Source organism: Eleutherodactylus coqui, chromosome 1, assembly GCF_035609145.1.
Source record: "Eleutherodactylus coqui strain aEleCoq1 chromosome 1, aEleCoq1.hap1, whole genome shotgun sequence".
Lineage (NCBI taxonomy): Eukaryota > Metazoa > Chordata > Amphibia > Anura > Eleutherodactylidae > Eleutherodactylus > Eleutherodactylus coqui.
The window spans coordinates 44,815,679-44,950,792 of NC_089837.1; the positions used below are offsets into that span (position 1 = coordinate 44,815,679).

Genomic DNA, 135,114 nt, shown 5'->3' on the forward strand with positions numbered 1-135,114 from the left:
GTTATTATTGTGCTGCTGGATCTGTCTGTTGCAAAAAGAGCTACTAGAAAAAAAATTGGGATAATATTTATGCAAAGTCATGTGATGCGCTTAACAGGTTTTCTTTGCAGGATGGCGCAGTGCAATCTGCACAGTGTGAATTGACATCTGAGGGCGCCCACCCACTGGCGATTTTTTTCCCTGCGAAATTCGCAGCATTTTTTTCTCTGCAGGGGTCTATGGGACTTGTAATGTTAAAATCGTGATCGCGCAAAATCGCAATTTACCGCGAAATCGCGATTTTGCGCGATCGCGATTTTAACATTACAAGTCCCATAGACCCCTGCAGAGAAAAAAATGCTGCGAATTTCGCAGGGAAAAAAATCGCCAGTGGGTGGGCGCCCTAAGAAAAGAGTATATGTGGGGAATAGCTCAAATGTGCCCCTAGGAGTTAGGTTAATGGACAAAATGAAATGTGTGATGATGTGAAAATTAAATGCAATTGTTGCCAAATCAAAGAGTGATTTAGCTAGCACAGTTTTGGGTGAAACTGGTGTCGTTGCTACTAGCAATCAAAGGTATAATGCATTAAACCGTGACAAATGTGGGGCACTGAGACTGTTAATTTTCCCTGCCTGGGTTGGGGTGCAGTAAATGCCAGTGGGAGTCAGATAATACAGTAAAAATTTCTTTGCAAGTACAGGGGGCACATAGGAAAACAGAGAAAAGTCATATGTCCCTCGGTTCTGTGGGGGTGTAGATCTACAGTAGGAAAGGAAAGAAGCCAGTTGTGTCAAGACTGATATAATAAGGCCGGGCTCACACGGGCGGATTCCAATTGCAGAATCAACAATTGGGGTCCGCGCGGCAGATGAACAGCAAAACGTGGGCATTGAAAAGCATGTAGCTTCGCTTTTTTGCTCACACTCAAGGATAGAATTGCATATTCCATGAGCAAAGGAAAATCGCAGCATTCTCTATTTTGCCACGGATCGTCTCCATTAAAGTCAATGGAGGATGTCCAACCCACAGCCCATACGCAATTAACATTGTGTATGGGCTGCAGGTACCCGCGTCATCGCCAAGCGACGGCACGGCCAATGCAATTTAAAAAACCAAACTGTACTGCACATGACCGACGGCGAGCCTCCGCGGTCATGCACACTACAGTAAATTCAGGTACACAGGGTCGCCGGCTGGGCTCACAGCCGGAATCTGCTGTGGGCCTCCCGCATGCGGCATCCGATCCGCTAGTGTGAGCCCGGCCTGATAGCTAGGCTTCAGGAGTAGCTAGCTATTATTAGGGCAAAGCTAGACCGAGAGTGTGAGGGTAGTTCCAGCCTAGCAAGAGAGTTAGAAAAACCGAGAGGGATAGATGAAGAAACTGCATCCAAGTTATGGGCTGACCAAGAAATGATGTGGCTGAAGACAAAGGTAAATAATGTTCAGGCATGGTTCAGGAAGAGGAGTGTGCCCACCTCAAATATAAATGAAGGGTCTAATTAGAAGATAATGGAAGCCGAAGGTAAAGTAACACAGTTTACTGGAGAAGTTCTCAGGCTCAATGCTCACGCAGAAGAAACCCTGAGTAGGGTGAAAAGATTTTCCCAGGGTCAAAGCAGGACAAAGGGCTTATAACAACGTATGATTTTACTTCCATCATTATAAAAAGTACAGAGCAGTTTCAAAAAAAGACAGGAAGCAGCATTTCTGCAACCAAAAAACAGTCAAATTCTGTACCATTGGTACTGTTTTTTTTGAATAGGGAATTTGCCACGGAAATTTCTGTTGTGGACATTCCGCAATGTGTAAACAAGCAGTTTGACGTATGCTGACATGCACAGTAGTAATAGTGTCCCCTATATCAGCCCCAGTAGTAATAGTGACCCCCACGGTGGCCTCAGTAGTAATAGTGTTCCCCATGGTGGCTTCCATAATAACAGTGGCCTCAGTAGTCATAATGACCCCCACGATAGCTCCACTGGTTATAGCGACCCCACAGTGGCCTCAGTAGTAATACTACTGGAGCTAATATAGGCGACACTATTATTAGCACTGTTGCGGGGCGGAAGTGTGTGCGCCTGGACATCTCCTTTCTTTTGCTCTCCTCCTGCAGAGCCAATGAGGAGAGGTCAGGGAAGGAGGATCACGGGGGCATACACTGCCGTCAGTGTGTGCATCCCGCAGCAGCACCACCGAGTCATTACCAGCCAGGGAGCTGCGGCACTCTGGCTGGTAATCACCTTCACTGGGACTAGACGTCCCAAAAGCAGGACCAAAGACTGCCTGCTTAGGAACCCTGGGAAAAGTGGGACACCGGTGCAGCATCCAAGGAGCAGGCCCTAGCCTAGGAGACAGCGGGGATGAGTAGTCGGCCTTGTCATGATGGCACTAATGCCTCCCACCTGGAGGGTAGCCAGAGACCCGTCCTACAGGGCCAGAGCCAGGCTATTAGAGTAGTGGTTAACCAGGAGTTCTGTTACCTTGGTTCTTCTTTTGGGTTTTCATGGGCAACGCCACCCTTCCTTCCCCTGTGCTGAAGCTGGATGATGAAATGATGGTCCACATACACAGAATATAGTTGAAAACTAAGCCGGAATGGTCGGCAATGTTGCTTTACTTGCAACACCAACACTAAACAGTTCAACAATACATAACCCAAAGCACAGCACGGGTGTAGCCAGAATTGGTAGCGAGACAGGGAGGCAGAACACAGGATGAATATCAGGCCCACAGTCCTAGTTATCTGTGCTGATCCGCTCCTGGAAAACAATATCCTTTTTTCCCCTCTGGACTCTCAACGAGTACTGTTATATTATGTCACCACCGCAAGTTAGTGTGGGTAACATATTACAGCAGTGTTGACATTTGTAAACACCCCCTGCTTCTGATTGGCTGTGGGCGCTGCTGTGCTATGTGACTATTACCTTTAAGTGGCGTGCGGCACTGCTGATGTGGGATCTCCGTCTGGCAGCCTGCCCTCGTTGCCTGCGACGTGAGATGATCGATGCCTGGCTCGCATCTGCAGACCTTCAGGCAGGAGATCCGGCAGTGTTCAGTTTTGCAAATTTTCAGTTTTCTGACCCCTTTCTATATTACCTCGCCATATTGGAGCCCATCGCAGTGCCCTGTCGCTGCCAGTAATACCGCCCGTCAAAAACAAAATAGTTTTTGCTAAGGATAAATTCCAGCAGCAACAGGGCAAAGGATCTACTAGCAGGAGAGAGATCAGAATCCTCAAGGTAGTATTGTCCCACCTCAAGGCCCTTATGATGTCTTATTGATGTATAGAGAGCAACTACATCAAGTGTTACCAGGAGCATAGATTCAGTTATTTAAAGATCATTAAGTTTTGTTAAGAAATGGCTGGTGTCTCTAATATATGATGCTGCATCAATGGCAAATTTCCCTAAGATCTTATAAAGAAAAATGGCAGCCCCCTTCCACTCCCCCCCCGAGATCAATTTAACCAAAATATCCTTTCCCATAATCCTTCAAGACAATATTGGTGAAAGGTGTGGTGTGTGTGTGTGTGTGTGTGTGTAGGGAGGGGTGGTAACACACCAACTACTCCCATATTTATGTGTGATGGCATCTTGTCCCAGGTCACTGGCCCGTGTGCACCTAGTCCAAGGCCTGGAATCTGCTCAGGTACTGCCAGCTGAGGACGGCCAACAGCACAGCGCATGGCAGATAAATGAGTGGAAATCTGTTGCGGAACACCAGGGGGCCGTTGGACAGACACATCTTCTGGATGGTGCAGACAATGCTCCGTGTGCGTCCAGGGGAGGGGTCCGACACAGGGATCTTCTGGTAGATCTGAGGGGAAAACAAATATAGAAGACTAAAGGGAAGTTTAAACTACATGGAAGCGGTTTCTTGTCTACCCTTGGGTTGACCACATAACACCTCGGGATCCGCTCCAGCCTTGCATTATAACCTGAGCATTACTTTGCACACATCTGTTGCACATTTACATTTATACAGGAGGCTTAAATATAATGGTTTTATTTAGTTTTCATTTGTTTAAATTCTTCAAGGCCAAAACCAGAGGATCCAGTACTAGAACCTACACTAACTGGTCACTATTAAGAGTCCCCCATCAAATAGCACGTTAGGTCGCCTTTGGCTTTTAGAACGGCAGCAATTTGTTGTGGCGTCCATCTGCAAGTATCAGAGGACCTAGGGTGCACCAGGAAAACATTTCCCCCACCATTACTCCACCTCCACAAGCCTGAGCTGTAGACACTAGACAGGAAGGGGTCATCGATTAATGCTGTTTGTGCCAAATTCTGACATCCCATCAGCTCGGTGCAACACAAATCTGGATTCTTCTGTGCCGGTGATGTTTTTCACTGCTCAGCAATACAAGTTTTGTACCGTTTTTCCCACTGGAGTCCTGTCTTTCTGTTTCTCTTAAATGGCAATGACCCCAGAACTAGTCATCTGCTGTTATATCTGTGCTAAGGAACACGTTAGTTGGAGCACCGGCATTGGAGTTAGCTGCGATTTACATACGGGGAAGCTTGAACCGTGAAAGGGCCAGGGGCTCTAATAAGGTGGACATTCACTGTAAAGCAGCAATGGACCATCAGGTCTTATATATTACTAGTACCTCAACCCGAATGGGTCATCAATTTAGGTTCTTTTTTTTTTTTGGCTAAGAAGCCAGTTAATTTTTAGGGGAAAATCAGTTCAACCTTGTTTAATATCAAAAGTAGAAAATAAATAGGAGCAATGTTAATTGTATCAGTTTGTCAATATATAAGTAGCTCTCCTCCATGTGGAAGAAAATTGTTTTCAGTACTGCCAACAGACAGCTGTCGGCATGCGGCCTTAGATCGGATTCTACCCAACCTATCTACTTCATCAGTCAATCCCGAGTTCACATTAGGAAATATGCTGCCAAAATCAAAGTCATTAGGTTCAGCTTTACGTGGCCGATAATTGGACAAACGTTCTAACAAACCTTCATGCCCAATCCATTACATCTGCCTCCGCTATCCTGTTGGGCTTTGGTTACCACCTGCCAGCCATTTGTAAGCAATCAGAAGACATAGCAGTCATGTGCCAGTCCCGTCTCCAAGCATTGGAGCTGTGGTACCAGGAAGGACAACACGTAACTGCTGCACCCTTTGTTGGCATTTGTGTGTGTGTGTATTATTTTAACACGTGTATATTTTTTTTTAACATCTGAACTGTGGTAGTCGGGATCAGGATAAGAAAGTTAATACAAGTAAGATGGTGGATGCCATAAAATGGAGGACGCAAGTATGCCTAATTAAGGACAATGGATTGAGACAGTTTATATTGAGAAAAGTTTACTGCGCTTACATGGGAAATGCAGTAAAAACTGACCAATCAGCATACATATAGATAAGAAAGAATGTTTAAAGGGGTTTTGTCATTTAAAAAAAAAAAATTATCTAAACTTACCTATTCCTTCCCTGTTTGTCTCCTTATCATATTTTCTCCTGGTTGAGCTTCTCCAGTGCCCCAAGTCAGCTCACTGCAGGCTGGGACCAGCTTGTTATGAGGGCTGCATATCTCAAATTCCTACCCGCTGCGTCAGTGAAGGTCACATCCCTGTGCTGTAGCTTCACTGCCTGGGAAGGAATTGTAATCTATTTCAGAGACAGTTCGCATGAGCAATCTCTGAAGAAAATAGGCAGAAGACTGCCAACCAAATGTACGTAACCTCACAGGAAGGAGAGGAGTCAGGTAGCTGGAGGCAAAGTGACTCCCTCTCCCTCCCTCCCTCCCCCCCCCCGGACTGCAGGAGACAGGAGAAGATAGGGGAGGTGAAGATCTGGTAAGTTGACTGTTGGGGGAGGAGTAGATAAGCATAGAATTTTTCTTTTTTAGTGACAGAACCCCTTTAATGTGCAAGTTGTATAAAAAGAATGTGCAAGCTCCCTGTGTTCAGGGCTCAGAATTTGAGAGACTACTCCCCTGAACCTAGTACAAATAAACTTTCTCTACTTCCTGAGAGAAACTGCTTTGGTTTCTTTGCATCCCACCACAGAATGACCCCCATTTTTCATTTTTTGCTTCCTTGGCACTAGTCTTTTTTTATTGCTAAGTTTATGTTCACATTGTGGATTTTGGGACAGAATGAGCACCTGAAACTGCTTGTAATACGGGTTCCATTCTACTGAAGTGCAGCCCGGAGGAGGAAGGGGGTGGGAGGAGCCTAGTTCTACACGGTTTTGGACGTTATGTAGCGTTAGGCTCCCACCCTCCGGTCTGCACACAAACTCTCCTGTCCTAAGACCGTTACCATCATCTGCCAGGACCAACTGCACAGTTGTTTGAGGCCTTATTTCCTGCAGGACAAATTTTTTTTCTTTTAAAAGGAATAATTTTGGGGTATATTTAAGGCATACGATTTTTTTTGTTTGATAAATGTATAAAAAAAGCAATTCCACCTTTCATAAAAAAAACCTCAGCATTTACTGTTAAAGTTAATAGGAGGGCATTACTATTATTCAGATCAAGACGTGTGGGGATGTATATTAATTACATGTTTATGGAACTTAAATTTAAAATGATTTTTTTTTAAAGTCGTACCAGAACACAATCAATTTCAACATTTTTTTTTAAAATACTCCACTACTTTAAAACCATACTGTAGTTTTAAACACTTCCCGCTGCAGCCCTTTACTGTTTTTTTTCTTGTCCTCCCCACTTCCTGCAGTGACACGGCTACATAAGAGCTATTTTTTTCAAGCCTGTATTTTTCAAAGTGCTACCATTTAATGTAACATAAAAAATATAAAAGCAAGGTGTAATGGGGGAAAAAAAAAAAAACAAGTTCACCATTTTGGAGGTGGGGGGGGTATTTTTACTGCACTTATGGTACAGTAAACATGACAGGTTACTTAATTTTGCGGGTCAGTATGATTACGGCAATATCAACTTGATAGGAAAAAAAACGCATGGTTTCCACCTGTGGCCGCAGCCATGAGGCCTAAAAAACATTAACTTACCTGTCCGGAGCCGCTGAAGGTCTTCTCTGTCCACGGCAGATGCACTCGGTGTACCGTGGACATGCACAGTCATTTTTTTTATTTACTCCCGCATTCCCGTAGATCCGCAGCACGTCCAGAGGGGCAGCTGCAGGATGTGCCACGGATCAGACACCTTCCATGACTTTGATGGAAGCAGTTCGTGCGGAAATCTCCAAAAAATGGAGCATGCTGTGATGCGCACACTGGGAAAAAATTACATCTGCATGCTTTAAATTGATGTGCTGACGCTAAGCCATCCCTATGGATGACTTGATTTGTGGATCTCCTACAAATCAAATCCGCCCGTGGACATTGGGCACAAATTCAAGTACCACACAAAATTGTTAATAAACAACATTTACTTAATGTCCACTCTATGTTGGCACAATATTTTACCCGCACATAACCCTCTGGCGTCATTTGACGACACAATGCTCATTCCCGCCCCCTTCATCAAACTCAGAAAGATGGCGCTGGCTCTTCATCTGAAAACACGTGATGTTGGACGTCCATGACGAAAGCAACTCACGCAGGACGGGATATAAAAAGACCATATTTGGACCACCCAATCCCATGCTTTGATTTCTAACCACGTATTGCTTCCTGCTGCCCAGAAAGGACGATTAACTCATCATGCTATATAAGATGCTATACGCCTACTAATAAACAGAGTCAGGAAGACTTTCTACACTGACAGTCTTGTCTCCTTGTGATCTCTTCCATTGTGCGCACAATCTCTGAACGTAAATCTGGAAGGGTGCAATCATTCCTATTGATTACGCCGTGGACCCCAAAATAAATCCATGTCATTGTATGGCAAAAATATTCAGCGAGGAGCAAAAATCTCTAATGGATAGTCTCCGCCAAGCATTAAAAGTGGAACCAGTCACCCAGCTGGACCCTTGTAGGCCAGCAAAAAGGGCCCATACTCAGGGTTACGCATCTGCCACATTTGAACTATCTAAAGCCAAGAGTTTTTGGAGGGGGAACTTTCGGAGTTAATAACCCTCTAATCGTTGATGACTATAAGAAATATTTTTCGAACCAGAACATTGAGTAATTGCGGCAAGCAGTTTGAAATACTATGGGAGATGGTGGACGACCAGCAACCACGTTCTGTTCAGGACTAAATGTTTGGGGATCTAAAGGTCATGTCGTAAAATAATTTTTCCCATGAATGAGACCCTAAAACACCTCGTGATAGACAAATGGGAAAACACTGAGAAAAGGCTGGCTATCTCCTGAGAATTTAAAGACAGGCTCCTGTTTGCACCAGAAGATACAAAACTCTGGGGTGAGGTGCCCAAAGTTGACACACAAGTGGCCAAAGTCATTATAAAGAGCTCCCTGCCATTTGAGGAGGCTTCCCAGCTGAAAGATCGCATGGCTAAGAGGGTAGATTTTCTCCTTAAGAAATCGTGGGAGTCTACATCTAGTCTGGTAGAGACGTACATAGCGGCCACCTCCGTTGCACGCTCCTATGTACCTGTGGCTTTTGCAACTAGAAACTCATCTAAAACAGAGAAACGCCAGGGAGGAAAACATCAAGTTTGGCATCTGCTCAAAAATCGGATTTCTGGCAGACGCCTCAGCAGAATCAGTGCACTTCTGATAAGTGCACTGGGAAACTCTGCAAGGCGGCTCTATGGCTTATGGCCTGGGCAGGAGACACTGTCTCCAGAAAGTATATTATGTTCCATCCCTTTCCAGGGGAAGTATCAGTTGGGGCCAGAGCTTGATAAAATCCTGGAAAAGCAGGGAATAAGAAGAAAGGGTTTCTAACCAATTTCCTTCCTAAAAAGAATCCTTTCTTTTGTAAGCAATAAAGTAAAGAACCAAAATTTTGTGGTAAATTAAATTATGAGGTGAGAAAATGGAAATTAATGGTAGAATAAATTCCTTTTCTTGAGGTCACCATGACAGCATACGTTGGAGGTTGTCCTCTGATGCCCTGGGGGCATAACCACAGTGACTAGTTTCCTAACCAGAAGGTGTGTTTTAATGTCTTCACACACCTTCAACAGAAAATAAAAATTTACATCCACACATTAACCTCATGTGACAAGAAATAAAAAATATACAGGCGGGATGGGGGGGGGGGGACATATGCTGTCATGATGACCTCAAGAAAGAAATTTATCCTACTGTTAATTCCCCATTTTCCCCTCGTCATCATGACAGCTTACGATTGAGGAAAGAAGGGCTTTAGGGAATGATTACAGCCTGTAACACCTTCCAACCAAAGGCCATATCTTGCCCAGACTCTAGGTCAAGTCTGTAAAGTTTTACAAGTGTGTGGCTTCTAGCCCATGGGGTGGCCCTGCAAATCTGATCAGTAAAGACGTGGGCTTTCTCAGCACAAGAACACGTTATGGCCTGATTGGAGTGGGCCTTCAGTCCTTCAGGAGGGGGGACGCCCTGGGATTTGTAAGCCTCTTGGATGGCTCACCTGACCCATTGAGCAATCGAGTCTTTAGAAGTGGTCTTTCTTTTGGCCGGCCCCTGAAATTGAACAAACAGTTTATCAGACTTTCTGAAAGATTTTGTGGCCTCTAAGTATGCTAGACATGAGGAGGGCTGTACTAAGTTATGGAACTTTCGTTCTCTCATTCCTATAAAAGGTCCGACAGGACATTTGGCTGGAAAAACAGATCCAACATAAAGGTGATCCTATCCGGGTGGACGATCCTATAGGGAGAGAGGGCCTGGGTCTCACCCACTTGTCTAGCTGATGTAATAGCCTCTAGAAGGGATACTTTATATGTAAGAATGGAAATGGGCAAGTCCACCTGGGGTTCAAATAGTGGATCACAGAATGCCTGGAGAACTATGGACAGATCCCAGGGAGGAGAGGTGTTCCTAACAAAGGGGTGAAGCCTACTTGCACCCCTAGGGAACCTTTGGACCTCCAGGTAACATAGGGGGCCCTGACATACAAGGTCCAGCCTTGATGGCAGGTGGACAGGATCTCCAACATAGAGGGATCTTAACAGAGGGAACCAAGGCCTCTTGGGCCAATAGGGAGCCACTAGTATTACTGAGGATTTTGACCTCGTATCTTCTTCAGCATGAACTGAATCAGGGGCAGGAGGGGAAAAGTGCAAGTTAGATCCCAGTCCCAAGTGTGCGAGAGGGCGTCCATACCCACTGCTTGATTTTCTGCACCCCAAGAAAAACAGAGCTGACACTTGGTGTTCCTCCTGGAAGTGAACAGATCTATCTGAGGGGCCCATTTTGTGGCGAGAAATCTGAACACCTTGGATGTAATTCCCATATTCTGGGATCCATTTCTTTCCTGCTGAAGAAATCTGCAGTCGTGTTCTTGCCTCCTCTTATATGAAAGAGAGACAGGGTTGCTTGTTCTGCCCATCGTAGAATCTTTCCCCTCAGCTGCTGGAGAAGAGGATTCCTGGTGGCACCCTGGTGGTGAATGAGAGATACTGCAGTCGAATTGTCTGAGAGGATCCCAACATGACTCCCAACTAAAACTGCGTGAAGGCTACGTAGGGACATCCAACCACATTCAATGCCTTGAAATTGGAGGTATCGCCTATCTCATGAGGGCCCCAGGCACCCGGTATGTGCCTCCCTGGGTAGTGTGCACCCCAGCCTGTAGCGCTGACATTGGTTGTCCCTACTCCTGCAGGGTCACGGTTCCATTCTGAGGCTCGAGAGAGGTTGTCAGCATACATCCACCACCAAAGGGAGTACTTGACCTTACGAGAAATGAGGATTCGCTCATTAAGCGAAGCCTGCAATCTGTTACAATTCCTGAAAATAAGAGCCTTCAACTCACGGCTATGGAACTGGGCCCAAGGAACAATATTGATGCAGGATATCATTAAGCCCAAAGATACGCATGGCTTCCCTGAAGGAAACTCCAGACTTCTTATATAAGGCCATGCATGCATCTAAAATATGCAGCCTCCTTGAAGGGGGTAGGGAAGAACATTGGAGATGGGAATCAAGGATGACTCCTAAAAGTTTTTTCCTAGGTTCAGGATTTAGGCTGCATTCCTGGAAATTAATGCTCCAACCCAGACCTTGCAGTAAGGAGAGCGATCTCTAACTGGGAGTTTAAAATTGCGGGGGAATCTGACACCAGCAAAAAGTCATCTAGGTAAGGGATAGCAATTATCCCTAGCCCACACGGTAGTCTCAATGACTACCTTGGAAAAAATTCATGGGGCAGAGGAAATCCCGAAGAGCAGACATATAAACTGAAAATGGCAAATCGAATCCTCCATCTTTAAAGCAAATCTAAAAAGCTTTTGGGAATTGGGAAGGATGGAAATGTGGTAATAGGAGTCTTTAAAGGTCAATAGTGACCATGACACTATCTAAACTAATCAGTGGGGTCGTGGATTTAAGTTTCCATTTTGAACTTCCTGTAAATAAAGTCGTTCATGTTTTTTTTAAGTTAATTAGAGTTCGATGCGAACCATCTGGCTTTTGAACAGAGTAAAACCCCTTTTGGTAGTCCTGCTTGGGGACAGGAATGATGGCTCCCAGCACTAACAAGTTCCTGACCCCCATAAGTAAGGCTTGTTGGAGGGAAGATCACTGTAGAGGAATTACCAGGAATCTCTCAGGGGGCCATAACCCAAACTCGATCCTATAACTCTCGCATATTAGGTGTAACACCCATTCATTAGTTGTAATGTCTCGCCACTTACTATGAAATGCGGCTAACCTCCCACCCACTTGCTGGGAGAACGCAGAATCGGGGTTAATTGATGGAACCTTATCCCTTCCACCTTTGGGATAGGACCATCTTCTGGTTTTCCCCTTTCCCACGTATCTGGAGGATAAGGTATGAGGTATAAATGGTCTTTTAGGGGTCTATCTACTGGTAACCCCTGAGTCTTGTCCGCTGCCTTCTCCAAGAGGTGATCCAAATCTGGCCCAAAGATATATGATGACGCCGAAAGGGCAAAGCACAGAGCTTATTCTTGGAGGCGACATCTCCTGACCAGGCCTTCACCTAGACAGCACTCCTGGTGGTATTAGACAGGGCTGCTGAGCAAGCCCCAAAGCGGACAGATTCCATTAATGCATCCTCAAAGAAACTGGTGGCCATCTGTAGTAAGGGGATGCAGTTAGCGACCACCTCTCTTGTGGCCCTCTGATCAACTAGTGTGGTTAGGTGATCGAGCCAAATAGACATAGACCGAGCCACGAAGGTCGCTGCAATATTTGATTTGATAGTAAGGGCTGATGCCGCCCATGCTTTGCGCATAACCACATCAACTTTACTGTCCATGAGGTGTCTCAGGTGGGACACAAAGGGTAAACCAGACTTCCTGGTAACCTTAGAAATGGCTGTGTCTGTTTTGGGAACCTCTTCAATGGTAGCCATGATCTCTTCGGGAGACAGAAGCCGCTCCTTGAAGTCCTTTGGTATTACTCGACTATGTTCCACATATTGCCATTCACTTAGGATTAGGTGCCTTAGTGTTGAATTTACCAGAAACACTGATCTGCGCATTAGACCAGCAAACATTTCGTCCTGCACGGACTGAGGTTGTTGCTCTTCTTCCTCAACCTGCATGGTTTTGCACACAGCTTTTAAAAGCTGATACACCTTGGCGGAGAAAGAAAAGTACTTCCTTTGTATATCTCTGTCCTGCAATGACATGGAATACTCTCATTAAGTGTTTGTGTGTGGTGCAAGTGCGTTTGGTCAGCCCACTGGACCACTCACTGTTTGGGATCTACCACTGGGATATCGTCCAGAGAGGAATCTGAAACTCCACAGAGTCCTTACTTGGTACCGGTAGCTAGCGTCACTGTAGGCTAGCAGCTGCTGAGCTTTAAATTTTCACAAACATTCCACTAGGCCACGCCCCCAAATGAGCTCATGGCATAGCTACGCCCCCTCACAGAGTGTCTGCCATCAGCCGCATTATACCGTAGCTCCAGCCACGAGAAATGATACGCCGAAGAAGACACTGGTGTTTGGTGGAGGGGGAGGTTCTTTTATGCTCTGCTGCTTCCTGTCCCCACAGGGCATCAGAGGCCAACCTCCATCGTATGCAGTCATAATGACAAGGGGAAAAAGAGATTGACTCACCTTGGCATTATGACCTCCTGGCAGAGATGGTCTGGCACGCCTCAATCCTCGTGGGCAATAGCAATCAACGAGATTCCAAAAAAGATCCATCCCTCCCAGCACACAGACATCCAAATATGTGGAGAGCACCAATGGGGATTCTGATAAGGTATCGGATAATAGACAGGAAAGTAAACAATGGTCAAACTATGAAAATACCCCAGCGCTCCAGGCGATAGATCAATCAAAATAATCACAGTGAAGTACTTACTTCACAGGGGTCTCACAGATGAGAACACTCCTATATATATGAAGATTCTCCACCCCCCTTAGGACCACAAATTTCCAAGATGGGAGTCCACGGGGAGTCCAGTAAGGTGCAGGTAAAAGTGAATACTAAATACTATTTATTGTATTACAGGACAGAAGAGAAAAAAAAAGCCCTATAGACAGCTCCGGTCCTAGGCCTATATAGCATAAACTATTTAGGGCAATGCGTTTAGGCTCCTAAAATTGGATTATATAAGAAACACCTAGAATAGAAGAATTGTCTCATCTTAACGGCCTGCGGCATCCCAGCGTTGTTTGATGACATAGTCAGCCCGTTGCGTGTCACATGACCCACAGCACCGTATGCGGAACGCAAAGGTTTGTTCCACAATGGTATATGATGACGTCATCACGTTGGTCTTGATGTTACTATTAGAATAAAGCTTTATCAGTATTACAGGTGAGGAAGAATACAAGTAATATCCATACATAAAGGGGCTGGTGCTAGCAATGAACCTAAAATAAAGTCATATAGCTGGTATAGTAATAAATACAGGGTGAGAGATCGTCATTTAAAAAAGGAATAAAATAGGATAGATGGGTATGAAAAGGGATACAAAGAAGGTTAGGGGAAAATCCAACACTTTAATAAAACTAAGATAATTGGATACAACATAAAATAACAAAAATAAATAACCATACAGGACCATTCCATAAGTGCCCAATTATAAAAACGTGAAAAAGCTACGAGGAAAGGATGACATTCTTCAGTTCAAGATGTTTGGAGTTATAATGGATGACAAAGTATATTCCAGGACTGGATATGGGGGTAAGAACTTCCCTCCGCTCCAACTCAACCCGTTTGTAGGAAGATTGGATCAAGCTTTCAGGATCTCTTTTCTCTCTGAACCCATTAATTAAAATTTTAGATCATTCCCTAAAGACTTGGGTAGACGAACAGTTTCTCCTGATTCTTTTAAATTGTCCAAAAGGCACATTTGTTTTCCATTTCTTTACGTGGCAACAACAAAAAAATAAATCAAGGTAGGTGGCTTGAAATGGGTTTTTGTGTAGATCACCCTCTCTGCCACATATATCTCTAAATAAAAAAAACATTATATATGTGGGGCTGATGGATCCTGTAGATTGAAGCCCCCCAAGTATTATAATTAAAGGGGTTGTCTCACGCCGAAACGGTTTTTTTTTTTATTCAATAGGCCCCCCGTTCGGCGCGAGACAAACCCAAGGGATGGGTTAAAAAAAAAAAAAAGTTTATTACTTACCCGAATCCCCGCGCTGCGGCGACTTCTTTCTTCCTTTACCAAGATGGCCGCCGGGATCTTTACCCACGATGCACCGCGGGTCTTCTCCCATGGTGCACCGTGGGCTCTGTGTGGTCCATTGCCGATTCCAGCCTCCTGATTGGCTGGAATCGGCACACGTGACGGGGCGGAGCTACGAGGACCAGCTCTCCGGCACGAGCGGCCCCATTCACCAGGGAGAAGACCGGACTGCGCAAGCGCGTCTAAAAACGCCAGAAGACAGCGAATTTAGACGGATCCATGGCGACGGGGACGCTAGCAACGGAGCAGGTAAGTGAATAACTTCTGTATGGCTCATATTTAATGCACGATGTACATTACAAAGTGCATTAATATGGCCATACAGAAGTGCTGAACCCCACTTGATTTCACGAGACAACCCCTTTAAGGTTACTAATAAATAACTCCACTTCCTCAAGTGTGCCTTCCCAAGTAAAAAGAATGTCCTCTATAAGGTTATAAAATTTGATATAGGGGTCCCGTATCTTCAAACACCTCCATAAAAAGGTTGGCATAACTGGGTGCAAGTTTGTTCCCCATAGCCGCCCCCCCCCCCTCGTCTGAATATACAATGGATTATTAAAGGGGAAATGGTTATTTTTCAGAATAAAGCTAACAGCCTCCAATATAAAAGCCCTCTGGTGTTCGGGCATCAATGGGTCCTGGTCCAGAAAATATTTAACAGCTTGTATCCCTTTATCATGTGGGATATTCGAATATAATGAACTTACATCAAGGCTAACCCAGAAATAGGATTTCTTCCAAGAAATATCCTGTAGTAGGATAATAGATAGTTGGTGTCCCTAAGGCCCCCTGTCCACGGGCGTAGCGGTATTCCGCAGCGGATCTCCGCCACAGGAGCCGCCGCCCAGGAGCCGGAAGACGGACCTCCGCTGTCAGCCTGACAAATAGGCTGACTGCGGAGAATCACAGTAATTAGCAGCATGCTGCGAATTGCGGCCCACAAGCGGAGAATTGCTATGAATTTCCGCTCGTGGACAGGGGAAGGGGGGGGACATGCTTTCCATAGCAATGCTCTGGAAAGCTTTCACTGCATTCCCCGCGGCCAGATTATCACCGCAAGGAGCGCAGTAAAAATATGCCCATGGAAAGGCAGCCTAGGGTAAGCAGGTAGGTACTTTATGAATCTTTGCAATTGTTTGCCGACATATTTCGGACAGATTACTCATTGTTATGGTTCTGTATAGGTGTAGGACCGGAGCTGTTTATATGGAGTTTTTTTCTATCCTGTAATACAATAAATAGTATTTAGTATCCACTTTTAACTGCACCTTATTGGACTCTCCATGGACTCCATCTTGGAAATCTGGGGTCTTAAAAGGGAGTTGAGAATCTTCGTGGATATAGGGGTGTTCTCATCTGGGACACCCCTGTGAAGTAAGTAATTCGCTGATTATTTTGATTGATCCTTCACATGGAGCGCTGGGGTATTTTCATGGTTTTATCATTGTTTACATTCCTTTCATAAGCAGGCGTACTAGCCAAGGGAACAGAAAGGCAAAAAGGCAAAACAGATAGATGGTCCTACCCTGAAGGAGACAAGGGTAAGAGCTCCCTGTTTACCCCCCAGACAGCCCGAATCCAGATAAATATGGAGAGCTGTCGGAGGTAGGTTCTCTCAGTTCTCAGGGACATGGAACCAGATAACTGGAAATCCCTACATTCTGCAGATAAGATCCCTGGGGCAAGATAGAGTTCTTGTCTCTTCCCCCTAAAAATCTTTTAGTTACGCCAAACTAGACTCCTCTTCTGCACGAAAGATTGCAGCAGGGGATTCAGGATTTAAAAGGTTATCCCTGTTCCTTTAGAGGAACAGTTTTTTTGGCAATTACTACTTTTGGTTACTAAGCCTAAGTGCTTGTTCTGAAACATAATTTAAAATCCCGTAATCAGTATATCTCTTAAAATGGAGACGATTAGGTCCACAATTTCCGTGATGAATCAGGGCAGTGTCACATGCACAACTGAGCTTAAAGATGCCTACTACCATATTCCCATCCACCCAACTCAGATTTGCAGTTAAAATTGATTAAAGAAATTGTCTACTCTCAGTTTCTCTGTCTGCCCTTTGGTATATCTTCTGCTCCTAGACCTTTTTTCCCAGGTAATGACTGAGTCAATTAGCTTTCTCAGGGGTATGGGAATTAACATGATTCTTATCTTGACAATCTCCTTAATGGTTTTGAACAGCTTGGACTCTATGGAGAGTTACCTGGGGCAGACACTTAAACTACTAATCAGAGTTGGGTTGGCTTATCAACTCTGAGAAATCCATCCTAAAACCAGAGACTCGAAAGATTTTTCTCAGTGTTCTCCTTGACTCCTCAAAAGGTTATTATTACTTTTTGCCTCAAAACAAAAAGGGAAGGTATAATCCTCTCGATTAGGAGATTTAAGAGTAGAGACTCGGGCTCTATAAGAGAAGGCATGAGGGTACTCGGTCAAATTACCGCCTGTCTGCAGATGGTTCCTTGGGTGCAATTCCACTCTAGGCCCCTCCAGCAGAAAACCTGTCAATACAGGATGGAAGGCAATCGTCGTTAGACAAAAAGTTAAAATTGGCCACACAATTGAAAAAAGTCCTAGAGTGGTGGCTGTCACCCCGTGACCTTAAAAGAGGGGTCCAATCCCCATTTTTTTTAGTAACCACAGATGCTATTCTGTCTGGCTGGGGGCACAGATCAGAAACTTCAGGGTTCCTGGTCTTCTCACATCTGCTCTCAATCCTCAAATGTTAGAGAACTTAGAGCAGTATGGGAAACATTGATGCAAATAGAGGGAAGTACATGGGAAACACAAAAAAAAAAATTATAGGAGCCCAATGCAATCTTCCTCAACTAGTTGTTCAATTTTCGCCTATTTGGGGATGGCCGATTCATAGAACAAGTGAAATCAAAGGTAAACAGCGCTCATTAGTTCCTTTGCTGTGAGAGACATTGAGCACCCAGGATTTATAACGCAGGACCAAAAACAGTCAAAGTTTTTAATTTAAAGTTTTATAAAGCTTGTGTCGTGATGTACGGATAAAATCTCCCAATTTCTGGCAAAAAGGTCAGCGGTTCTTCCATCATGACAATGCACCTCCCCACACAGGGCTGAGGGTTAGGCAATTTTTGATGAAAAGCAGATGACACCCTTGCCTCACCTCAATATTCATCTGATGTCGCTCAGTGTGACTTCTTTTTTAAAAAGAAAAGGAAAACATTTTGGTGATGTTGAAGATGTGGAAGAAAAAAAACAAAAATACACAAGTAATAAAAGACATCAATAACAAGTAAAAGAAAAAAAAATTATGCTTTGGAGTGTTGGAAAAAAAACGTTTGTACATTTTTGAAACTTCCGTCTCCTTCAAAAAAAGGCTGCATTTGAAGCAATACATCTGTCCAAATAAATTTTTAAAAATGACTTCTTTTTTTTCCCCCCAGATACCCCCTCATATGAATGTGGCCGTGCCTGGTACTGCAACTGTATTAGACAGAGTAGAAGTACCTGGCACAGCCACATCTGTATATGGGGCGCTGTGCCCAGATAAACAGTGAAGGAAACACAGTACTTGCTGGAGCTCCACAGCTGCTTCATTCAGCTGATTGATATCTGATTAGTGGAAATCAATGACCCATCTTTATTGTGAATGCCCCTTGTGTGTGGCTCCTCATACATGGTGAGGTAGAGAAGCCGAATACACACCACTTACCTCATTCACATACTGGTACATGATGGCTCTGACCGCCTGCATGTTGGTGGCATCCATCATTAGCGTCACCATCTGTCCTTTGCGGATCTTCACTGCCCTCTTAAATACCTGCGGATTGTTGTAGCAGGTGGCCAATGTGGCGAAATACATGAGCTGAAGGCACAAGGAGGCAACACCTAGCGTAAGGTCATTAGCAGAAGGGATAGCAGAGATAGGGAGGTAGACAGACATGAGGGTGGAGATATAGGGAGGTGCAGAACTGTGGAGAGCTTTATGGTTGACAGTGAGGAGTGTAAATACTATTATATAGTGTAGTGAGAGGCCCAGGGAGGAGACACCAACGCAATGAGCGGCCCCTGGGAGGAGACATCAGTGCTGCATTCAGGATAGATTGGAGAGGGAACTGTTTAGTAAGGAGTTACAGTAGTCAAGACGAGAATGGATCAGGGCTAGAGATGAGCGAGTATACTCGCTAAAGGCAGTTGCTCGAGCGAGTACCTGCCCGCTTGAGACTGAAGGTTTGGGTGCCGGCGCGGGGGAGCGATGAGTAGCGGCTGTCAGCAGGAGGGAGCGGGGGGGGAGAGAGGGAGAGAGAGATTTCCCCTCCGTTCCTCCCCGCTCTCCCCCGCAGCTCCCTGCCCGCCGCCAGCACCCGAACCTTCAGTCTCGAGCGGGCAGGTACTCGCTAAGGGCAATGCTCGCTCGAGCAATTGCCTTTAGCGAGTATACTCGCTCATCTCTAATCAGGGTCACAGTAAGCATTTTTGTTGCTTCTACAGTACAAAAAAAAATTAAAAATCTGTATAGGTTTTTTGAGTATAGGTGACACAAGTGCTTGACTTAAATCTTTCCTTCGCTCCCTTTATTCAAATATAACCCCAAGAGTGCAGGCTGGCTAAAAGTTATGGTAGCTAAACATGCAGAGATGGCGATAAAGATGAGTATCTGTTGAAAACACAAGTAGTTTAGTTTTTTTAAAAGGTTCACTTCCAGTACAGAAAGGACACGGTATTTGCATAAGTGGGCTACCCTATAGGGATGTGTAAAAAAATGCACAAATAATTGTAATAGCTGGCAAGTTTAAAAGAAGCAAGATAAAACTTGATGTTACAGTGACATCTAGTGGCCAGATTATATTACAGCACCTCTGGATTGTTTAATCCTGAACAATTTTCTGATTGGTGGTCTACAGGTTCCCTGGTCATAAAGGGGTGGAACTGGACTTTTGAGAACTCTCTAAGAAGACTATTGAAGCAGTAAGTTTTGGAGCAGCTCAGGGAGAGTGGGTGTGGGTCCCTCAAGCCTCTCCTGCTGTTAGGAGACAGTCACCTAACACAGTTAGGGCACAGTGTCTTATTTTTAGGGGGGGGGGGCCTTACTCACCTGGTCCGCGGCGTCCCGATGGTGTCCGGCGGCGGCGTGGCGTCCTCATCTCACAGCTGTCTTCTGCTGGTGACGGGCTTTGAATACCCTGCTTACAGCAAAGCGAGCGCTGTGATTGGTTTATCGAGCGCTGGCAGACAATCACAGCCGGCGCTCGATGAGCCAGTCACAGCCATTTAGTGATGTCATTCACTGAATGGCTGTAATTGGCTGCCAGCAGAAGACAGCACTGCTACTTTTTAGGATTAAACTTTCAATTAAATTAGTGAACCTCATCTGTGTTAACATGAAACTATATCTCTAAAAACAGAATTGTGGGTAATTAGCATTCAGATCAAAGGCCTGTCAACGTTGGTGGTAGCAGAGTGTATTGTGTTAGCATTGTAGAGCTCACGTAATAGTGCGCTAGAATTGCGAGGTGGAGGATTTCAGTTTTAGCTTCGCATGCGTGCAAAAGCCTGGGAAATCGGGTACAAATCAGCTGGTATTCTAATGAATTCAAGCTTGTAATCTCAACTAAATTGGGCTAGGCGGATTGCTGTAGAGCTCTGACAGAAGGTGATGGTCGCTTGTCTGGTTTACGTGCAGAGTCCCGGAAAAGTTGGATACCAGTCACTCCACAATCTAAGCCTTCCCCTCGCTATGTGAAAAATTGGTGGCAACAGGATAATGGTAACACGTTTGTGCGAGGATTAAGCAATTAAGCCTTGTATGAAAAGAAGCGAAGATTTGTGCCCTTCTTACGAGGTTTCACTCAGTGCTTTTTGCGTAAGAGACTTACGATATCTCCAGACAGTCCCCTTACCTTCCTTCTTGTTTTCGGTTCTATCTTTTATTTGCCAAAGCAGCTGTAGAGATGGCAGCTCGTTATAAGAAACAGTCCAAAGAGGCACCGATTGCCCAATGCTCAGCTTATCCAGTCGGTGGAGGATGATGATTCTCTACACCAGTTGTGCAAAACAGACTTTGATCGTGCAACTTGAGGAGAAGCTCCAAATACTGTGCAAAGACACAGCTAGAGGTGAATGGAAAGACGAAGGAACAGCTGATCCAGTTGTTGGTAGAGGATGATGCACTACACCAGTTGTGCAAATCAGACTTTGCACACCATTTGGAGCTCCACCTCAAGCTGCACGTGGAACGTCGTGCAGCACGTGAAGCCCAGGTTGAGGGAGAAGCCACAGAGCTTGAACGCCAGGCAGAGCGTGAGTACCAGCTGCAGATGGCAGAGCTCAAGGAGCAAATTTCAAGAGCATGGACACGCGAGTCCAGTGGCACTAGGAACGTGCAACCAGAACGAGAATATTTCCCTGTTCTAGAGGAAGACTGGAACCTGGACATTTTCCTGAGGGAGTTTGAAAGGGTCTGCCACCAGTACCAGCTGCCCACGAACAATTGGCCAGGTACTTGACCCCAGGGCTTACAGGCAAGGTCCTGGAGGTGCTTACAGAAGTGCCCCCGAGAACAGGATGGTGACTACAATGCCATCAAAGCAGCCCTGATCCAGAAGTGGACCAAGGACAACCCATCACAAAGCCTGCAAACCTGGGAGATATGATGCTAAAGGAGCAGTTCCTGGAGACTGGTACGGACAACATCCACCAGTGTGTTCTTGGCTACGTCGCCAACCAGAGACTGGACCTGCGGAAGTCTGGAACCAACTGGAGAGGGGTAAGCAGAACAGTGACTCTGAGAGACCCACACACCTAGTCCGTAGATTCCCAGGGGGGTTGGTGGTCTGTTCCCTCTCCCTCCTCCAGGCCTCCTAAGGAGACCCACATATGTTTTTCCTGCAACAAAGTGGGCCATGTCAGTGCCACTTGCCCTGACATGAAGACTGCCCCCTTCTCCAAGCCCCCTAAGCCTGCCAAAGGTGTTATCCTGGTGGGTGGGGGTGGTAGAAAGGACACTGGCAACCTGCAAGCCATTGCTGTGGGAAAGACTGAACTTAGATCTACATGATACTGGCCAACCGAACAATGGTTTTTAATCTTGAACTAAAACGGATCGTTGGGCAGAAAAGTAAACGATGTTGGCATTTACACGCAACGATTGTCGGTCAAAAGACATTGTTTGAATGAATTTTGAGCGATAATCGTTGCGTATAAATGGGGCTGCCTTCATCCAACCTGCTGTGCACTCGGGAGTGCTCCTAAAGCAGTGAGGGGCGCCTGAATTATTAAGGGAGGCCACATTATTAGACTAGTTATCAAGCAGGCTTGGATCTGTTCACCCTGCTAAAGGCATAAAGAGACTAACGAAACTATCCTTGTTAAACCATACACTGCCAAGTCATTATAGCTACTAGGTGCAGTAATAGAGGCTGATGCTTACTCACACCCTATTTGTGGTAGCATCAGATTCAATAACTCATTGTGAAATCATCCTGGGGACTGGTATTCTTTCAAATCAATTTGTTTCAAATCTATTTAGTATTAAACTAATACTCAAACTGTGTTCTTCCTGTCTTTATTATAATAATAATAATCTTTATTTGTATAGCGACAACATATTCCGCAGCGCTTACATAGACAGGGGGATACAGAAAGACAAAAAAAAATGCAGAAATTACAGAACCACGGTTACATAGTAATCAGTTGATGCAAACAGTAGGGGTGCGGGTCCTGCTCCAACGAGCTTACATACTACAAGTAATGGGGTGATACAGAAGGTAAAGGGGCTGGAGATGTGCACAATATGGCGAGGTGGAGAGTGAGCGATGCTATACACATAGACAATGGTCAGACATTTAGCCGTGTGACGGCAGAAACAGTATGACTGCAGGAGCGGTTTATGATGGCTAGTAGGGATTGCAGTCAGTAGGTCAGGGAGCATGTTATCAGGGGGAGTACAGAGGGGTTTGTTTAGGGTATGCGGTATGCCTCCCTGAAGAGGTGCGTTTTTAGAGCACGCCTGAGGTTCTGCGAGTTCTGGATTGCCCGGGTAGCCTTTGGTAGTGCGTTCCAGAGGACCGGTGCTGCTATGGAGAAGTCTTGGAGGCAAGAATGAGAAGTTCAAATTAAAGGGGCGCTCAGTCTGGTTTCGTTAGCAGAGCGGAGAGCCCGGGCTGGGTGATGGATTGAGATGAGGGAGGCAATATAGGGGGGCGCTGCGCTGTGAAGGGCTTTGTGGATGAAGGTAGCGAGTTTAAATTGGGGCAGAGGCGTCCGAGTAGCGGCTGGACAGGAAGATGAGCCTGGCTGCCACATTCAGGTAGATTGGAGAGGGTGGAAGCTGATCAGCAACGAGTTGTAATATTCGAGCCGAGAGTGGATGAGGGCAACAGTGAGCGTTTTTAGTGTGTCTACAGTGAGAAAGAGCGGATTCTTGCGATGTTCTTGAGGTGCAGCTGACATGTTCGGGCGAGAGATTGAATGTAGGAGTAGAATATGACCCCAAGGCAGCGGGCGTGTTGTCTAGGAGTTATGGTGGTGCCACACACTGAGATGGAGATGTCAGGATGAGGTCGGTTAGTGGAGGGTGGAAATACCAGTAAGTCAGTTTTATACAGATTTAGTTTTAGGTAGAGAGAGGACATGGTGTTAGAGACAGCGGACAGTCGGTGATGTTTTGGAGGAAAGGTGCAGAGATGTCACGGGAAGAGGTGTATAGCTGGGTGTCGTCAGCATAGAGGTGGTTCCTTTGCTGCATCCTAAGCCCTCACGGAATACCATGGTCACACCCCATTAGAGAGCTGACAGAAAAAAAAAATATATATATATATGTATATTTCACTGGTGTTTTGTACTACTGCAGGGCTGATGTCTCAGGAAGAGGCATATAATTGGGTATCACCAGTGTAGAGATGGTACTGAAAAACAAATCTGCCATGAGTGTGGTCTCCAAAGGAAATGTCAGACACACTTACCTCTGAGACCGCGAAGAAGTTAAATTCACTCTGGTTTCTCAGCTGGGACAGGTAGAGCAGGACATCAGGAATGTGCTGAAGCACATTAGTCACTAGTTCATTCAAGCACTGCACCGCCGGCACGATGTTCTCCGGCTTGGCCAAGTCCGACAGGTTTTCACTGTATTTGCTCCACACCTGATGGCGGCAGAATGAGTTCAATGTTGGGTTTACTGAGCAGTGATCACTAGAATCCCCCATAGAACTCATGGGACATCAGTCCATACTCACTTCTCTAGGCCAGAACTCTCGTCCTTCCAGCTGGTCCTCAAGGTAATCTCGGATGATGTTGGTTTTCTGCAGGAAGAGTCCTACTGAGTTTAACAGTCTTGTGTTGTCCTCGACAATGGGGACGTCATCCAGTTCTGTGGCAGAGAACAGCCGAGATAGGCCGATCGCTGCTAATACAGACACATAGTGACAGTACTGGAAAAAGACAGCAGGATATCAGTGTTAACCCCTTAATGACCAGGCCAAGATTTGGAAGTCTCACGTGTCAATTTTAGCTGGGAATGATTGAAAAAGGCTCCATTTCTAAGAGCCGAAATGCGTTGCATATCGGGACCTCACCAGGAGGCCTGTTTTTTATAGCTGCATACCTTTGTTAATAAATTTGGAGACTTCATCCATTGAAGAAAGTGTGGACTCCACACATCATCCTTTGATGATAGGCGATACTGGATTTCCAGAAGGGAATGTAGATTCAGCTTTGCTGTCTATTCTCCCCTTTTCTGAGTGACTAACCTCTGATCCCCTTGACTAACATAGTCTGAGCACACTGTAAGCTTTTTGGCTGATTTCTTTATGTGTTAATTTACCATAGAATACTTCCACAAAGGTTTTGCATATCCAAGTAATTCTGACATTGTTTTTCGCCAAAATGGAGAAAATGTTTTTTTTTTCAAAGTCATATTTATTTTCAACTCCAATATGTCAAATATGAGCAGACATAAGGTACACATTTTTGATTACATATAAACCACAAATTACCCCATTTTGAAAATTCCCCCCACTAGACCCCTTAATGAATTCATCTAGGGGTGTTTTGCCCATTTTCATCCAACAGTTTTTGAATGAATTTAAGAGAAGCAGAAGGGGAAAAAAATACAATTTTCATTGGACCCATATTTTCATTTTTCCAGCAGAACCGGACAGAGTTCACACAGAACACTGAAACAGGACAAGACACAGATCGCAGGTCATACAGCAAACTGACACAAAACTGACAGAATTTAAACGTACAAACGGACATGAACCAGCAAGACACAGATCACTCAGCAAAGCTTGCAACAGGACAGAACAGAGCACTGGACACAGCCAGCTGCAACATATAGAAACCCAGAAAGACTCCACCCAGAGCTCACATGTGCACAGATGAAACTCACAGCAAGTCTATGTGTCCTCATACCAGGGGGAATAGACAGTCAGCTACACAAGCTGACATAGGGAACCGTGTCAAGTTACACCAACTGACACACAGAACAGACAGTCAACCTTTGGAGTCTGCACCTGTAAAGGGGAAGGAAAAGGGGGCTGCATCTACTGCAGACTAGGACTACAGGTGTCCAAACAATCTTTAAGGAAGCAGAGAGACACAGACTTACTTGCAAACACAGATCAGAGTGGGAACAAGCTGAACATGACTGATAACCCTGGTGGCCCAGCCAGACTGACAACCCTGGGGGCCCAGCCAGACTGACCAGGAGCTGGGTTTGTATGTGAGCACAGATCCAGGAGATTGGCTAGCAGGAAGTACCACACCCAGCCAGCTCAATTAACCCTCAACCACCTGTAGCTGTGCTGCTAGGAGTACATAGTACAACAGATCCCAGCAGCACACGTAACACAGCCATCTACATTCATTCAGTCACCTCGGATGACTGGGGACTGCAAAGCCCCCTGGTAAGTGAGAGCCTGGAGCTGTGACACCCCTGGCCCCATGGCTTTATTCCATAGGGAGGCCATCAATTCATGGCTGTGTGGAATAAAGCCCAGCTAAGTGCATCAGCGATCACAAAGGGGTTGATAATCAAGTGTTAGTCAATTTGCCATTTACATTTGCTTAACCCCCATGGCGATCTGCCATTTTTTGGGGGAGGGGAAAGGGGTGGGCTCGCCCTTCCTGCCTTTCAAGATACACAGTTTATTTACTTTCTAGCGACGTAGCAGTATAAGGGCTTCTTTTTTGTGGAACAGCTTGTAGTTTTAATCGTGCCATTTAATGTACCAGATAATGTATTGGAAAACATTAAAACATTTGTGGCATGAAAGGTGTAAAAGAATTAGTAATTGTGATTTAGGTTTTGCTTTTACAGCATGTATGGTGCAGTAAAAAGGACAGGGTTTTCTGCAAATAGGATATGGTGCTAAAAATGTTATATATATTCTGACACCCATTTCAGCCCGTGGGGTTATGTGATGGTGAGCTGTAGTTTTTATTGGTACCATTTTTGAGTGCAAATGATTTTTTATCACTTTTTGCACTGATGGGGTGCTGAACACATTCACCATGCAGTCGGGATAAGGTCATTGAACAAGATGATAGCTATTGTGCTTTCTTTTGCTTTCCTTTTTCCTAGTACATATAAAAATAATTAGAGTTTAAGCTTTTAATATGCTGATTTATATCCAGTAGTAATGTGGAATTAACTTTTTGAAAAGCTCGATTTGGCATGTTCCCGGTATTTTTTAGCAAAATGTTTGGTTCAGTCCAAATTAAAACTTAACTAGAACGTCACCAATACCCCTTATAAGTGGTGTCTGAAAGCCATAACAGTTCTTCTGTTGAGAAGGAGGAGAACCAAAAACATGGTGGTATCCTTTATGCACCTAGGTAGTCGAGTGAGAATTCAGTGACTTTTTTTTTTTTTTAATCAAAAATCATTCCAGTTTCAGAGCATGAGAGTTCTGTAGAACCTGTTTGGGTAAGAATACAAGGAGAGAACAGAAAGGACACCATTGTAGGCATTTACTATAGGCTACCTGGACAAGCAGAAGATATTGATGAACTCTTTCTACATCAGATGGCCAAGCTCTCAAAAAAGCATAACATAGTAATTATGGGAGATTTTAACTATCCAGACATTTGTTGGGAATCTTTCAGGTAAAAGTAATGGATCCAACAAATTCTTATCCGCTCTTGCTGACAACTTTATCTTCCAAAAGGTACAAGAGAAAACAAGGGGATCTGCTGTCTTAGACCCAATTCTTACCAACAGGGAGGGAATTAGGATGGCTGGGACATTTTGAATAATAAAGGGAGGAAGACCTGAGAAGACTCCAATGGGAGGAAGAATCCAATGGCTGGATGTTCTTAAGGACAGAAATGTCTAAGAAGGTTGCGCAGTGACCAAGGCGCAAGGCAGACCACTGAGGAGATGGTTGGGTAGCTGTTAGGGTTGTCACGGTGGAACTACAAACTCCTCCCTGAGGGACGCGTGTGACCCTTAGCTAAGGCATTGACAGGCCTCTCCAGGCAACGCTAGGGTAGCGGTTACCTGAATAAATAGTATAGTGGACTTGAAGAATTCTGTCACGGGTGACGCCATCATTCTTTACTCTGTGGGATGTCCAACAGGAAATAAGAAAGTCCACACACATTTAACTTGATAAACTCAGTTGCTGAGAACGATCAACAACCGGAACTTTACTTGAAGATAGATAGCTTCATACAGGTTCAAAATGTTCTGTGGGAAATTTCACACACTGGAGCAGAAAAGACAAGGGCAGAGGTCAGGGAGGAAACACAGGATGACACCGGGCCTACAGTAGTGTTATCTGGAGGAGAACAAGAACACTCCACTGAACACTCACTTTTGGTAAGCTTCAAGACACTGCATGGCCAACTCACTCTCCTTCTCTTCTCCACACTCACTCTTTCCCTCCTTAGGGTAGGGGTCCACGGCATAGACTTCCAGGGTACCGCTTCTCTGCTTCCATTCTTAACCACATGAGGGTTAAAAGGTACCCCTATGTGGCTGGCACTCTCCCTGACCCTTTCAGACTGGTGAAGCAGAACAGAAGACCACATTTTCACCTTGCAAACACATTAATCATGCTCATGTGACATCACAGATTGTTACATTTTCTAGACATTCAAAGACATTAACCTCTTAGGCCTCATGTCCACTGGGTAAATGGAATTGCGGATTCCGCAGCGGATTTTGCCTATAGGGAATCATTGGCCATCCGCGGGTCCATTAAATAGATTTTTGCACCCACGGATGGCATTTTAAAAGAATTGCGTTTTTCACGCGCGGGAGAAAAAACACGGCATGCTCCATTTTGCCGCGGATTCCGTGCGGATCGGCCACATTGCTATCACAAGGATAGCAATGTGTGCGGATATCTGCAGGCAAAAAAAAATACCATTTAAAGCAAATCCGCGCGGAATCTGCGGCAGATTCTGCGTGGATTGTATTTTTCTAGTGGACATGAGGCCTAAAGACATGACATTTACAGCAGTTATTGACAATTATGGAGGGGCCAGATATATGTACTTCGGGCCACAACCATTAACAATCCCTAAAAAGAAGGCAGAATGGGAAGCATTTAAAGAGACCAGGATGGATGAACACAAATACATGCTAGAAAGGAAGAAAAATAATTTTTAAAGTTCTATCAAATGGAAAGAGGGGGGCATATCTAAAAAATATAATGCAGGCTGCAGAAACTGTAGGGAAAGTGTCAGAAAAGCTGAGGCTAATAAAGAATTGAGGCTTAAGAGAGGTCAAAATTCAATGGATTTTTTTTTGGGGGGGGGGGATTTTAGAAGCAAAAGGAAGGTCAAAGATACTATAGGATGGTGAATTTGTTAAAAATGATGTTGAGAAGGAAGAACCTTTAAATTCCTATTTTGTATCTGTTTTCTCAACTGATCTTCCCTGCGCTATTGAAGGCATAAAAGAATACTGGCTGTCTAAAAAAAAAAAAAAAAAAAAGAAGATGGTGAGGGAACACTTGGCTAATTTATAAGAATCTAAGTATCTAGGTCCTGATGCCAGATTAATTAAATCCTAGGATACTGAAGGAAACAGCAGAGGTAATTCCTCAACTATTAGCTGTAATCTTGGGATACTCCTGGAGAATAGAAGTCCCAGAAGCTTGGAGAAGGGCAAATGTTGTCCCCATCTTTAAATAAGAGAAGAAGGTGGACTTAGGAAACCAGAGGCCTGTGAGCCTGACTTGTATACCAGGAAAGATCTTTGGTTAATTACTCCATTCTCATCAAAGTACTTGTATACATGTGGTTTATTAATTTGTTCAGAGCCAGGGCAACGTCCCATAGGGAGACCCCAGAAACCTGACATATGTGGGGAGCTGGGAGGGTAGAGTGCTGACTTGCCACAGTAGCACTTACCATGCAGCCTCCCCAGACTGGGGAAGAAACGAGAGAACAGGGGGATACTTGTCACATGTGACGGCACCGTTCCTACACACAGCGGTATGACCCTCGGCAGATAAGTAATTCAGCCACAGACCATTTTCTAGTACCACGGGTCTCTGAGAACGGTCAGAGCCCGGCATAAATTTGACTTGAATGAGAAAAAAATACAAGGCAGTTCAATTATTGATTTCACTGTGCAGGCAAATTAATAGACTTCATCGATTAGTACTTCCACATAGCTCTCATAGACTTACACACACGCGTCTGCATGTGTATAGACAGAGTCCATTGACTTTTACTACCTCCACCCAGCCTTGAGACGCGTGGGTGTGACAAATAAAGGGTGTACCTCTACGTGGTGATCCAGACTTCAGACGGCCACGTAGGAAAGTTAACAGTATGGATAGTACCTCTGCACTGGCCTTGATGAAACAGATTAAAACTTACAGATGCCCTCTCTTTCCTGGGGCTCCCTCTCCTTACATCCAGATTACAAGTAGCATGGGAAATCTCTCCTCCTCTTCCATCTTCACCACATGAAGGCTGAAGGTGATCCCAATGTGGGACTGTCCTTCACAGGTATAGACTAAAAGAATATAGTTTATTAGAAACTCTTAAAAACATATACGGGCTGACTAACAGTACTAACATACATTAACACAAAAAAGAGAAGATATATTTCGGTGCAAGTTTGAATTATGCATCCAATGTCTTCAATGTAGATAATGGTCACAATAGCATGGTCAGTATAAGTGGATAACTTTAGTGCATATACAGAGTTCCTGCACTGAATGACTGGTGACAGTCGTATGTAGAGGTTGCAGAGAACTACGGCTCTGAATGACTGGTGAAGTCACAGAGAAATACGGCTCAACGCGTTTCTCCGCTCGCTTTAGAGCGGTTCATCAGGAGCCACAGATGTATATTTGACCAAAAAATCTTTAGTGGGATTAATAGCGTCAATCATTTAATTGACTAAGCTATCTTCCTCTTTTAGGATATATAATCAGTAGGATTAAATTGGTAAGAAAGTGGGTTGTCTGCGAAGATGTCGCCAACAGGTATATATATATACCAGACACCGTTAGACAAAAAGGCAGCAGGGTACGATGGTATAGTGGCTACGTTGGTAAAGAAGGAAGGAGGACTCGGATAAAGAACTTATGCACTGACAGTAGTCACAAGTCAGATGCGTGTTTAGATATGTCAGCTATAAGGATCCTGTATTTAGCGCTGTATACCTATCCTCCTACAAGTGTTGCAATGTTAGCAGCACTAATGTAGAGTTTCTAGTCATATGCACTGACATTAATAGAAAGTCAGGTGCATGTTCAGATAGGTCAGCTAAAGAGGATCCTGTATTTAAAGCTGCATACCTATCCTCCTAAAAGTGTTGCAATGTCAGCAACACTAATGTAGAAATGCTAGACTCCTATCAAAAGTTCAGACAACCAATCTAATATTCAAGCAGGCAGCCAAAAATAGGCTTCAACAAATTTTTCTGCTCAAACAATAGGTCCCCAAGATAAGGCTACCTAGTGTGCCAAACATAGAGTAAAATAACAAACAGATTTACCTGTGGCTCACCATCAGGGCCACAGGCTTTATCTGTTTGTTATTTTACTCTATGTTTGGCACACTAGGTAGCCTTATCTTGGGGACCTATTGTTTGAGCAGAAGAATTTGTTGAAGCCTATTTTTGGCTGCCTGCTTGAATCTTAGATTGGTTGTCTGAGCTTTTGATAGGAGTCTAGCATTTCTACATTAGTGTTGCTGACATTGCAACACTTTTAGGAGGATAGGTATACAGCGCTAAATACAGGATCCTTATAGCTGACATATCTAAACACGCATCTGACTGGTGACTACTGTCAGTGCATAAGTTCTTTATCCGAGTCCTCCTTCCTTCTTTACCAACGTAGCCACTATACCATCGTACCCTGCTGGCTTTTTGTCTAACGGTGTCTGGTGTATATATATATACCTGTTGGCGACATCTTCGCAGACAACCCACTTTCTTGCCAATTTAATCCTACTGATTATATATCCTAAAAGAGGAAGATAGCTTAGTCAATTAAATGATTGACGCTATTAATCCCACTAAAGATTTTTTGGTCAAATATACATCTGTGGCTCCTGATGAACCGCTCTAAAGCGAGCGGAGAAACGCGTTGAGCCGTATTTCTCTGTGACTTCACCAGTCATTCAGAGCCGTAGTTCTCTGCGACCTCTACATACGACTGTCACCAGTCATTCAGTGCAGGAACTCTGTATATGCACTAAAGTTATCCACTTATACTGACCATGCTATTGTGACCATTATCTACATTGGAGACATTGGATGCATAATTCAAACTTGCACCGAAATATATCTTCTCCTCTTTTTTGTGTTAATGTATGTTAGTACTGTTAGTCAGCCCGTATATGTTTTTAAGAGTTTCTAATAAACTATATTCTTTTAGTCTATACCTGTGAAGGGCTTTTAAGAAAAATTTACATATAGACTTCCCGTCTCTGTGATAAGCAATGTGGGACTGTACTTTAGACTGTCTCCACTTCGGAGGATGGAACTAACTTTCTTTCTCACTCTCATGCACTCACTTTTATAACCTCTCTCATACCACATGACATGACATAACTGATACATTGACATGCAGTCTCCAAACTCTGCAAACATTTAACCCTTCACTTGCTGCAGCTGTGCAACAAATACTGGAAATACCAAGATAGTTTTGCACAGTGCATCAACATAAGACATACATGTATGACATCCTGGAGAGGACCAGGATGATGTACTGGGTCACTACACCAGCATGGGTTTGTAACAAACAAGTCATGCCAGACAAATCTAATTTCCTTCTATGACAAAATCACAGTCTGGGTTGATCAGGAAAGTGTGGTAGATCTAGTATATCTTGACTTTAGTAAAACACTTAACAAATTATCTCCTACCATCCTTATTGAAAATATGATCAAATATAGGATTGACAAGCCAACTGTTAGGTGGATTCACAACTGGCTGAGTGATCGGACTGAAAGAGTGGTCATAGATAGCTGCACATCCAAGTGGAAGAATGTATCAAGTGGGGACCACAAGGCTCTGTCCTAGGCCCAGTGTTGTTCAACATGTTTATAACCTATCCTGGAGGAAATTGATTGGAAACTGATCAAAATTTGCTGATGACACAAAGCTAGGAGGGATAGCTAATACTAGGGGAGAGGGAGAGAGAGTATTCAAAGAAAATCTAGGCAAACTTGAACAGTGGGTGGGGACTAATAGAATGGTATTTACAAGGAGAAGTTCTACATCTGAGCAAAAAAAACTGGGAAAAAACCATTTAAAATGGAAGGTAGAAAGGTGAAAAAAATATAAATAGGGTTGGAGCTACCTGAATGAGTGAGCACTTTGGATAAATTATAGGTAGAGGAACATGCAGAAGGTGTGATTTTTCTTTCTCATTTAAGATGGTGGATCGTGGAAAAGACCTGATTGTTCGGGTGCAGCCAACCCAATGATAGTCGCACTGGCAGGTGAGACTATTCTGATGGATTAGTGAAGAGGAGAAAAAAAAAATATGGTTGGTCTAGGTGCAGCTGACCGAAATATGAAGTTCAATACAAGACAAGAAGCAAGCTCAGCTTCTCAATTTTATCCCAGCATAAAAAGACTTGTTTCGGGCAACACCCCTTCCTCAGTTATAACTAGGGATACACTATTATAGGTGACAGACTAAAAAAAGAAAGACGTGTATAATACTTATTGTGCATAAAAAGTAGGTAAAAGGGCAGGGGAAAGAAAAAAAAATCCTTCACAACATAATCTCACATCTCAGGATCACTTTCACATCTCTCCATCCCAATTTCATAAATTGGAAGCCAGACCCCAAAAAACTCCCAAGCTGTATATGCCAGAACCCACAAGCGGTCATTAAAATCAATACTTCCAACAACCTCATTCCCCTCACCTTGTGAAGCCCCTCTGCTTTGTTCTCCCCTCCAGCAAGTTCTCCATCACCATTACTGAACACTCCTCAAAAGAAAAATGAGGTTCTACTCAAACGTCTTATGGAGAAGTCACAAACAGTACCTTCCCTATCCTTACCCCCTACTACCTTCTCATGAATCCTAGAACCCCACGTGGAACATTCAACATAATGAAACCTCCTCTTCCCTAAGAAATTCCCATTAGCTCTATCCACTCACTACCAATCCCTCACCAGACACCTACATGTATTCTAGACCACTCAATAACAAACAATCCTCCATCCCAACAGAGCCATCCACATCCAGCTAATCTAGTCATTCTGTCTTTTTTAGACCCTCCTTCCACACTCACACCTACCTCAATGCATAAAGCCAGATCCTCATAGCACACAAATTACAAAGCATTTCAATTTAAAGAGACAAAAAAGAAAACTCAGTAAAAGACCTAAAAAGGGAAGGAGAGGAAAGAGGGCGAAAAAGTTCACCAAACCCTAAAAAAGAAGAAGACCACACTATAAGGATCTTCAACCTATCCCGCTATACCCTTTTCCCAGTGGAAAAAAAAACCCTTTTTTTTTTTTTAAAGTAAACACCCACTCTCGTTTTGCCCAGTCACCAAATTTAATGAATTACAGTTGTTCAGAGATATTAACGAATTCATTAGGAAACTAACATTGAAAAAGCTTTTTTTCCCCATTCAGGATAAGATAATAGAAGAAAAAATAGCTTACTAGCAACCCAGGAAGAGACAATACAGAGTACTACATGCCCCTTTGTCAGAGACCCCACAGTAGATACGATGAGGGCCATATCCAGCCTAATTGAGGTTGCCTTTGAAAATGGGAATTTCTGATAATTAGCCACAAACCACTCCATAACCCACCAAACAGACCCGTTATATCTGGATAAATTCACCAAGTCATTTATCACACTAGATTGACATTTCACAGAGATATGTTCCGCTCCCCACATCTTACTGAAAGGATACCCCATCACTCATCAATATGTTATCAGGGGTAGAATGGCAGGTGGACCATCTCGGATGTCAGTTCCTCTACTCGAATATCCCTCACAATTTAGGGATAAAGACCATCTCCTTGGTTTTAGATTCGGATCACACATTGCCAGAAGAACAGAAACCGGATGAAAAGAACCCAATTCAAAATAAACTAACAACTTTTTTTCTTTTAATGGGAAATTGTTCAAAAAACAGATTAGAGGGACGGCTATGGGCATCCTACTAATGGGGAGAAGATTAATGTAACTGGTCATGTCACCTGCAGTAGCCGGCGAGTCGTGTATATACTGTGATGTCCGTGCAGCACGGCTACATCAGACTAGTGCCGATCAGTACAAGTCAGATTGAATAAGCAGCCATCTGCTATTATATTGTCAGAGGCCACTGATCAGGAGTAATGGAGGATGATGATGGTGGTAAGTTTTATGGTGAGACAGGGGCAGCGAGACATTTCTGAGATGGGACAGAAGGCTTTCCATCTATAATGGAGGGGGTTGGAAGAAATTACAAGAGGGAATGATGCCGCTAGAAAATATAAATTGCTTCAAAACAAAACTTTGAATTTCTAATTTAGATATAGTGGTGCTGAAAGGGTTAAATGAGATCTGCAACGTTGGTGCATTGTTATGATCCTAATCAATTCCTTAATTGCTGTATACCTCTGGAGATTATTTCCACCATTGCTGTATTTAGGACAAAAGTCATTCTTATATTTGTAGATTTATTGTTTTATACAGGAATCCCATCCCATCTATTGAAGAGGGTGTTGGCTGCCGGAGAAAGGGGGAGGTTCCCCGAAACACGGCTGCTATTGCCGACACGCCTCAGCTCTTCTGTCTCGCCTATCCCGGCTTGCTGTGCATGAATTGTTGCACTTCATGTTGAAAAAAAAGAGGCTTTTTTTGTTCTTTGTCCCATGGTTTAAGGCATATGTACTAAATAAACATTGGATTATGGGGTCTAACTTATTACATCCATATACGGAATATGCCTGCAGCATCAGACGAGACAGGGTTAGTTGGGATTTAACTAGAGATGAGCGAACCTACTCAGCCACGCCCCTTTTTCGCCCGAGCGCCGCGATTTTCGAGTACTTCCGTACTCGGGCAAAAAGATTCGGGGGGCGCCGTGGGTGAGTGGGGGGTTACAGCGGGGAGAGGGAGAGAGAGAGGGCTCCCCCCTGTTCCCCACTGCTATCCCCCGCTCCGCCACGCCTCCCCCCGCCCCCCGGCGCCCCCCGAATCTTTTCACCCGAGTACGGAAGTACTCGAAAATCGCGGTGCTCGATCGTGTAATTACTCAAAACGAGTATACTCGCTCATCTCTAGATTTAACCCCACACACTTTTTTCCCCTCCATTTTTGGTTTTTTCTTCTGGAGTAAAATGAAAAAAAATAAATAAAGAGACATTCCACCAACTTTCGGTGCGTCTTGTTTCTACAGCGCACAAACTAATAAAAATGACGACATGATAACTTTATTCTATGGGTCAGTATGATTACTACGATACCAAACATATAGTTGTGCGCGCAATAACTTTATATTTCCGTTGACATAGTTGTGCGAGGGCTCATTTTTTGCGGAACGTCCTGTAGTTTGAGGTGGTACCATTTTTGAATACACGACTTTTTGATCACTTTTTAACTGGGAGACCAAAAAAGTGCATTTCTAGCGCATATTATATATATATTTTTTATTGTTAGGAAAATGTTCACCATGCAGGGTAATTAATGTGTTACTTTGATACATCGGACTTTTACGAACGCAGCGATACCAAATATGTATTTTTGTTTTATCATGTAGATTTTATAATAAATATGGCAAAAGGGTTTGTCTTTTTTATATTTGGTAAAAGTTTAGTGTTCTGAATTTTACTTTTTTTTTTAGTCCCCACAGGGCACAATAACTAGCGTTGCTTTGATCGCTCCTGCAGTATGATGTAGTGCCATAGCATTACATCATACTGCGATGGGGCAGGCATTCTATTAAGCCCCCCCCCCCCCCCCCCTCACAGGGATAGCTTCACAGCCAGTCTGCTAAGACCGCTCTGGGGCCTTTCAGAATTCCCCCTAGCTGCCATGACATCTGCAAGGCTCCCTGCAATCGGGGGATTTAAATGCCACTGTCAGAATTGACAGCGGCATTTAAAGGGTTAATATCGCCGATCAGCCGATTGCAGCTATTGCCGGCGGGTATCAGCTGTAATAAACAGCCGGTGCTATATAAACAGAGGTCGCCCCGCAATCTCTTTTCATACATACCCTGCCCCCGCAGGATGTAAATGTACATCCTATAGTGGGAAGGGGTTAGTCATGACCTCTTGCAAAGCACCATCATTTTATATGTACTTAGACAATAAAAAACAGCTTCTTCTACCTGATCCCAGTCCAGGAGAGATTCCATCGGCTTCTCCAAGAACTTCGCCATGCCCACCGCCATCTTCTGGCAGATGTCGGCAATCACTTCTTGGTACACCGCTGGCAGCTTCCTGAACTCCCGCGAAATCTAGAAGGGGCAATTGGCTCAGATTACAGGCTGTATGCTGTAGAGAAGAATGGACTTCTGGGTAATGTAATTCAAGTAGCTGTTCCACAACTCCTAGTATTAGGGCGAGCACCCACTGGCGTTTTTTTACCTGCGTTTTGCGTTTTGCGTTTTGCGTTTTTCCTGCACAGGCATAGAGATAACATGTGTTCCTGTCCACTGGCGTTTTTTTTGCGTTGCGTTTGCGTTTTTAACATAGGAACTGTCAGTTGCATATGTGTCCTTATTTTTCTCCATGGAAATTAATGGAAAAGCCGCGAAAACGCCGCGAAAACGCCGCGAAAAACGCGCGGAAAAACCGCGGGAAACGCGGCGAAAACGCTGCGTTTTTTTCCCGCGGAGAACGCAAACGCCAGTGGGTGCTCGCCCTAAGGTTTACACAGTGACAAAGGCACGATATGATGGTATTATTTAGAAACTAAATAGCCCAATTACACAGACACTGTACCCTCTACTGGTATACACGCAGCGTGGCACGGTGGGCTCTCATAGAATTGCGGTTTCTCTCTTGGTTCTTAGTAAAGAGGCTTGGGTAGATGGGCCAAGGACACACACACACACGCCCTTCTCCCAGTCTCCTCCATCGTCCTCACACACAGATTGAAGGTGTCTGTGTGCAGACAGGCTTCTCTCGGGAACACTCCCAGTAGAAGACTGATAGAAAAGACTCACTCATGCACCTTACAAATATGTACAAAACAAGGTCACATGACATATAAAAGATACACTTTCAGACATAACCCAGTCAGTAACCCATTCAGTGTTGCAGCTATGTGTAACGACTGTGGAATCACTGTGTCAACCTACCGGCTAGATGATGATTAGAGATGAGCAAACGTACTCGTCCGAGCTTGATGCTCGCTCGAGTATTAGGGTACTCGAGATGCTCGTTACTCGAGACGAACACCACGCGGTACTCGAGTCGATTGAATTTCCTTCCCTGCATGTCTTGCGTCATTTTCTGGCCAATAGACATGCAGGGAAGGCATTACAACTTCCTCCTGTGATGTTCCAGCCCTATCCCACCCCCCTGCAGTGAGTGGCTGGTGAGATCAAGTGACTGCCAAGTACTTAAAGCGGTCCCACCCGCGGCTCGCCTCAGACAAACGCTGGCAGAGATTAGGGAAGGTGCTGTTGCTCATTTAGGCATAGTGTTAGCGTCTTCAAGAACCCCAACGGTCCTTCTTAGGGCCACATCTGACCGTGTGCATTACTGTTGTGGCTACTGGGAGCAGTTTTGCACAATTTTTTTTTTTTCTCATCTCGGGCTGTGCAGGCTATTACAGCTATAGCGCTCTCAGTCTGCAGTCTTTATATAAAAGTATAGGGACAGTACTGGTGAGGCAGGGACAGTGGTAGTGTAGAATCCTGTGAACAAGTACCCCAACGGTCCTTCTTTGGGCTACCTCTGACCGTGTGCACTACTGTTGTGGCAGCTGGGAGCAGTTTTGCACTTTTTTTTTCCATCTTGGGCTGTGCAGACTATTGCATTCTCAGTCTGCAGCCAATTATACAGAGTATAGGGGCAGTACTGGTCAGGCAGGGACAGTGGTAGTGTAGAATCCTGTCAACAAGTACCCCAAAAAAGCTCCTCCTTAGGGCTACCTGTGAGCGTGTGTCAGGGTAAAATTCTAAGTACAGCACCAATCAGGCCCACCCCACTTGCCCCGCTGCCGGCGGTAAAGAAGAAAACACCACACGGAGGTCTGGTATAGTTTCTCACACGGGGACATGACTGCGCTTCTTTATTACAGATTACATGAGATCTTATACCCTTTTGTCTCATCACCAGGAATGGGTGATGGGCTCATTGGCTAAAATTCACAGCATAACCATATATGGGAAGTCCGGATTTCCGGCCTGAGACAGTGAAAGTTCAGATTCATAGTTGAACAGTTGTTATCTTGCTACGGCGCCTCTGGAAAAACAGCCAAGTACACGCGGCCTTCGTGTCTGGTTATTCCTTGTGTTCAAGATACATTTTGTCTTCGCCTTGCAAGGCCTCTTGGCATATCTGATGTAAGGCAACGTATAAGTTTTTCTCATTTTAACTTTGAATAGAACTTGCATACAGGTATAAAAGCATAAAGAACATATGGCAATATATACATATACCCTCACAAACCCCCCTAAAAACTTATATGGAGATCAAGCATCAGACCTTGCACTCTTCCTCGGTCGTCTCTCCCTTGCGTCAGGGTTTCTCCACTGCCCGTAAGGCCCTACTCTTAGGAGGGGGGATCCCTACCTCACCTCAGAAGGAGGCCATGGATTCCCTGGGCTTATTTCCGGGCATTCATACCCAATATCTGTACGAGTTAACACCCACAGGGTGTGCCCTCACCGGAACCTAAGGTCTTCTGCACTATCCCTAGGCAAATGGGAAGTCCACTGACAGTTCATCTTATGAGACCGGGGCGTCGCAGTACTAGTCCATCTCTCCATTCTTCTGGTAACGTATCTGGTTGTCATTATCGGAACTGGCTCTTCATCTTTTTTCAAACAAGGGAAATTTTGGTGTCACATTGTCCAGTCCCTTACTCATACTCTTTTTGATCAAAGGGATAATACACATACAGGAAGTTACATACCCCACCTTTTTCTGCTAAAAACATATCCAGGGCCACTCTATTTTAGAACGCCATGGATGCAGTGGGCCCTAACTGGTCAGCTAACCCTTGTAAAGCATCCCTGGTGTAGTTTACAAACCTCTGCTGATTGTAATAGATATAATTCATCCAATCTACATTATTATTAACAGTGACAATAGCAAATAAGGACTCAAAACCTGCTTTAACCTGATCTCTAGAATTAAATTCATCTGGCACCCCCCTTGGCACTCCTCTTGCATCTATGTATACATGTGGATCAAAGTTACCACCTGGAGTCTCAACTTCTCTCTTAGCACAATGTGGTGTTGGATTCTCACCCTCAGTGTAGTCTTCATATTGCACATTTGATTGTATTAATTTGTTCTGAAACAGGGGGCTAGTGTACAGTAGTCAAAGGTGTGTGTTAGAGGAATTGTACCACATTATAGCATGTAAAGGATATGCAGGATCATGAGTTTTTTCAGTGCGAAGTGTGGATCCAAGTGGGCTTTCCTTCGAGCTTGACTGCAGTTTGGGTGGTAAGCAACATCTGGTAGGGACATTCAAACAGGGTTTCTCTCTCAAACTTTTTCACATAGACCCTGTCACCTGGTTTCAGATAGTGACACTCATCTGTAGGACCTGGGAGAAAAGCAGAGACTGCAGAATGCATTATTGACAATTCCTTGGAGAAACCTATGACAAAATTAAAGGGGTTGTCCCGCAGCAGCAAGTGGGTCTATACACTTCTGTATGGCCATAATAATGCACTTTGTAATGTACATTGTGCATTAATTATGAGCCATACAGAAGTTATAAAAAGTTTTTCACTTACCTGCTCCGTTGCTGGCGTCCTCGTCTCCATGGTTGCCGTCTAATTTTCGCCGTCTAAAATGGTCGAATGGCTAAATTAGACGCGCTTGCGCAGTCCGGGTCTTCTTATCTTCTCAATGGGGCTCCGTGTGGCTCCGTGTAGCTCCGTGTAGCTCCGCCCCGTCACGTGCCGATTCCAGCCAATCAGGAGGCTGGAATCGGCAATGGACCGCACAGAAGAGCTGCGGTCCACGGAGGAAGAAGATCCCGGCGGCCATCTTCAACCGGTAAGTATAGAAGTCACCGGAGCGCGGGGATTCAGGTAAGCGCTGTGCTGTTTTTTTTTTCAGTCCCTGCATCGGGGGTTGTCTCGCGCCGAACGGGGGGGAAATTGAAAAAAAAAACCCCGTTTCGGCGCGGGACAAACAAGAAAATCATTCCCAAACTCAGCTACTGTGGCATGTATCCTCCTAAGAAAAAGAAAAACTAATAGAAGACACTCAATTCAAAATGTGCCCGTTTCCTCTATTGGCTTTTGTATCTACTTTCCCACTACTCCGCGGATATTAGGGTGTGTGAAAAGCCTGGAAAATACCCAAAACAGACATGATGTATTGCATTATTTCACCTGTGAAGTGTGTACCTTTGACTCAATCACTTCCGGTACCCCGTATCTGCAGGTTACCTCATTCATGAACTTCTGTGCAGTTACCTGCTTATTTACTTTGGTAACAGAGTAGGTCTCTCCGACCTGAAAAGAAATCAACAACAACAAGCACATATTCATGCTTCCCAACAAGTAGGAGCTGAGTGTAGCTAATTTGCAATCACTGAAATGGGTAGAGTGGTCTAGGCAAGTGTGATGTGGCAAATTTACTTCTGCCCTGTTGCTTACGGCAAAGATCATGCAAAATTGGACAAATGATGCAGCAGCTACAGAAAACCCAGGAGCCACCCGTCCTTGTTCAAGCATCGAAATCATTGCTGCTTTGAGAGGTGAGTCTTTCCGTGCATCAGCTAGGCCATCATGAGGCTCAGGGACCGTGGTAGGCAAGTGCTGTTGACTGTTCACCATATGCCGTCCCTTTTTAGTCCATTTTTCCTTTTCTTCCTTGCTGGCTTGTAACTGTAAAGTCTTTAGCATATCAAAGTCCAAGTTTTTATCAAAGTCCAAAGTTTTTATCAAAGTCCAAAGTTTTTATCAAAGTCCAAAGTTTTTATCAAAGTCCAAAGTTTTTATCAAAGTCCAAAGTTTTTATCAAAGTCCAAAGTTTTTGTCAAAGTCCAAAGTTTAGTCAAAGTCCAAAGTGTAGTCAAAGTCCAAAGTTTTTATCAAATTCTTCTTTTCTTTCTTCCACGGCTTCAGGGCCGCTGCCTTTGCTGTGTGGTCTGTGATGGCATTGCCTCTCGCTTCTCCGGTGTAGGAATTGGTGTGAGCTTTCCACTTTCAGGTAGAAGTAGAACCTCCATGAGGCTCTGCACCGTTGCATCATTCTTAATTGGCTGTCCTGCTAAGGTAAAAAACTGTCTGGCCTTCCATTTTGGGCCGTAATCATGAGCTATGCCAAATGCATACCGGGAGTCAGTGTAAATGTTTGCCGTCTTACCTTTCGCCACTCTACATGCCTCAGCGAGGGCCTTTAGTTCCGCTTCTTGTACTGCCACATGCGGAGGCATTCTGTTTTTAGGACATCTTGTTGTGTGACCACTGCATATCCAGTGTGGAGTCGTCAATCACCTCTGGTACCATCTATGAAAAACAACTCAAAATATGCATTGTTAACAAGGGCTTTCAGTAACTTTTTAAAACTTAAATTTTCTTGTTGCATCAATGCTGGACAATCAGGCTGATATTTTATTTCAAATAGATCAGAACCTTGTTGCAAAAAATTTAAAAATTTAAAAATGGCTTGCAAAAAAAATTTTAAAAATGGCTGACTTGCAATACCTAGATCACCTATGCCTTCTCCTCCCTCCCTTTGAACCCGGGTACTCAATTGGAAGAAATAGTAGCCGGGTTCAAGTTAGTACAACATTGTAAAAAGATTTGATGAATGCAGATAAGGCCTGTAAAATGTTAGCACCAATAACAGAGACATGAGTTACACCGGGGAAGAATAACCTACAAAACATCTATTCATATTTGAAATGTGAGATCCTTTAAGTGAATTCATTATTAGTCTGTTCCTGCCTGCAATGTCTTATCAAATTTGAGACAGGAGAAAAAACAAAACAAAAACTTTTACTAGCTGCTCAAGATTCTCACCCCCTCCCTTGTGGACAAGAGGGATGAAACACATTACGTACTTTACATCATCTAGCTCCACCCCTTCGATACTGGCTGCGTGCATCTTTTCTCAAACCTTCATTTCAGCGTAACAGTCTACACGTCCACATCTCAACCAAGCAAAGTCCCATGCATGGGGGGGGGGGGGGGACTTTTATCCCCAGTCATTAACTCTCATCCATCCATGCGCTCAAGTCTGCTCTGTCACCCCCTATTGAAGGTGTCCCAGTACATACAGATGCACAGACAAAAAAGTTTGACAAACATACATACATCAGTTGAAAAACATTGAGGTGAGTGCTATAATGATATAAAGTACATGATTCTATTGAGATGAGATTGTGAATGAGCGCTATCTTTGACAAATTATGTGAAAAAGTTTGCTGAGTGACTGAGACATTCTATATTTCTTATCTACTGAAGCTATTATATGTTATATTAAACGCTGAAGTGTTTTAGAATCTGTGGGTATCTTTCAGCCCCCCTGCCTTTCTTTCTCTGTACTTCTCTGTATTTGACCCTGAACAAAAAGTGAAGTCTGAAAGCCCCCACCTTTTCAAAACATCTGTTATCTCTCTACGAATATGAAACACAGACTGAATAAGTTGTTTTAGTTTAACTATTCCCTACATTTGAACTCATAAATAACACATATGCTGGGACCTTGCAACATTCATTTTCAACCCCTGTATAAGTAAGAATATATCTTAGAAATTGCTATATTTCCTACCTACTAAGACAGTATAATTAATTAAATTCATTTCAATTCATTTTAAGCAAGCAAAGATATTATCCAGGGTTATTATTGCATTTTCTCTCGCTTTGTTATCGCTTGACCTTGAAAACGAGACACACACTCTACAGCTTCACATAAACAAACCCTTCTCCCCTAAAAGCAAGCTCAGTTAACCATTTGCACACATATATATCTATATCAATTATCTATCTTGTATTATACACCTTTTCTTCTCTCTCTCTCTGCCAACAAATCACATGCATTGTAACTTTCTTCTCGACTTTGCTTGTTCCTTCAGCACTTTCTCCCTACCTAACTGCCAATGTAACCTTTAATAGACACTCTCCCGACACCCTCTTGATCACTTACTGTACTTTCCAACATTTCACTTACGGATACTTTCTTAAACAAATAATGTGTACATACTTAACTTTCTCTGACTGTCTCTCTCCTCCTCCTCCAGCACTTTCTAGCAAACCTTGGTCTTTTAAGGCGCGCTTCTTGGTCCTAAAGACTTCCTCCCAGACACCATACTGAAATCTACCGTGCAGGTCCTTGTTACACATTTTCATAAAAGTTTTCTTACATTTTACAGATTGGAACTCGTCTCTCCTCCACCAATTGATCCGCACGGCAGCAGCCCTTGAGGGCATCTGTCTTCTTTAATAAGATCTTACGCATATTAGAACAACAACAACAATAATAATAATAACACGCTCCATAGAATGCATCCCTCTTAATTTTCAAATTGTCAGCCCCTTATATACCGGCAAAACAACCGAGGGTCCCTTCTCCTATGAAGCCTGTCTCACAAAATGCATCCCTCTCAGCATGCATCCCTCTTAATTTTCAAATTGTTAGTCCCTTATATACTGGAAAAACAACCGAGGGTCCCTTCTCTTGTGAGACTAAATACAACAAACAACCTTCACTACCTTCACTATCGTTAAAACACCATGGACTTCAAAGTACAAATAAACTACAGACTAGTTTCTGGGTGAGCGATTGGTGTGCATATCACAGTCAGTGGTCCATGACAGCAAACCCGAAGCCCACACGAGTTACCGTGTAGAACTCTTAACCCAACCCGTCCGGTCACAAAACACAGATAGTCCCTCCTGCTGCAAGACTCTCAGCGTAAAACACAACATAAATATATGCTGGTCTTACCTGGAGTTCTGTGAGTTGATCAGGCTCGGTTTGCAGCAGGACGGCTTCTCCGTGGCGTGGATCCGGGTGGAATGCGTTGTACGGCTCCGGTTTTGTCGCCCCAGTTGGTTGCGCCAAATGTCAGGGTAAAATTCTAAGTACAGCACCAATCAGGCCCACCCCACTTGCCCCGCTGCCGGCGGTAAAGAAGAAAACACCACACGGAGGTCTGGTATAGTTTCTCACACTGGGACATGACTGCGCTTCTTTATTACAGATTACATGAGATCTTATACCCTTTTGTCTCATCACCAGGAATGGGTGATGGGCTCATTGGCTAAAATTCACAGCATAACCATATATGGGAAGTCCGGATTTCCGGCCTGAGACAGTGAAAGTTCAGATGCATAGTTGAACAGTTGTTATCTTGCTACGGCGCCTCTGGAAAAACAGCCAAGTACACGCGGCCTTCGTGTCTGGTTATTCCTTGTGTTCAAGATACATTTTGTCTTCGCCTTGCAAGGCCTCTTGGCATATCTGATGTAAGGCGACGTATAAGTTTTTCTCATTTTAACTTTGAATAGAACTTGCATACAGGTATAAAAGCATAAAGAACATATGGCAATATATACATATACCCTCACACGTGTGCATTACTGTTGTAGTGGCTCACTATTAGCCAGCTAGGCATTTCTGCAGCCCATCGTATATTTTTTTCGGCCTACAGTGTGCGTTACATAACCGCTGTGACCCTCCAAGTGCAGGCCAATAATTGCCAAATTTTTTACACCGCTCTGTGCGTCCCGTCAACTTTACGCGCAGCGTTCGTCCACAGCCACTGCTAGAGGGAAAGTCATATACAGGCTGTTTGCTTTTTCAAAAAAAAAAATTGAAAAAAAGCTCCTTCTTAGGGCTACCTGTGACCTGTGTATTTTACTGCGTGGCCGCTGGGAGTTGTAGTGGCTCACTATTACCCAGCTAGGCCTTTTTGCAGCCTAGCGTATAATTTTTTGCAGACTGCAGTGTGCGTAACATAACCGCTGTCAGCCTCCAACTGCACGCCAATAATTGCATAATTATTCAGACTGCTCTGTGTCTGCTCTATTTGTAATACACCATGCTGAGGGGTAGGGGTAGGCCTAGAGCAGGGGCGTAAATATAGAGGATGCAGGGGATGCGGTTGCACCCGGGCCCAGGAGCCTTGGGGGGCCCATATGGCCTCTCTTCCCCATATAGGGAGCCCAGTACTATGAATAAAGCATTATAGTTGGGGGCCCCGTTCCAGATTTTGCGTTGTTGCCCAGGAGCTTCAAGTTACGCCTCTAGCCTAGAGGACATGGCCGTGGATGCGGGCGAGGACGCGGAGGTCCAAGTGAGGGTGTGGGCACAGGCCGAGTTCCTGATCCAGGAGAATCGCAGCCGGCTGCTGCGGGATTAGGAGAGAGGACAGTTTCTGGGGTCCCCAGCTTCATATCACAATTTTTGGGTCCACGTGGTAGACCTTTATTACAAAATGAGCAGTGTGAGCAGGTCCTGTCGTGGATGGCAGAAAATGCATCCAGCAATGTATCGACCACCCGTCCACTGCTGCAACTCTGAATCCTCTCGCAGCTGCTCCTCCTTCCCCCCAGCCTCCTCACTCCATGAAAATGACACATTCTGATGAGCAGACAGACTCCCAGGAACTGTTCTCGGGCCCCTGCCTTGATTGGGAAAAAATGGTTCCTCTCCCACCTGAGAAGTTTGTCATGACCGATGCCCAACCTTTGGAAAGCTCCCGAGGTCCGGGTGATGAGGCTGGGAACTTCTGGCAACTGTCTCAAGAGCCTTCAGTGAGTGAGGAGGTTGATGATGAGATACAGTTGTCTATCAGTGAGGTAGTAGTAAGGGCAGTAAGTCCAAGGGAGGAGCGCACAGAGGATTCGGAGGAAGAGCCGCTGGACGATGAGGTGACTGACCTCACCTGGTTTGCTAAGCCAACTGAGGAGAGGTCTTCAGAGGGGGAGGCAAGTGCAGCAGCAGGACAGGTTGGAAGAGGCAGTGGGGTGGCCAGGGGTAGAGGCAGGGCCAGAGCAAAGACTCCCCCAACTGTTTCCCAAAGCACCCCCTCACACCAAGCCACCCTGCAGAGGCCTAGGTCTTCAAAGGTGTGGATGTTTTTCAGTGAGAGCGCGGACGACCGACGAACAGTGGTGTGCAACCTATGTCACGCCAAGATCAGCAGGGGAGCCACCAGTACCAGCCTCACCACCACCAGCATGCGCAGGCATATGATGGCCAAGCACCCCACAAGGTGGGACGAAGGCCGTTCACCGCCTCCGGGTCGCACCACTACCTCTTCCCCTGGGCCCCAACCTGCCACTCAGATCCCACCCCCCTCTCAGGACACAGGCACCCACACCCTCACCTCCGCTGTCCTCGGGCATGGCGTGTGGGCCGCAGCCAACATGTATTTCCTCTCCCGTAACCTCAGCTATCCGGGGCACTGCAATGGGATTTCTTTATGTACCATCTGTGTGTTCCTACTAGCCACCCATGCTGTGAGTGCACACAGACTTGCCATAGCGGAGTTTTACCTGTTTGTCCCCAAAACACTGACAGACTTGGGTAGGGTGCAGAGTGCAGATGGTTTACCCCTTGCGTTGTCGATGAGGTATCCGACACCCAAACAGAAAGAGTAGTGTGTGGACACATGGAGTCCCCATTGCTATGTCACTCGCAGCACCTTGGGCCACACAAAGTGTTTGCTGGGACAGAGGCTGACCCAGGGCCCGCTCACATACTTCCCACACTGAGTATTGCTGCATTGTGGAGATGTGTAGAAGTGCTGGGCTGGCAGCGGAGTCCCCTTTATGCCCACCCTGACGGAGGTGGCACAGGATTGGAATGAAGATGGAACGTCAATCTATTATCAATTCTCAACAGCATTGTGGGCTATTGCCCCCCCCTTTCAAAGAGGGTCGCTGCCTGGCCCTGCCAACCCTCTGCAGTGTGTGCCTCAGGTTCCTCCTCAAGGCAGACGCACTTATAAATAGACATGAGGGTGGTGTGGCCATGAGGCCAGCGTGTGGCATGAGGGCAGCTGAGGGCTGCGCAGGGGCACTATTGTGTTTGCTGCGGACACAGGGTCGTGCAGGGGGGGGGGGGCGAGGTTGGGCAGCATGAAACCCAGGAGAAGAGGCAGCAAGTGTCCCGCAGGCAGTGATTGTGCTTGGTTGGAGGTAGTGTGGTGCTTAGCTAAGGTGTGCCTTGCTAATGAGGGTTTGTCCGAAGTAAAAATTGTTGGGGGGGGGGGGCACTCTTGCCGCAATTGTGGCTTAATAGTGAGACCTGGGAACCTGAGATGCAGCCCTGCATGTTGCCCCCCGCCTGCCCTATCCGTTTCTGTGTCATTTCTATCACTTTCGTAGGTTTTGCAGATTTGCACAAATGAAAACCTTAGCGAGCATCGGTCATATACAAAATGCTCGAGTCGCCCATTGATTTTAATGGGGTTCGTTACTCAAAACGAACCCTCGAGCATCGCGGAAAGCTCGACTCGAGCAACGAGCACCCAAGCATTTTGGTGCTCGCTCATCTCTAGTGATGATCCAATCCAGCATGGCTGACAGCCGACCCCAGTATGGGACATAAGATGTACAAAGCCTGTATACAGATGGAAACTAGGGAAGGTATATTGCCCATAGCTGATAACCAGGAGAGGGAAACCCCTGCCTATAAGCGGTCCTGGCGTCCCAATGCAGTCTTCCTCTAGGTGCTGATTTACTCTGGCGGGACAGAACACCTATATGAGAAAAGACAGAGCAATACTGGGGAGTATGGAAACAAAGGAAGAACAAGCTGACAAGGATAAACAGAGAAGTGGACTCACAAGGAAGACAAACAGCAGGATACATGGCCAGAAGACACAGAACACAAGCAAAGGGCAAGGTAACTGCAGTAGCTAAACATGAAGTAATGGGAACAAATCTCACAACAACACTACTGCACTGTCTGAAAGGCCCAGGGCAGCTATATAGGGCAGTGATTAGAAGAGGTGCATCAGCTGAGCAGGAGACCCAGAAGCAATTAACCCTAGGAGTGCTGGAAGAGAATATAAGTTCAATGAACAGGGAGAGCAAGACGATGCCTACGTCTGCCAGACACAGAAGCAGCGGATTGTGTCTGAACAGTGCACCTAACACTATGCAATACACATCATAGTTACCCACATAGAAGACACTGACAATACAAAAGGCACAAGACATACATGGAGCATTCAGAAACATCTGTACACTAACTTTTGTACACTACACAATACACAGAGAATGATTGTATACCTCTAGTAGTGACCTACAATCCACAGCTAGAGGTACTAAAGAAAACTGCAAAGAAACTCCATCATACTTTACACAAGGATGACCGTCTGAAAACCATATTCCCAGACCCTCCGCTTTTGTGTTAAAGGCAACCCGCAAATTAAAGGAACCTTATAAATCACTGCCCTCTGAAACACAGAAAGGAAATTATCCGTGCAAAGTAAGGAGATGCAAGACCTGCTCACATGTACAGATTACAAACACGATACAAATTCCCAACACACAGCATATTAATAAGATCCCGGAGACATTCAGATGTTCCACGTCCAATGTTGGGTACCTGATCTTGTGCAGTGAATGTCCTTTTGGGGCCTTTATGTTGGAGAAACAGGACAAAACTGAAAGCCAGGATGAGAGCACATTGCCACGCGATTAAAAGAGAGAAAGACAGAATTACAACTTATGACAGCATAAGACTTAAAGGCAATTTTAAGTCCCAAAGTTTTTTTCCGCTATTGATTATGTAATTAGTCCCATGTGTGCATGCATGTACATACACATTATATAAACCAGCTAGTATGACCTTGTTTAGGGCGCCCACCCACTGGCGTTTGCGATTTTCGTGCGTGAAAAACGGTGCGTTTTCGCGGCTTTTCAATTAATTTACATTGACTTTCATGGGTGCATTAGGAGAAAAATAAGGACACATATGCAACTGACAGTTCCTATGTTAAAAAAACGCAACGCAACGCAAAACGCCAGTGGACAGGAGTACATTCAATTCTAATTGCTCTGCAGAAAAAACGCAAAGAAAAAAAAAAAATCGCCAGTGGGTGGGCGCCCTTAGGAGGAGGGAGGTGTGGCAGAAACTTAGCACAATCAAGAAAGTTATAGTTCATTCACTCCAACTGTATACTTATGGCCTCTAGCCTATTTAGGAGAATATAGAAGATGATTACTACAGTGTCCTCCCAGCAGGCAGAGATGGTACTGGCTTTAGCTGGTCATGTGACGCATCATGGGAATGGAATTTCTTAGTACGGTATAAAGGGAAGAAAAAGCAGGAGACATCATACATCATCTTGATTTGTAGACATGTATCAGACAGGAGGCTGCAATATACATAGGAGACATCCAGAGTGTGACAGACTATCAGATGAGGGCTGCTTTGATGGAAGAAATGCTTTCACTAGAGTGACCCCAAAATAAATTGTACAGGATTAGAGAAACATAGCTACTTTCAGCCTAAAAATGACACCACAACTGTCTATGGCTTGTATCTGCTATTGCAGCTCTACTGAAGGGAATACGGTTGCTCTGAGATGCCACTCAACCTGTAGACAGATGGGGCGCAATTTTGGAAGAAAGCAGCCATGGTTTTTCTGATCTTTCAATCTAGCCCTACATGCACAGTGGAAGATTGTGAACACTTCCAAGTATCGGGAGGAATTCTACATGCTGACAAGCCTCTGACCCTTGCAGTCCACATCCTAGTCTGTCTTACCGTTGGAAAGTTCTCCAGGACTTGGCGGTGCTTATCCTTGCTCTCTGTGAACCTCCAGTCCGCCTGGTACAGGTACGTGTGGAAATTGTGCAGCATGGGGATTTTGGTCTCCAGACTGATGGTCATGTCGTCCTCCACAGTATCCACAGCTCGTAGCACCAGAAAGTAGATACACACAGCATCTCTGCAATATAAGGAATTAGTCTTACCAGAGTCACCTTAAAAGGGTCTATGAAGTTCTATCTGATACTGTAGTTTGAACTAAGGGGTGTTCTAGGACAAGTTATTAATATTAGACCGATGGTTGTTCAACTTCAGGCACCCCGGCCAATCAACTGCTTGACAGTACCACGCTACTTGCCAAGGTCTGCATCCTCTTCCTCAGCCTGTGATGTCATTGTTCATCGGTCATGTGACCGTTCTGCAACTTGGACCCTTTCAAATGAACAACAGGTACGGCCGCAACTCCATGTACGACACATATGCCAGCCTAGCAGTTTCCTCAATTGAGCTCTATATGAGCCTTCATTCACACCAGTCACAACCTTCACTTTGGCACCTTGAAGGGTCCTTTGTGCCAAAAACGTAATTTAATGTTGCATCATCTATGGCTGTGCAAGTTTTGTGCAAATTATGTTTGTTTATGAGCACATCAATAAAATGTGACCTCAGTGTTAATGTGGACAGCACCACAACGGTGTAGGGAGTCCAATTTATAGTGCCCTCTCCTGGGGGGGGTTGTTTCAAGACCCTAGTGGGGCCAGTATGTGGGTATCATGAGGGGCCCCCGATTTCCTTGCCCTTTCTATCAGACCGCACTTTGCACCTAAAAGTAAACACTTATGCTTGCCTATCCCAACAGGCCACACTCCCCCCCCCCCCCATATAGCTTCCCTTGCTCTCCACTCACTTCTAAGCACATGACCACTGCAGCCAGCCAATTACTTGCCTCACCAGTATAAAGTCCAGTGATAGGCTACAGTGGTCACCAACTTAGACTGGCACATGACTGCGGAATGAAGAAGTGAGCGCAGACCAGATTGGTGGGGATCAGAGCACCGGAGGTGATGAAACAAGAGCGTGTACTGTTTTTTTTAAATATTTTTAAATCTTTTAACAACCGCCCATACATCTTTAATGGAAAACGTTAAAAGGCTGTACATCAGAGTAAAGCCTCCTAATGGCGACTGCATTAGAAGCCTGGCATGGGTATTTTTTAATGGTACCATATAATGTACTGAACCTTTAAAAGTTTCTACATGGAGTTCAATAGGAAAAAAAACTGCAATTTTACCATTTTTGCAGGGCTTTTTACCATATGCTCACTGCAAACCAAGAACAAAACAAAACACGACACCACTTCACTCTGTAGGTCAGTATGATAAATACAAGTTTCGTTTTGTCTTGCTGTTCAATTCTATCTCTTCAGTCGTGTCCGACTCTTGGATACTCTGTAGACCAGTCCTCTCCATGCCTCTCTATTCCCCCTTGGTTGCTTTCAATTGCTTGATTTCCATTCCCATATTCTTCTTAATGGTGTCCAGCCAACATGTCTGGTCTTCCCAGTTTCCCCTTTACCACTGGCCATTCCATATAGCATCTTTTTCCAGCAAATTGGCCCTCATCATGTTTTCAAAGCAAGTCTCAGGATCTGGCCTTACAGGGACACCTATAGATTGATACTGTCCAGCACAGATTTATTGGTGACCTAAGCTGTCCAGGGGATTCGTACAAGTTTTCTCCAACACCACAATTTTTCTTGTCTGCTATCCTCAATATCCACGTCTCACAGCCATCTGTTGAAAAATCGGGAAGACGATGGCTGTGAGCAACTTTGTTTGATGGTGACAGAAACATCCTTGCCTTCCATATTGAGTCTATGCTCACCATGTCTGTAAGCCCCAGTGCTAATTGATGCTTTCTCTCACTTGTTGAGCTGCCACTATAATCAAAGGAATACGGAACTGTTAACCACCTGGATCGCCTCGTTTCTGACTTTTATGTGGTCTTCCTTGTTGGCAGCGGTCATGATTTTTGTCTTCTTGAGGTCTGGATGAAGTCCCATCTGTTCACTTTCTTCTTTTAGTTTCAGGAACAGGAACAGGGTCTTCAGATGCTTCGCTGTCTGCTACCAGGGTCATATCATCTGTGTATATTAGTGATGGTCCTTCCACCCATTTTCAACCCATAACCCTCATCATTTAAAGGGGTTGTCCCGCGCCGAAACGGGTTTTTTTTTTTTTTAAACCCCCCCCCCGTTCGGCGCGAGACAACCCCGATGCAGGGGTTAAAAAAACCACCCGCACAGCGCTTACCTGCATCCCGGCGGTCCGGCGTCTTCATACTCACCTGCTGAAGATGGCCGCCGGGATCCTCTGTCTCCATGGACCGCAGGGCTTCTGTGCGGTCCATTGCCGATTCCAGCCTCCTGATTGGCTGGAATCGGCACGTGATGGGGCGGAGCTACACGGAGCTACACGGAGCCCCATAGAGAACAGGAGAAGACCCGGACTGCGCAAGCGCGGCTAATTTGGCCATCGGAGGGCGAAAATTAGTCGGCACCATGGAGACGAGGACGCCAGCAACGGAGCAGGTAAGTATAAAACTTTTTATAACTTCTGTATGGCTCATAATTAATGCACAATGTAAATTACAAAGTGCATTATTATGGCCATACAGAAGTGTATAGACCCACTTGCTGCCTCGGGACAACCCCTTTAAGTCCAGTCACCTTGTGATCCCTTCCATAGAGAGGTTGAGGGGAAAAAAAAAAAAGAAAAAGGGGATGCATCTTGTGCCATTTTTGATCTTAAACTATTCTGTATCCCCATATCTGGTTCTCACGGTGGTTTCTTGATTGCCCTGGTACTCCTATTTCCCTCAGTGCTTCCCAAAACCTATCACACACAATGCAGTCAAAAGCCTTGGTGTCATAAATGAAAGAACAGGGCTTCTTCTAATAATAACAAGAACCACCACCTTTATTGGTATAGCGCCAACTTATTCTGCAGCGATTTCAAGCATAGGATAAATGCAAAGCAATACAACAATTATAATGTGAGGTAAAATCAGATTGAAACAAATGGGGTACATGAGGTACAAGTGGGGGAGGGAGGGCATGGGAAGCACAGGCAGTTGGGGATTTCACGTGGAAATCAGTTATTAGAAAGCAAACAGGGTGGAGCGGTAAGGAGGTGCAGGGGTAGAGGTCGTATGTGACAGGCAAAGTGGAAGATGTGGGGAGCCATTGGGAGGGGTGGGGGACTAGGTCAGGGGATTTGGTATGCCTCCCTGAAGAGGTGCAATTTTAAGGCACATCTGAAATTTCGTGCATCGGGAATTGTCCAGATGCCTTGGGGTAGAGCTTTCCAGATGATGGGTGCTGCTCTAGTGAAGTCCTGAAGGTGAGCATGTGAGGTTCGTATTAGAGGGGTGTTTAGTTTGAGTGTGTTAGCGGAGCAGAGCAACCGGGCTGGGTGGTGTACGGACAGGAGGGAGGCGATGAATGGTGGCGCAGCACCATGCAGAGCTTTGTGGGTGAGGTTGAGGAGTTTAAATTTAGTTCTGCATTGGATGGGCAGCCAATGTAGTGACTGGCATAATGCAGAGGTGTCTGAGTAACGACTGGATAGAAAAATGAGCCTTACTTGTTGCATTTATTATGGATTGGAGTGGAGCGAGTCTACTGCGGGGGAGGCCGATGAGTAGCGAGTTGCAGTAGTTAAGTCGGGAGTGGATGAGGGCGACGAGTGTCTTTAGCATGTCCGTGGTGAGGAACGGACAGATTTTAGTAATTATTTCTGAGGTGCATGTTGCATGTTTGAGCCACAGATTGGATATGGGGGGGTAAAGGAGAGATCAGAGTCCAGTGTGACTCCAAGGCAGCGGGCATGCTGTTTGGGGGTTATGATGGTGCCAGACACTGGAAGCATATATCTATATTCATCAGCACTTCGTCCCTATTCAGCAATTCCAGCAACCTGATTGGTTGTTTAGGTTGTCTATTTCACAATTCCAGCAACCTGATTGGTGAATAGGGCCGAAGTGCTGGTCGGTTGGAAGGCGGAAAGATGAGGTGGTCAGTTTTATAGAAATTAAGTTTGAGGGAAAAAAAAGGGGGAGAACATGGCATTAGAGACAGCGATCAGACAGTCGGTGACATTTTGGAGGAATGGTTCAGAGATCTCATAAAAGAAGGTGTATAGTTGGGAGTCGTCAGCATAGAGATGGTATTGGAGGACAAATTTGTGGATGGTTTGTCCAATTGGGGGCAGTATAGATAGAGAAGAGAAGGGGACCAAGTCCTGGAGGACCCCAACAGTGAGAGGGAGTGGAGAGGAGAACGAGCCAGCAAAGGAGACACTGAAAGAGCGGTCAGAGAGGTAGGAGGAGAACCAGGAGAGAGCCGTGTTCTCTAGGCCGATAGGGCAGAGCATAGTGAGAAGGAGGTCATGGTCGACAGTATCAAATGCAGCAGAGAGGTCAAAAAGGATTAGTAGGGAGTAGTCACTTCTCGACTTGCCGTCATCAGGTCATTTGATACTTGTGAGGGCAGTTTCGGCCGAGCGTAGAGAGCGGAAACCAGACTGGAGGTGGTCGAGGAGCGAGTTGTCAGAGAAAGCGTGTGAGGCGGGAGTAGTACTCTCTTGCCTTTTCTGTGATTCACCGGAGGTCTACGATGTGGTCACAGGTATTTCCCAAGCACTTCTGGATGGTTTTTAGAAACACCTTGCTGGTGTGGGGAATCAGGGTGATTGTTCTATAGTATTCACAGCTTGTGATATCACCCTTCTTTGGCAGTGGGATGAAAACTGATCTTTCCCAATCCTTTGGCCATGTGCAGGTCCTCCAGATTGTCCGGCAGTCTTGCAAGTGCAGCTCTTGGGACTGGTTGGAGTAGTGCTGCAGGGATTCTATCAATCACAGGCGCTTTGCTGTTTGCTAGCTGTCTAATCACCCACTCTACTTCAGTTCCCAGCACGTTTGGTTCCACCCCCCCTGTTCATCTGGATGGTTACTGCTGGATCCGTCGTATAGTTCTGTAAATTGTTTCATCTCTTCTTGATGTCCTGCTGGTCGCTGAAATTATTCCCATCATGGTATTTGATGGCTGCTTGGTGGGCGGAGAAAGGCTTCTTCGCCTGTTTCACAGCGGCAAATAATCCCTGGTGTGACCCTTCGTATAGGCCAATTTAAGGCTCATACATCAGGCATTCAGGCAGTTTTTGTCTTCTCTTTGAAAATTGGCATTGATTCGCCTCGCCCAGCCTTCCCTTAGGGCTCCCACACGCTTTTTTTTTTTTTTAAACACAAATGTCACCGGGACTTTCTAATGTTAAAAACGTATCACAAGTTGGTGCTTTGCGATTTCTCCACGATGCGTTTTTAACATTAAAAAGTCCCATTGACGTGTGTGGGAGCCCTTAGCCTCTTTCCTTTAATCAGCAATCTGGAGGGTGGTTGTAACTAGCAGCTCCAATGCGAACAGTCTTCTTGTAAGAGCACCTGTAGTTTCTAATTTTACAATTTTTGGAGTACATATGACTATTTGATCACTTGTGAAATTTCTTAGGGACAGGGTGTTTTAAGATTACATTGCGACCATTTGATCACTTGTACGGTATACTGCAATACATGGCATTTCTGACGGCATTCTAATAGGCACAAATGTATGGCAGCCCTGGGGCCCTTCAGAAGGCCCTAGGCTGCGGTGGCACCAAAGGGCACCCTGCAATCTCATTGCAGGAAAACCATTTAAATAATAGCAGCATTTAAATAGCAAACAGCTACAATCAGCATGAGCGCTAATCAGAGCTGTTGCCAGCAGGTATCAGCTATCAGAAACAGCCATACAAACTGCTGACGTCAGTGAGCTTATCTGTATGCCCCAAAGCATCAAGGGATTAAGCTGTGGCATACTGTTTACCTGTATCTGTGTCCTAAAAGTGCTGTCACCTCCAGGGAGCCAATGCAGATGCACTGTTTGCTCTATGCTTAGAGCAGCCCCACTCCCCCATGATGTTACACTTCTTACCCCTGTGTTTTTACTTTTAAAGGGGTTGTCCCGCGCCGAAACGGGATTTTTTTTTTTCAATAGCCCCCCCGTTCGGCGCGAGACAAACCCGATGCAGGGATAAAAAAAAAAAACGGGTAGTACTTACCCGAATCCCCGTGCTCCGGTGACTTCTTACTTACCTTGTGAAGATGGCCGCCGGGATCTTCACCCTCGGTGGACCGCAGGTCTTCTGTGCGGTCCATTGCCGATTCCAGCCTCCTGATTGGCTGGAATCGGCACACGTGACGGGGCGGAGCTACGAGGAGCCGCTCTCCGGCACGAGCGGCCCCATTCAGAAGACAGAAGACAGGACTGCGCAAGCGCGTCTAATCGGGCGATTAGATGCTGAAGATTAGACGGCACCATGGAGACGAGGACGCTAGCAACGGAACAGGTAAGTGTATAACTTCTGTATGGCTCATATTTAATGCACAATGTACATTACAAAGTGCATTAATATGGCCATACAGAAGTGCTGAACCCCACTTGCTTTCGCGGGACAACCCCTTTAAGCTGCCACTACTATGACATACATGTGTGAACAGTTGCTGTATTACTATGTAATCAAACTATAGCATGCATTTTTTGCCCCTAGTTTGGGTCGCTGTGACCTTGTAAGGACTTTGGGTAGTACGTTAGTAGGGTCTGTTTGACTCAGGCATTCATCAGATGCGTTATCAGACAGTTACCACCAGCTCCTTCACTCTTGACTCCATCCTGCTCAGTAAGAGGATGGACGGACACATGAGCCATAGTGACGTGCTGCTAGAATAGTCTCCACCAGGTCATTGCTAACGTACCACCTCGGAGGAGCGCTGATGACAAGGTAACAGTGGAGAAATAAATAGATGGACTGGATGAGGCAATCAGATACGTTGAAGAGGTTTTTAACCCTTTAAAAAAAGGACCATCCTTTTCTCTCTACCCCCCCCCCCCCCCTCCCCCCATTTTAGTTTTTTTTTTTTTAGAGGGGGGGGGGGGGGAGCCATGACTAAATAAAAGCTAGTGACATAACTTGTCTGGCAAAAAACATGCCCTTAGACATCTAGGTTTTTCAGTGGTACTATATAATGTACTGAAAAACCTTTTAAAAATTGTAAGTGGAGTGAAATGGAAAAGAAAAAGTATTCCGCCATCTATAAAAAAAAAAGACCTCATGACTTTAGTCTAGGATTGAGTATGAATACTGTGATACCAAAGTTTATATACTTTTTTTTTCAGAGTATATTTTATATAATTTTTTTTTAATTCTCATTTTCTGCCACCATCTTCTGACAGCTATTTTTTCATCAACATAGTTGTGGGAGGACCTGTGGTTTCCGAGTACATCCTACTTTGATAGCTTTGTATTACATTTTTTCTTGGATATAGGGTGACCACAAAAGCATAATTCTGGCAAATAATGTGTTACCTTGATGCATCAGATTTTTATGGATGCAGCGACACCAAATATGTATTTTGGTTTCATTAGTTAGATTACTTTGTTATAAATATGGCAAAAGGGGTTTTTTTCCCTTCTGAATGTTATTACTTTTTAAAAAAACTTATTTACTTTTTTTTAGTCCCCCAGATGGAACAAGAACTTGCGATGCTTTGATCGCTCCTGCAGTTTGATGTAATGCCATAGCATTACAACATACTGCGATCAGCCAGGCATGGCTTGATAAAGAACGGGCATTCTGCCAGGGCAGCCTTTCAGAAGGCCCCTGGATGCCATGACACCAGCACAGCCCCCCCACTACCTCATCACAGGGGGCCCGTGTGGGACGTTGGAGCATTGGTCGCAGGATTTAAATGCTGTTGTCAGAATTTAAATGGTTAAAAGCTCAGATGAGCCATGTGGCTTGCCGAAGCAGTTTCCGGCAGGTGTCGGCTGTAAAGAACAGCTGGCAGCATCATTGTCCGGAAATAATGCAAGTGTCATCTAAAAACTTGCCTGCAACTGGTGGATGAAGATGTGTTCCTCTGCTGTTGGCTCGAGACATTTTAACTAGCAGGCCTGCTTTTAAGTCACTACCCATGTGCACCCATCGAGCCTTTAACTGAGGACCCACCTCACTTACCTATCTCCAGCGTGTTCCGTACAATAAAGTAGGGGGATATGTCTTTGGATGTCTATTTGGGGTACCCAGATTCATTCTGCAATATGTGATTATTTTGTAGAAGTCTCTCTAGCTGTAGTCTGTGCAGCTTTGTTCTCTTACCACACATCAGTTATGATGGGTTATAGAGCTGCGCAGCTCAAGAACCGGCTGTCCTCTTTCTTGTAGCACTGTCCCTCTCCAATATCCTCCACAGCGCCCCTGTAGACTCCTCTCTACTTTGGCAGTTCTCTCTACCAGCAATGCAGTCTCTCTTAAGGCTCAATACCCCCTGGAATTGCTCTCCAGCCTGTAGCTCTCTATAATCTGAAGTCCTCCACATCAATAGGAAGTCACATATAAAACACTCCACAGAGAAATACACAAACTACAGTAAACCTATGGCCACCAGTAAAGGTCACCCTTCTACCATTCAAATTACACAACTATAGGAACCATAACAGAGCTCATTACACAAACGTGACTCCCTCATTACACTACCTTTGTACACAGCAGTTTGACTTTCGGCTATCTTTTCAAGGTTGCCCAAGGCTGCCATAAATAATTGCTTATTAAAATGTGCCTGGGGCATCATCGTATTACATTATATTGCGTACGCCACAAAGTGATCACAAGTTCGAGCCCCCTACAAGAACAAAGAAAGAAAAAAATAAATGTTTAATTATAAAATTAACAGTTTTCTTCCAAAAGGCTTTATTCTTAATGTTTATTGAAGAATTTTAGTTTTTACATAACAGAAAACACATTTTTTAATCATAGTTATTGTAAATATTTATCATTAATGGGGTTGTCCCGCGCCGAAACGGGTTTTGTTTTTTTTCAACAGCCCCCCCGTTCGGCGCGAGACAACCCCGATGCAGGGGTTAAAAAAGAACACCAGAGAGTGCTTACCTGAATCCCCGCGCTCCGGTGACTTCTTACTTACCTGCTGAAGATGGCCGCCGGGATCCTCTCCCTCGGTGGACTGCAGGGCTTCTGTGCGGTCCATTGCTGATTCCAGCCTCCTGATTGGCTGGAATCGGCACGGGGCGGAGCTACACGGAGCCCCATTCAGAAAAGAAGACCCGGACTGCGCAAGCGCGGCTAATTTGGCCATTAGACGGCGAAAATTAGTCGGCTCCATGGAAACGAGGACGCTAGCAACGGAACAGGTAAGTGAAAAACTTCTGATAACTTCTGTATGGCTCATAATTAATGCACAATGTACATTACAAAGTGCATTAATATGGCCATACAGAAGTGTATAGACCCACTTGCTGCCGCGGGACAACCCCTTTAAGTGAGGGAATTTTCCATCCAACGCTGTGGATTTTGCGCTGTGAGATGTCCCCTGCAGACGCTCCACAGCTAATACACCCCATGTGGGCGTACCCTTATAGCTGAAGCGGAGTAATTAGAGAGATGGCCGTTCCTTCGTTGTGGAAGGATCTCTAGTGATGAAGAGACGGATCCCCAGAAGAGGCTACAAGTGAGTCGGGTGCGGTGATGCCGGTAGCCCAGAGCTCTGGCTAGTGGGATGGAATCTAGGCTTAGAGAGTTATGCAAGTTACAAATAAACTGTGTGCTTGTAAATACCATTCTAGCGGTCCGTCACTGGGAGTCATGTGCCGTCTGTGCAACTCTTTTATTGGAGGATAAAGGAGCCAAGACTGAAGCCGCCGGTGGAGACAACAGTGTCTGACCAACCATCTGATGAGTGAAGGCGATGGCCGCTACTACATGGAGCATCTTACCTGTAGAGAGGAGTCGGAGTGACACCATTTGCGCCCGGACTGGTCAGTTCCATCACTAGGAGTTCAGGCACCGGTGACAATCACTGTTTGCCCTTCTGCATGGCCACCATCACACCCAGCGTACTGGTCAGGCCGGGATATAGAAATGCAGGCAAAATACATTTGATAATGCGGCAGATTGTGTTGTATTAAATTATTAACGTATACTAAAAGATGCAGCTCATTAGAGGACTTCAGTAGCGGAAAATGTATATCTGACCACTTAATAATCCAAAATATAAAATATTCCAGCAAGAGATTAAAGGAATCTTACTGCAGTAACATGGGGGTATAATACGGAGTAGCAGAGGTCTCACCCACCGGAGCTCCCCGTCCAGGGCCAGGATGATGGGTGCAAAGCTCCTGCATGTTTCGTTCAGGTACTTGTAGCAGGTCCGCAGACTATCGCTTGTGGAGTCCTATTGGGGAAAAGTAACAAAGTGAGGTTTGCAGACGGGCAGCAAAGCCCTTGCGCACGGTGCGGCCCTCCTTCAGCCGGTCAGCAGTGACCGATGCCCGCTGGGCCCAGGCACAGCCTCCTCTTGAATGAGAAGGAGACGGTCACTTATAGTTTATACTGACCATGAGCCAGATTTGCAGGAAACCTTCTCCAAAACTGAAAGCCATCATCTCTAGTACCCAAGGGCACTTCCTAAGCTGGCACTGGAGCCATGGGCCCTGGCACTCCTGAGTAGCATTGACTGATTTAAAACATTCAGGTTGGAGTCACTGACCAGATTGTAAGGGCCAATCATGAATCGGGGACCCACAATTCCTACTGCCATGAAAACAAAATAAAACAGCAGTTGCCAATTTGACCTCAAAAGTGTCCCTTGAGCAGCAGTGGTGGCCCAGGGGCTACAAACTCCAGATGATGGTCAGATGGGTTATGGAATATAAACTGTTAACCCCTTAGTGACGGCCCTGTAGTGTTTTTTACATCCTGCTATTGCAGGACATGTATGGAGGGAGATAACGCCGCTATCTCCCTCCATACAGTGCGGGCGTCAGCTGTTTATTACAGCTGACACTTGCGTGCAATAGCTGCAATCAGCCTATTACAGCTATTAACCCTTTAAATGACTCATTGTTCAGGGGTCCTATACGGAGCCCCCGCAGTGAGATCGGGGGAGCCATGCAGGTGTCATGGCAGCCAGGGGCTATAGCATTACGTCATACTGCAGGAGCCATCAAAGCATCGCTGGTTGTAGTCCTCTAGGAAGACTAAAAGACAGTGTAAAAATAAGAGCAATAAAGTTTTAGCAATTATTTAAAAAAAAAAAAAATTAAAGTTCAAAAAAAAAATCTAAATAAACCAAAAACAAGTGTTTGGTATTGCTGCGTCCGTAAAAGTACAAACTATCAAAGTAATGCATTATTTACCCCGCACGGTGAACGTGGTCCGAAAAAAAAAAATAAATAAATAAAGAACGCCCAAAATGCACTTTTTTGGTCACCCTATCTCCGAGAAGAAAAATGTAATAAAAAGGGATCAAAAAGTCAATTGTACGCAACAATGGTACCATAGGAAACGACAGGATGTACCGCACAAAATGAGCCCTCACATAACTGTAGACAGAAAAATTAAAAAGTTATTGTGACACAGAAAAATTTAAAAAAAAAAAAAAAAAATTTATATAAGTTTGGTATCATAGTAATCATACTGACCCATAGAATAAAGTTATTGGGTCATTTTTGTTGGTTTGTGCGCCGTAGAAACAAGATTCACTGGAAGATGGTGGAACGTTGTTTTTTTTCCCCCATTTCTCCCCACTTAGAATTTTTTAAAAGTTTTTCAGTACATTATATGGTACATTAAATAGTAGCATTGAAAAAAAGAACTCATCCCGCAAAAAACAAGCCCTCATACAGCGACGTCGATGGATAAATAAAGGAGTTACGATTTTTTAAAAGGGAGAAGGAAAAAACGAAAATGGAGAAGCAAAAAAAAGCTCCGTTACTAAGGGGTTTCAGAATGCAGTAAGTGTCTGTTGCTTATCTTGTATTGGACTATTGGCCCTTAAATAGAAGGCTAAAACCTATGCTTTGTAGTGCTGGTAACTGGGATTTTAAGGCAGGGAGTCAACAGGAAAGTTAAATTAGGCAAAACTGTTACTTAGAAGACACAGCAAAAACAGACTGTAGTGAGATAATACCCTGACTGCAGATGTCTCGAGAAGCTTTAAAAACTTTGATACGGTTGTGTCAGAAACACTAATTGGGACAACATCCTCATAAATATCAGTACAGATGACAAATGGGAAAAGTTTAAAAGGATCCTAATCGCCTCATGTGAGCACTTCATTCCCTTTAAAAATAAATAAACTCAACTAAAAGGAAACCAATGTGGCTCAACAAGATGGTAAGAGGGGCAATACACGAAAAAAAAGAAAGCGTTCAAACTACTAAAGCAAGAAGGCAGCGAAGAAGCGCTAAAATCGTACAGGGAAAAAAACAAAATATGCAAAGATACGATCAAAACTGCCAAGGAGGAGGCAGAAAGACTGATCGCCAAAGAGAGCAAAAACAACCCAAAACTATTTCAACTATATTAACAGCAAAAGGATTTACAGGGAGAGCACTGGCCCTTTAACAAATAATGCAGGGGAAATCATTGAAGATGATGGAGGGAAGGCAAGTCTATTAAATAGTTTCTTTTCAAGCGTATTTACAAATGAAAAGGAAATGCCACACGAGATGCAGGGGAATAAAACGAACCCCTCACAAAATATGTCATACCTAACGCAAGAGGAAGTGCGGAACAGATTAAAGATTAAAAATCGATAAATCACCAGGCCCAGAAGGAATACACCCAAGGATACTAAGGGAACTAAGTGATGAGATAGCTAGGCCGCTATATATCTAATATTTCTAGACACTATCAAGACCGGTGTTGTACCATTGGATTGGCGCATTGCCAACGTGGTTCCAATTTACAAAAAGGGGACCAAAAGTGAGCCTGGTAACTACAGGCCAGTAAGTCTCACTTCAGTAACGGGAAAAATTTGAGGGGTTTCTGAGAGACACCATCGACGAGTACCTCAAGGAGAACAATGGAATAACTCCTCACCAGCATGGGTTCATGAAGGGTCGAATATGTCAGACCATCTGATCAGCTTCTACGATGAAGTAAGCTCTAAGCTGGACCTGGGAGAGTCTATTGATCTCGTATATCTGGACTTCTCTAAAGCCTTTGACACCGTGCCGCATAATAGGCTGATATATAAAATGAGGCAGCTCGGATTGGGTGAAAACGTGTGTATCTGGGTAAAGAACTGGCTCAGAGATAGAAAGCAGAGGGTGGTAATAAATGGTTCGTACTCTGATTGGGCCACCGTTGCTAGTCCGGTGCCACAGGGTTCAGTATTGGGCCCCATTCTGTTCAATATATTTATCAACGACCTGATAGAGGGGCTGCACAGCAAAATATCAATATTTGCAGATGACACAAAATTATACAATATAATTAATGCAACGGATGACAATGTGCGGCTACAAACAGACCTGGATAAGCTGGGGGCTTGGGCAGAAAAATGGCAAATGAAGTTCAATGTCGATAAATGTAAGGTTATGCACATGGACAGGAAAAGCGGATGTCACAAATATACACTATATGGGGTACCGCTAGGGAAAAGTGAGATGGAAAAAGACCTGGGGGTACTAGTGGATTGTAGACTAAACTGGAGTAACCAATGCCAGTCAGCTGCTGCAAAAGCAAATAAAGTCTTGGGGTGCATTAAAAGAGGTATAGGGGCGAGGGACGAGAACATTATCCTCCCACTATATAAGGCACTTGTCAGGCCTCACATGGAATACTGCGTACAGTTCTGGTCACCGGTGCTCAGGAAAGAGGTTACGGTATTGGAGGGGGTTCAAAGAAGAGCGACTAAACTAATACATGGAATGACGGGACTGGAATACCCAGAGAGACATCAAAATTGGGACTATTTACTCTAGAAAAAAGACGGCTAAGGGGCGACCAAATAACCATGTATAAGTACATGAGGGGACAATACAAGGATCTCTCCCAGGATCTGTTTATACCCAGGACTACGACGGTAACAAGAGGGCATCTTCTACATTTAGAGGAAAGCAGGTACCATCACCAACACAGAAAAGGGTTCTTTACTGTAAGAGCAGTTAGACTGTGGAACTCTCTGCCGGAGGAAGTGGTGATGGCAAAATCCTTAGAGGAGTTTAAAAGGGGACTTGATGTCTTTCTGGAGAGGAAGGACATTATAGAATATAAATCTTAGGTTAATTGTTAATCCGGGTATATAGGCAGGTAGGAACTATTAGGGGTTGATCCAGGGAACAGTCTGACTGCCATTAGGGAGTCGGGAAGGAATTTTTTCCCCAAAAGGGCTATTTGGTTTCTGCTCTTGGGGGTTTTTTGCCGTCCTCTGGATCAACAAAACAGGAGGCTAGACAGGCTGGACTAGATGGACATTGTCTTCATTCAGCCTTATGAACTATGTTACTATGTTAGAAAGAGGTCAATTAACCCATGCAACACTAACCTTCGTGTACACCCTCTTTCTGTATAAAAACTGGCAATGTACTTAAAACAGAACTCCTTGAGTTCTCATGGAGGTGTCTTGTCATAACATGGAGTGATTTCATGCTATTGATAGATAATTGCTAGCAAGATCTTTTCATCACGGGCTTCCATATCTACCAGTTTGGCACCTGACAGCGAGGTCATCAGATCGGTACCAGTGTGGTCCGATAACAGATACGAGCCTAGAACTCCAGCACTGCGCAACGATTGATCCACAACACGGATGCCTCCCGTTCCAAGCAGAATAACGAAATTTGGTAATTTTTGATAAAAATTAGATTGCAGTGTTTTCATCATCTAGGGGGTGCCTTCACATGGGGCGGTTTGGCAAGGCATCCAATTCACTGTGTGATCACACCCCAGTTCAAGCAGGCTCAACCCCCATGGTAACCCTTCACCTGATCCCCAGTAGAAAATAGTGTCGACCCAATCTGATCATCTTCTACGATGAAGTAAGCTCTAGGCTGGACCTGGGAGAGTCTATTGATCTCTTATATCTGGACTTCTCTAAAGCATTTGATACCGTGCCGCATAATAGGTTGATATATAAAATGAGGCAGCTCGGATTGGGCGAAAACGTGTGTAAGTGGGTAAGGAACTGGCTCAGAGATAGAAAGCAGAGCGTGGTCATAAATGGTTCGTACTCTGATTGGGCCACCGTTGCTAGCGGGGTGCCACAAGGTTCAGTATATTTATCAATGACCTGATAGAGGGGCTGCACAGTAAAATATCAATATTTGCAGACGACACAAAAATTATACAATATAATTAATGCAACGGAGGACAATGTGCGGCTACAAACGGACCGAGATAAGCTGGGGGCAGAAAAATGGCAAATGAAGTTCAATGTTGATAAATGTAAGGTTATGCACAGGGGCAGGAGAAACAGATGTCACAAATATACACTGAATGGGGTACTGCTAGGGAAAAGTGAGGTGGAAAAGGACCTGGGGGTAATAGTGGATTGTAGACTTAACTGGAGTAACCAATGCCAGTCAGCTGCTGCAAAGGCATTACATCATACTGCAGGAGCGATCAAAGCATCACAAGTTGTTGTCCCCTTTGGGGACTAAAAAGTATCAAGTTTTAATAATTAAAGAAAAAAAAAGCCCCCCCCCCCCACACACACACACACACACATTTTGCTATATTTATAATAAATGAAATCTAAATCATGAAACAAAAATACATATTTGGTATCGCCACGTCCGTAGAAGTCTGATCTATCAAAGTAGCGCACTATTTACCCCGCATGACGACCGTTGTCAGAAGAAGGAAAAAAACCTACACGCCAGAAATTACTTTTTTTGGTCACCCAGTCTCCAAGAAGGGAAAAAAAAAAAAGGGGGATTAAATAGTCATTTAATATTGTATTACTATGTATTCCAAAATGGTACCAAGGAAAGTACAGGATTAAAAAGGCTTATTATTATAATATAGGAACCACCCAAGTTCGGTATTTAGTAATCGCACTGACCCTTAGAATAAAGTTATAATGTCATTGTTGTTGCGTCTTGTTTCTACGGCCACAAACTGCAACAAAATTGTCAGAATGTCATTTTTTCTCTCCACTTAGAATTTGTAAGAAGTTTCTCTGCAGGTTGATGAATAAAGATGGGACCGGGCTGAACTAGAGGGACATCATCGTCATTCAGCCAACATACTAGGTTACATACGTGGATGCAAAAAACAAGACACCTGCCGCCACCCGCCCCCAAATCCAACTTTATTCACGTTTGGACAGCTTTAATAAATACACCCCCACAAGCCGCCATCACCCCGTATTCACGACAATTTCTTATGAACCTTGAAACCATTGGTTTTAAGCATTGGTCACAACACTACAACTTCTCTGTACTACAGGAGGGCAAGTTTGGCGCAACGTTGGGGGCGTTATAGTCACAGCCCACAATACAGGATAACCTGCAGGAAGAGGCAGCAGATACTCGGGCTGTTATCACACAGCGCTATAAACCGCACCAATACCGCAGCACCGGCTGAAGAACCCTGCGGGACAGCGAGGACCCTGCGGACACTTCTAGGACACTTGTGTCCTCCTCCGGGGCTTCTCCCTTACCCGCTCCTGCTGGGACAGGGCAGTCCGACAGCCCATCTTGAACCTGAGCAGGTTGTAGATCTCCTCCGGGTGTCCCAGAGACCTCAGGAATTCCATGACTGCGGGGAGCGATGCGCGATCCTCACCTGCAGCAGCATCACTTATATATTCACCTGCCGGCTGTTAGCTCCGCCTCCGCTGTCACTCCCAGCCAATAGCTGCGCTGCTCTGTAGCCGACTGACAAGTCTGACGGGACGGACCGCCCACTTACTATAGAGAGGACCTGTTGCTGGGGTAACGGATCACGCTGGAAGGTGATTCGCTGAGTGGGTGATGTACAGCGAAAGATTCGTGCTGTGATTGCGTCACTGAAGATTGGGGCACGCTGGGAAATGTATTTTCTCAGACGCCAGATGCACCTTGCCTAGCTGCTGTTGAACTACAAGTCCCAGTAAACCCTGCAGGCGTTGTTCTGAAACTACAAGTCCCAGCAGCCACTGCGGTAATATTACCAGTGGAGTCCGGACAGCATATTAGCAGTTTACACTTAGGTTAAGCAGCGCTGCTGACTAGAGCCACCTGATTGGCTCTTCGGCACCACGTGACTACACAGCGTGCACGCGGATTGCCTTTAGCAGCCGTGCACTACACACTACACTTAAGCAGCATGGGGTTAGGGTTTAGGGTTAGTGTTTAGGGTTGGGGTTACGTGGTGCCGAAGAGCCAATCAGGTGGCTCTAATCAGCAGCGCTGTTTAACCTAAGCGTAAACTGCTAATATGCGTCCGGACAAAGCCGAAACGAGATATTTAGTGCAAATAATTACCGCAGTTTATTAAAATGTCGCAGACAGAGAATATAGTTATGGCGGATTACACACACATGACGTCATCACTGCGGTGCAGGAGCCATTGGTACTGGTGCATTATGTCTTCATCAGATGTATGGGTGGAGACATTGGTTGGGAGCCCTGAGTTACCGAGTACCCTTAGGTGATGGGCACAGCTGCAGGTTATGTATGACGCTTGTCTCCAGGGTCATGTGACTACGGTATTTCCTCCCCCCCCCCCTCCTTTTTCCTTAGACAGCGGGTACGGTAGGTGTGTTTGTTACTACTTGAAGAAAGAAGGGAAGAAAAAAAAGTAATCCTGGAGGTTGCGGGTCGCGTTGCGCCAGAGATGCCCTTCTGTAGTACAGAGAAGCTGTATCGCCGGGACTAATGCTGAACGCATTACCATGAATACATGGTGATAGCGGCCCATTGGGGGGGTGATTATTAGAAATGTCCACAGGTAGGTAAAGTTGGATAGGAGGGGGCAGCATTTAACGTTCATGTATGTAACATAGTATGTTGGGCTGAAGGGGGACAATCTCCATCTAGTTCAGTCTGTTTCAACCCCTTGTTGATCCAGAGGAAGGCAAAAAACCCCAAGAGGCAGAAGCCAATTAGCCCATTCTGGTGGAAAAATTCCTTCCCGACTCCATAATGCCAGTCAGAATAATCCCCGGGTCAAGCTCTGATAGTTCCTGCCTGACTGTAACACCCGGATAAACAACTCGCTGGTCAGCTAATGTTTATATCCTGTAATATCATAGCACTGTAGAAAAACATCTAGTCCCCTCTTAAACTCCTCTATGGATTTTGCCATCACCACGTCCTCAGGCAGAGAGTTCCATAATCTCACTGCTCTTACAGTAAAGAACCCTTTTCTGTGTTGGTGATGAAACCTTCGTTCCTCTAGATGTAGCGGATGCCCTCTCGTTACTGTCACAGTCCTGGGTATAAACAGATCATGGGAGAGATCCTTGTATTGTCCCCTAATTTAGTTATTTGATCATCCCTTACCGTCTTTTTCCAGGGTAAATAAACCCAATTTTGATAGCCTCTCTGGGTATTCCAGTCCTCTCGTTCCATTTATTAACTTAGTTGCCTTTCTTGAACCCCCTTAAGCACTGTAACATCTTTCCTGAGCACCGGTGACCAGAACTGTACACAGAATGTGAGGCTTGACAAGTGCCTTATATAGTGGGAGGATAACGTTCTCGTCCTTCGCCCCTATACAGGCAATGATTTTATGGGAGTTAAAGGGGTTGTCCCGCGCCGAAACGGGTTTTTTTTTTTTTCAACCCCCCCCCCCCCCCCCCCTGTTCGGCGCGAGACAACCCCGATGCAGGGACCTAAAGAAAGCTTACCGGAGCGCTTACCTTAATCCCTGCGCTCCGGTGACTTCTATACTTACCGGTGAAGATGGCCGCCGGGATCCTCTTCCTCCGTGGACCGCAGCTCTTCTGTGCGGTCCATTGCCGATTCCAGCCTCCTGATTGGCTGGAATCGGCACGTGACGGGGCGGAGCTACACGGAGCCGGCATCCTGCACGAGAGGCTCCATAGAAGAAAGCAGAAGACCCGGACTGCGCAAGCGCGGCTAATTTGGCCATCAGAGGCCGAAAATTAGTCGGCACCATGGAGACGAGGACGCCAGCAACGGAGCAGGTAAGTATAAAACTTTTTATAACTTCTGTATGGCTCATAATTAATGCACAATGTACATTACAAAGTGCATTAATATGGCCATACAGAAGTGTATAGACCCACTTGCTGCCGCGGGACAACCCCTTTAACCCTTCAGACGCTGCAGCTGTTCAGCGCACATACAGAAAATTGACATGACAGTTTTGCACAGTGCATCTACATAAGACAATACATATATGACAATTATGGAGGGGACCAGGATGACATTCTGGGAGACTGCACGTCCACATGGAGAGCGTCCACAGGGGATATTCCACAGCGCAAAATCCGCACTGTTTGGTGCAGAATTCTCCCCCTCATTTAAAAAAGTGGAATCCGCACCACAAATCCTCTGTGGCTGATTGACAAGCCAAGGAATTAAATTCTGCATCGCATATGAATTTTTGCACAAATTTTGGGCAGATTTTCTCCGCACCTTGTGATCTTGAAAAATCTTTCACATTACTACTGTAAAAGCTACAGATCTTCCACACAAATGGTCTGCACAGAAAATCCGCAGCAAATCGGGCCCATGTGATCCTAACGGCTCCTTCACATGGGTATAGCTACATGCGCGATACGCAGAGAACAGATCGCAGCATGCTCTACTTTTGTGCGCTGTTGTGTACAAAAGGTCCTCATAGGAGTCTATGGGGGTTGCACAACTGTACACAAGGAGATGTGGAAATCAGCGGAAAAAGAATACTTATGGCTGGTTGCTTACTTCAAAAAGAAAATTGACAGCCGGCAGAAAATAACCTCCCAATCCAAGACCAGCCCCAACCCAAGTACCGCATCTAGCTCCTGCTCACTCTCTGCATTTAGACCAACGACAGAGGAAGAAGTCTCCAGATTGCTTTCCTCTGCTCATCCCACCACCTGTGCTAGCGACCCTCTTCCCTCACACCTCCTCCGGTCCCTCTTCTCGGTCGACATCTCCCACCTCACCACTATATTAAACCTCTCTCTGATCTCTGGTATCTTCCCCTCCTCATTCAAACACGCTATCATATTCCCACTGCTAAAAAAAACGACTCTTGACTCGAACCGATGCTGCCAACTACAGACCCATCTCCAATATCCCCTTCATCCCCAAACTACTAGAATGCCTGGTTTACTCCCGCCTTATAAGCTATCTCTCAGAAAACTCTCTTCTTGACCCCCTACAGTCTGGCTTCTGCCCCCTATACTCGACAGAAACCGCCCTGACTAAAGTGTCAAATGATCTCCTGACGGCCAAATTGAGGGGTGACTACTCCCTACTAATCCTCCTGGATCTCTCTGCAGCTTTTGACACTGTTGACCACAAACTCATTAATATGCTTCGCTCCATTGGACTAAAGGATACTACCCTCTCCTGGTTTTCCTCTTACCTATCCAACCGCTCTTTCAGTGTCTCCTTTGCTAGCTCTACCTATTCTCATCTTCACCTTGGCATTGGGGTACCCCAGGGCACAGTCCTCGGCCCCCTCCTCTTCTCCATCTCCACAGTCCACATTGGACAGACCATCAGGAGATTTGGCTTTCAGTACCATCTCTATGCTGATAACATCCAGTTATACACCTCTTCCCGTGACATCTCAGCAACATTCCTCCAGAATGCCACCGTCCGTCTGTCTGCTGCTGTCTCTAACACTATGTCCTCTCTCTACCTAAAACTGAACCTCTCAAAAACTGATTTTCTCCTGTTTTTTTTTCTCCATTCACCGCATATTATGCTACTCTCACCAGGAGAGCTTTAAGAAAAATATGGGAAGGGGAAGGCCCATTAAAAATATATAGTCAATTAATACATTTGAGAACCTTGTAATTAAAAGTGGAAAGAAAGAACAAAAACAAAAAATTCAGAAGGGAAGTAGAAGAACAAAAGACACCGATCACAAACTAGAATGTTTCTACACAAATACACAGAGCATGGGAAACAAACAAGGAGAATTGGAGCTGCTAACACAGGAAGAGGCATCACGGAAACTTGGTGGACTGATACACATGGTTGGAATACAAGGCTTGAAGGATACAATTTACCATAGGTATTTATAAGAAACATGAAGAGGTGTTGTGTTGTATGTTAGGAAAACATTGATCTCCACCGACATTCCAGCTTCAGTGCATGGGAGCTCTGTAGAAAATGTTTGGGTAATAATACAAGGAGAGAACAGAAAGGACACCATTGTAGGCATTTACTATAGGCCACCTGGACAAGCAGAAGATATGGAGGAACTCTTTTTTACATCAGATGGCCAAGCTCTCAATAAGACACGGTGATTATGGGAGATTTTACCTATCCAGACATTTGTTGTGAATTTCTCTCAGGCAAAAGTAAAGGATCCAACAAATTCGTATCCGCTCTTGTTATCCAACGTTTTATCTCAAGGTTGGATTTCAGAAACGCAGATTTTAATGAACCCAGAAAGACTGGGCCCTCCTAAAAAGTGTGTATGCTCATTATTGTATTGTCAGTGTCTTTTGTGCTGTGTGAGTGAAGTGTATTGCCTACTTTGCAGCACTGAATGGGTTAAGTGTCTGGGTAGTGTATCTTTTGTCTGCCACGTGACCGTGTATTATTTATTGGTATGAGAGGAGTTGCGAGGGGCTTTTTGGTTTTGGTCGTCGGTTTTGGTTTTGGTTCCCCCGCTGCAGAAGAAACAGTAGGTAATCAGACATAGGTAATCCAGCATTGGGTTTTCTGCTTTATCCACCTGGTCTCCCGGCCCTTGGACGTGCCACAGTTACCCTATGGGTGGGAGACTGTAGAGTCACCATGATAAAGCCCAAACTCTACTCCGCCATCTCCTAGGCCATGCCCCACTCCTCGGACACCACAGAGTACTGCAGCTGGATGTTCTTAAGGACAGAAATGTCCAAGGTTGGGAAATATATTATAAGATTCTCAAAACACAATTGTTAACAATCCTCAAAAGAAGGAAGAATAGGAAGCATTTAAAGAGACCAGGATGGATGAACACAGAACTTGCACACATAAAAAGGAAGAAAAATATAAAATGGGAAGAAGAGGGAATATCTAAAGTAGAATATAATGCGGTCTGCAGAAACTGTAGGGCAAGTGTCAGAAAAGCCAAAGATAATAATGAATTGAGGCTTACATGATAGGTCCAAAGCAATAAAAAAAAGGATTTGGGGGGTATGTCAAAACCAAAAGAATAGTCAAAGATGCTATAGGATGTTTTCAGGATGAAAATGGTAATTTTAGTTTAAAAATGATTTTGAGAAGGCCGAACTTACAAAATGGGAATTTAAATCTGTCTTTCTTAGGCCGCCTGCAGATGAGCGGGTCAGATCCGGCGGCAAGAATTCTCGCCGCGGGACCCGACCCGAGCGCCTGCAGGTAGGAGCGCGTACTCACCCGCGCCCGGCGGCCCCGGCTCTTTCATGTGCCGGCTGCCGGGCAGCCGGCGCATGCGCAGACCGGAGCCGGCGGCTGGGTGAGTGACGTTTCTGTGCGAGGCTCTGTGAGCCCCGCACAAAAATAGGACATGCCGCGGTTTGTTTGCCGCGCGAGATTTCGCGCGGCCAAACCGCGGCCGTCTGCATAGGAGTGCGTATTGTAATGCACTCCTATGCAGGCTTTCAGTGGCGGAAATCCCACGGAAAATCCCGCCGCGGGATTTCCGCCCATGTGCAGGCGGCCTTAGTAAGTAAATTAAACACCAACTGTTCTTCCCTGTTCTAAAAGAGTGCTGTCTATCTATAAGCAGAGAGATGGTGAGGAAACACTTAGCTAACTTACATGAATTCAAGTCTCCAGGTCCAGATGAATTACATCCTAAGATACTGCACGAAGCAGCAGAGTTAATTACTGAACTACTCTCTGTTGTCTTTGAAAATTCCTGGAGAACAGAAATCCTAGTAAATTGAAGAGGGACATTTGCCCTTATCTTCAAAAAAAAGGGTAGAAGGTGAACCCAGGAAACTACAGGCCTGTGAGCCTGACCTCTATACCTGGAAAGATCTTTGTACAAATTATTAAGCAGCATGTATGCAAGTCCTTGGATGAGAATGAAGTAATTAACTAGAGCCAGCATGGGTTTCTAACAAACAAGTCATGCCAAACAAACCTAACTTCCTTCCAAAACAGAATCACAGACTATGTTGATTAGGGAAATGTGGTAGATATAGTACATCTTGGCTTTAGTATTTGACAAATTATCTCATACCATCCTTGACCAAATATGGGATTGACAAGGCAACTGTTAGGTGAATTCACCAGTGGCTGAGTGATCATACTCAAAGAGTGGTCATAAATGACTGCACATCCAAGTGGAAGAATGTATCAAGTGGGGAACAACAAGGCTCTGTCCTGGGCCCAGTGTTGTTCAACATTTTTATAAATGATCTAGAGGAGGGAATTGAGGGAAAACTGATCAAATTTGCAGACGACACAAAGCTAGGACGGATAGCTAACACTAGGGAAGAAAGAGTATTTAAAAATATCTAGAAAAGCTTGAACAGTGGGTGGCGACTAACAGAATGGTATTTAACAAGGAGTAATGCAGAGTCCAACATCTGGGCAAGAAAAATGAAGAAAAAAAAGCACATAAAGAAAAGGAGAAATTATGCTAAGCAGCACATGTAGAAAAGATTTGTTATGCTAATACAAAATGCCTTTTTTGCTGCTGCATCACACAGTTGACTCATTTCCAAACACAATTCTGGGATGTATTAAGAGAAGCATAGAGTCTAGATCATGTATGGTAATTATTCCCCTCTACTCTTCCTTCGTCAGACCTCATCTGAATTACTGTATCCGGTTCTGGGCACCCCACTTTAACCCCTTAACGACTGCCCCATCGGGAAACTACGTCCTCAGCAAGTGGGCTTTAATCCTAGAGGACGTAGTTTTATGCATCCTCTTAGGATTAATGCCCACTTGCCTGAGGACGTGACAGCTCCATGCTGTCGGTGACCGCAGGTAGCCGACAGCATGGAGCTGTCATCCCAGGATGCGGGCAGTCACCCCCGCCATTGCGATCGACGCTATCCAATGGATAGCACCGATCACAAAAAAGTAAATAAAACAGTGTAAAAAAGTAGTAATTCAGCTGCCCTGATGGATCGGATCCATCAGGGCAGCTGAAAATACTCACCCGGATTTATCCGCGGACGTTACCCCAGCTTCTGCGCACGCGGCCGTCTCCAAAATGGCAGGCGCATGCGCAAAAGCTGTGGATTGCCAGAATAATTTAAAATCTCCCTGCTCCTGGCTACAAAGCTTAGCTGTGTACGGGCTGCGGGTACCCGTGTCATCGCTAAGCAACGGTGCGGAAAATGCAAAAAAAAAAAGGTACTGCACATGACCGCCTGTGTGAGTATGCAGTTATGCGCAGTACATTACGTGGCCGTACGCAGCATCACAGCCGGGCTCACAGCTGGGATCCTCTGCGGGCCTCCGCAAGCAGATCCCGCCTACGGCGGCATGAGCCCGGCGTTGTTCAGACCGCTACCTGTAATACGCAATTTACAAGAAGCCCCGGAAACGTTCGCCTTCCTGCAGTTCCAGGAGCACCTTGCTGAGCGTCTTCTGTGTGAGACCGCTGCACCTCATCAAGCTTACGGAGACTCATAGAGCGCCACTTTTTACACCCCATACCCGCTACTGAGGTCACGAAATACACCCCAAAAAGCATGAGAGGAGGGGGGATACACGGTTTTATTGCCCCATGTACCCATCTCAACCAGCCTCTGTAATTACCCCTGTCTTCGGAAATACCACACAGTTCACATTATTACTTTTATCTAAGATTTGGGGAACGCCGAGAAGGGCGCGAAGTGTGTGTGTGGGGGGGTGGGAGTGGGGGGGGGAATTTTTAGGGAGTCAATTTTTATACTGTACAAATGAACAATGGGGCCTGGGATTTATTCAGTTGTGCCGTGCAATCAAACGGGTGTTCCCTGCATTACAGGCCTTGCCATGTGTCCTTTAAGTAGATTAGGGCCACAATGGGTATGTTTTTGAACACTGGATAAACAGGGGTATCCATTTTGGGGTGAACGTCTTCGTTCCTATGTACACTGTACAAAAAAAACTGTTTTTAAATTGACAAAATTGCCAAAAAAATGAAAATCATAATTTTTTCCTTCTGCTTTGCTTAGATTTATTCAAATACTGTGGGGTCAAAATACGCAGTACACCCCTAGATGAATTCATTAAGGGGTCTAGTTTTTAAAATGGGGTCATTTGTGGGGGTTCTTTATCGTTTTGGATGCTCAATGGCTCTACAAGTGGGCAATGGGGCCTGGAATTTATTCCATTGTACCCTGAAATCCAACGGGTGCTCCTTCCATTATAGGCCTAGCCATGTGTCCTTTAAGTAGATTAGGGCCACAAGGGGTATGGTTCTGAACACGGGACAAACAGGGGTATCCATTTTGGGGTGAAAGTCTTCATTCCTATGTGCGCTGTACAAAAAAAACAGTTTTTAAATTGATACAACTGCCAAAAAAATGAAAATTGTAATTTTTTTCCTACTGCTTTGCTTAGATTTATTCAAAAATTGTAGGGTAAAAATACACAGTACACCCCTAGATGAATTCGTTAAGGGGTTTAGTTTTCAAAATGGGGTCACTTGTGGGGGTTCTCTGTCGTTTTGGCCGCTCAAGGGCTCTACAAGTGGGCAATGGGGCCTAAATCACCTTCATGCTAAATTTCTGTTCTGAAAGCTACTGACTACTCCTTTCATTTTGGGCCCCGTTGTGCATCCACACATAAGATTAGGGCCACAATGGGTATGTCTCTGAACATGAGACGAACAGGGATATCCATTTTGGGGTGCAAGTCTTCATTCATGTGTGTGCTGTACAAAAAAAGCAGTTTTTAAAACGACAGAATTGCCAAAAAAACGAAAATCACACTTTTTTCCTTTTGCTTTGCTTGAATTCATTCAAAAACTGTGGGGTCAAAATGGGCAGTACACCCCTAGATAAATTCGTAAAGGGGTCTAGTTTTCAAAATGGGGTCACTTGTGGGGGTTCTCTTTGATTTTGGCCGCTCAAGAGCTCTACAAAAGTGCTATGGGGCCTAAAACGCCTTCAAGCAAAATCTATGTTCTGAAAGACACCAACTACTCCTTTCATTTTGGCTCCCGTTATGCATCCAGACATGAGATTAGGGCCACAATGGGTATGTCTCTGAACACGGGAGAAACGGGGGTATCCATTTTGGGGTGTAAATCCTCATTTTCATGGGCACTATAGGAAAAAAATATGTCTTTAAAATGACATATTTGCAAAAATATGAAATTTTATTTTTTCTCCTCTAAATTGAATTAAATTTCTGAAAAAAACTGGTGGGGTCAAAATACTCATGACACCCCTCAGTGAATACATTAAGGGGTGTAGTTTTTAAAATGGGGTCATTTGGGGGGGTATCTATTATTCTGACACTCATGAGCCTTTGCAAACTTGGCTTGGTGCAGGAAAACAAAGTGTTCCTCAAAATGCTGAAAAGTAATGTTAAATTTGTACGTCCTTTAAATGGTTAAAAAAAACACAAAAGTTTTTCAAGTGTGCATTCAGAATAAAGTAAACAGATGGAAATACATATCTTATCAAAAATTTGTACAGTATGTTTGGACATATTTGAGATATTACAGTTGAAAATGTGAAAAAATGACAATTTTTTCAAAATTTTTTCAATATTGGTACTTTTAATAAATATACACAAATTATATCGGTCTCTTTTTACAACCAAAATGAAGTACAACATGTGGCGAAAAAACAATGTCATAATCACTTGGATATGTAAACCCTTTACGGAGTTATGCTACGTTGAACGACGCATGTCAGATTTCCAAAATTTGGCTCCGTCACTAAGGCACAAACAGGCTTTGTCACTAAGGGGTTAAAAAAGACTGACAAAATGGAGCAAGTTGAGAGAAGAGCTACGAGGATCGTGAGCGGTCTGCAATCCATGTCCTATGAGGAATGGTGATAGGTCTAGGAATTTTTAGCTGCAGTAAAAGAAGGCTGAGAGCAGACTAATAGCTGTCTACTAATAATTATTATTAATAATAATAGTCTTTATTTGTATAGCGCCAATGTATACCGCAGCGCTCGAGTCACATGGGGAACACAGACAAATACAGAAATTACAAAAGTTACAGGTGGTATTCAATTATTTGAAAATAAAAGTGGTGGGGTGATAAAGAAAGTACAGGGGTAGGCGGTGGAGCAAGGGGAACAAAATAATGCGACAATAACTTGTGATATACAGTTTTTAGGACACAAACAGTATGGGGGTAGTACAGCAGGTCTGGGGCAGGAGGTGTAGATGATAGGCAAAAGTGGAAAGCCATAGGGAGGGACAGAGGTCATATTGTGGGGATGGGGGACTAGATCAGGAGGTTTGGTATGCTTCTTTGAAGAGGTGCGCCTGAAGTTCTGTGTGTTGGGGATCGTCCGGATGTTTTGGGGTTGAACATTACAGAGGACTGGTGCAGCTCTAGAGAGGTCCTGGAGGCAAGCATGTAAGGTTCATAGGAAAAGGGAGTTTAGTCTGAGTGTGTTAGCAGAGTGCAGTGCGTGGGCTGGGTGATGTATGGACAGGAGGATAGTGATATACGCTGGCCAGGCTTCGTGGAGAGATTTGTGGGTGAAGGTGATGAGTTTGAATTGAGTTGAATTGAGTTCTATCAAAAAAGACCTGCTGCATTTCTTTATTACGGCTGCACACAGTTATTCCCAGATATTGGAAACCACAAAAGATCCCGACAACAGTAGAGTAGATACAGGAGGTTAATGAGTTGATGTCCATGGGGTAGTTGGTGGCGGAGGAGAGGGGCAGTCGGGAGAAGTTTATACACACGTGGAGTCCCTGGATGCACTTCCAAAAATCTTCAGAATGTAGATTGATTGAAAAATCGCAGACAGTGGTCTAGGGTCGGTTGTTCCTTTTTACATGTCAAGAGAGGAACAGTAACTGCATGGTCATAAAAACCTATTTTGCCTTTCAGATTTCCTTATGTGATGTATTCTTCCTTTTCCACTGTTGTATGTAAGGTCTGTGGATGAAGGTTCCCCCCCACCCCACCCCCCTTTTTTTCTCTCCCTGTTTTTTCTTTTGTTTTTAGAATAATTTTAATTTTGGAAGTGGTATTAAGTGATAGGATCTGGAACGCTTATGAATCTGGTTTAGACAAGTTCAACTTATGGTTCATGTGGTGGACAGTGATGCTGAATGAGGGTCATAAACATAATCGGGAATTTTATCACGGTTGTTGCTTTATTACATGTTTGTGGCCAGATATGACAGGCGATATGTTTAACGATAAATATTTACAATAACTATAACTGGAAAATGTTTATTTTTGGTTATGTACAACCTAAAATTCTATAATAAATGTTGATTTAACCCCTTAACGACCGCCCCATCGGGAAACTACGTCCTGCTGTTGCAGGACGTGTATGGAGGGAGGTAGCGCCGCTATCTCCCTCCATACAGCGCGGGCATCAGCTGTTTATTACAGCTGACACCCGCGGGCAATAGCTGCGCTCGGCAGTTCGGCCGATCGTGGCTATTAACCCTTTAAATGCCGCTGTCAATTCTGACAGCGGCATTTAAATCCCCCGAACAGCCCTGCACGGCCCCCCCGCGGTGAGATCGGGGGAGCCGTGCAGGTGTCACGGCAGCCGGGGGCCTAATGAATGGCCCCAGGGCTGCCTTAGCAGACTGCCTATCAAGCCATCCACACAGGGTGGCTTCATAGACTGCCTGTAAAAAAGCAGTATGACGTAATGCTATAGCATTACGTCATACTGCAGGAGCGATCAAAGCATCGCATGTTAAAGTCCCCCAGGGGGAATTCAAAGTAAAGTAAAAAAAAGATCAATAAAGTTTTTTTAATTGTTAAAAAAAAAAAAAGTTATAAAAGTTTAAATCACCCCCCTTTTGCCATATCCATTATTAAAAAATCAAAATCATAAAATAAAAATATGTATTTGATATCGCCGCGTCCGTAAAAGTCCAATCTATCAAAGTAGTGCATTATTTTTCCCGCACGGTGAACGTCGTGTCAAAACAAAAATAAAGAACGCCAGAAATACACTTTTTTAGTTACTCTGTCTCCCAGAAAAAACGCAATAAAAAGTGATCAAAAAGTCGTATGTATTCCAAATTGATACTATCGGAAACTACAGGACATCCCGCAAAAAATGAGCCCTTGCTCAACTACGTCGACGAAAAAATAAAAAAGGTATTGCGCGCACAAAATGACCGCAGAAAATAATTGAAAAAAATTAAATATCTTAAAAAAAAAATAAAAGTACTACAGCAAAAAAAATACTATACAAGTTTGGTATAGTAGCAATCGTACTGACCCATAGAATAAAAATATCAGGTCGTTTTTGTTGCAATTTGTGTGCTGTAGAAACAGAACGCACCGAAAGATGGTGGAATGTCGTTTTTTTTCCATTTCTCTCCGCTAAGAATTTTTTTAAAGTTTTTCAGTAAATTATATGGTACAATAAATAGTGGCATTGAAAAATACAACTCATCCCGCAAAAAAAAAGCCCTCATACAGCGACGTTGATGGATAAATAAAGGAACTACGATTTTTTAAAAGAGAGTAGGAAAAAACAAAAATGGAAAAAAGCAAAAAAGCTCCGTCACTAAGGGGTTAAGCATAAAGCCTTTTGGAAGAACAGTTTTTAATTTTATAATTGCTCATTTTATTTTTTCTTTCTTTGTTCTCGTAGGGGACTCGAACTCGTGATCACTTTATTGCTTAGACAATATAATGCAGTACTATGATGCTGCAGGCACATCTTAATAGGCAATCATTCATGGCAGCCTTGGGCATACTTGAGAAGATAGCCGAAAGTCAAACTGCTGTGTACAAAAGTAGTGTAATGAGAGAGTCAAGTTTGTATAATGAGCTCTGTTATGGTTCCTATAGTTGTGTAATTTGGATGGTAGAAGGGTGACCTTTACTGGTGGCCATAGGTTTACTGTAGTTTGTGTATTTCTCTATGGCATATTGTATGTGACTTCCCATTGATGTGGAGGACTTCAGATCATAGAGAGCTGCAAGCTATAGAGCAATTCCAGGAGGTACTGAGCCTTAAGAGAGACTGCATTGCTGATAGAGGGAACTGCCAAAGTAGTGAGGAGTCTACAGGGGCGCTGTGGAGGACATTGGAGAGGGACAGTGCTACAAGAAAGAAGGCAGCCGGTGTTTGAGAAGTGCAGCTCCATAACTCCCCAGAACCAATGTTTGCTGAGCGAACAAAGCTGCAGGTACTACAGTGAGAGAGACTGCTGCAGAGGAGTCACATTGTATTGCAGAATGAATCTGGGTACCCCCAATAGATGTCCAAAGTCGTATCCCCCTACATTACTGTACTGAATATGCTGGAGAGATATGTAAGTGAGGTTGGTCCTCAGGAGAAAGCCCGATGTGTGCACACAGGTAGTGACTTAAAAGCAGGCCTGCCAGTTAAAATGTCACGAATCGACACCAGAGGAACACATATTCATCCGCCAGTTGCCGAGAAGTTATTAGATGACACTTGCGTTATTTCCGGACTGTGTGCAGATGACCACCATTGCTGGATTGAAATATTGGATGGTGCTAACACATGTTCTACAGTTGAAGCATGTTGCTGATCTTTGTGGTTTATAACTGACTTCCCATCCCCCACTCACGTTAGAGTTAAGCCTAGTGTCATTCCGTTTGGGTTGTTTAATGCTTCTGAATAATCGCATTTTACTTACCTATTAACAAGCATGGAGGAGCGTCATGGGACTTGGCGAAAGAGAGAGGTGTATATGCCTATTTAGGCCCCCTGTCCACGGGCGTCGCTCCCCCTCCCTTCCAGATTAGGAGTCGGCAGACGGACCACCGCTGCTGAGCCTATCTGACAGATAGGTTGACCACGGAGAATTGCAGTGATTCTCTGCTTGTGGATACGGGGCCGGCGCTTTCCATAGCAACGCTATGGAAAGCTTCAGACGTCGTGATTCGCCGGCGAAATCACACCCGTGGACAGGGGGGATTTGATACTGCATGGAGGGGCTGGTTGTACAGATATTGTAGGACTCTTAACCCCTTAATGACACAGGGCATAAGGTTACATCCTGCACATTCAGGGTGTGTATGGAGAGAGATCGTGGGGTGATCTCCCTCCATACAACGCAGCTGCTGGCTGTTCCTTACAGCCGACACCCGGCGGAAACTGCACCAATAAGCCGCACGGCTCATCGGAGCTGTTAACCCTTTAAATGCCACTGTCAATTCTGACAGCAGCATTTAAATCCCCCGACTGATGTTCTGGAGTCCAGTACAGGCTCCCGCGTTGAGATAGCGGAGGGCCGTGCTGCTGTCATGGCAGCTGAGGGCCTTCTGAAAGGCTGTCAAGCCATGCCCGCGGCATCATACTGCAGGAGCAATCAAGGATTTGCAAGTTCTTGTTCCCTCTGGGAGACTAAAAAAAAAGTTAAAATTTTAAGTTTAAAAAAGTTTTACTAATTGTTTTTAAAAAGAGAAAAAAAAGTAATAGTTTAAAAAAAAAACCTTTTGCCATATTTTATAATAAAGAAATCTAAAAAAATAAAACAAAATACCTACTTGGTATCGCTGTGTCCGCCAAAGTCCAATGTATCAAGGTAACGCATTATTTACCCCTCACAGTGAACGTCATCAGAAAAAAAAAGAAAGAACGCCAGAATTGCGCTTTTGTGGTCACCCCATCTCCAAGAAGAAATGTAATACAAAGCGATCATAAAGTCAGTTGTATGTTCTCCAGACTAGTATCATCGGAAACTACCGGTCGAGCCGCACAAAAACTAGCTGTCGCACAATTGGGTTGATGAAAAAATAAAGTTATAGCTATCAGGAGATGACAGCAGAAAAAAATTGCAAAAAAAATAAATATCTTTGAAAAAAATGAGTACAGCAAAAAAGAAAAAACTATATAAATTTTGGGATCTTATTCATACTGACTCATGGAATAAAGTTATCAGGTCATTCTTGTTGTAGTGTGTACGCCATAGAAACAAGATGCGCCCAAAGATGGTGGAACTTCGTTTTTTTTTTCCATTTCATTCCACCTAGAGTTTTTTTTAAATTTTTCAGTACATTATATAGTATCATTGAAAAATAAAACTCGTCCGGCACAAAACAAGTCCTCGGACATCTACGTCAATAAATAAATTAAAGTGTTATGATTTTTTTGATTTTTTTTAAAGGGGGGGGGAGAAAAAACGTAAATGAGAGGGGGGGGAGGGGGACTGTCCTTTTAAGTGGTTAAAACCCCTTCAATGTATCTGATTGCCTCATCCAGTCCATCTCTTTATTTCTCCACTGTTACCTTGTCGTCAGCACTCCTCCTAGGTGGTACGTTATCAATGACCTGGTGGATACTATTGTGGCAGTACGTCACTATGGCTCATGTGCCCATCCATCCTCTTACTGAGGAGGATGAAGGAGCCAAGAGTGAAGGTGTCAGTGGAAACTGTCTGATAACCCATCTGATGAATGCCTGAGTAAAATGGGCCTCGCTAATGTCCTACCGAAAGTTCTTACAAGGTCACAGTGACCCAAACCAGGAGCAAAAATACATGCTATTGTTTGAATATATAGCATTCACGTATATTACATCATATATGTATGTCATAGTAGTAAAAGCTGACAGTAAATACACAGTGGTAAGAAGTGTAACCTCATAGGGGGCGGGGCTGCTAAACATAGAGCAAACGGGGCAAGTAACGTCATTGCGCGTCATCAGAGCACTACTGCGCAAGCCAAAAGACATCACCGTGCTCGCACCATCACATGAGCAAGTCATCTGCATCGGCAGCACTTTCAGGACACGGATACAACTAACCAGTATGCCAGAGCTTAACCCTTTGACACTTTAGGGCATACATATATATGCTCAGTGATGTCGGGGGGTTGTATGGCTGTTTAGGACAGCTTGACGCCTGTCGTATACAGCAATCTACAGTATAAGTGATCAAACGGTCACAAGCTCAAGTCCCCTGTGGGACTTTAACCTTTAATATCCTTTAATTTTTTTTTCTTTACACCCCCTCCCCCCCCCCCAACCACTCATTTCCTGTATTTATAATTTTTTAAAAATCACCCTGTATCCAAGAAATTTCAAAAGGGATCAAACAGTCGTATGTACTCCAAAAATGGTACAATTAGTAACTACAGGTGGTCTCGCAAGAAGCCTGTTCACAGTGGGAGCTAGTTGCAACCACCCTCCAGATTGCGGATAAAAGCAGAGAGAGCCTAAGGGAAGGCTGGACGAGGTGAATCAATGCCAATTTCCAAAGAAAAGACAAGAACTTCCTGAATGCCCAATGCATTAGCCTTAAATTGGCTTATAAGAAGGGTCACACCAAGGAGTTATTTGCCACTGTGAAACAGGTGAAGAAGCCTTTCTCCACCCACCAAGCAGCCATCAAAGAGATCTGGAACAAGACCTGCTGGGAAGTGAAGTGGAGTGAGTGATGAGAAAGCTGCTCAAACCAGTTCCAAGAGCTGCACTTGCAAGACTATGCCGGACAATCTGGAGGACCTACACATGGCCAAAGGATTGGGAAAGATCAGTTTTCATCTCACTGAGAAAGAAGGGTGATGTCAAGGAATGTGAAAACTATATAGAACAATCGCCCTGATTCCACACACCAGCAAAGTGCTTCTGAAAATCATCCAGAAGCACTTGGGCAATATCCATGACCAGGAACTTCCTGATGATCATCATGGATTCCGTAAGCGTAGAGGGACCTGTGACCACATCGCGGACCTGAGGTAGATCACGGAAAAGGCAAGAGAGTATCAGAAGAAGCCTGATTTTTCATTGATGACACCAAGGCTTTTGACTGCATTGAGCGTGATAGGTTTTCGGAAGCACTGAGGCAGGTGGGAGTACCAGCGCAATCAAGAAGCCACAGTGAGAACCAGATATAGGGAAACAGAATAGTTTAAGATCAAATAGCGCACAAGATGCATCCGCTCTCTGTTTTTTTTCAACCTCTATATGGAAGGGATCCGAGGCGATTGGACTTAAATGATCAGGTTTATGCGTTGAAAACCCATCACTATTCTAAGATACACAGACGATATGACCCTGGTAGCAGACAGTGAAGCATCTGATGACGCTGATCCTAAAGATAAGAGAAGAAAGTGAGCAGATGAAACTTTACCTGAGCATCAAGAAGACAAAGATCATGGCCGCTGCCAATGAGGAAGTCTACAAAAAGGTCAACAACAAGGAGATCCAGGTGGTTAACAGTTTTGTATCTCCTCAGTCCTTCACTGAATATAGTCGCAGCTCAATAGGTGACAGAAAGCATCAATTAGCACTGGTGTGTATGGCCATGGTGAGCATGGACTCAATATGCAAGGCAAGGATGTTTCGGTCACCATCAAACAAAGTTTATCACATCCATCGTCTTCCCGATTTCAACACATGGCTATTAGACGTGGACATTGAGGATAGCAGACGCTTTCAAGAAAAAAGTTTAGTACTGTGTTGGCCAGTAGAGCAACGTGTGATTGTTCTCAGTAAGAGAGACCAAGTGATCTTGCAGACATGGTATCTTTTCATGGCTAACAAAATTACATGATCTTATAGCGAGCTTTCAAACTTACTCGGGTTCTTCCTCAGGCATAATGGAACAGAGCTAAAGACTCATTTATATAAATACTAGAGATGAGCGAGCACCAAAATGCTCGGGTGCTCGTTACTCGAGACGAACTTTTCGCGATGCTCGAGGGTTCGTTTCGAGTAACGAACCCCATTAAAGTCAATGGGTGACCCGAGCATTTTTGTATATCGCCGATGCTCGCTAAGGTTTTCATTTGTGAAAATCTGGGCAATTCAAGAAAGTGATGGGAACGACACAGAAACGGATAGGGCAGGCGAGGGGCTACATGTTGGGCTGCATCTCAAGTTCCCAGGTCCCACTATTAAGCCACAATAGCGGCAAGAGTGGCCCCCCCCCCAACAACTTTAACATCTGAAAAGCCCTCATTAGCAATGCATACCTTAGCTAAGCACCACACTACCTCCAACAAAGCACAATCACTGCCTGCATGACACTCCGCTGCCACTTCTCCTGGGTTACATGCTGCCCAACCCCCCCTGCACGACCCAGTGTCCACAGCGCACACCAAACTGTCCCTGCCCAGCCTTCAGCTGCCCTCATGCCACGCCACCCTCATGTCTATTTATAAGTGCGTCTGCCACAGGAAAAGCAGGCACACACTGCAGAGGGTTGGCACGGCTAGGCAGCGACCCTCTTTAAAAGGGGCGGGACGATAGCCCACAATGCTATACAGAAGCAATGAGAAATCCAATCCTGTGCCACCTCCATCTGGAGCTGCACACGTGGGCATAGCAATGGGGAACCTATGTGCCACACACTATTCATTCTGTCAAGGTGTCTGCACGCCCCAGTCAGACCGCGGTTTTTTATAAATAGTCACAGGCAGGTACAACTCCGCAATGGGAATTCCGTGTGCACCCACAGCATGGGTGGCTCCCTGGAACCCACCAGCGGTACATAAAAATATCCCATTGCATTGCCCAACACAGCTGAGGTAGTAATGTCGTGCTTAATGCAGGTGGGCTTCGGCCCACACTGCATGCCCCAGTCAGACTGGGGTTCTTTAGAAGTGGAAACAGATGCATTTACAACTCCCTGTGGACCCACAGCATGGGTGGGTGCCAGGAAGCCACCGGCGGTACATAAATATATCCCATTGCAGTGCCCATCACAGCTGAGGTAGTAATGTCATGTTTAATGCAGGTGGGCTTCGGCCCACACTGCATGCCCCAGTCAGACTGGGGTTCTTTAGAAGTGGAAACAGATGCATTTACAACTCCCTGTGGACCGACAGCATGGGTGGCTCCCTGGAACCCACCGGCGGTACATAAAAATATCCCATTGCAGTGCCCATCACAGCTGATGTTACGTCAGCTGTAATGCAGGTGGGCTAAAAATTCATTTGATTACACTGTAGGCGAGGGCCCACAAAAATTGCTGTATCAAAAGTACTAATGTACATCAGAAAAATTGGCCATGGCCAACCAAGAGGGCAGGTGAAATCCATTAATCGCTTTGGTTATTGTGGCTTAATTGGTAACTAGGCCTGGAGGCAGCCCAGTAAAAATAAAAATTGGTTCAGGTGAAAGTTTCAACGCTTTAATGAGCATTGAAACGTATAAAAATTGTTTATAAAAATGATATGACTGAGCCTTGTGGGCCTAAGAAAAATTGCCCATTCGGCGTGATTATGTGAGGTTTCAGGAGGAGGAGCAGGAGGAGGAGGAGGAATATTATACACAGATTGATGAAGCAAAAAGGTCCCCGTTTTTGATGGGGATACAGAACAACGCTTCCATCCGCGGGTGCAGCCTACGTATTGCTTAGGTATCGCTGCTGTCCGCTGGTGGAGAAGAGAAGTCTGGTGAAATCCAGGCTTTGTTCATCTTGATGAGTGTTAGCCTGTCGGCACTGTCGGTTGACAGGTGGGTACGCTTATCTGTGATGATTCCCCCAGCCGCACTAAACACCCTCTCTGACAAGACGCTAGCCGCAGGACAAGCAAGCACCTCCAGGGCATACAGCGCGAGTTCAGGCCACGTGTCCAGCTTCGACACCCAGTAGTTGTAGGGGGCAGAGGCGTCACGGGGGACGGTCATGCGATCGGCTACGTACTCCCTCACCATCCATTTACAGTGCTCCCGCCGACTCAGCCTTGACTGGGGAGCAGTGACACAGTCTTGCTGGGGAGCCATAAAGCTGGCAAGGGCCTTAAAGAGTGTTGGCCTGCCTGTGCTGTACATGCTGCCTGATCTCCACGCCTCCCCTGCTACCTGGCCCTCGGAACTGCGCCTTCGGCCACTAGCGCTGTCGTATGGGAATTTTACCATCAGTTTGTCCGCCAGGGTCCTGTGGTATAGCAACACTCTCGAACCCCTTTCCTCTTCGGGTATGAGAGTGGAAAGGTTCTCCTTATACCGTGGGTCGAGCAGTGTGTACACCCAGTAATCCGTAGTGGCCAGAATGCGTGTAACGCGAGGGTCACGAGAAAGGCATCCTAACATGAAGTCAGCCATGTGTGCCAGGGTACCTGTACGCAACACATGGCTGTCCTCACTAGGAAGATCACTTTCAGGATCCTCCTCCTCCTCCTCCTCAGGCCATACACGCTGAAAGGATGACAGGCCATCAGCATATCTACCCTCACCAGTGGGCCAAGCTGTGTCTTCCCCCTCCTCCTCATCTTCCTCCTCCTCCTCCTCACTGCGCTGAGATATAGACAGGAGGGTGCTCTGACTATCCAGCGACATACTGTCTTCCCCCGGCTCTGTTTCCGAGTGCAAAGCGTCTGCCTTTATGCTTTGCAGGGAACTTCTCAAGAGGCATAGCAGAGGAATGGTGACGCTAATGATTGCAGCATCCCCGCTCAGCATCTGGGTAGACTCCTCAAAGTTTCCAAGGACCTGGCAGATGTCTGCCAACCAGGCCCACTCTTCTGAAAATAATTGAGGAGGCTGACTCCCACTGCGCCGCCGATGTTGGAGTTGGTATTCCACTATAGCTCTACGCTGCTCATAGAGCCTGGCCAACATGTGGAGCGTAGAGTTCCACCGTGTGGGCACGTCGCACAGCAGTCGGTGCACTGGCAGATTAAACCTATGTTGCAGGGTGCGCAGGGTGGCAGCGTCCGTGTGGGACTTGCGGAAATGTGCGCAGAGCCGGCGCACCTTTCCGAGCAGGTCTGACAAGCGTGGGTAGCTTTTCAGAAAGCGCTGAACCACCAAATTAAAGACGTGGGCCAGGCATGGCATGTGCGTGAGGCTGCCGAGCTGCAGAGCCGCCACCAGGTTACGGCCGTTATCACACACGACCATGCCCGGTTGGAGGCTCAGCGGCGCAAGCCAGCGGTCGGTCTGCTCTGTCAGACCCTGCAGCAGTTCGTGGGCCGTGTGCCTCTTATCTCCTAAGCTGAGTAGTTTCAGCACGGCCTGCTGACGCTTGCCCACCGCTGTGCTGCCACGCCTCGCGACACCGACTGCTGGCGACGTGCTGCTGCTGACACATCTTGATTGCGAGACAGAGGTTGCGGAGGAGGAGGAGGGTGGTTTAGTGGAGGAAGCATACACCGCCGCAGATACCAGCACCGAGCTGGGGCCCGCAATTCTGGGGGTGGGTAGGACGTGAGCGGTCCCAGGCTCTGACTTTGTCCCAGCCTCCACTAAATTCACCCAATGTGCCGTCAGGGAGATATAGTGGCCCTGCCCGCCTGTGCTTGTCCACGTGTCCGTTGTTAAGTGGACCTTGGCAGTAACCGCGTTGGTGAGGGCGCGTACAATGTTGCGGGAGACGTGGTCGTGCAGGGCTGGGACGGCACATCGGGAAAAGTAGTGGCGACTGGGAACTGAGTAGCGCGGGGCCGCCGCCTCCATGATACTTTTGAAGGACTCCGTTTCCACAAGCCTATACGGCAGCATCTCCAGGCTGATAAATTTTGCTATGTGCACGTTTAACGCTTGAGCGTGCGGGTGCGTGGCGGCGTACTTGCGCTTGCGCTCAAACACTTGCGCTAGCGACGGCTGGACGGTGCGCTGAGAGACATTGGTGGATGGGGCCGAGGACAGCGGAGGTGAGGGTGTGGGTGCAGGCCAGGAGACGGTAGTGCCTGTGTCCTCAGAGCGGGGTTGGATCTCAGTGGCAGGTTGGGGCACAGGGGGAGAGGCAGCGGTGCAAACCGGAGGCGGTGAACGGCCTTCGTCCCACCTTGTGGAGTGCTTGGCCATCATATGTCTGCGCATGCTGGTGTGGTGGTGGCTCCCCGGCTGATCTTGGCGCGACAAAGGTTGCACACCACTGTTCGTCGGTCGTCTGCACTCTCAGTGAAAAACTGCCAGACCTTTGAGCACCTCGGCCTCTGCAGGGTGGCATGGCGCGAGGGGGCGCTTTGGGAAACAGTTGGTGGATTATTCGGTCTGGCCCTGCCTCTACCCCTGGCCACCGCACTGCCTCTTGCAACCTGCCCTGCTGCTGCCCTTGCCTCCCCCTCTGAAGACCTGTCCTCAGTAGGCGTAGCAAACCAGGTGGGGTCAGTCACCTCATCGTCCTGCTGCTCTTCCTCAGAATCCTCGGTGCGCTCCTCCCTCGGACTTAATGCCCTTACTACTACCTCACTGATAGACAACTGTGTCTCATCGTCATCGGCCTCCTCACCCACTGAAAGGTCTTGAGACAGTTGCCTGCAGTCCCCAGCCTCATCCCCCGGACCCCGGGAACTTTGCAATGGTTGTGCATCAGTGACGATAAACTCCTCTGGTGGGAGAGGAACCACTGCTGCCCAATCTGAGCAGGGGCCCGAGAACAGTTCCTGGGAGTCTGCCCGCTCCTCAGAATGTCTAATTTTCATGGAGTGAGGAGGCTGGGAGGAAGGAGGAGCAGCAGCCAGAGGATTCAGAGTTGCAGCAGTGGACGGCGCAGAACTCTGGGTGGACGATAGGTTGCTGGAAGCACTTTCTGCCATCCACGACAGGACCTGCTCACACTGCTCATTTTCTAATAAGGGTCTACCGCGTGGACCCATTAAATGTGCTATGAATGTGGGGACGCCAGAAACGTGCCTCTCTCCTAATCCCGCAGCAGTCGGCTGCGATACACCTGGATCAGGAGCTCGGCCTGTGCCCACACCCGGACTAGGGCCTCCGCGTCCTCGGCCGCGCCCACGTCCTCTAGGCCTACCCCTACCCCTCAGCATGCTGTATTACCAGGAATGCAGAAACACAACACTGTAATTTAATGTGCCGCTTGGAAATAATTTTGCGCAAGCCTGCTGTAACACTTAGCTGGCTGCGTATTTATTTGGAGAACTACAACCCGCAGCAGACACAGACCCAGAACACTGAGCAGAGTGACAGGCAGGCCAAATATTTGTTTTTCAAAGATTTTTTTCTAAAGGACCACTGCGTATATTCAATCTATAATATATGTCTTCTGGCCCTGCCTACACAATTCTGTCCCTGGAGTATTACTGCAGGGCGCAATGCTCTGCACGGCCGATATAGCAAAAAAAAAAAATGTGCAACACTGCTAAAAGCAGCCTCCACACTACTGCACACGGTTAGATGTGGCCCTAAGAAGGACCGTTGGGGTTCTTGAAGCCTACAATAACTCCTAACGCTCTCCCTGCCTCCACACTTCTGTCCCTGTAGTATTACTGCAGGGCGCAATGCTCTGCACGGCCGATATAGCAAAAAAAAAAAAAGTGCAACACTGCTAAAAGCAGCCTCCACACTACTGCACACGGTTAGATGTGGCCCTAAGAAGGACCGTTGGGGTTCTTGAAGCCTACAATAACTCCTAACGCTCCCCCTGCCTCCACACTTCTGTCCCTGTAGTATTACTGCAGGGCGCAATGCTCTGCACGGCCGATATAGCAAAAAAAAAAAAATGTGCAACACTGCTAAAAGCAGCCTCCACAGTACTGCACACTGTTAGATGTGGCCCTAAGAAGGACCGTTGGGGTTCTTGAAGCCTACACTAACTCCTAACGCTCTCCCTACAGCAGCTCCAACGCTATAGCACTGTCCCTCAGCTATCTCACAACGCATCTGAGGCGAGCCGCGGGAGGGGCCGATTTTTATACTCGGGTGACACCTGATCTCGCCAGCCACTCACTGCAGGGGGGTGGTATAGGGCTTGAACGACGCAGGGGGAAGTTGTAATGCCTTCCCTGTCTTTCAATTGGCCAGAAAAGCGCGCTAACGTCTCAGAGATGAAAGTGAAAGTAACACGAACATCGCGTGGTACTCGTTACGAGTAACGAGCATCTCGAACACGCTAATACTCGAACGAGTATCAAGCTAGGACGAGTACGTTCGCTCATCTCTAATAAATACATATACACCTGCTCACATGGGAGGGCAAAACATGGTAAGATTCATTTGCACTTAAAATTAATTCCAGGACAGGATGAGAAGGCACAGACATGATGTGATTAATGCCAGAAGGGGATGAGCATAACAATAGATACTTAATTAGTCCAGTGACTATGAATGTGAAAGTTCTATGGTCTCTAAATTGATGTTAGGTGGTCACCAGGCCAGCGTGTTACCTCTGCTCTAGAATTTCATATTCTCATATCCTCCACTGTTGCAAAAAAAACACCTCCAAGATTCATTCCATTTTAAATAGTATCAAAGATGGTTATAAACTTGTATTCCCAAATTCTTCTGTGACTTTGGGACTTGAAATTGCCTTTAAATCTAATAACTTTCATAAGTTGTATATTGTGTCCATTACTAGAAAAATGCTTCACAACAGGTAATTCTGTCTTTCGTTCTCATGCTTGCTTTCAGTTTTTGTCCTGTTTCCCCAACATAAAGGCCCCCAACAGGACATTCACTGCACAGGAACAGGTACACAACATCAGACGTGGAACATGTGAATGTCCCTGGGATCTTATAGTTCTGCTGTGTGTTGGGGATTTGTATTCTGTCCATAGTCAGTATATGTGGGCAGGTGTTGCAGCTCCTTACATTGCAGATGTCATTTTAAGGTGGTATAAATGTTCCCCTCTGTCTGTTGGGTTGGAGGAATCGGGTTGTATCTGATAACCTGGCTGTGGATGATGGACTTTTTGATGTGTTTAGGATGAGAACTGTCCCTTCTGAGGTATGTCGGCCGATCAATCGGTTTTTCGGTATAAGGATTGCTGTATTGAGTTGTTTGAAATTTTTATGGTGGTGTCCAAAAAGTTGATTTCTGTATGTGAGTGGCTTAACCCTTTCCAATCCATTGTCTGACCTGTGAAGACATTATGATTTAAGGCTGTACAGCTCTGATGTTGGAAGACATCCGTCGGGGTTCTTTTACTGTATATTGCCAGCCTCTCTGCTGTCGGAGCCTATCTAACGTGTCACCTCATGCAGTACTGGCTTTAGCCAGCATTTAGCGCCGTTGTATAACAGCAGAAAAAGAGTAAGCCCCCTAGGAAAACCAGGATACAAATTGGATTGGAGAGGGTTAATGTCAGGTTTATGGAGGGGGGAGTGGGGTTGAAATGCATTGAATCACTTATGAAATTTTATTAGTTCAGTTCGGTTGCGCAGAGGCGGCCGCGTGTGAGCGGTTGCGCAGAGGCGGCCGCGTGTGAGCGGTTGCGCAGAGGCGGCCGCGTGTGAGCGGTTGCGCAGAGGCGGCAGCGTGTGAGCGGAGTGTGAACAAGTCTATCTTTACTACTACCAGAAGTAAATTGTAGATCCCCATTAGGATAAGCTCCATGCCTGTCAATGTCATCCAGTGTGCTACTTGTGCAATGTATGCAGTCCTTGATCAGCCGATCGAGGGTGCATACTGTTGCGCAAGATGCGTGCACGTCACACATTTAGAAGCCCAAATCCTGGATATAAATGGGCAACTGGCAACACTGAGAGCCATTGACATCATGGAAAGGAGTTTGGTGCTCACTGAGCAGACACTCGCTGGGGTAGAGGCGGGGCAGATGGTAGTATGGAAGAGCAGGGGGAGCAGGCAAGAAGCTGGGTGACAGAAAGAAGAAGGGATAGAGGGAAGAGACCCAGTGAGGCTGGTCCTGAACTGGCACAACCCAACAAGTTTGCAAAGTTGACAGATGAGGGGGATGCCATTACAGAGCCAGCACCGCAGCAGCACGACATGCCTCACTGCTCCAGTGAGAAGGGGGATGGGGAGCGTAGGGCAGGCTAGACAGGTCCTAGTGGTGGGGGACTCAATTATAAGGGGGACAGATAGGGCAATCTGCCATAAAGACTGGGATCGTTGAACGATGTGTTGTTTTCCTGGTGCTCGAGTTCGACACATCGCGGATCGGATTGACAGATTACTGGGAGGGGCTGGTGAGGATCCAGCGGTCATGGTGCATGTTGATTTCAGGGCCTAGGGTCCAAGCTTAGGGCGAGGACCTCCAGGGTAGTTTTCTCGGAAATACTACCTGCACCTAAGGCCACACTAGAAAGGCAGCAGGATCTTAGGGAGGTAAACAAGTGGCTCTGGAGTTGGTGTAAGAAGGAGGGTTTTGGGTTCCTGGATAAAAGGGCTGACTTTGCTGCCGGCTACAGGCTCTATCGTAGGGACAGGCTGCATCTTAATGGGAAGGGTGCAGCTGTGCTGGGGAAGAGAATGGCTAGAAGGCTGGAGAAGTGTTTAAACTAGGAACCAGGGGGAGGGCAAAAAGAGAAATAGTGGGGTAGTCAGTGTAGCTAGCGACCTGGGTCAAAGAAATGGGAATGGGGGTCGAGCAGGGGGTGGGGTTAGTACAGTTAGAACTGTGAGGTCAGCCATTAGCACATATAGCAACAAAACGAATTTAAAGAACAAAAATAACTATATCAATTGTATGACCACGAATGCAAGAAGTCTGATCGGTAAAGTGGGTGAGCTTGAAGCGAGAATGACTGATGGAAGTGATGATATAGTTTGAATAACGGAAACATGGCTTGATGATAAGTGCGATTGGGCGGCAAATTTACAGGGGTACAATCTCTTCAGAAGAGACTGAAGGAACCAGAAAGGGAGAGGAGTATGTCTGTACGTCAAATCGAACTTAAATGCGAGACTACGGGAGGATATAGGTGTAGGAGACGAACAGGTGGAATCTCTGTGGGTAGAAATAAAGGGAGAAAAAACTAACAAAATCTTGATAGGGGTTTTCTATAGACCACCAAAAGTAGCAGAAGAAATTGAAAACTTACTATTAAGGCAGATAGAAGAGGTGTCAAACCGCAACGAAGTAATTATAATGGGGGACTTTAATTATCCAGATATAATATGGGAAAATGAGACCTGCAAATCTCACAGGGGTGATAAGTTTTTGAGAGTAATTAAAGATAATTATCTGAACCAACTGGTGCAGGAACCAACGAGAGGGAGGGCCATTCTGGACCTAGTACTAACTAACAAACCGGACCGAATAAAGGGGGTACAGGTTGAGGGGCACTTGGGGAACAGTGACCACAATATAATCAACTTCCAGCTGTCATTCAATAAGAAGCCTAATCAGGGAGCGACAAATAAACTAAACTTTAGTAAAGCAAAATTTGATGAGCTCAGAACTACTATCGGCAACATTAATTGGGACAACATCCTCAAAAATAACGGTACAGAGGACAAATGGGAAAAGTTTAAAAGGATCCTAATCACCTCATGTGAGCAGTTCATTCCCTTTAAAAATAAAAGAATCTCAACTAAAAGGAAACCAATGTGGCTTGACAAGACGGTAAAAGGGGCAATAAACGAAAAAAAGAAAGCGTTCAAATTACTAAAGCAAGAAGGCAGTGAAGAAGCGCTAAAATCATACAGGGAAAAAAACAAAATATGCAAAGATAGGATCAAAATTGCCAAGGATGAGGCGGAAAGACTGATCGCCAAAGAGAGCAAAAACAACCCGAAACTATTTTTCAACTATATTAACAGCAAAAAAATTTGCAGGGAGAGCACTGGCCCTTTAACAAATAATGCAGGGGAAATCATTGAAGATGATGGAGGGAAGGCAAATCTATTAAATAGTTTCTTTTCAAGCGTATTCACAAACGAAAAGGAAATGCCACACGAGATACAGGGGAATAAAATAAACCCCTCACAAAATATCACATACCTAACGCAAGAGGAAGTGCGGAACCGATTAAAGAAGATTAAAATCCATAAATGGCCAGGCCCAGATGGAATACACCCAAGGGTACTAAAGGAACTAAGTGATGAGATAGCTAGGCCGCTATACCTAATATTTCTAGACACTATCAAGACCGGTGTTGTACCATTGGATTGGCGCATTGCCAACGTGGTTCCAATTTACAAAAAGGGGACCAAAAGTGAGCCTGGTAACTACAGGCCAGTAAGTCTCACTTCAGTAACGGGAAAAATTTTCGAAGGGATTCTGAGACACCATCGATGAGCACCTCAAGGAGAACGAGGGAATAACTCCTCACCAGCATGGATTAATGAGGGGTCGCTCATGTCAGACAAATCTGATCAGTTTCTACGATGAAGTAAGCTCTAGGCTGGACCTGGGAGAGTCTATTGATCTCGTATATCTGGACTTCTCTAAAGCATTTGACACTGTGCCGCATAATAGGCTAATATACAAAATGAGGCAGCTCGGATTGGGTAAAAACGTGTGTAATTGGGTAAAAAATTGGCTCAATGATAGAAAGCAGAGGGTGGTAATAAATGGCTCATACTCTGATTGGGCCACTGTCGCTAGCGGGGTGCCACAGGGTTCAGTATTAGGCCCCACTCTGTTCACTATATTTATCAACGACCTGATAGAGGGGCTGCACAGCAAAATATCAATATTTGTAGATGACACAAAATATACAATATAATTAATGCAATGGAGGACAAGGTACGACTACAAACTGACCTAGATAAGCTGGGGGCTTGGGCAGAAAAATGGCAAATGAAGTTCAATGTTGATAAATGTAAGGTTATGCACATGGGTAGGAGAAACGGATGTTACCAATATTCACTTAATGGGGTACCGCTAGGGAAAAGTGATATGGAAAAAGACCTGGGGGTACTAGTGGATTGTAGACTAAACTGGAGTAAACAATGCCAATCAGCTGCTGCAAAGGCAAATAAAGTTTTGGGGTGCATTAAAAGAGGTATAGGGGCGAGGGATGAGAACATTATCCTTCCATTATATAAGGCACTTGTCAGGCCCCACATGGAATACTGCGTACAATTCTGGTCACCGGTGCTCAGGAAAGATGTTACAGTACTGGAGGGGGTTCAAAGAAGGGCAACTAAACTAATACATGGAATGACGGGACTGGAATACCCAGAGAGGCTATCCAAATTGGGACTATTTACTCTAGAAAAAAGAAGGTTAAGAGGCGACCAAATAACCATGTAGAAGTACATGAGGGGACAATACAAGGATCTCTCCCAGGATCTGTTTATACCCAGGACTGCGACGGTAACAAGAGGGCATCTGCTACGTTTAGAAGAATGCAGGTTTCATCACCAACATAGAAAAGGGTTCTTTACTGTTAGAGCAGTTAGACTGTGGAACTCTCTGCTGAGGACGTAGTGATGGCAAAATCCATAGAGGAGTTTAAGAGGGGACTTGATGTCTTTCTGGAGAGGAAGGATATTATAGGCTATAAATCTTAGGTTAATTGTTAATCCGGGTATACAGGTAGGTAGGAACTATTAGGGGTTGATCCAGGGAACAGTCTGATTGCCATTAGGGAGTCGGGAAGGGATTTTTTTCCCCAAAAGGGCTAATTGGCTTCTGCTCTTGGGGTTTTTTGCCTTCCTCTGGATCAACAACACAGGAGGATAAACAGGCTGGACTAGATGGACATTGTCTTCATTCAGCCTTACGAACTATGTTACTATGTTACACCTCACCACACTCCTGAATACAGTGAAACCTCCTGAAAAACACCAGAGGACGTGCGGCCTATATCGGGGCCTGGATCCTCAGACTTGCCTGCCTTCCACCCGGTAGTCTGGGTGGCCGTCTAGTGGGCTTCTGCAGAGGTGCCGACGTGCGGGACAGGGGGCTGCGGTGCTGGTCCCTACTAACAACAGCTACAGACCCAGGAGCAGAGTGGCGGCCTAACACCGGAGCCGCAGCCTGAGGTGCCTGTTACCAGCTGGTAGGAGATACATCAGGTCTAATTCCATCCTTCCCCTGAAGATCAGGGGCCGGAAGGGACTTGGGGCCTAGCGACAGGTCTGAAGGTGCAGCCTGGATTTTCGCTGCCCAGCCTAGAGCCTATGTCCTCGCTTGTTTTGAGAGCCCACCGGATGAACTGCAGGCTCTGACACACCAGCGGTGGACAGCCCAGCGGGGAGCTCAGCTGCAGTGCCCTGTCACCGTGTCTGAGGGGGTGAGTTTTGTCTATTCCCCACGGCTCCCACCTAAGCCCAACACAAAGGTAAATCAAAAGGACTGGGAGAAAAGAGCTAAAGGGCAGGAAAGGGGGGGGGAAGAAAAAGGAGACAGCTCACCAAAAGCGCACCTCACAAGCAGTCGGGCCGTCCCCCGCTCCAGACCAAAGGGACTGTCAGCAACATCACAATATCTTCTTCCAAGACACTGCTGTCATCTAGTGGCGAAACAGGAAACTGCATCTCCATTTAACATCTCGCCAGAGCACTGCTGACATCTAGTGCAGATCTTGATATTGCATTTACTAATCATCTCTTTCAGGATGCTGCCGCCACCTGGTGGCAAGCTCTGATAGTACACCCTCTTATACCTCATATATATTGTACAGTTCCTGCACAATGTTTTTTGCAATAAGTGTTTTAAAAAGAACCACAGCCAACCGAATCCGCCTCTGTACTCACTGGCCAATTCAATTTTCTGTTCTTAGCTACATGCAGCAGACCCACTAGGACCCCCCACTTGGCCGGAAGGGCACATACACGTGCACGATGTTTCTCCTTCACCCGTAACCTGTGTTCTACGCCTGTCCTGGATTTTTTGATTAGAGCCAGATTGAAGCCATGCCATTATGACAAAGAAAAACAGAATAAATCACGACCTTCTACACCCCAGAGCACGCTCTCAGAACTATTCTCAAGCGCCCAACCCAGCCGCTCCAAACTGGAGAGGTCACAGGTTCAGGCTCCAAATATGGACAACCCAACATTACGACCACTAGGGGACCAATTGGTCCTCCCATCGTCAACATCAGAAGACTCCTCACTCTCCGCCTCTGATACGGCGCTTTTCTTCTTAAGCAACATCTCTTTAAAGCAGAACTGCAATCTTCACTACACGATATCAATGGCCAGATACATGATCTAGGACATAGTAGATGCCCCGGATGAGGAACAAGCTAGGGGTGAGGATTACTCTGAGCAGATAGAAGCTTTAGAATTGAAATGTGGGGATCTGGAAAGCAGAAGTAGACGTGCCAATATCTGAATGAGAGGTATACCATCACTAACATCCGTGAAGCTGCAACTAATTTGTTCTCTGCACTGCTACCACAAGTCTCTCAAGAAAGCTTGCGTATCATCCGTATCCACCGTGTCCTGAGCAGACCTAACAATCCAGATCTGCCAAGAGACATTGTCCTCAAACTCCACTACGGCAAATGAGCGACCAGATACTAGTAGCCGCAAGAAATCTGACCGTGCTTCCGGGGGTTCCGACATCTGTCCAGATCTATGTGGATATTGCCCCAATCACTCTGGCCAAAAGAAGAAGTCTGAGACCTCTCACTGAAGCCTTACAAAGAGCTAATATCTGTTTATAGATGGAACTTCCCCTTCGCATTGAACGTGAAGATCAACCAGCGAATATATAATTTTTGAACCCTGCAAGAAGGAAGACATGCTTTGGAGGAAAAAAGAATTACCCTTGATGCTCCAAATGTCGTGACACCCAGAGCCCAGCGGCTGACAAGAACCTGGTCAACGACTGGATCTCCACGCTGAGATCAGCCTTCCCAGTGATGTGGAACTCTATTCAACTACGGGACTATACAGTACTCTTTCATGTATACCACAGCGTCACCCAGGGGAAAGAAATTATAGAGAGGGGGCTGTAATGGTGAACTTTATTCATCTACGAGTCTTCACGACACACCTCTGTGACCCCCCAAGCAAAAGAGAGCTTTCAGGATGTTTCTTGTCCCTGGGGGCCACACCAGGTGATAAGCAGTTCAAGTGCTACTCTGAAGAGTCCGGTATGCCGTGATTTTTGGGTTGGGCTGCTCTCGGAACCTGCGAGATACACAGTTTAACTATCTCTGATTTTTCTCTTTCCCCTGATAAGATAGAGTAAATGCAAGGCTAATGGCATCAAGGAGTATCAAAAGTTACCAGTCTCACTCGGATATTTAAGGACAATCAGAATTTATTGGCGCTCTAGCCAAACAATCACGTCTTCCGACTTATAAAAGAAATGAGCCCGGTTGTCCTTGATGACCTTAAGCTTAGCCAGATACATCATTACATATGGCAGCTGCTTAGCACGTAAGAGACGCTTTGCCTCCATGAACTTCTGGTGACGTTTCTGTACTTCCAGGGACTAGATAGGGAAGATTCTGATGTGCTGTCCCTGTACTTTTAAGGGGTCCATACTTCGGTTTAGTCCCAGTAATTTAGGAGTTTGGCTATAAAGGTGCAGGGAGGCACTCCTGGAGGCAGGGCTCTGGTTGGTATACAGTGCACACGTTCCACGTAGAAGAAGGTGGAGAAGGAATTGGAGCCGTAGACTTCCCTGAGTAATGATTCGAGGTATTCACAGGGTTGTCTCCCCTCCACTCCCTTCGGCAAGCTGACCATCCTAATACTGCATGTGCGAGAGCCGTTTTCAAGGTCGTCGATCTCTAACTGCTGAGCAGAGGAGGCAGATTCAAGCGCCTGTATTTGCACCCTAAGTGGTGTGATTATATCCTCTAGGTCAGAGACTCGCGTCTCCACAGTGGTGGTGCGCTCTTGCAGGCTGTGGACATCTGCCCGTAGCAGGCCGAAGTCAGACTGCAGGGCATCAATCTTCCCAGTAAGAGCAGATTGACAGTCTCTTATGGCCCTGAGTATGTCCAGAATAGTTGGACTTGGGGTGATGGGACCAGGGGGGACCCCTGAGGTGATCTGGACACATTGGTTTGAATGCCTTCTATAGCGCCAGGTTTCACAAGTTGCTGTATTCTACTGGTGAGCTTTGTTTGTGTTGTAGGGGGGCCATATAGGTGGAGGGTGTAATTGAAGTATAGAGAAACGTATTCAGAAGTAGAGACGTCACTTAGCCAGAGCTATTTTGTACCACAGAGGAGTTCTCTCAAGACTTCCACGGCTACTTCATCCCTGAGCTCCTGTACCTAGCAGAGTGCGGAGTGTGCATGATTGTGAGTTTGTCGTTCCAGTGTGCTGGATTATGGTTTCTCCAGCAGGCTTCGGGGTATTTCTGTAGCTTCCAAATTGTATCGTGTGCACACATCGTCGAGCAAATTAGACATAAGCGATCAGCCTCATATCCAAAATGGCTCTCTGCCCAGAAACAGCCAGACAGGGCCTTTTATTGAAAAGGATAACACCTGCCCTTTATGGGCGTTTAACAGATTACATCAGTAACATATATATATTCTTATTCGCTGGGTTATATAGAATCTCCCACCTCTCTGCCCACCCTCTCCAAGTGCTGATGTGGCATGGACTCTGTCCTCTATGCAGGCAACCTTAAGCAGTTTCTGTGTATGTGGCAACCCATTGTTTTGAGAGGTCTCTGTGTTATTTAGTAACTTTCTGTGTGGGGGCAGGGCTGGGGATTCATCCAAGATGGGCACAAGCAATATATATATATATATATATATATATATATATATATATATATATATATAACACTGTGATTTAACTCTTTCCTTATGCAGCAGAGTTCCACATTAGGTTGAAGTCATTACAACAGCATAATACATTTGGTTTATACAAATCAATAGACATTTTATACTAACTAATCATCATGTCTATCACACCAGCAGCAACGCATTCCCCAATTTCTAGTTTCCAGATTAGAACTCTGCAGCAGGGATATTGGGTAGACAGTTGCTTCAGCAAGAATCCACTAGGTGGCAGCAGAGTACAATAGCAGTCCTGCACATATTAGACAGCGGCTGTATTGTTTCTCCCTCTGCTTCAGTGTGTCTCTCCTGGACCCGAAGCTTCTGCCTAGGTGGGTGAATAAGGGGGGCTGCAGGTGGGTAGATGAGGGGGGGGGGCAGACAGGTGGCTTCACTTGTGGTGGGATTATAGTGCTTATTAGTACACTTTTCTTGTTGCCTCCTGTGGGTTTCCTTCTCCCTCACTGTATATCTTTCCCTCTCGCTCTCCTCTCCCCCATCCCCTCCAGTATCCCTCGCCCTCCTCTCTCAGGGCCAGTGGTGGTGTGAAGAGCTGATGTCCAGCAGATAGTGCAGTGGTGTCAGGTGTCAGCAAGGCTGTGCAGGCAGCAGGGAAGAGCCGGTCAGGAGCGGCCAGCAAAGTCTCTGTTGGGGCTGCCTGTCACTCACCCGGCTGTTGCTGCAGGAGTAGAGCAGAGGGAGCGGTGCAGTCCTGGGTCAGTCCCGTTCGCAGCCCAGGCAGCAGGAGGATTGTAGCTGGGCTTTCCACTGGGCGCAGGCACCCGGCAACCCAGCCCAAGGATCCTCTGGCTCCAGCAGGCTACAGCAGGTCTCAGTCAGGGTCCGTCCACAGTAAGACCGCAGAAGTCCTGAGAGGTCTGTAATTGTTCCCCAAGGGCAGGGGAGACAGTACAGGACCCAGTAGGCAGAGCAGGCTCCTTTTTCAAGCAGGATTTTAGGGATTTTCCTGGTTAGATGGAGGAGTACTTCCCCATGTGCCTTGTCTCTCTGCCAGCTAGGCCACGCCCCCTAAGACACCCATCTATAAAAGCAAAACCATCGCTTACTTTTGATTGCTATAACGTCAGTTTCTCCCCCTGCTAAATTAAACAAGGACCACACCTCGCCCAAATATTACAGACCAATCTCGCTTCTTAACCTAGACTACAAAATTCTGACCGGTATTTTGGTCAACCGATGAAACACCTTCCTTCCTTCACTGATTCACAAAGATCGGGTTGGTTTTATCCCCTCCCCGCTCTCGACAGGCCGCGGGCAACATTAGAAAAGTCCTTAACCTCATACATGTTTCAAAAATACACAGAACCCTGCTATTACCAGTGACCCTGGACATTGAAAAGGCGTTTGACAGCCTCTCTTAGGATTACGTTTTCGCAGTTTTACTCAACCCCCTTAGCAGAATTAAAACTCCCCTCTTCATCAGTTAACAAAATATCTGTTCAAAGAGGAACACGGCAGGGCTGCCCCCTGTCCCCAGCTCTGTTTGCATTGGCCATGGAGCCCCTTACTCAGACCATCAGAAACAATCCAAATATATCGGGCATTACAGTAGGGGAACAAGAATATAAAGCTAGTCTCTTTGCAGACGATATTCTCCTCACTCTATCTAGACCCCTCACTTCTCTTCCAAATTTAATAGTGACCCTTGACTCATTTGCAGAAGTCTTGGGTTTAGTAGTGAATATGGACAAAACGGAGGCCCTAATTCATAATAACCCCCCACATTCACAGAAACTCGTAGAAATACATTTTGGCTTTAAGGCCTTTCCACAGTACATTACCTATTTGGGTATTAATCACTGAGACAGTAGGTTCCAACTATCACTGAAGAATTCACTGTCTGGAGCCCAGTAGATTTGTAAATATTTTTTGCTTAAAACATAGCTTTTAATAAGAATACATTAAATCTAAAATTTGTACATATAGCACTATTCCAAAATAATTAACATACACACACTTAAGTATAACCAAATTCCCTTGACCTCTCGGTAATCCTATAGGGCTGTAGATATAGATTAGTCTGGATTCACTACCAGATACCTGGTTCTTTTTAACCATACATGGTATCCATGGTTTATGACTTTTAATAATGGTCTACTAGCCCCAGTAGTTCTCTTTCAAATAGTCGGTCAAGGGATAATTTTTCGGACTAGATTAGTCAGATAAATCACCTTTTATCTTTAAGATTGCAAGTGACTAATACAAGGGTCCCCATATGTTCGCTACTAGAGGACAGAAGATCATTTTTGGGTTTTTATTTTATTAACCCTATTATCCTATTTGGGTATTAACCCATTCCCGCTGCAGGGCGTAAGTTTACGTCCTGGGAGCGGGGTACTTCCCGCAACAGGGCGTAAACTTACGTCCTGGAGATAGCGCGGGATCACATATGATCCAGCGCTATCCCGCAGCGGGAGCCGGCTGTCAGTCACAGCCGGCGTCTCGCTGCAGCAGCGGGGGGGCATCAGAGATGCGCCCGCCACTGTTAACCCCTTCCCTGCCGCGATCTAAGTAGATCGCGGCAGGGAAAGAGTTCACAGCGGGAGCGCGGCTCCCTCTGTGTCTCCGGCCGGAGCTCGCGATGTCATCGCGAGAGCCCGGCCTGTCACCATGGCAACAGGACGCCAGACACTGGCGTCCTGTATTGCCTATGCCTGAGATCGCTGTATGAGCAATAAGGCATGGGAGAGCAGTAGCTCTGCCATGCCTTATGACAGCGATCATCAGGGCAGTGATTAAAGTCCCTCAGAGGGACTCAAACAGTGTAAAAAAAAGAAAGATTTAAAAAATGAACTAAAAAAAATGTAAAAAAAAGAGTAAAAAAACCATTTTTATGCTTTTTCTCAGATTAGCATAAAAAAAGGTAAAAAAAAAAATAAAACCTCACATATTTGGTATTGTCACGTCCATAACGATGTGTACAATAAGTTGCACATGCTTTTGACTGTGCACCGAAAAAAACGCTAAAAAAAAAGCTAAAAAACTGAGGCAAAATGCTCATTTTTAGCATTTTGCCTCACTAAAAACGCAATAAAAGTGATCAAAAAAGTCGTATGTACGCCAAAATGGTACCAATAAAATCTACAGCTCGTCTCGCAAAAAATAAGCCCTCATAGAGCTCTGTACATCAAAAAATAAAAAAGTTACGTGACTTTGAATGCAGCAATTTAGAATAGAAAAAAGATTTCCAAAAAAAAGGGTTTTTATTGCAGAAAAGTGGGAAAACCTAAAACAAAATGTTAGAATTTTGGTATCGTTGTAACCGTACCGGTCTGCAGAAAAAATGGAAAGTCTCATTTATGCTGCATGATTAACGGTGTAAAAAAAAAATTAAAAAATCTATGGCAGAATTGATGCGTTTTCTCTCTCTGCTATCATTAAAAAAAAATAAAAAATTTTACAATATAGTCTATGTACCCAAAATTGGCATCGATAAAAACTACAGTTCGCCACACAAAAAACAAGCCCTCATACGGCCGCGTCGACGGAAAAATAAAAAAGTTATGGCTTTTGATAAACGGAGAAGAAAATCCGCCAAAAATTGTTGCGTCCTTAAGCCCAAAATAGGCCATGTCATGAAGGGGTTAAGCTTACTCCCTCACTTGATGCACTATACAAATGGAACTACCCCCCTCTTTTTGCTTCTCTTAAGACAGAAATGAAGAAATGGAGTCAGCCTACCCTCTCGTGGATAGGTCGCATCAACTCTGTGAAGATGACAATTCTGCCTCGCCTTTTATATTTATTTAGATGTCTCCCATTAGATGTCCCTACAAAAGATACGCAAGAGATACAGAGATTCAGCTTCCATTTTAGTTGGGGGAGTAAAAGACCCAGGATTAAACAAAAAGTAATGCACAGCATCATAAGAGTTGAGGGTCTGTCGGTTCCCAACCTGAAAAAATACTTTATAGCACCTCAATTGTCGCAAATTCCCCCTATATTTGCAGATACGAGGAGACCCCTGTGGGTTGATTTAGAGGCCTCTCTTCTGGCTCTGATGGACCTTGGGGCTCTTTTATGGGACAGAAACTTAAAACTTACGAATACCCATCATTTATCTCCACTAACTTACCACCCTTTTCTGATCTGGAGGAAAAACAGATTTAACTACTCCTATTTCTCCATTGCTACCCGTTATCCCCAACCAGGGGTTTCCCCTGAGCTTACAAGACGGAGGCTTCCAGTGGTGGTGAACTAGGCACATTACTCTTCTCTATCATTTTATGCCACATGGCAAACGCCTTACTCCGCAACAACTGTTTGACAAATACTCAGTTCCAGTACGTTTATGGTTTGAAGTGAGGCAAATTTTCAGCTTTCTTCTCTCTTTGTTGGGCAACGCTGCCACCACTGCCACCCCACAGCCTTCGAGAGATCCTGTATCTGGATCCTGTATCTGGTCCCCTCTCCGACCAGGCATGATATCTTCACTATATGCTAACATTAACGAGTCCCCAACGGGAGCCAAACTACCGTTTATGCATCGTTGGGAAACAGACCATAGCATCTCTCTCTCATTACCCCGATGACAGCACTGTTGCACCTTCATCTCAAAAGGTAGCCATCAAGTTACACTTGCCGAATCCTCACTAAAAATTCAGCACAGGTCTTTTCTAGTCCCCTCAACAATTCATAAATACTCACCGTCCATATCCCTGAACTGTTGTAGGTGTTGCTACAGCTTGGATTCGATAGCCCATATATGGTGGACATGTCCACTGGTTGAATTGCTCTGGAGACGGGTGACTTATCTTCAGAGTCCTCGGTAAAGTGTTCCCCCTTTCTCCTTCTGCTTGCCTCCTGGCTGACAAGCCCCTGGGCTTTAATAACCAACAACACAAGCTTTCACAGCATATATGTATGGCCACTAGAATCTACATTGCCTCTCAATGGCTGTCACCCATTCACTCTCTAGACTCAGTCACTGCAAGAGTCTCGAGAATGATGTTATACGAAAAATTGTCGGCCATGAGGGAAGACAGCATGTAGGTATTCCTCAAAACCTGGAAACCATGGGCAGACTTCCTAGACATATGAGGCCTAAATAGATCTCTTAGCACTTGAGGCACCGGACCAGGGCTGACTGTCGCCTCCCCCCGACATCTTAGAGAGGCAAAGGTGGTAGAGGATCTGAGTTAATAATGGGGCTTGCCGGAATAAGGGGGGGGGGGTTGAGGAGAGGGGGAAGGGCGGTATGCTGGTTTCATACATTTACTTAAAGGAGATGTCCCGCGCCGAAACGGGTTTTTTTTTTTTTAAACCCCCCCCCCGTTCGGCGCGAGACAACCCCGATGCAGGGGTTAAAAAAACCACCCGCACAGCGCTTACCTGAATCCCGGCGCTCCGGTGACTTCTCTACTCACCGCTGAAGATGGCCTCTTCCTCCGTGGACCGCAGCTCTTCTGTGCGGTCCACTGCCGATTCCAGCCTCCTGATTGGCTGGAATCGGCACGTGACGGGGCGGAGCTACACGGAGCTACACGGAGCCCCATAGAGAACAGCAGAAGACCCGGACTGCGCAAGCGCGGCTAATTTGGCCATCGGAGGCCAAAAATTAGTCGGCACCATGGAGACGAGGACGCTAGCAACGGAGCAGGTAAGTAAAAAACTTTTTATAACTTCTGTATGGCTCATAATTAATGCACAATGTACATTACAAAGTGCATTATTATGGCCATACAGAAGTGTATAACCCCACTTGCTGCCTCGGGACATCTCCTTTAATGTAAGAAGTAGAGGGGAGATAAGGGAGATTAAGAGTGCTACGGCTATTTTGGTGTACCTTGATGAAGTGTGTGGATATTTGTTTTCCTATCTGTGTATTTTCTCTTCCCCCCCCCCTTTTTTTTCTTCCTTCTTTATGTTTCATTAATATTCAAATGCCCCCTGTGTAGGAACGTACTAAAGCTTTATCTTATGTTTGAATGCAATGCTCAATAAAATACTTTGAAACGAAAAAAAAACTTTAAAAAGTTTTGTTGTCAAATGTGCTTCCAGAATAAAGTGAACAGATGGAAATATAGCTCATCAAAATTTGTACAATATGTTTGCACCTATTTGAGATATTGCAATTGAAAATGTGAAAAAATTACCATTTTTTTCATTTCCCCAATGTTGACGCTTCTAATAAATATGCACAAATTCTATCGGTCTGTTTTTCCCACCTAAATGAAGTACAATATGTGGCGAAAAAGAGAGAATCACGCGAGATTTTACATCATACTGCAGGAGCAATCAAAGCATCACAAGTAAAGATGAGCGAACACCAAAATGTTCGGGTTCGCGTTATTCGAAATGAACTTCCCGCGATGTTCGGGTGTTCGTTTCGAATAACGAACCCCATTGAAGTCAATGGGCGACCGGAACATTTTTGTATTTCGCCGATGCTCGCTAAGGTTTTCATGTGTGAAAATCTTGGCAATTCAAGAAAATGATGGGAACGACACAGCAAGTTCTCCTCTGCCACAGCTGTAACAGCTGTGGCAGAGAAGAACGATGTTAGCCCATTGAATTCAATGGAGCCGTCAATACAGCCGACTCCACTGAATGCAATGGGCTGCCGGCGATCGCGGGATGAATTGTCGGAAAGGGGTTAAATATATAAGCCCTTTCCTGCAATTCATCCAGAAATGTGTAAAAATAAAAAATATATATATACTCACCTGGTGCCGGCAGACGGAGTTCAGCGCGGCAGGCTGCAGTCCTCCTGAACTGCTCTGAACAGCTGTTAGTAGTATTCAGCAGCCGGGGATTTAAAATCCCCGCCTGCTGAATAAGATGCCTCTGAATGGTCACAGCCTGACCAATCAGAGGCCAGCCCTCACTCACCCATTCATGAATTCATGAATGGGTGTGAGTGAGGGCTGGCCTCTGATTGGTCAGGCTGTGACCATTCAGAGGCATCTTATTCAGCAGGCGGGGATTTTAAATCCCCGGCTGCTGAATACTACTCACAGCTGTTCAGAGCAGTTCAGGAGAACTGCAGCCTGCCGCGCTGAACTCCGTCTGTCGGCACCAGGTGAGTATATATATATTTTTTATTTTTACACATTTCTGGATGAATTGCAGGAAAGGGCTTATATATTTAACCCCTTTCCGACAATTCATCCCGCGATCGCCGGCAGCCCATTGCATTCAGTGGAGTCGGCTGTATTGCCGGTTCCATTGAATTCAATGGGCAAACATCGTTCTTCTCTGTCACAGCTGTTACAGCTGTGGCAGAGAAGAAGGATTTGTCTTCTATATGTTCTCAATGGGGTTGGCGCTGCTGCCGCCGGCCCCATTGAGCGCATATAGAAATGATTTCTCAGGGAAGAAAGTTAAAGTAACCCGAACATCCGAACATCGTGTGGTGTTCGTTACGAATAACGAACATCCCGAACACCCTAATATTCGCCCGAGCATCAAGCTCGGACGAGTACGTTCGCTCATCTCTAATCACAAGTTGTTGGGGACTAAAAAAAAGTAAAAACAAGATCAATAAAGTTTTACTAATTGTAAAAAAGAAAAAAAAAATTAAATCAACTCCCTTTTCCCATATTAATAATACAAGAATTTAAATCATACAACAAAAAAACATTTGGTACCGCCGCGTCCGTAAAAGTCCGATCATCCAAAATTACGCATTACTTACCCCGCATGGTGAACGTCGCCAGAAAAGAAAAATAAAGAACGCCAAAAATGCACTTTTTTGGTCACCCTGTCTCCAAAAAAAAAAAATGCAATAAAAAGCGACCAAAAAGTCGTATGCGTTCCAAAATGGTACCATCACAAGCTACAGAACGTCGCGTAAAAATTGAGCCCTCGCACAACTATGTCGACGGAAAAATAAAAATGTTATTGCGCTCAGAAGATGGCGGCAGAAAATAATTAAAAAAAATTATCTTTGATAAAAAATAAAAGTAGCGCAGCAAAAAAAAAAACGGTGTAAGTTTAGTATCATAGAAATCGCACTCACCCATAGAGTTATTATGTCACTTTTGTTGCAGTTTGTGCGCCGTAGAAACAAAACGCACAAAAAAATGGCGGAATTTTTTTTGTTTTTTTATTTTACTCCACTTAAAATGTTTTTCAGTACATTATATGGCACATTAACTAGTACGACTGAAAAATACAACTCGTGCCGCAAAAACAAACACTCAGATATCTACGTCGATGGATAAATAAAGGAGTTACGATTTTTTTAAAAGGGGGGAGAAAAAAACGAAAATGGGGGGGAAAGGGGGGCGCGTCATTAAGGGGTTAAACTGATCTAGGCTAATCTTATACTCCCCCACATATTGGAAATGGTATGGTCAAATTAGTGCATAATGCCCGGCAGTGGAAGCAGGGAATGTGGAGTAATAGGGGTGTGAGATGTCTGAGGCTGTCAAGGTTTACAGGGACCCTTTAGTAGAAATGGTTTAGCCCACCTAAACTTTCGTGGAGCTGCACAACCAGAAACATTTGCCGCCCCCCTAATTACTGGAAATGGAACTCTCCAATCAGTATAAGCTCCAGCATAGGAAGCAGGCAATGTGCTGTGATAGGGGTGTAATGATTTCAGTCCACGTTTGTATAAAGCAGAAGTACTATAGCTCATCCCAGCTTACACTCTACTCACGTGCACGAGCATCTCGTTGCAGTTCAAACTCTCCCCGTGTATTGGAAATGGAATCGCCTAATTAGTTGATAACACCCGCGAAGGAACCCTGGAAGTTGCTAAAATAGGGGTGTGCCAATTTATTTTTGCCTGCCTATGGTGACTGACACCAGTGTAAACAGGTAATATAATTTCTCGTAGCTGTAACAATTAGAAGCTGGTAACTCTGTAAAGTGAGACAATTGCATCATATAAGGAATATAGAGCCTTGCTTACCAATGTCCTCTGATAGTAAGACAATCCTTGTTGCCCAAGGCAACCAATCAGAGCTAAGCTTTTAGTTCTTAACCAGCGCTGTGAAAATGAAAGCTGCGCTGTGATTGGTTGCTATGGGCAACAAGGACGGTCTGTCTCACAGCTTTGATAAATATGGTTCATAGTTTTTGGAAAGTTGCAAATGATAACTTTCTAATGGGCATTTATATTGGCGCTGCCCGCACTCCCGGGACAGAAGTGGCAATATTTATTTTATTTTTTTTACTCTTAAAATACATGCAATGAGATCATCTCGCAAATCGCGACGCACTGGCAACGAACATCGTAACTTTACATGTGCGCTATAAATCAATGAACTGGCTGACCTCACGCTTGGCGATGTGCGTTTTTTTTTTGTTTGTTTTTTTTTTTTGTTTGTTTTTTACGGCAATGTGAAGAATTTTTGGTTCAAAATCGCGTTGCTTCTGTGAAATTGCAAACCTCACGTGCGTCGGGATCGCAAGGGTTTCCCAATGACCCGAATGGGGAACTGCGTGCACATCACACGGGTTTTAAGGTCCAACTCGAAACGATGGGCGCCGCGTTCCGAGCGAACGTCCACAGATGGAACGTGCTGCGAGGAAAACCGCGCTCGTGCGAATGAATCCATGGATTTCATATTAGTCTACATTCTCGTGCGTCGCACAGAACTTTGCGCCAGAATCTTACTCCCGTGGATAACCCCTAAGGAGGATTTTCCAGGAACTCTTACAAAAAAGTGACAAATTTTAGATTTTTGTCATACTAAGAAAAAAAATTGACATAATCCCGTAATCCAGCGGTTTACCACCAATACTTAGCAATCAGGAGAAACCATTGAGCGCGATATTGGGCCGGCAAACTTGGCCTATCACGTTCGTGAATGTGCGAATTACCTGCGGATATGTGCCTCGCATATGTGACATTCTGATCTGCTCACACGCGATGGAGGATCGGACGTGTTTCCCATTGATTCTAATGGGAAACCGGGCATCGCATGGAATGTGACAGCCATGTGATGCATTGAAGGTCCCATTGAAATCAATGGGTGAGGCGTTCCGAGGAAACGCTCAAACACTCAGGATATGCCGTGATTTTTTTTTTTTTTCCTCCGCACTTCGATACTGGGGGAAAAAAAACCCTCATGTATATGACCCGATATCACTCATATTTGTGCGGCTCAATGCAGTTGTCTCACACGATTTTCTCAACCATGTAAGCGGCCTGACCCTAACGGCGCCTGACAGACACTATGGAGTATAAGGCCTCCTGCACACAGCGGAATCCGTCTCTGGCAGCAACGACGTAGGTGCATGCCTGCTTTGTCGCCATCTTTTCTGTACTGCGGATGCACATGCGCAGTACAGATTTCATTTCAAACTTTTTTTTTTTTTCCCCGCGTCGTCGCTAGGTGATGACACCCGGAATCCGCCACCTGTCTGCAATGTTCATTGCAGATAGGCAGTTGTTGTACTGCTTCCATTGACTTCAATGAAAATGGAGCATGATGCGATATCTTTTTTTTTTTTTTCTTACGCGAGTGGAAATCGCAATTGATTTCTGCCCGTGTGTAAGAAGTGGCAGATCTCCATAGAAAGCAACGGGCGGTATTTGCTGCGGATTCTGCAGCATATATCCACCAGTGTGCAGGAAGCCTAATGGAGTCTGTCGGGCTTCACTCATGCCATCTGGAATGGTCCTGGACACAACAGTGGATCATGCAACGCTAATTTGGACAGGGCATCCCCTTCATGATCAGCGGTGGTCCTAAGGCCTCATGTCCACGGGGAAAAGAAGAATTAAAATCCGCAGCAGATTTTAACTCTTCTCCCGCACGTGGATCAGCACCCTTATAGGGATGCATTGACCACCCGCGGGTAGATAAATACCTGCGGATGGTCAATAAAAGTGAATTTTAAAAAATGTTCCATTTAGGTGCGGGTCTCCCGCGGGGACGGCTCCCGCAGGCTTCTATAGAAGCCGTCCGGATCCGCGGGAGACCTAAAATAAGAATAAACTTACCCGCAGCGGACCGTGCACCTCTTCTCTTCTTCGCCGCTGGATCTTCTTTCTTTGGCCACCGGCGTGCCGAGCACATCCGCCGTCCGAAGAAAGAAGATCCGGCCGCGAAGAAGAGAAGATCTGCACGGTCCACTGCGGGTAAGTTTATTCTTATTTTCAGCCCTCATGTCCGCGGGGCAGGAGGGACCCGCTGCGGATTCTCCATGGAGAATCCGGAGCGGGCCTGATTTTCCCCGTGGACATGAGGTCTAAGAGCTAAGACTCATAATATCTGCCCCTTGCAGAAAGGCCATTATACACATGGAAAAAGCCCAGTGTGTTTTGTATGCAGCTGTATTTACCATTGCTTCTCAGTTGTGGCTCTCCTGCCCTCGGTGAGTGGTAGGGGGATACATAGAACCTGTAGAGGACATTGGTCTGAGAATTAATGCAGAGTGTCATCACGTGAGATGATGCTTCTCGCTGTCACAGCCCCAAGCCAATCAACAGCTGAACTGTGCCAAGATTGTATGAAAGGTCCTAGGAGGGTTGTAGAGAATCTTCTCCTACATATTCTACAATGTACAGTAGATGAGCCTTGGAAACATTGGAGACGAGCAGTTTGTAGTTTTCCCTCTTTTTAATGTTGACTTTTCTGGATACGGAATGTTTTTCCCACCAGGTTTCAGAGATGCCAGAAGGACCCACAGTGCGGCGCTTCTGCTCTCTTGTCTCCCCCTTCGTAGGACAGCAGGTGGTGAAGGTTGGAGGCAGAACCAAGCAGATCGTTCTCCCAGATTTGATGGAGACGTGGATTCAGGACTGCCAGGTAACGAGCCAGAGGGTCTTCCCAGTGTTGACCGATAGTCTCACTGCTCTTACAGTAAAGAACCCCCGTCTATGTTGGTGTAGAAACCTTCTTTCCTCTAGAGGGCACCTCTTGTTACAGTCCTGGCTATAAATAGATAATGGGAGAGATCTCTGTATTGTCCCCCGATATATACGGCTTTTTGGTGTAAAAAAGCAGTCTGAAGTGAGCGTCTTGCTCAAACATTGTTAGACTTCTTGAGGGGTACGCCGATTGGCGCCATTTTCCCCATAAGGGGGCGTAGTTGTCCTGGACTGAAACATTTATCTATAGTCAAAATGCACTTAAGACATGAAAAGGTGTGAGCCTCTTTATCTATTAGGCGCTTCGTGCGCCAGTGTTAAGACCGGTGTAAAGGCCCATTTATGCGAGCCGGTGATCGCTAAAAAATCGCTAATCGGCGATCGTTTTTGCGATAATCGGTGCGTCTAAATGTGCGCCCATCTTGCACTTTTCATGCACTGCTAGCTGATCATTAAATTCAGTCCGACCTAAAAATCCTTGTTCAGCCTTATTAGCAGTTCTCCAGGAGTGCTGATAGCATTGTTTCCTGGTGGAGAACAAAGGATCTGAGCACAGATAATAGCCTTGGGCTATTAACTGCCTTCAGGGAAGTCTTCATTTGCACACTTAATTGGTATTTAAGTATCTGAGTAGCTACTTAATACTTTATGCAAAATGATCGCACACAGCTGTCACGCAGACTGTTCTTTGAGCGATCATCAGGCCGTGTAAACCAGCCTTTAGAAACGCTGGTCTTTATAAATTTCTTCCGATATCCCATGTGTGGTCTGACCAGTGACTTGTGAAGAGGAAGAACAATGTTCTCGTCATGTGCCCTACTTCTCTTATGATGTATCCCATGATCCTACTGCTTGGCACTGGTTGCTCCAGTTAAAGAGGTTGTCCCACCGCCCAAACAAATTTTTTTCCATTAATGCCCTGTAGAGTAGAAGCCTCACACACAACAGCTTTACACATAAAAAACAATATTTTGCTCACCTTTTTATTCCTTTTCTTCCCCTTATAAAGCTTGCCTGAAGAATTTTTCAAAGATGGTGCCGCTGGGTAGTTCCCATGATGCACTGCTGTCTCTCTCTCCTCAGCATGCGCACTCCCGATGACGCCGGTCACATTAGTTGAAGACCGGCGTCATTACAGAGACGCACACTATCATGGGGAGAGCGATTTCGGGTTGTGAGTGACAGCCCGATATAGCTCTCTCCCTCTGCGAGTCCCTTCACTGCTTTGAATGGAGCCGGCAGCCGCCCGGCCCCATTCAAAGCAATGGGAGAGCAGTGCGATCTACTGCTGTGACAGCTATAGCAGGAGATTCCTTCATCTCCCAGACCTGTTCCCATATCACAGGACACTGGGACAATGATGTGACAATGATGTCCCAGTGCCCAGTGATGAGGGAACATGCCGAGGAGATGAAGGAATCTCCTGCTACAGCTGTCACAGCAGTAGCAGGAGATTATGATGTTTATCATTACTTTCAATGGCAGAGGATCGCGATCCTCTGCCATTGAAAGTAATTGAAAGTACCACCAAACATGCCCTCACACACATGCCCCCTCCACAGTCCCTCTCCCCCACACCCCTCAGTGCTCCCACCACACACATGGCCCTCCACAGTGTTCCCACCCCCCCACACACACAGCCCACCCAGTGCCACACACACATACATGCCCCCACCACAGTGTCCACACACAAGTACACAGACTGCACCCCCCCCCCCCACAAGTACAGTGACACATGTATATAGATAACACAGGATCCACCATTCACAATAGACACAGCTCACCTCCTCCCTTCCCTGCACCGGCAGGATTACACCGTGTGTGATAAATTACTGTGACAGCCCCCCGCCCGTCCCTGTCCGCCCCTGCGTGACAAATTACTGTCACAGCCACCAGCGTGACAAATTATTGTCACAGCCCCCCTCCCACCCCACGCGACAAATTACTGTGACAACACCCCCCACTCTTTTCCCCTGCAACAAGTCTGTGCCGGCACTCAACAGGGACAGGTCTGTGTGCCAGCACCCCCACCCCCGGCAAGAAGTCTATGTGACGGCACCCCCACCCCGCACTGAAAGCAGCCCCCCTTGCCCCCCAGGCACCTGACCAGTACACGGACGGGCCCCTCCTCCCCCCGTTACACTCGCCCTCCCCCTTTTTGACAGCTGGACACTTTTAATCCTCACCGCAGCAGACCTGGACTGAAGAGAGCTACTGGGCATGCGCGAAGAATACCAGGCTCATCCACCGAAGGAGGATCTCTACTGTGCATGTACGACTACTGGAGAAGCCGCCTGGAAGAAATGGTCGTAGCCAGCGACAACGGGATCGTTACCTACAGGGGTGCCTCCTCCTTGTGTTGAGTATTGTTAGGGATATTCCAGGGACCCCAAATGATATGTTGCTGAGTTCCAAATTATTATTGTATATCCAGACGGAAGGAATCAATGCGATAGTCAGTTCGCTGTATACCAAGGAATTCAACGCTTATTACTAAAAACAAATGTTTTATCAAGAAAAAGAGAAAAAAGGAAAGGGAGTATACATGGCTTTATGCCAAAGCTTCACATAAGGTCTCGTGTGGAACTACAGACAGTACATATCTACAGAAACTTGTAACATTTTCTACTGTGGAAAAAATATATTTCATGAGAGCTTCTGAAAGAACAAAGGAATGGCTATACACTCAGATGCATTCTCCTCTAAGGGGGTCAACAGAATTGGGCGAAAGTTCATAGCTAGTGTTGTATAAGACAAGACAAAATGGAATTCAACAGAGCTTCAGTCTTAACATTCCCCCCTTTAAAACCATCCATCTGAAGATTCTTGGTGACGTTGCATTGAAGGTACATTCAACTGTGTCTCTGCCAGATCCCACTGTCACCAACTCTTCAGTGACTGTTTTATTTACAGGTACAGGTATTTACTCAGTACTCAGCAGAACCAAAATGTTTATCAAATATAAAATGACAAAGAAAAACAAAAAATTACCACAGGGTACAATAACAAATTGCATTATTAAAGGGGTTGTCCCGCGAAAAAAAGTGGGGTTATACACTTCTGTATGGCCATATTAATGCACTTTGTAATATACATCGTGCATTAAATATGAGCCATACAGAAGTTATTCACTTACCTGTTCCGTTGCTAGCGTCCTCGTCTCCATGGTGCCGTCTAATTTTCAGTGTCTAATCGCCCGATTAGACGCGCTTGCGCAGTCCGGTCTTCTCCGTGTTGAATGGGGCTGCTCGTGCTGGAGAGCTGCTCCTCGTAGCTCCGCCCCGTCACGTGTGCCGATTCCAGCCAATCAGGAGGCTGGAATCGGCAATGGACCGCACAGAAGACCTGCGGTCCACCGAGGGTGAAGATCCCGGCGGCCATCTTCGCAAGGTAAGTAAGAAGTCACCGGAGTGCGGGGATTCGGGTAAGTACTATCCGGTTTTTTTTTCAACACATGCATCGGGTTTGTCTCGCGCCGAACGGGGGGGCTATTGGAAAAAAAAAAAACGTTTCGGCGCGGGACAAACCCTTTAATACTTATGTTTATAGCGTGGTTAGGCTAAGACCCCCTGTCCATGGCAGTTTATTCGCCTGTGGTAAACCGCCGGTGAATCACGCTGGCCGATGTTTCCCATAGTCTTGCTATGGAAAGCTCTGCCACCTGTCCACGAGCGGAGAATCATTGCGATTCTCCGCTCGCGGCGGAAAATTCGCAGCATGCTGCGAATTGCCCCGATTCTCCACGGTCAGCCTATCAGATAGGGCTGACCGTCGGAGATTCGCCGGTGGCTCCTGCTCCCGGGCGGCGGGAGTTGTTGAGGAAAGTACAGGCCCAGTCTTGGCACACTGCCAAGCAAAATTTCATAGGGAGACAATCCTGCCTTTCTATTAGGTATGTACCTAACTGAGAAAAGGGCTAATAGAAGGCACTCAGTCCAAGGTTTGCCCGTTTCCTCCATTGCCTTTTGTATTTTTAATTTCAGGATACCGTTCATCCTTTCTACTTTCCCACTACTCTGTAGATGGTAGGGTGTGTGAAAGGCCTGGGATATACCCAGAGCAGACATGATGTGTTGCATTATTTCACCTGTGAAGTGTGTATCTGTCTGACTCAGTCACTTCCGGTACCCCGTATCTGCAGATTACCTCGTTCATGAGCTTCTTTGCGGTTACCTGCTCATTTACCTTGGTAACAGGGTAGGCCTCCAAGCTGAAAAGGCATCAACAACAAGCACATATTCATACTTCCCAATGTGGGGAGCTGAATGTAGTCAATTTGCAATCTCTGAAATCCGTAGAGTGGTCTAGGCAAGCGTTCTTGTGGCCAATTTACTTCTGCCCTGTTGCTTATGGCACAGATCATGCAATATTAGACAAATGATGCAGCAGCTACAGAGAACCCAGGAGCCACCCGTCCTCGTTCAAGTGTCGACATCATTGCTGCTTTTGATAGATGCGTCTTTCCATTCGTCAGCTGGGCCATCATGGGGTACAGGGACCGTGGTAGGGAAGTTCTGTTGACTGTTCGTCATACGCCGTCCTGTTCTATCGCTTCGATCTTAGTCCATTTGTCCTTTTCTTCCTTTCTGGCTTATAACTATAAAGTCCTTAGTACATCAATGTCCAAAGGTTTATTAATGTTCAAATCATTGTCCTTTTCAATGTCCAAATTTTTATCAATGTCCAAATCATAGTCTCTGACTTGTGCGGTCAGTATCTTCTTTTCTTCTTTCTTCCATGGCTTGAGGGCCACTGCCTTTGCTGTGAAGTCTGCTAGGGTGTTGCCTATTGCTTCTCCAGTGTCGGCTTTGGTATAAGCTTTTACCTTAAAATGATGCTTTTTCAGGTATGAGTAGGGCCTCCATGAGACTCTGCACCGCTGCACCATTCTTAATTGGCTGTCCTGCTGAGGTAAGAAACTGTCTAGCCTTCCATATGGGGCCGTAATCATGAGCTTTGCCAAATGCATACCGGAAGTCAGTGTAAATGTTTGCCATCTTACCTTCTGCTACTCTACACGCCTCAGTGAGGGCCTTCAGTTCCGCTTCTTGTGCTGAGACATGCGGAGGCAGAGCTTCTGCTTTTAGGACATCTTGTTGTGTGACCACTGCATATCCGGCGTGGAGTCGTCCATCCTCACCCTGGTACCATCTACAAAAAGCTCAAAATATGCATTGTCAACAGGGGGTTCCAGTAACTGTTTTTAAAACCTGAATTTTCTTGTTGCATCAATGCTAGACAATCATGCTGATATTTTATTCCAAATAGATCATGATCTTATTGCAAAAAAAAATAAAAATAGCTGATGTGTAATACCTAGATCACCTATGCCTCCCCCTCCCCCATTTGAACCAGGATACTCAATTGGAAGAAGAGTAGCCGGGTTCAAGGTAGTACAACATTGAAAAGAAATATTAGGGAGGGCATGAAAAGAGCACATTGTAGCTGGATCTGACAGGCCAGAGCTAAGTGCTTGGGCTGCACTTGTGGGAGTATGCTCTGGATGTCATGAGGGGTGAGGACCACTAGGAGGTAGTCCAATACCAACTCACAAGATTAGTCAACCATTGCCTGTACTGCTGCCACCACACAAACACATGAGGGAGCTCCTCGAGCCACTGGATCCAGCCTCATGGAGTAGTATCCAAGTGGCCGTGGTTGTCCTCCATGCTTTTGTGTCAATATTGTCGTCACATGGCCAGAAAGTTCAGTACAGAAAAGAGTAAAGGGTAAAGTGTAGTTGGGCATACCCAAGGCTGGAGGGCTGAGAATGGAGCTTCAGGAGTGAGAGAGAAAGGAATGACTGAAAGACAGCCATAGAGTGGTTGCATAAGAGAGGAAACAGAGTGGATCCATGGGCGGCAGTATGAAACAAGGCCCAGAAAGGTGCGGAGTTTGGCAACGGATGTGGGTACAGGTATGGCCTGGACAGCAGCCTTTTGTTCCTCTGTCAGATGTCCAGTTCCTTGGGCCAAGCAATGACCCAGGAGAACAACCTTTGTTTTGGCAGAACTGAATTTTTTTTTTTGCCTTTTGAGGCTTTGTAACCAAAAGTAACAAAAATTAACAGTGAAATTGTGGCCTGTTGGCAGGCCTCCAAATCATCAGCACACAGCACCTACATGCAGTAGATGTCTGACTGACCCTTCAGCATCTTTTCTTGACTGGAAAGAGGGGTGTTTGCTGGAGAACGTATCTCACGCAAAGCCTCCATCGGAACCAAGTCTCTCACTTGTTCCCCAATCAGCATTTTTCTTGTGGGAAACTAAGGGGATACTGTTTGACCCGGGGGTGTGTATCCTGGCTTCAGATTTACCATCATAGGGGGTACATCAAATTTCCCTATGTCGATCTTGGAGGTGGCCCACCATTTGTCAGGACCTGCGGAAAGCTGGGTTTTTGCAGCAGCTGTCAGGACAAACACATGAGCCAGCTTCACCAAGAGCAGTTAGTCTACAAAACTCTTCTGAACTGGCGCCTGAGGTCTCAACCCGTACCGATCCATCTGGTGAGAATTTGATGGATACAGATAAGGCTTGTAAGATGTCAGCCCCAATAACAGAGACATGAATTACAACAGGGTAGAATAATCCACAAACCTCTATCCACATTGGAAATGTGATAATATTCTTTAAGCAAATTCATTATTAATCTGATCCTGCCTGCAATGTCTCATCAAATTTGAGGACAAGAGAGGGATGACCCATTACGTACTTTTAAATCATTAGCTCCACTCCTTCGATTCTGGTCGTTTGAAGGCTTCTTCATGCTTTCATTTGAAATTTACAGTCTGCATACGAAGAGGGGGGAGAAAAATCTTTATCCCCAGTCAATATCTGCATCACACATTTTACATTGATCACAGCCTGAACACTGGTTATTAATAGAGATGAGCAAGCATACTCGCTAAGGACAATTGCTCGATCGAGCATTGTTCTTAGCGAGTATCTCCCCGCTCGGGAGCAAAGGTTCGGGTGCCGGCGCGGGTGACAGGTGAACAGGGGGGAGCGGGGGGGGGGGGGGAGAGGGAGAGAGAGGTCTCCCCTCCGCTCCTCCCCGCCCGCCGCCGGTAGCCGAACCTTTTCTTCCGAGCGGGCAGGTACTCACTAAGGGCAATGCTCGATCGAGTAATTGTCCTTAGCGAGTATGCTCGCTCATCTCTAGTTGTTAACTCTCATCCATCCATGCGGTCAAGTCTGTCTCTCTCATATTAATATTAAGCCTCCACAGAAAGGCTGACTAGAGACATTTCCCCCACAGAACATTCGCACAGAGACCGAGTACAATAGTAACAGCATTTAGCAGTTATACACACTTCCAACCAATCACAGAACTGACATTTACACAAAGAACATATATATATATATACCTCCTTCTTTGTTGTAGTACATTGGTAAAGGAAGGATTCCTGTAACTTTTCTTTAGCCCAGTGCTGCAGTCCCGTGATGTACAATGGACCAGATAACTAATCAAGGGGGTTTATCTGATTGAAATCGCGCCCACAATACCTTTTTACATGGTCATTTATGATCGCTCCAACTGCTTCTCCAGCTTTGAAAGCAGCTAGGGGTGTCAGGTCCTGCCATGTGGCATTTTAGGTGCCCTGTATTTGTACAATTGTTCTGTAGTATATCATGTCATTATGCATTATGGAGATCAGAACCGCCCCTCCCTATGCTGCCACTGCCGCTCCTTCTGCTATTGCTTGACTGCATGTTACTGCACGGTAAATTCCTCGCATGACTCCTGAGCAAGGAGCACTACAAGTCAAACAAGAATCTCGTTTATCTGGATTCTGTTGACTACACCCCACAAGTCCAACCCTCAGGTCCGTAGGGAGGTGTTGTCCGGTGTGGATTGTCAGGGGGTGCATAATACATATGTCCCTTGAAATCCTCCTTCTGATAGCCCATTCCTGCTGTGTCTATACTTGTCTTAATCCATCTGTCTAACATACTTTTATCCAACCTTCATGACTATCTCTGAATCTTTCCCAAACTTGCTGGTCTAAGACTCCATTCTCCCAAAATTCTAAACATCATCTTTTCCCACAGCTCGTTTACCTTCCCTCTCCTCCACTATTTCTTTGGCTGTTTTCCATATAGGCATACTCTTGCCATGTACATTACATACTCTTGCCATGTACATTACATACTCTTGCCATGTACATTACATACTCTTGCCATGTACATTACATACTCTTGCCATGTACATTACATACTCTTGCCATGTACATTACATACTCCTGCCATGTACATTTCCCATATTGTCTGTTGTTGGTGCGCCATACTTCCGTTCTCCCTTATTGCTCCTGCCTCTATTTTTCCCTTCTTTTACAAAAGATTTCCACAGGAGCTACTATTGAAAGTTAGTCCTGTTCTACCTAGGCTTCTTGCAACCCAAAGGTTGTACCTATTTAGAGGTCAGTAAGGGGGCTCCACGGCTTATTATTGCCTGTATCTCTGCGCTACCTGCCACAATATCCAGACTAGGAATAGTACATATAAACAAACACCAGCAGCCAAGCAAATGCCTTACCACTCAAGCAACATATCAACCCATCTGGGTTCTTATGGACTTGAGGTCTTACTTACAAGGAAGAATGCACAGCTACACTCAGATCTGGAGAAAGATCAACCAGGAAAACAGACCAGGTTGGCAAGATAATGTCTTACCGTACAGCGTTGTTTTTTAATCTGTGGTTCCGAGCTGCTCCTTCCCACTCGTATTCTTAGAGTCGGGGTACAATGATCGTCCTGCTGTCGCCTCAAGCCTCACCGTTGGGCAGCCACTTTGTTAGGGATGTTCCAGACAGAGCTTCAGTCTTAACAGTATATAACTTCTGTATGGCCAATTTACAATGCGCAATGTGTATAACAAAGTGCATTGTAATGGCCATACAGAAGTGCACACACCCACTTCACACATTAGGACAACCCCTTTAAGCTTACAGTTAACTAAGACCCCCAAGTCCTTTCCTATGTCGGTGTTGCCCAGTGGTTTCCCATCTAGTATGTAATGTTGACATGTATTTCACTGTCCATGTACAGAAATTTACATTATCACATTTTCTCCCAAGCTCCGAGCCTATCCAGGACCGTATGCTGTCCTCTTGTGTTACTTTACAGTTTTGTATCCTCTGCAAATAGTGATACGTTACTGCACAATCCAGGTCATTAATAAATCTATTAATAAGAAGAGGGCCCAAAACCAACCCCTGTGGTGCCCGACTAGTAATGGTGACCCCTCCAATACTGCCCTCTGGGGTACCATACTAAAAACTGTGACCCCCTGTAATATCCCACTAGTAACAGTGACCCCCTCACCCTTGAGGTTCACTGTTACTAGTGGGGTACCACCTCTTGTACTACCCCCTGTGGTACTCTACAAGTATTGGTGACCTTTCATCTATACTGCCCCCCTGTGGTACCCCACTAGTAATAGTGACCATTTATAACCACCCTCTGCTTTCTACCCCCTTACACACATTCTCGCCCAGACCAAGCATTCTCATTTTATATACCACCCTTTTATGCAGCACATGTCCAGATACACCAGATCCAGTCTAGAACTTACCTCCTCGTAGAAGCTGACCAGGTTGGTTTGACAGGACAGTCTCTCATAAACCCGCTGATACAGAGTTATACGCCATTTTTCTTGAGATAGCATCTCTTAGAAACCCTTCATTTTACCCACAATAGAAGTTCAAGTTACATCCATCCAGCACAGGAGCCTACTGAAGCAAGTGATTGGCTGAACAGTCATGTCTGCAATGAACAGCATGTGGCTGCGGACACTTCCGCCAGGGTCAGAGCGGTTGGAATGCGGGGTGGTTCTACCGGACCATTGGCTACTTGATAGATAGAGAGAATATATATCCTTGCTCATCTCTAAGTCCTCACTGACTGACTCGCTATTAATTCTGTAACTTCCCGGTGTTGTACAAACATGAAATTTGGCAGGAGCATTCTTTAGGTCCTAAATAGGAAAAATAAGGCTGTCTGTCCACAGGCGATTGTTCATTGTTACCTGCGGCGATAATCCGGCCACGGGTAACGCAGTGAATGCTTTCCATAGCGTTGCTATGGAAACCGCAGCCGTGGTGTCCACGAGCGGAGAATCATAACGATTCTCCGCCCGCGGGATCTAAGTCGCGGCATGCCGTGATTCTCCATGGTGAGCCTATCTGTCAGAACTGACAGCTTCCCCCCCCCCCCCCTCATCCCCCGCAGCAGAATATCGCTGGCGATATTACGCAAGGGCCGTGGACAGGGAGCCTAAAGGGGTCACAACTTGATTATTTAATGCTATGTGCAAAACTATTGGCACCCGTGTGTAATGTAACTTTCCAGTGTCATACAAGCATAAAATGTGGCACAAGCATTCTTTAGGTCATAATTGGGTTAAGTAAAGGGGTCACAACACGCTTATTCAATGCCAATTGCAAAATTATGTGCACTCCTTCTAGCTTGGCTACAAGACGTGATAGGGATGGGCATGGAGGCTCTAGTAGCCTGTTGGGCCGTGTCTAGCTTCGATACAAGTTGTCATACAGGCGGGCATAGAGGTTCTAGTACCCTGTTGGGCCGCCTTCAGCTTGGATAGAGTCGTGATATGGGCAGGCATGGCAGCTCTAGTACTTTTCTGAACCACCTCTAGCTTAGATACAACATGTGATACGGGTAGGCATGGAGGATCTATTACCCTGTTGGGCCGTCTCTAGCTTAGATACAAGATGTGATACGGGCAGGCATGTAGGCTCTAGTACCCTCTTGTACCACCTCTAGCTCGGATACAAGATGTGATACGGGTGGGCATGAAGGCTCTATCACCCTGTTGTACCGTTTTTAGCTTGGTTACAAGATGTGATATGGGCAGGCATGGAGGCTCTACTACCCTGTTGTACCTTCTTTAGCTTGGATACAAGATGTGATACGTGCAGTCATGTAGGCATACAGGTTCTGTATGGTATCCTTTGTCATATCGCTCTACATTTGCTGTAGCTAATCCTCTAGATCTTACAAACTTGTAGGCTGTCGAAGTTGGCGTCCCAAATGGTTCCATACATGTTCTATTGGCGATAAATCTGGTGACTGGGAAGCCATGGAAGTGTGACAATGTTGTGGGGACATTCCTGTGACCCCCCCCCCCCCTTGTGTGTGCGCGTATGAGCGTTATCCTGATGGAAGCCTCTTGGAAACCGCCATATGAGGAACACATGTGGCTGCAGGATGTCCTGAACATATTGCTGACCTGCCCTCGTACCACTACTAGGGGTGACCGGCTGTTGTATGCGATGGCCCCCCAGATCATCACACCAGCAGGGGGCAGTGTGCCGCTCCACAGCAAAGGCAGGATTGAGGCGCTCACCCCGAGGTCTCCAGACACGAACACAGCCGTTGTCAGTGCCAAAACTAAACCTGGATTCATCCCTGAAGACCATTTGGTTCCACTTCATAGAGTTCAGTTTCTTCGTTCATGACACCACTGCAAACCAAGGCGATGATGGGTGTCAGACTGTACACGTAATGGGTGTCGTGAGACCAAATGTTCTTCAGCCAAGTGTCTGGAAATGATTTGAACAGACACAGGGGTGTAACGATGGTGCCACCTGTCATGGTGGACAACGAAACAGTTGGTGCTGCTTGTGCTTGTTGGACGATCAGACGATCCTCTCTACTGGTGGGTTGTCTGGTCTGAGCCCGTTCGCCTTGTGTGTCATTTCCTCATGCATCCACTGGTCAGAACGGCCCAGGGGACGTGCAATTCGTCGATATGACCATCCAGCTTGTCGCATTACAATAATGCACCCCCTCTTAAACTGTTAACAGGGTGAAATGTCTTTGAATCCGACATAGAGGCATCTAGTGGTCAACCAGCTCTACACAGGCAGAAGAAGAGATCACTATACACAAGGAGCCTCCGAGAGCCTATTATAGGCCAAGGGGGGAACCACTTTTGAGGCCTCGGATGGAACTGCTTTTCGGGTGTCAGGTGACTGTTAATTTACAAGCAGAAACCAAAAAGTTGCAACAGCACGCAAAATACATTTACTATCACAAGTAAAGGCTTCTATGTATGTTGCAGCCCTGGTTTAACGTGCGCCTATAGATTTCTATTGGGAAGTGCTGACCTTTTTTATCCACCTATTCTTTTTTTTTTTTCTACAAAGACTGTTCATTTAATCACGCCACAATAATTTGCATATTTGCCTGAGATGTCCAACTTGTGCAAAAATGTGCAACTTTTTGACTTATTCCACTGGCCTCGACATTTTCATAAAAAGTAGGAGGGGCGTGGCTGCCCAGACTAACATTTATGTATAACTTGTGCCAGAAACCGGTGTAATCTATACATGTACAACAGTTTTGGATCTGATATACATTTCCGTGGAGGTGCCAATATATGCCTAATACATGAAGAGGTGTGGGACTCTTTGTGTATTAGGTGCATTGTGCACCAGGGGAAACTATATTAATACTGGCATTGAAAATGCCGCTTTTAGTAAATTTCCCTCATTGCATTTGTAGGAATGCTGGATTTTTACTACGTGTACAACCACAAGTTGCTGTGTAGACCAAGGCTTACACATTCACCAGTGTCAGTCGATCTTCTTCAACTCTCACCTCTTGTCTTCAGGTACATGGGAAGAACCTCTATGTAGCATTTGGCTGCGGTGTTACACCTAAAGCTACTTCTGTCAATGCCCAGGAATTCGATGGTGGGAAATCTCATGAGGAGAAGATTGGGATTGATTGTCCACCCAACACAGAAACCACCACGAGTCCCAATAACCTCAGCTCTTTGGAGAACGAAGAACATCCCAGATGCAAATGGCTGCGTTTCCATTTTGGGTTGTATGGGAGTGTTAAAGTCAATGAGCTAACTCATGCGAAACGGGGAGACAAGAGAGGGGATTGGAAAGACCCAGTACCCAGGTATATTATTGGCTTCTGAGCATCTGGGGTTAACCCATTCCCGCTGCAGGGAGTAAGTTTATGTCCTGGGAGGCGGGTACTTCCCGCAACAGGGCCTAAACTTTCGTCCTGGGGATAGCGCGGGATGACATATGATCCCGCACTATCCCGCAGCGGGAGCCGGCTGTCAGTCACAGCCAGCGTCTCGCTGCAACAGCGGGGGAGCATCGGAGATGTGCCCCCCGCTGTTAACCCCTTAGATCGCGGCAGGGAAAGGGTTCACACAGGGAGCGTGCTCCCTCTGTCTCCGGCCGGCTCTCGCGATGCCCGGCTGGTTGCTATGGCAACAGGACGCCGGATACCGGCGTCCTGTACTGCCATAGCCTATGATCGCTATAGTAAGCGATAAGGCATGGCAGGGAAGAAGCCCTGCCATGCATTATTGCAGCGATCTGAAGTATAACAGTAAAAGTCCCTCAGAGGGACACAAGTGTTGTAAAAAAAAGAGAAAAATAAAAATGTAAAAAAATGTCAAACCCTTTTTTAATGCTTTTTCTCATATTAGCATAAAAAATGTAAAAAATTAAAAACCCCACATATTTAGTATCAACGCGTCCGTAATGACGCGTACAATACATTGAACCCACTTTTAACCCCTTTCCTGCCGCGATCTAAGTAGATCGCGGTAGGGAAAGAGTTCACAGAGGGAGCGCTCTCCCTCTGTGTCTTCAACCGACTCCTGCGATGTTATCGCGAGAGCCTGGCCTGTCGCCATGGCAACAGACACTGGCGTCCTGTATTGCCAATGCCTATGATCGCTGTATAAGCGATAAGGTATGGCAGAGCAGCAGCTCTGCCATGCCTTATCACAGCGATCATAGGTACAGTGCTGCAAGTCCCTCAGAGGGACTCAAGTAGTGTAAAAAAAAAAAAAGTTAAAAACCTTTTTTTTGTGCTTTTTTAATATTAGCATAAAAAAAGGTGAAAAAGAATTAAAACCCCACATATTGGGTATTGACGTGTCCGTAGCGACGTGTACAAAGAGTTGAACACGCTTTTTATTTTGTACAACAAAAAGCGTAAAAAAAACAGAGGCAAAATATGCAATAAAAGTGATCAAAAAAGCTGTACATTCCCCAAAATGGTACCAATAAAAACTACTGCTCATCTCGCAAAAAATAAGCCCTCATAGAGCTCCGTACATAAAAGAATAAAAAAAGTTACAGGACTTTGAATGCAGCTATAGAGAAAAAAAAAGCGGTTTTATTGCAAAAAAGTGTAAAAACCTAAAAAAAATAACAATTTTGTTATCGTTGTGTGTCATTTATGCTGCACGATTAACGCTGTAAAAAAAAGGGGAAAAAAATCTATGGCAGAATTGATGCTTTTTGTCTCCCTGTTATCATAAAAAAAATAATAAGTTTTACGATATAGTCAATGTACCCAAAAGTGGCACTGATAAAAACTACAGTTCGCCACACAAAAAACAAGCCCTTATACGGCCGCGTCCACAGAAAAATAAAGTTATGGCTTTTGAAAAATGGAGATGGAAAAACACCAAAAAAATCACTTGGTCCTCAATGCCAAAATAGGCCATGTCATTAAGGGGTTAAAGGGTTATCTGCTGCCTTTTCCCACAGATGATCTATCAAGACCATGTCCATCAGCTGATCTGGCCTTCTGTCTAGTACAGTGGGCCGGACGTTGTCATCAGGGGACAGGGGAGGAAGTGTGGGTGTTGGCTTCACTCATTAAAATCAAAGGGAGAGCTGCTCTGCTCTTCCACTTCCTGCTTCTCTCCTCATCAGGACTTGATGTGAAGTCCTGACCAAGATAAAAGCAGGAAGTGGAGGAGCAGCACGACTCTGTTGATTTCTATGGGAGTGAAGCCAGCGCCCGCACTTTCTGTGCTTACGGCTGACAACTTCTGGCCCACTACACTGACATCCAGCCAGGTGATCAGCTGATGGACAGGAGTACTGAGCAGTAGATTTCAGTCCATCAACTACTAATGACTTATACAGAGGATGGGCCCTCAGAGAAAGAGGGCAGACAATGCTGATAAGTCCCCATAGGTGACTTGAACTTGCATTTGTTTGACTGCTTCTATCATATAATCCAATACTTCAGTATTGCAATATATGGTATTTCTGTAAACAGTCTATTAAGATATACCTGCGGTACGTCTTAATGGGCATAAATACATAGAAGCTCTGAGCACCTTCATTAGGCCCTGAGATGCCTCGATACCTGGACGGCACTCTGCAATCGTGACACTTTAAAGGGTTAACATCCGCGATTGTTATGAACTTCGATTGTCTCTGTTGTGACTGGGTGTCAATTGTCAAAGGCATATATAGCTGGAGATTGGGATTAACTGGTGATCCAGACCTGCCTCTGTCAACTCAATGGTCTCTTACCTGATCTGTTGTGACAACCGAAATGGGCAAGAAATGTGGTTTTGCTGTGTATATCTATGTAAAGTAGTCAGTGGAAGACGTGGACCCATGGCTGGACTGATCTAGTGTCTTGTTAGGTTAATTCTGCACTTCGCTGCTGGGAGTTTCCTTGTGTTCTACAACTGCCGTATACTGTGGTGTTCCTCTCCATATGTGGAGCCCACCTGTGATATCTTGTCCGTGGAGTTCGATAAGGAAAAGGCTCTAAGAGCGCTGTCGGCTCCCAGACCGGTCTGTATTACTCTGATGGATCAGCAACACTTCTCTGGAGTAGGTAAGGTGATCTGCCGATCACGATGGCTACCTAATGTCTACGACTTTGCTACTACCTTCTAATGCAACAGTCTCCTCTAACTTTTGGGGAATCCACAACTCCGAGTATACAGAGCCTGTCTTGGCATGCTTGTACTTGTAGTTTCCCATCTACTTGAAGGCCACAAATTGGAGACAATCATTCTAATGTAATCTTAATTCTTTCCAGGGAACATCATTAAGAATGAGATCCTGTTTCTGGCCCAAGTCCACCCACTTTCCCTGGGCTCCCTGCTGCCCCCGGAGACCCTGCGTGCCCTCATTGATCATGCCGTAAGCTTCACTGCCAAGTGGTTGAGGATTAAGATGCAAGGAGAGCCGATGCACTACATAATCTACATGAAGGAGTACTGCCCGAAGGGGCACAAGGTTGTGAAAGAAACTATCGGACCACCTCATGGGCTTCAGAGGCTTACATGGTCTTGTCCTACATGCCAGGAGCGGGCACAGCCTGAAGGACACACACAGGAACAGATATAGAGAACATGATGCGTCCCATCCCATGGGGGCGGTATTCTATACCATTGGTGAACAGTATTATAGCGGTAGTTTTCATTTCCACATGGAATCATGTTAGAGTTGTACCACCAAATGGGTCCTATCTCTTACCTTGATTAATCTTCCTAATAGCGGACGTTGTTCGTATTTCCAGGGATTAGACTTCACAATTGCTATGACAATAATAGTATTGTATTGCTAATTTCCGAGCTGATAAATACAAAAAATGTATACTTTTTTTTTTTTTTCTTCAGTTTCTTAAAGGTATTCTTCTATCAGACAACTCCAGTCTCAATATAGATTAGTCCTACATGCTGCCATTCAGATGAATGCAAGTGATCATGTAGTACATGGACATGCCAGGACGCATTCTCCAATGTAGCGGGGTTGCTCTGTGTGATCTCCATATGCCCTAAGAAGAAAACCCTTTAGGTGTGACGGCTGTCCCGTTAGCTTGACAAAGGCTCCAGATAGGAGTTGAAGCGTCACGTTTTGTGTATCTGTGAAGGATTAAAGTTACGCCCTTGTGGGTGTCTTTTACTTGCACCTCCCTTTGCTGCTCTTGTCGCTTTGGATCTGGATCCTATCCGTTGTGGGGTGTACATTGTAGACCGCTTCTCCAAGATTGGGATCTCTGGTGAGCGCTGCTGACCAACAATATTATTCTGGACCGTCCAGTTTCTTGACTGCACAATAATTATGGCACATGTTAAAGGGCCGCTCTTGCAAAAACACATTTTTCGATCCTTTCCCTCTCACCTCAGTGTATTGCAGTCACTTCTCTGCAGTGCAGCCCCCTGTCTGAAGCTTATCAGGCACCACATTGATGGTGAATTTATTTTCAGTTTCACATCAATCCCATGATGCATTAGCTGAGAATATACCATTTTTGGCTGCTGTTGGAAATGATTACTTTCTATATTCACCTAAATAAGCTACAGCCCATAAGTATACAGTCAGCAGGATGAGCTGTGATCTCCTCTGTGTGACAGGAGCATTGCAATCATCAGTATGACAGGAAATTGTGTTTCTGTAGTAGGGTCACTATAAATGGGTTTTGCAGTACACTATAGTGTAGTTGACTATATTATTGTGTCCTGCAAAAAAAAGTAGACGTCCATTTCCTTTTTTTCTTGTTTTTCTATAGCCTAATGTATTGTACAGTATGTACTGCAAAGCACAATACGTTTCTTCCTCTAGAAGATGTGTGCATTTTAAAAATAGAGGAAGATCAACAATTTTTTTTTAATTTTTTTTTAGTCCTAAAAACTTATACTTTTTTTTTTTTTTTTTTTAATGAAGTATACAAAATTATTTTTAACATACATTTTTAAAGAGAACGTATAATACAAATCAGGCCCACAGTTACATTTGTTTTTACACTTTTGTGACTTGTACATTTTCTGACATATTTTCCACGGGGAAAATATGGCCCGCGTGGATTTCTGCTGCAGATTCCGCAGCGAATTCATTTTAAATTGTCTTTTTTTTTTTTTTTTTTTTGCTTGCGGGATATCCATTGAGATAGAGGACAATTGAGCCTACCTGCGTGTGATCCACACTAAAATGGAGCATGTCACGGGTTTTTTCCTGCCCGGGAAATCCGCAAATGACTTAAAATACCATCCGCGGCTATTTAATTACCCGCAGATGGTCAATGCTTTTTTTCCCCCAGTCGTCTCCACGACAGCACCAATTGAGATTGCCTTCTCTTGATAGGACAGGAACACACTGAGAGGTTAAAAGCTCCCCCCCTTCCCCACTTTCCTCAGTGTCTTCCTGTCCTGCCAGGAGGCAGGATCTCTGAGAGGGGCTGGTGGAGAAGCCAGCCAAAGCATACTCACGGGCGGATCGGAGGGCAGTGGGTCAGCCTGTCCTCCCTTCCCAGCCAGACGACTCCCGGGACGCCACATGGGGTGGTAGTCCACGGGCCATGTTCCTCCCGTGGCGGCAAATGGGGGGTACAAAGCGGGAGCCTCAGTCCCCCTCCTCCTCCTCGTATAGTCACAGCGCGGCGCTCCAGGAAGCCCTTTGACGGCGGGGGGCAGGGCGTCGCGTCACGTGTCCAGCGTAGTGACGTCATCACGCTCGCATCAGGAGCTGCACAGAGGGGGCGGGGCTTAGCGCAGGAGCGCGAAAATTCAAAATAAGGAACCTGAGAGAAGCCAGAAGGTGGACCAGCACTACAGGTCGCAGGGTGTCTACAGCACCGGTACAGTAATGAGTGCTCCAGCCCCAGAGATAGCTGAAACCTCAGCCTCAGCGGCCGTAAGTAGCCAGTGCGGCAAAAATGCAAAATCCAATGTATTGTATATGGAAAAATTGCATATTTACCCGCAAAAAATACTTTCCCTTTTTTGTCAGGGGGATAAAAAAGACATTTCTCCCCCCCCCCAACCCCCCCCCCCCCCAGAACAAAACCCAAAAAATGCGTGGAGTGCGGGACGAGACTGCCAGCTACGTACCAGAGGCCTCTATGCAAGGCATGCGTAGCTAGGCTAGTCAAAGAGGAATCGGGGGGATTCATGGATGACGTTAGGAAGCTGGTGAAGGAGGAGGTTCGATCAGCCCTAACGTCACAGCTGGCACCGCCAGAGAAACGCCAGAAAAAGGCGTATGTTCCCGACGAGCCTTCCGACTCAGAGTTCTATCGGGTCGGAGCAAGAGGAACAGGCGGCCGAGGAGTCATCAGATGATGAGGGCCAAAAAAGATACTTATTCCATCAAGACGACTTAATGGAATTGATTAAGTCAGTCAGGGCTACATTAAAAATGGAAGAGCCCAGAGAACCACGCACCCTGCAAGATGAGATATTCGGGGGACTAGGGGAGAGGCGTAAACATACCTTCCCTGTCCACAAAAACATCATTAAAATTTTCCAAAAGGAGTGGAAAAAACCATACGCAGGTTCCTTCTCTGCTAGAGGGGTAAAAAGAAGGTACCCATTCGAGGAGGAAGTTTGCGCAAGCTGGGAAGAGATACCCAAGGTAGACATCCCAGTGGCCAAAGTAGCCAGGAGGATGACCCTGCCCTTTGAGGACGCCGCACAGTTAAAAGATCCCATGGATCGCAAAGCCGAAGGTCTTCTAAAAAAATCATGGGAGGCAGCGGCAAACCTACTTAGGCCAGGGATCGCAGCCACTTGCGTGGCGCGCACTCTGGGGGTATGGCTCGAACAGCTGGAGCTACACTTAACCAATAAAACGCCAAGGGAACAGATCCTAAATTCCCTACCTATCCTGCGTATGGCAACAAATTTCCTAGCGGATGCCGCGGCCGAAACGGTTAAACTCTCGGCAAAAGCTACAGCCCGATCTAAGTCGGCCAGAAGAGTACTATGGCTGAAGTCGTGGTCAGGCGACTTAGCCTCAAAAAATAAACTATGCGCCCTCCCGTTCTACTGTCAGTTTTTGTTCGGACCAGACCTAGACAAAATCCTGGAGAAGGCGGCCGACAAAAAGAAGGGATTCCCGGAAGAAAAGCCGCAGAGAGGGAAGACCTTCTTCCGAACCCCAGGGCAACAGCCCGATGCCTACCGAGGCAAGGGCAAGACAGGCCGCTGGAATTACCCCAAGGGGGGCAGAGGGAGAAATATCCTCTTTAATCCCCACCAGGGGGAGCCCAAGCAGAGACCCTGACTCCAGCTCCGTAGGGGCAAGGCTGGGGAACTTTGTGGACCAATGGGCCACAATTTGCGAAGGCCCATGGATCCCAAAGATCCTACAGCAGGGATACCGGATAGAACTGGTGTCCCTCCCCAGAAGGAAATTCATTATCACAGGAGGCTCAGGGCAACAGTTACACTTACTAAGGCAGAGCGTTCGGGACCTGCAATATCCCCCGTACCGCAAAATGAAGAAACTCCGGGCCATTATTCCAGGCTCTTCCTAGTAAGAAAACCCTGCGGGAAACAGCGGATGATAGTGAATCTGAAGCCCTTGAACACCTGTGTCAAGTACAGAAAATTCAAAATGGAGTCCATCTCTTCAACGATAAAGTTGATTCCCAAAGGGGCCTACATGACTTCCATCGATCTGAAGGACGCTTATTTCCACGTACCGATCCACGAGGGGTCCCAAAGTTACCTAAGGTTCGCAGTGGATATGGGCAAAGGAATAGAGCACCACCAATTCAGATGCCTGCCTTTCGGGATCTCCTCAGCACCCAGAATTTTTACCAAAATTATGGCAGAGGTAGCTGCCTACCTGAGGAAAAAGTCGATCCTAATAATACCCTACCTGGAGGATCTTTTAATAGCAGAGTCCAGGGAACTACTAACGAAGCACCTAGAGATAGTGCTAGAACTCCTCCAGTCTCTAGGATGGATCATAAACTGGGAAAAATCCAGCTTAGACCCCGACAGGAAGAAGACGTTTTTGGGCATAACGCTCAACTCAGAATTACAATGCTCCTGCCTGCCCGAGGAAAAAAATACAAAAAATCCAAAGGCTGGTCAGATCCTTCCTACAGAAACGATCATGCACAATTCGAGAAGCCATGTCTCTCCTGGGAAGCCTAACATCATGCATTCCCGGAGTAGCATGGGCCCAGGCTCACACCAGAGCTCTACAGGCCTCCGTGGTATCCACATGGGACAAAAAGCAGTCCTCGCTAGGGACAAAAATGTATATCCCAAACACAGTGAAAACATCCCTGCGTTGGTGGACATCCCCAGCGAACCTGCAGGAAGGGGTTCATTGGCTACAAAACCCAGCCACGCACATCACAACGGACGCAAGCGCCTGGGGATGGGGAGCGCATGTGGGGAACCAGTTCTTTCAGGGCCCGTGGTCCCAAAGGATAAAAGAACAATCCTCCAATTACAGAGAGCTACAGGCCATATGGCGGGTCCTACAGCAGTTAGGAAACTCGCTACGGAACCAGCATATAAAGATACTGTCAGACAATACCACCACGGTCGCCCATATTCGGCACCAGGGGGGCACAAGGTCTCCTGCCCTGCAAAACATTTCGCAGAAAATCTTCCACTGGGCAGAGGGCCAGATCCTTTCGATCACGGCAACACACTTAAAAGGGACGCTAAACCAAAAAGGGGACTTCCTCAGCAGGAGGCAGATAGACCCAGGAGAATGGTCTCTCTCCCTGGAGGCATTCAGAATCCTGACCAACCGGTGGGGGTCCCCACCATTGGACCTATTTGCAACCAGGGAGAACGCCAAAGTAGGCAATTTCTTCTCCCTCCGGCCAGAAGATCGTCCTACAGCAATAGGCGCCCTAGGCCAGGACTGGGGAAAGGGGCTAGCGTACGCGTTTCCTCCGATACCGCTGATCCCCAGGGTCTTACAACATTTCAGAACCCAGGTATGCATGCTCATCCTGGTGACCCCCTTCTGGCCCAAGAGAAGTTGGTTCGGTCTTCTGACAACATTGAGTGTCCAGGACCCAGTCACCTTTCCGACCTGGACAGATCTGCTATCACAGGGGCCACTGAACCACCCGGGCTTAGACAAACTCCACTTAACAGCATGGCTCTTGAGGAATCCTCACTAAGGGGGAAGGGATTCTCACAAAGAGTGGTAGAAACGTTAATGTCCAGCAGAAAAAAGACGACCCACCTTCTCTACCAGACGGTTTGGAGAAGGTTCTCCTCATGGAGACAGGGAAGGGATTCCGGGGATTCTATCCCGAGCATCCCTTTGATCTTAGAATTCTTGCAGGAGGGCCTACAGATGGGCCTCTCTCCAAGTACCCTGAAGGTCCAGGTCGCAGCCCTTAGCGCCATATGCGACACAAAGTTCACGGACAATAGATGGGTCAACAGGTTCCTGACAGCAGCAGCTAGATTACGACCTAGACTCATAAAACTTGTTCCAGACTGGAACCTTAATTGGGTTCTAAGGGCCATGTCAGCGGAACCATTCGAGCCGATCGAAGCACTACCGATAAAAATGCTTACGATCAAGACCGTTTTTCTAGTAGCCATCACGTCTGCGAGGAGGGTTAGTGAGCTTCCGGCTTTGTCCATTCGCCACCCATTTCTAAAAATCTCGGACTCCAAATTAGTATTTAAAACGGACCTTGCCTTCATGCCAAAGGTGGTATCACATTTTCATAGGTCCCAGGACGTAATAATTTCCTCATTTTTTAGCAAACCTAAAAACGAGGAAGAAAAAATCCTAAGCTGCCTGGACGTCAGGAGAGCAGTCCTAGGCTACATAGAGGCGACAAGCCACTGGAGACGGGACGACAACCTGTTCATCCAGTTCAGTGGCCCAAATAAAGGGAACAAAGCGGCAAAAAACTCCATAGCCAGGTGGATCCGCCTGGCCATCATAGAGTCCTATAAGGCCCTCGGGAAGGAAATCCCCTTAGCTCTTAAAGCCCATTCTTCAAGGGCAGTAGCATCCTCATGGGCCAAACATAGCTCAGCTTCGGCCGAGCAGATATGCAAGGCCGCAGTCTGGAAGAAACCCCACACATTCGTTAAACACTATAGGGTAAAAGTGCAGCAGGACGAGGACATGGTCTTCAGCCGCAAAGTCCTCTTGGCAGCAATCCCACCCTAGGGAAACTTTAGTTGGTACGTCTCAATTGGTGCTGTCGTGGAGACGACTGGGGGAAAAAATGGATTATACCTACCTGATCAGGTTTCCAGGAGTCTCCACGACAGCACCCGTACCTTCCCCCCCTAAATGGATAGAAAAGAAACTATAGAATATAATATAATAAATATATAATATAATATATAATTTTATAATCAACAAAAAAACCCCGGTTAAGGGAAGAAATTTAAGTTGCGCTCCTACCCCGGCAATTCGTTAGAATCCACTGA

At 45.6% G+C, this 135,114-nt stretch overlaps 2 protein-coding genes and 1 long non-coding RNA gene across 6 annotated transcripts; 1 reads left to right on the forward strand and 2 right to left on the reverse strand.

The window, feature by feature from the left end:
- Positions 1-3,473: 3,473 nt before the first annotated feature.
- Positions 3,474-66,619, reverse strand: LOC136620314 (squalene synthase-like). 2 transcript variants are annotated; one of them, XM_066595020.1, is made up of 9 exons: positions 66,516-66,619; positions 60,199-60,296; positions 49,949-50,132; positions 36,403-36,531; positions 23,870-24,064; positions 23,600-23,776; positions 18,349-18,501; positions 17,105-17,164; positions 13,668-13,740 (listed from the first exon to the last, which is right to left on the reverse strand). In XM_066595020.1, the coding sequence occupies exons 1-9, from the start codon at positions 66,609-66,611 to the stop codon at positions 13,738-13,740; spliced, it is 1,095 nt and encodes a 364-aa protein (XP_066451117.1). In that variant the 5' UTR covers positions 66,612-66,619; the 3' UTR covers positions 13,668-13,737. The 2 variants fall into 2 exon arrangements, with proteins under 2 accessions (XP_066451112.1, XP_066451117.1); XM_066595015.1 differs by lacking the exons at positions 13,668-13,740; positions 17,105-17,164 and adding an exon at positions 3,474-3,798.
- A 42,460-nt stretch (positions 66,620-109,079) lies between these two features.
- Positions 109,080-128,556, forward strand: NEIL2 (nei like DNA glycosylase 2). 2 transcript variants are annotated; one of them, XM_066595128.1, is made up of 5 exons: positions 109,080-109,130; positions 111,926-112,072; positions 124,774-125,072; positions 127,588-127,784; positions 127,992-128,556. In XM_066595128.1, exons 2-5 carry the CDS (start codon positions 111,935-111,937, stop codon positions 128,300-128,302), a joined length of 945 nt encoding a protein of 314 aa, XP_066451225.1. In that variant the 5' UTR covers positions 109,080-109,130; positions 111,926-111,934; the 3' UTR covers positions 128,303-128,556. The 2 variants fall into 2 exon arrangements, with proteins under 2 accessions (XP_066451225.1, XP_066451217.1); XM_066595120.1 differs by lacking the exon at positions 109,080-109,130 and having other exon boundaries at positions 111,788-112,072.
- On the reverse strand, positions 111,884-119,803 carry LOC136620395 (uncharacterized). Of its 2 annotated transcripts, none has more exons than XR_010791140.1 (3): positions 119,504-119,803; positions 118,849-118,924; positions 111,884-112,198 (listed from the first exon to the last, which is right to left on the reverse strand). It is a non-coding gene; the product is annotated as an uncharacterized lncRNA (long non-coding RNA). The 2 variants fall into 2 exon arrangements; XR_010791139.1 differs by lacking the exon at positions 111,884-112,198 and adding an exon at positions 115,653-117,285.
- Positions 128,557-135,114: the final 6,558 nt, after the last annotated feature.

Coding starts and splice junctions, on each gene's coding strand:
- NEIL2 (XM_066595120.1), top strand. CDS start 111,887: ATGTTGACTTTTCTGGATACGGAATGTTTTTCCCACCAGGTTTCAGAG. Junction 112,073..124,773: donor CGTGGATTCAGGACTGCCAG/GTAACGAGCCAG, acceptor TCTTGTCTTCAG/GTACATGGGAAGAACCTCTA. Junction 125,073..127,587: donor TGGAAAGACCCAGTACCCAG/GTATATTATTGG, acceptor GTGTCTTGTTAG/GTTAATTCTGCACTTCGCTG.
- LOC136620314 (XM_066595015.1), bottom strand. CDS start 66,611: ATGGAATTCCTGAGGTCTCTGGGACACCCGGAGGAGATCTACAACCTG. Junction 36,532..49,948: donor TCCTGGAGAACTTTCCAACG/GTAAGACAGACT, acceptor TGCCCCTTCTAG/ATTTCGCGGGAGTTCAGGAA. Junction 3,799..18,348: donor TGTACCAGTATGTGAATGAG/GTAAGTGGTGTG, acceptor TTTTCCCCTCAG/ATCTACCAGAAGATCCCTGT.